Source organism: Gorilla gorilla, chromosome 14 (genome assembly GCF_029281585.2).
Source record: "Gorilla gorilla gorilla isolate KB3781 chromosome 14, NHGRI_mGorGor1-v2.1_pri, whole genome shotgun sequence".
NCBI classification, from domain to species: domain Eukaryota; kingdom Metazoa; phylum Chordata; class Mammalia; order Primates; family Hominidae; genus Gorilla; species Gorilla gorilla.
In genome coordinates, this window is record NC_073238.2 from 79,304,400 (window position 1) to 79,448,578 (window position 144,179).

Consider the following 144,179-nt stretch of genomic DNA (forward strand, 5'->3'; position numbering starts at 1 on the left):
ATGTGTATGCATGTGTACATGGGTGTGAGTATGTTTTTTCATTTTCCCTAGTTTGTATCAATAAGGACTGTTTTTGCTATAAATATAGTATTAGAAGTGAAATATTAGTAGAATGAGATAAATAGAACATTAAAAATTTAGAAAGAAAAAATGTGAACTTGAAGACAAGACAATTGAAACTATCTAAACTGTAGCTCAGAGAAATAAAAATAATTGAACAGAGCTTCAGTGACTTGTGTGACATCAAGAAGCCTAAAATATGTTTAATTGGAGTTCTAGGGGAAAGAGGAAGTCATATTTGAAAAATTATACATATAATATTTACCAATTTGAAAAAGTCTAGTTATAGGACTGCTTTAGGTTTTATTAAATAAGTAGCTCACAAAATCATGAAGAAATGAGAATCTTTCATCATTTCCTTTTCTCCCCCCGCCCCCCGCCACCCCCCGCCCCCCGCCCCCCGCCGCCCCCCGCCCCCCGCCCCCCGCCCCCCGCCCCCCGCCCCCCCCCGCCCCCCCCCGCCCCCCCCCGCCCCCCGCCCCCCGCCACCCCCCGCCACCCCCCGCCACCCTCCCCTTAGAGTTTCGCTCTTGTTGCCCAGGCTGGAGTGCAATGGAGCGATCTCGGCTCACGCAACTTCCGCCTCCTGGGTTCAAGCAATTCTCCTGCTTCAGCCTGAGAAGTAGCTGGGATTACAGGCACCCACCACCACGCCCAGCTAATTTTTTTTATTTTTAGTAGAGACGGGGGTTTCATCATGATGGCCTGGCTGGTCTCGAGCTCCTGACCTCAGGTGATCCACCCGCCTTAGCCTCCCAAAGTGCTGGTATTAGAGGCGTGAGCCACCGCGTCCAGCCTCTTTGATCATTTTCCTGTGTTGTCCTTAGTATGTTAAACACAGACTAGCTGCCTTCTAGCCAGAAAATGAATGACTTATCTCAAATAATCAAATGTGCAACAGAAAATGTACAACAGAAATAAAGAACATTTGAAATTCTTTTTATGAACATAAATAAAAACATTGCCAAAGCAGATTGGAAAATGTCTCTTATGACACTGGCCAGAGTCGAATTATGTGTCCTCTTCTAACTCCATCTGTTAATGAGAATGGGACTACCACTGAAGTCTTGCCACCATAAAAAGAGAAGAAAATGGCCCCTGAGCAGACAAATTATAGTATCTGCCACATTCTGTTTCCTGTCCCTGTAGGTCATTCGTCAGTTTATACACAGTGTAACTCAGATAAGCACCTGCAGGCTTGTTTTACTCTTTGATCTCCTCCCATTTCTATATTTTTCATTGACCTCTCTATTTCTACCTATTCACATCACTCACTCTTAGTCTCTTCTTGCCTAAAGATACCACATACATGAAGTATGTGTGTCACTGGAAGTTATTTTCATCATTAATATTCTTAGATTACAATAAAACAAAAACATACAATCATCCACTTGCTAACATTGATCACCTCTTCATAGTATAGCTTCATTCATCGTAAATCATAAATGTATGTATCCCCCATATGGAATTCTACCATAGCACTCTTATTTTAAATGTACATATTAAATTAATTTTTCCAGCCTACCAAGGATTAGAACACTGCTATGTGCCAAATCAAATTAGAGTTTGCATTTTCTAATGTGTACCACAGTACAAAGTGGAAATTGGTCAGAAAGGGGGGTAAAAAATAGTGAGAGACTCAGACTGAGAAAGAAAACAAAAAGTAAATGTGGGAATTGATGCTTGCACTTTGAATGGCAGGCAGAGGTAACAGATTTGGGATATTCGAACAAATAATTATATTGCAATGTGTTAAGAGTTATAAGAATAATGTGATTTAAAAGAATAGGGTAGGGTTTTAAAGATTAATTTCTGGAAGAGAGAGTATATTAAAGGGGAGAACTTTCAGCTTGTTTTTAAAAATAAAAATTCTCAGGGAGAGACGGAGATGTAAGTCCATTCTGCAGTAAATGAAAAGTTGTTGTAGATGCAAATATGTATGAAAGATAGACACTAACATTGAAATGATAGCATTATAATTAAGACGTAATATTCTTAAAGAAGTAGTAGATGATTAAACCAGGTAAGTAGACTAAACATAATTATGAGCTATTGTTTCTAACAATTCTTATGATATTTATATTTCTATAAGAAATGTGGGACTGTATTTCATATTATTATTTATTATCAATTTTACCTGTTCTTGCAGGTAAATGTCTTGGTGGTTAGTACAATGTGCTTCCAGAACCCTCCATGATTGTGGGAAAAAACTTAAAAAAATAAAAGACCATATATCGCTTGGGTTTGACTGAGTTATCATTAGTAATATTCAGCAGTGTAAATAAATTGCATGTAATATTTTGCCTCTGTTGGGAAAGGGATAGTTTACTTGTAAAGGTCATCTTGGCTGGATGGCAATGGCTCTTTGGACATTAAGCTAATGTATTCAGGAGTGAGTCAGATGCCATTTTGTATGCATTACATGCTGTTGAGAGAAACTGCACTTTGGTAAAAATGATGGGAGAAGGCCTTTGGAAAATGTGAACGCTAATTTGATTTGGCACATAGCAGTGTTCTAATCTTTGGTGGGGTTGCAAAAATTAATTTAATATGTACATTTAAAATCAGAATGCTTGTGGATAGAATCCCAGATGTGGGATACATACACCCACTCATGTGCTCACACACATACAAATGCACACACACTCAGAGATGTAATGTTGAGTTTAGGCATTTAAAATTCAAACATTCCGTTCAGACCAACTTTTACTTATATTGCACAGTATCACTTTGAAGACTGTCAGTTCCACCTAGCTTAGGTCCTTATCTTGTTGGTAATATAATAGTCTCTGGGTGATTTTCTTCTTTTCCTCAGTAAAGCTTAAAGATTTTCTTTAGTTTAACCAGAACAAAAAAGTGGAAAAGAAAGCCTGAGTACTTGTGATATACATTAAATGGCTCACTAAATAAGAGATAGAGAAAAAATTGTAAATTTCAGACCAATTAAACTATTAAAACCTGTTTATATTGGGACTCCTTTCTCAATGCTGTTTATTGTGTTTTTATTAAATAAACTAATGTAACTCTAAGTATATTTTAAATTTGTGTATTATATTCAGTAAACACATAATCAGCTTTAAAATGTTTAATTGAAACAGACCTACAAAGTTTTAACATAGTTTGAATGGAGAAGGCAATCCACCTAATTAATGACACACATGTATTGCCCATGTGGATTTAAACACATTATCTACACAGGTCATCCAAACCAAACTATGATATATGTATTGTGTTAATAATCTATTTTGGATTAATTCTTGCTGAGACAAAAGGTATATTCTTTGTTTTAATTTAAGGTGCACTTAATGGTTATCAAACTGAGCTTATCTTTAAAGATTAAATTCATCTAATTGATGGGAGTGCTGCTCCTCATAGTCATCACAGTATGATTCAATTTACTAGTGAAGGCAGGATGCCTTTATGAATAATTTCACAGTGGGATTGAAAACTTATTCCCAAACAGTTAGTGACTATTTTTGTACCTGAGTGGGAAGAGTGAAAAAAAATTCCATACTTATAAAAAAACAAAAAGTTAGAAAATGAGGTGGAAAATTATAAGATTACATGTATTGTTTATGTTTTGTTTGAATGGATTGACTTTTGAAAAATAACTAAGAATTTATGTTCATTTCTGCTTTGAATTAAAATGATTCAACTATCTGCATAATTGATTACAATAGAGTACAAAATAGAAATGAATAAATATGATGACTATATTTTCATAAAAATTAGAAAAAAGACATCATTACTGGTGCTTAAAATTTCTTTGTCCTATAAAATCAACTTGAGATAGACATTGCTAATGTAGAAAAATGCCATCTAGTATTCAATTTAGATTTCTTTGAAAGAAGATTATTTTTAAAATATACCTTACAGGGAGTGGTGGCTTATACTTGTAATCCCAGCATTTGGGGAGGCCAAGGCAGAGGATCACTTGAGCCCATGAGTTTGAGACTAGCCTGAGTAAATAGCAAACCCCATCTCTACAAAATAAAAAAGTAAAAATAGCCTGATGTGATGGTGTGCACCTGTGGTCCTATCTACAAGGGATCCGGAGATGGGAGAATCTCTTGAGCCTGGGAAGTTGAAACTGCAGTGAGCTATGATCAAGCCACTGTACCCCACTCTGGGTGACAGAGTGAGGCCCTGTCTTTCTCTCTCTCTCTCTCTCTCTCTCTATATATATATATATATAAAATATATATAAATATATATAAATATATATAATATATATAAATATATATAAATATATAATATATATAAATATATATAAATATATAATATATAAATATATATAAATATATAATATATAAAAATATATATAAATATATAATATATAAAAATATATATAAATATATATAATATATATAAAATATATATATTTAAATGTACCCCATATAAATAAAAAAAACAGAAAACAAGTGTGATTACTAGATCTAACCATAAGTCAGTATAAGATTGGTATACCATGTTTACACTTCAGTGCAAGGGCTGTGCAAACAGAGTACAGGGTAATAGGAAAATACAGGAAGAGACATATGCACAACCATAAGCAAGAATAGAATATTTCAATTTTCACATAAAATTTGCAATTTAATGTAATGAGAAGGGAGATTATTTTATAATCCAAGTTTGCCATTTAATCTAGGACAATCTGACTCTTGGTTGACTGAACTAGCTTAAAATAAAATCTGAATATTAACTTTTCTCTGAAAAGAAACATATTGAATAAATGAGATTAAAACAGTTTGATTTTAAGTAAATTTAAGAATTCTTTTAATTGTCTTCATTATTTCAGAGGAGTATGTGAGCATTTATTAAGAATGAATACTACACAAAGCATTGTTAAGAATGACTTCAGAATTTGTTATTTCATGTTCTGTGTCCTAACTTAGACCATTCAAGTAAGACAGCAGTATAGACAATTTACTGCAAAAACAAAATACAGTTTAATTTTGGAACTAACCATTGTAGATATTTATTTGGCTGTGATTAACATTTAATATGCATGACTCTACTATGGAGAACAGATTTGAAACTTGTCTTTAATAAGACTTTGATTTGAAAAGCAATATGCCGGAGAAGATTTAATAGAGTAAGATTCAACAAGCAAATGCATGTTGAAATAATTCCATACTTTCTTTTATGTCTGTAACAGATGTATCCAAGTGATAGGAGTGAAAGGCTCTGAACACTGTTTTGACATTAAAGAGCAACAGATTCAGCTACAATGCGAATTTGTTTCCACGTTTGCTTCTTTGTTGTCTGAGAGTAAAAAGATTGAATGATCTTAAACTTGTGAAATTACTGAATATGCTTTCTCTTGTAGTTGTAAAGAAAGAGTCTTTTTCAGCATGAATGCATATTATTACTGACTGATATTGTGGCCACTTTTAATTTTGTACAGTGTAGCCATTACATAAACAATTAGGTTTCAATTAAAACTGTCGTGTCAGTGTCTTTAAATGCTTCCATATTAAAGAAATGTACAGCATAATAGGCTACCAAATGTTTCACCAACATTGAACTGTATAAAGGCAGTTGCTTTATTACCAATTAACAGTTCAAGCACATGCAAAAATCCTCTTTAACTACAATATGTACATAGTAAGTTACTATCTTTTAGAACTTTCATGATTGACTAGGGAAATGGGATTGTATGTTAATCACATCAGGAAGAAAATTTTAACTTTGTATTTAAGTATTACTAGAGATTGAGAAAAGCATTCATCCCTTACTGGGGAAGGAGCAAAATCCGTTGCTGTCCTGTGGCTCTGAGAATTAGGCCACACTAATAATCAATAACCATATGTTTGGCTTTGTTCATGTGTATGTGTGAGCTTCAGTTTTCCAGAAATAATGGGCTAAGTTATCAGGGAAAACTCTTGCTGAAAATAACTATGGAAATTGGATAAAATATATATTTCAAAATCTTTTTAAAAGCATCTAATAGCTAACAAGATAGTAATAAATTATTAGGATGAATTGTAAGAAACATTAGTGTCCGAAGAGCAAAACAACCCATAGGCACTTTTGGTCTGGAGTATATATTTTTACTTATCTTCTCATGTAGAAATAGGGCAAAAAAAATTTTAAGAGACCAAAATAAAAGCCCCAGAGAGTGGTACTCTCACAGAAGACCCACTGCACAAAAGAAGGATTCATCTAAGTTAAGGAAACAATACAAGTGGTCAAGTCTTAGTGCAAAAATTAAAAAAATAGGCTTTAAAAGCCTTGCTAATCAATGGATAATCAAGTATTCATTTGACTTGAGGTGATTCCAGACTAGTTATATCTCCAGCTAATTAGTCAAAGCAAATTTAAAATCTCTCAGGAAAGAGTAACCCCATCCAAGGTTGCATATTGCTCCACAATGAAATATATATATATATATATTTAAAAATATATATAATATAAATATAAACATAACTATTTATAGTGAATGAGAAGCATAGTAATATTTATGGTGAGGGAGAAATATATTATTGATAGTTGGTACAAACCAGACCCTATGAGGGAGAAGCATATGTAAAAAAGACAACTTGTGAAAGACATAGTCAAATGTTAAGTCCATGTTAACCCTCTGGATCCCTGTAAAGATACTATCAATAAATTAAACACCTAAATCATCTTATTTAAACAATAGAGAAGAAATGACAGTTATCAAATCTTAGAAAAATCTGGGGTGAGAGAGGATAAAATTACTTTCAAAGGAGCAACAGTTGTGTGTAACCTGACATCCTATGAGCAACAATAGAAACCATGAGATTATGAAATAACATCATTTGTGTGCTAAAAGAAATAAATGCCACCCTAGAATTTTTACTCCAGCGAAAATACCTCTCAGGTATTAAAGTGGTTGTATTAGTTTGTTCTCACATTGCTATTAAGAACTCCCTGAGATTGAAAAAAAAGAGGTTAACTATGAAAAAAAAGAGGTTTAATTGACCCTCAGTTCCACAGGCTGTACAGGAAGCATGGTTGGGGAGGACTCAGGAAACTTACAATCATGGCGGAAGGCAAAGGAGAAGCAAGCATATCTTCACATGGCAGTAGAAGAGAGAGAGAGACAGAGAGAGAGAGAGAGAGAGAGTGAAGGGGAAAGTGCTACACATTTCAAACAACCAGATTTCGTGGAATCTCAGTCATTATCACCAGAACAGCAAGGGGGATGTCTGCCCCAATGATCCAATCACCTCCCACCAGGTCCTTTCTCTAACATATTGGAATTACAATTAGACATGAGATTTGGGTGGGGACACAGAGCGAAATCATATCAGTGGTAAAAGTCATTTCAGATCCCAACTTAAAAAAAAAAAAAGTAGATCTTAAATTTTAAAAAACTACAATTACATTTCAGATAGGTAAATAATATAATTAAATGTGATTATACTCAATGTTCTAGTTAAAAGAAAAAAATAGAAACATATGGGAAAGTAGAGATATAATATAAATGTTGAGTAAAGATATGACTTATACAGAAATGAATGAAAGGAAAAGCACTGTAGCTCTATATGGAGAACACAGAGATTCTTAACCCATAGCTCTCTTCAAGGAATTACTTGTTGCCCTGGTTGCTGGGAATGCTGTCAGGCTACAGTTTTCAGTTCTCAGTGGACTCAGGAATGGCTTCAGTGGCACACAGCCACCTCCCCAGCGATAATACCTTTCTGAAGCAGCCACATTACATGACCATATGAGGCAGAGTTAGTAAGTCTCAGATGATTTGGCATGAATTGAGCCATTTCAGCTCCAGGGCTACCTGAGGGGTTGCCTGAGAATGACAGGCTTATATCAGAGATGGATTTCTTCTGCTCGTCACTCTGGTCCACCTATTCCCTTCCACAAGGAATTTTTTCTAGAAATTATAAAAGTGTTAAAATTCTAAGTAGCAAAAAACATACCAACTGATTTGCATGAAGGATAGCTAACAGATCAAAGAAACCAAATAACTTTAAAAAATAAAAGCAGGAAATTCTTCAAAGTGGAACATTTCAACTAACTTCTTTCAGTAATTTATAGTAAATGCACATAATAAATCTATATAGACATTGAAGTTAGGAATAATACAGTTAAGGAAATTGACAAAATGGACATGCATAGAACTGCACACAAGAGCAAAACAATTATTTTGTAAATACATTTAATATATATCATAAACTGGTCATGTACTGTGTCATAAATTGAATCTAACCAAAAACTTAAAAAATTAAAAGCAAATATTTCGAGTTTTCTGATTACAACATAATCAAGTTATAAATTAGTATAAGAAAGATAAAATAGCAATATACTTGGGAAAATAAGAAATATAGTTATAAGTCACTCATCAATCAAAGAAGAAATATAAATAAAATTTTAAAAATATTTTTAACTAACTATTAATGGCAACACCACACATCAAAACACAGAGGAGGCACGTAAATGTGTACTTTTACTAAAAATACTGATTTTTTCTACAGTTTTAGAAAGATTTCAAAGATCATCAAAGAGTAAGATAAAATTAAGCATTTATGTTTAAAAGTAAAGTACATCTAGTTAACAATATAAAAATAACAAATATCTTCAACTTGGTCTTCATTAAGAGGATTTTTAAAAATAAAAATCAAAGAAAACATAGAATAAATAGAAAAGAAAAAATAGTGAAAAAAATGAATAATAGAGATAGTCAATAAGAAAAAAAAGTAGAGTTTTTTCTTTATTTTTTTAATGCCTAATGAAAATGACAAGCATTCGGGAAGAAGAATAAGAAAAACAAGGAGACTTAGCAAGAGAGAGATTTTAGGGAGCCACTGCTCAGTTCCGAACCTCTGCATTGCAGACTCTAACTCTGGGAGACTTCTTTTCACCCCAACATTATTATCTGGCTCTTTGACATTTGGAGAGAAGATACAAACATAAACATCAGAATTTAATGAAAGATAATACTCAAGTAAATGACAAGTGTTACAAAAGTTAATTAAAAATTATGGAAAACTTTATATTTTCAATATTTGTATAAATGCATGAACTTCTAGAAATATATAACATATTGATTCAAGTGAAAATTTAAACTGAATAATTCTATATAACAAATATGAATAATCAAAAACTTTGTCTATCAAAAATAAGACACAAGTAGATTCATTGACAAGTTGATGTAAATATTAAGTCATACACAAAATCTTTCAGGATGGAAAAATAAGGAACACTACTTGAATGCTTTTTTATTCAGGTTCAAACATAATTAATCTACAAATAAATAAGGGACAAAAAAATTCACTAGTCTGTAGATTATGCAGTACACTACTAAATAACCCATGCACCAAAAAAGAAATCACACACAAAAAATTAAGAAAAGATGAACATAAAAATCAAGAAAACATTAACTCAATGAGGTCATGGTACCTCTGTATCTGATGATGAAGAAGCACACTCGAACCTTATGAATTACTGCCAAAACTGCTTTTTGACAGAGCTGACAATTATATTCATGTTAATTCAATAGTTCCAGGGATGTATTTTTGGTTTATTATTATTATTAAGTTTAATGCTGCAGTCTACTGTCAGCAATAATGCACATATTTTATTTAACTATATACTTACAGTACTTTTGAAATAAGTCAGTGGTAGATTTACCCAAAGAAACACCTGAAGGTAATACAGTGACGTGGTTCAATGCCAGGAATCTTAAGTCATACTACTTAATTTCACATCCTACATAACCTTGTGGAAATTAGTTAACCTCTCTGACTCCTAGTTTACTCATCCGTTTGTTTAAATACACCTATTATATTACTTAAATATACACAAGATACATGTATCAGTGTAAAGTCTCATTGATGCTTTTATTCTCCATATTAGCCATAGCTGTCTTCTAGTGACTTCTAGTGATATTTAAATGTCCTAAGACATTCTTTCCATTTCATCCCCTTACTGTGAACTTTATTCTTATTATTGTTTTCTAAGTTATCTTCTCTATGCTCTCTCACTTTTCACTCATTATTATTCCAAGAAGAAAAAAAGTACTAGGATTTCAAGGATTTGTAATTAAAATATCAAAAAATATTAAATTGTAGAAAAATAACTCAGGGGCCTGGGGTGGTGGCTCCTGCCTGTAATCCCAGCACTTTGGGAGGCTGAGGTGGGTAGATCACTTGACTTCAGGAGTTAGAGACCAGCCTGACCAACATGGTGAAATCCCGTCTCTACTAAAAATACAAAAATTAGCTGGTGGCAGGTGCCTATAGTCCCAATTACTCTGGAGGCTGAGGCAGGAGAATTGCTTGAACCTCAGAGGTGGAGGTTGCAGTGAGCCGAGATCATGCCATTGCATTCCAGCCTGGGTGACAGCGTGAAACTCTGTCTCAAAAAACAAAAAGAAAGAAAGAAAAATAACTCAGATTACCCAGATATAAATTGAGAAATCAAAATATTCAAAATTGAGAAAGAACTGGAAAGGTGACTAAATTGTCCAATTTTCACCTGGATGTTTGACACAGGAAGCTATCATATTATGAGCAGAAGTGACACATGAGCCTAAGGAGGTTCATCTCAACCTACCCTTGTTTCCTGGAATTTCCAAAAGTTCAGCTAATTAGTGAGTTCCCAGAAGTGCTGTCAACATACAAGCACATTACATGCCCTCTTGACACAAAGTGCTATATCTGGGAACACAAATGGTACCAAAAACTTGTTGTTAAATTTGTCATTTAGGTCTAACTTACTGGTCACTGACATTTTACTTTATTCTACTTAAGTAAAATTTCCTAAACCTTTTAAATTCTACTTATTGGAAATGCTTTAAAAGCTATGTAATTATTTTACTTAATCAGTAAATTCATAAAGAGGGCAAAGGTATCATACCACCTTAAAAAGGGCTTTCTGAGATTGCTGTTTGGTATAAATATGAGATTATTTTAAGAAAGAACAAAACACCAATAAAATGGTTTTAAAAGAGAAATTTGTTTTCTTTTAATTAAAAACATGTTTTAGGATCCATTTCTTTAAAATGTTTAGGCTGATTCTTTTGTTGTCATCGGTCTATCATTTTCACTGATAACACTGATTTAAGTGTTAACACTGGGCAAGTATTAAATGACAAAATCAGCTTTAAAGTAACTAGCAATATCTTGAAAATTACAGATTTCTATATTTTCTCTTATATTTTCTGATGTTACCATTTTTGAGGGGAGAGTTTATTGTTGTTGAGATAGTGATGCATATGTGAATTTTAATAAGATTGTCAGGATATATAAACTCTGGAGATTGCTGCTTGTCTTTCACAGACGAAAAGTTCTTGGAAAAAACAGAGCAAACAGTTTAAATTGAGAAAGTAAAGTGGTATTGTTTGCCCTGTGCGTGGATTTAGCAGTAAGTGAAACCTTCAGACAACTCCAGAAAGAGCTAATGTATCTAGTAGCTGGTTTGTCTGTAGGAGAGTATAGGCTATCCTGATAGCCTTGTGTTAGAGGAATTATAAACAAAAAGGCTGGAGGAAACCAATATTTTTTAGGGATTTTGACAGGCATCCCATGGAGGAGCACATGTACAATACTTTATACCTGTCAGATGCCAGCCAGGTTAGTTGCTTTATCAGGAAAAAAAAAAAAGCAAGCTGATAACTGAGAATTGTTTTCTGAAACATGATAAACACTATTTTTGTGAATGTATTCTCAGTAGTAGACATAGTGCTGCAACTTCTTTACTTGGAGGATAACAACAGATTATCATGAAGGTTTCAATTAAAGGAAAGCCTGGGTATCTCTTTTCTGTTTCCATTTTTCTGTTGTATGGGAGCAATCTAGGAGATGCAAAGTGATAAAATATCTATAACGGTGGTTCACTTAGACGTAATAATGGCTTTAAGAGGAGATTGGTAAGTGGTACATCCTTTCTAGATAAAGTCTCCATGGAACAAACCATATATTCAACCCCAAGAAAGAAATCTAGACATATGAAAAGTGTTTTTTAATTTTAGTACTTTTAAGAAAAAGTCACGTGTTATTTTCTAGGATTCCCTTGCATACCACAGCAAGGACTAACTTTTTCACTGTAAAATAAAATGAAAAGTTGATAAAGATGTAAGAAAACTTTGCCTGCCCAAGTGAATTATAGTCAGTTCCTCTGTGAGGCTAAAATGTTGATCATGTAAATTTTACCTAGGGCTCCACAGATGTGAAATAATTGAGCAAGAGGGATGACTGAATAAATTATTTTTAAGTTGCTACCAAATGGTACCCTGGGTGCACTATAGTGATAGAGGTCAGCTAGACACTGATGAATGAGATTTTGGAATTATGCTTGACCTTGGTGGGTTTTTAAAGAACCTCATTTTATCATTTTCAGGAAATGGGAGGTGGAAACTCATTCGACACATTGCAATTTTCATCTTCACAGGAGAGCTGTTCGATTCTAAGTATGCAATTGAAAAAAAAAAAGATCTTGCACTTTTCTATAGGCTGGTTTGTAGGCAAAAGACCAGAAGCTAACTTTCATAATTACAATTAAATTTATCTAAAGTTTGACCAGTGACAAAGCAAACCCACTGATATTTCTTGCGTTAAGAATACAGTTTGTAAGGTACAGCAGCAAGTACACATCACAAAATGGGATTGTATACATACACACCTATATTCAACCAAATAGTTGTAACCTGCATCACTCCATTTCATAATTCAACATATTTTGAATATTATCTCTGATAATTTTGGACTAAGAAATGTGTCCATGGACATTGATGTTTTTGACTATATAGCCTAGAGGTGATTTGCCTTATTTTCAGGGCTTCAAACATGTTCAGCCAAGACTTGTATTGTGATGCAGAAAAATATAGCAACTGAACCTAAGTCTATTTCTGCACTACTTACTCATCATTCAAAAAGCATTTATTTGAAGTCTGGTATACCATAGATTAAGACAGACACTCACACATCGATGAAACTACTGGTACACTATGTTCTCACTACCAGTGTAATCTTTGGATAGATTTGAGGGTAGAAGATACTGTGTACTTTCCCGTGTGTGGAACTGGGTAGAACTCCTTTATGCATGAACAGAGCAAGCAAATACTATTCTTTACTTTTTATCATTTAGATAAAAATTGGTAGATCATCTTGTACTCAAAATATCCCTTGAAAATAGGTGAGTGCTAAATGAAAAATCATTTCTAAAAATTCAGTTCTGATAAAATAAAAATAAAAAACTTTTCTGATAAGCAGCTGGTAGAAAAGTCTTCTAAAAGGGAACTAGCCTTTCTGTTCTGCTTTGTATTTGGCTGGTTACAAGATTCTGAGAGAGAAGAGAATAAACAGAAGATGTGGATTTTTGTGGAAAAGATGGTAAAGATGTAAATTTTAAGAAAAGTTGATATTTATAAGCTCACTGCAACCTGAAATTGGCCTGAGGACAACCAGATAATTGTTAGTAGGCAGCCAAAACTAAATTTTGAGAATGAAATAAATGCTTTTAAAAGACCCTGTCTCATTCTGCAATTTTATGGCATTATAAAAATTGCAAGCCAGTAGCTGATAGTTGATAGTTGAAATATGTAAGTTCCATAAATGTATACAATTTTTTTGAAAAAAAAATCAAAATTTATCAAAGAAATGCAAATGAAGTCTATGGTACGATTTTTTTACCCTTGAAATTGACAATTATTATAAAGTATATTAACTTTCTTGAAGATGCCTGGAAAAATTGGTCACTAGGACTTTCCTAACAGGGAAGTAATTCAGTACATATTCTAATATAAAACTGAGGCAGGATAGTCAACCATGTCCTCAGGACATGGCAATCATGGAGACCACACCATCAATGCAAAAAGCCCCAGCATTTGCATCGCAGTCAACCTCATTCAAGCAGTTATCTCCAGTAAGGAATTTCCCCTGTAGAAAGCATGCACATTTTGATTTTACCTGTCCTGAGACTGAATCTTTGCTTATTATAATAGCAAAAAACACACCCCTGGATGGAGATTTGAGATGCTAATACGACATGCAATGTATGAACAAACATGTACAGCTATTGCGCATGTGCCCCCAGAGGACCACTCAAAACATGCTTATTAGTAACACCTCTTTTCACCCTCTTATGTATAATCGTGTAAGACTCATATAAAGGGAGTTTCCCCAGAAACAGTTAACACTTTCTTATCCTTAGGAACAGTGCGCTCTGAATCATCTCTCTCAGAGTGTACTGTCTATTTTGCACCTAACTTTCAGAGTATTCTTTTTCCTTTGCAATAAATATCTCTATGCTGCATCTCCTTGCTGTATGTCCCTAAAATTATTTTAAATTGAGAAGACAAGAACTGAAGTTTCACAACCGTCATCAACACAACCTGGCAATATGTATGCAATCAACAAAGTCATTGAATGCCCTAGAAATAGGTGGGATTTGGTGCAAAAAAATGTCCAACACTGTTGCATACTTGCCCCAGGATCAATAATTTGATCCTGAGCAAATTATTGACCATCTCATTTGCCTCAGTTTCCACATCTGAGGAGTTGAAATGGTAGTCATACTATGCACCTCATGGGGACATTGTCACGCTAAACATTTTAATTTCCATTAAGTGCTTAGATTGAAGCCTGGCCTATCAGATATACTCAGTAAGTGTCACATAATATTCACAAGCTCTAAAATGTTAGTTACTATCTAGTCATTCCACTCTCTGGGCATGGTTTCCTGAGAAAATTATCAAAGATACACGCAGAAATATATAAATAATGCAGTTTTCAATAATATTTATATAATCCAGATTCTAGAAACAGCAAAAACATCCAGCAATGGGCAACTGGCTAAACAAATGTGTCTATGGAGCCACTAAAGTATCTTTATCAAACAGTTTTTTAAGTGCCACAGTACTGCATTTTTAAAAGGCCATAAAGAGCACATACAGAAAAAAAATGTAGTTTTGGTTAATAAAACACTTATAGCACAACTCAAAATAGAAAGAAATAATTCATATGTTGACAATAATTATTTTTTGATTGATAGATTGTGGGTGAGTTTTTACCATATGCACGCAAATATTTGGTAGTCTCTTCCATGTTTCTATGCATTATGGGTTAAATTGTGTCCCCTGATATAGTTTGGACATGTCTTCCCATCCAAATCTCATGAAGAATTGTAATCCCTAGTGTTGGAAGTGGGGCCTGGTGGGAGGCTATTAGATTATGGGGGTGGATTTCTAATAAACGGTTTAGCACTATCCACTGGTGCTGTTCTCCTGATAGAGAGTTCTTGCAAGATCTGATTGTTTAAAGTATGGTACCTCCCCCCACCCCTTGCTCCTTCTCTGGCTTTGTGACTTTCCTGTTCCCCCTTCGCCTTCTGCCATGATTAAAAATTTCCTGAGGCCTCCCCAGAAGCCAAGCAGATGCCAGCACCAAACTTCCCACACAGTCTCCAGAACTGTGAACCAATTAAACCTCTTTTCTTCATAAATTACCCAGTCACAGGTATTTCTTTATAGCAATGCAAGAAGGAAATACTACATCCCCCTAAAATTGATATATGTTGAACTTTTAACTCCCAGTACTTCATTCAGAACCTGACCTCATTTAGAAATAGCATCATTGCAGAACTAATTAGTCATGATGAAGTCATACTAGAATAGTTGAGCCCTCAATCCAATATGACTTGTGTCTTTATTTTAAAAGGGACATTTAGTGACAAGTACACACAAGGAGAGCACCACGTGCAGATGAAGACAGAGATCAGAATGATGCAGCAGAAACATGTAACACCAAAGGTTGCCTGCAAAGCAGCAGAAGCTAGGAAAGGGGACTGGAAAAGATTTTTCTTCACAAACCTCAAAAGGAGCAAAACCTACCAACACTTTAATCTTGAACTTCTAGTCTCCAGAACTGTGAGACAATAAATTTCTGTTTTTTAAGCTGCCTGGTATGTGGCAATTTATTTTTTACAGCAGTCCTAGGAAACGAATACACTATGCTTTAAAGTTTTATGCACTAATTATGCTTCTTTGTAACAGGAAATAAAATACTTTGCTATATTTATGAATATCAGTGCTCATTACACAGAAGATTCCACTCTCCAAAAAAGTCTCTTTCTTTTGGTTGTATTGACCCTGAAGAGGTCTATATCATTCTGTATGAGAAATAAGAAAATGTCATGTTTTAATCATGGCTAGATGCACTGAGCTTTATCTTGGTTTCAAAGACAGTTATTTCTTGGGGCAGTATAGAAGGAATTAAATTCATGTTTTGTCATTTTTTTTCTAAGTAAATTCGAATTCCATTTATGTATCAGTAAAAGGATTCTTTAAAAGAAAAATCATGACTCATAAAAATATACAATTTTACTTCAAAAACACTATTTATTTCATTAATTAATGATGGCACCAGTAAGATATCACAGGTGGCTCAAAGGATAATCCAAAGAGCCACATATATTTTAACAAAAGCATAGACTGACATAAATTTAGAAATAGATGCAAAACTATAAAATTGCTTTCCACAGGAAAGTTCATTTGCATTTGCATTGTTTGTGTGTTAAAGAATTTATAGAGTTGTAAATTAGCTCATACAATGAAAGGCAGAGATAACCTGAGAGGATGCCCTAGACAATGCCTACATGTCTAACTAGTTACCAGTAATTTTCTTTGGTCCATTTCAAAGGCTTTTACAGTTTTTCCTTATAGTACTCTACTATGTTGGCTAATATTGTTGCAGCTAGACACATGCAGGTATTGAGCACTTGATATGCGCTTATTACTATTGAGAAACCAAAATTCTTAACACAAACCTCACTAAACTAGTTGCTGTCAGAAAAATTGAATCAGATGAAATGATTTTTGCCTGCACAATGATGTAGCATTTTAACAAACTAATTTGAAATTTTATGTAGGCAGTGTGAATTACAGTGATACCTACACAAATCAAAGTTTTAAATTAAAATACCCTTTACTGGTTGGGTGCGGTGGCTCACGCCTATAATCCCAGCACTTTGGGAGGCTGAGGCAGGCAGACCATGAGGTCAGGAGTTCGAGACCAGCCTGGCCAATATGGTGAAACCCCGCCTCTACTAAAAATACAAAAATTAGCTGGGCGTGGTGGCATGTGCCTGTAGTCCCAGCTGCTTGGGAGGCTGAGGCAGGAGAATTTCTTGAACTCGGGAGGCGGAGGTTGCAGTGAGCCGAGATCAAGCCACTGCACTCCAGCCTGGGTGACAGAGTGAGACAACATCTCAAAATAAATAAATAAATAAATAAAATACCCCTTACTTTAATTATACTCTATATTAGTTTTATATTGCTGTGGCAACAAACTGCAACAAACTTCATGGCTGAAAATAACATAAATTCATTATCTTACATTTTTAGAGGCTAGAAGTCCAAAATGGGTCTCACTGGGCTGTGGTGAAGGTGTTGGTGATGCTAAGCTCCTTGTGGAGTCTCCAGGGCACAATCTGTTTCTTTGCCTATTTCAGTTTGTAGAGGACATCCACATTCCTTGGCTCACGACTCTATTCTACCATATTCCAGGGCAGCAGCATCAGGATCAGTTTTTCTTATACTACTGATTCTCTGGTTCTCTTCTGCCTCCCTTTTCCACTGAAGAACAATAGTGATTATTTTGGGCCTACCCAGATAACAGAGAATAATCCCTATATCTCAACCTTGATTTCACCTGCTACCATAATTCCCTATTATCATACATGCAAGAAAAGATGAACTCAGCCTGGGTTGTACACATCCCTGCGCATTATCAAGAAAGACTTGTTTCAAGAATTGGCCCCTGACTGGCTCCTGGGAACAGCTCTTGAATTCTATGGACTGTTCTACCTGATATGAATGTTTTTGTATGATTGTGACCTTGGCTCACACTATACTAATTTGATCACGTTTTATACTAAAAATATGAATTTATTGTGAACAGTTATTTTTGCTCTGGGGGTCAGGAATCTGAGTAGATGAGGTCAGCCACGCAGGCACTGTATACCAATATGAGTGACCTCTCCGCAAAAAATCCTGGACTCAAGATTCAGGTGAGCTTCCCTTGTGGGCAACATTTAAAATGTGTAGCTACACATCATTGTGGGGTGAATTAAGTGTGTCCTGTGAGACTCTTCTGTGAAGAGACACCTGGAACCCAGGGCTTGGTTTCTTCTGAACTATACCTTTTGCACCTTTTCGCTTTGCTGATTTTAATCTGTGTTCTTTCCCTGTTATCAACTGTAAGCAGGAACATAACAGTTTATGAGTCCCATGAGTCTTACTCTCAATGATTACTGAACGTGAGGATAGTCTTGGGAAGCCCAAGTATACCATATAACTTTACATCATTATAGGTTCTGGAGATTAGGACATGGCCATATTGGGGGATTGCTAGTCTACCTACAACATAATATAGTTTAATTCATTTTTTTAGCTTACAAATTAACTATGAACATTTTAAAAAATTAAAATTAATGCATACTTCTGAGCAGAATCAAGTGAAGATGCAGAAACTATTACCAGGACTGTCACAGTAAAAAGAGAAGAAGAAGAAGAGGAAGGGAAAGAATAGAAGAAGAGAACAAGAGGAACAGGAGGAAGAGAAGGAGGAAAGAGAAAGAGGAATGACATTGTAATTCGCTGCTACATGACAGAATGTAAAGGTTCTTCTTTGCATGATAACTTTAAAGGTAATAAAGTGGACACTCTTAAAAGATACTACTTGCAGAGGCATAGTGAATTTTATAAGAAGAGTCAAAAATAATCCGTAAAACTTATCACCTAAAATCTGAATTAAAGTAGAATAGAAGTTTCTTAATTTTAAACAAAATCTGAGCTTGTAAATTTGGAGAGGTGCAAAATACAAATAAGAAAACACTTTTTAGCTGAGGTATTCACTCAATATTTAAGTTATATACATCTTAGAAATGTCAGAGAAAAGACAAATTTTTTTTTTTGTAAAAGTGAGAGACATTTATTAAACATTCAAACAATTAATTGCCTATAGAATACAAAACCTAGTTAATAATATGATAGATTAAAGGATTCAAAATTTGAAAAATTATATGTAGCTTTCTTTAGATTGAGTTCATGATATGAGACATTGACAAATTAATGTTGGGCGTATGTTTTGTTTCAAATGACTTGTAGATTTAAGAAGAAATGTAATCAATTTGTGTCATATGAAATCAAACCATGGCACAGATGTTTTACAATCATTTTATCTCAGTATATTAAAAATAGGTTTTATTATCTTTGACCATGCTTTAGCTATATAGCTAAAATTTTGGCCTGGAATTTTAATACAAGAGACAGATAATTCTCTTATTGAATATGTTTGCCTCCATGGTACATATTAAACTTTTGTGCTCAGTTCTCTGAAATGGACGCTCTATCCTGAGTGCAGTTGTAAAGAGTGTATTATGTATACATCCAGATGGTATGAATAATTGCTAGGTTATGAAAATGTTAAAAAAAAAGACTATACTTTTTTAAATCTTGTGTTTACTTGTCAATGCTTATTTGGGTGAGTTGTGGAAAAGTTTACAAAAATTTACAGTTAATTCCTCTTTAAGATTTTATTGGAACAATAAGAATATTTGCCAAATAATTATCAAAGACAAAAAACACAGCGGTTTGATTTATGTTTACTTAATAATATCACCCTGCATATAGTAATCTATAAGAATTTATGTCTACATAAAAACTTTCTTAATAAAATATATCATCATCATTTTATACACTTTTCCAATGTCCATCAACATGCAGATGATTTTAATTGTGATGGACAGGGACAGTGTTATGGCAGCAACAACTACAAGGAAAATTTAAGAATGTTTCTTTGGTATTAATACCCCCAAAATTTCTTTTCAATTTTTCTTTTCAATTTATGCAATATCCTTTTGAATTCGATGTTAATTACAACAAATTGACTTTAGTATGAGTAAATTTCCTTAACTTGTGTAGAGTTTTTAAAGTAATATACTATTACTTTGAAACCAGATTCATTATTCTAAAAAAATGAAAAAGTGCCATTAATGTATATGTGAATATCAATAGAATAAAAAATTTGGTATTTGATCTAGTTATCATAATACTTTTAAGTATATTAACTATACTTGAGTATGTAAGTTTACTGCTTTAATTGTATATTTTATGCCACCTAAATATAGGTCAACTATTTCTGATAAAGTTTTAGCTCTGAATTGAGATATTTTATAAATGTGAAATAAAAGATGGAAACTGAGTTCAAAAAAAGAATCTCATCTATTTCATTTATCACTTATATGAGTTTTATGTAGAATAATAATACTTAGAATATAATATTTTCAAATTATATTATACTTAGATTAACTCACCTGTTTCTTTTTTTAATGTGGCAATAAACATTTTCAAACTACACATGGGAATCAATTTCTTTCCCTATCATACAGTGTTGCTGTACTATAATGAATTTAAGGTATAATTGTAGGTATGTCATAATACCTTCAAGCTAATTACTTCATTAAGATGAACACAATTTTTTAAAGAACATTCTTTCTAGAGACCACAACATGGTCTCTAGTATTTTTGAATTAATAATCAATGTAAAAATGTGTAAAGCAAATAGTTGTTTTTTTCTTAAGAGGTCTAAAGACTGGTCAAAGTGATTTTCTACAGAATTTCAATAACTATTGCATTGAAAAAAATAGCCAAAAAGAAAAGTTATCTCCAAAGGACTTTATCTTATTATTTAACTTCAAATTTCCATTTATTTATTACTCCTTTATATGCTAAGCAATTTTCTAAATGGAAAATGTCTACATTCATCACATTGGATATTCAGCTCGATTATCATATATTAAAACTGTTCATGTTGGCAATAATAGATACTTGACAAACTGCAGAGACCATGAGAATCAAAGGGGTTACTGATCAGCTGCTTCCTCGCAGAATTAGATGTGTGCATGCACTTGCGTGCTTTTTAGTACTCATTTTAAACTTTTTTTCCATATATAAAACCACGTTCTAAGACAGTTGACTAGTGGAAATTACTGACATTGCATGTGAGCCTTGGAATAAAACTGCTAGGTCAAAAAATATAAAACCTTTATTGCGGCACTATTCACAATAGCAAAGACTTGGAACCAACCCAAATGTCCAACAATGATAGACTGGATTAAGAAAATGTGGCATATATACACCATGGAATACTATGCAGCCATAAAAAATGATGAGTTCATGTCCTTTGTAGGGACATGGATGAAATTGGAAATCATCATTCTCAGTAAACTGTCGCAAGAACAAAAAACCAAACACCGCATATTCTCACTCGTAGGTGGGAATTGAACAATGAGAACACATGGACACAGGAAGGGGAACATCACACTCTGGGGACTGTTGTGGGGTGGGGGGAGGGGGGAGGGATAGCATTGGGAGATATACCTAATGCTAGATGACGAGTTAGTGGGTGCAGCGCACCTGCATGTCACATGTATACATATGTAACTAACCTGCACATTGTGCACATGTACCCTAAAACTTAAAGTATAATAATTAAAAAATATATATATATAAAACCTTTATTTTCATTGATGGCTTTAGTTAACTATGATAAAATTGATCGCAAGAAAAACATGTATATCAGATTTAAATCAAAATGTATTTGAGGGAACGAATTGAGAAAGAATATGTCTGTGGGAGTTTGTAACAATGTTTCTAAGAAAACTCAACTTTTGGGAAATATTTGGAATCATCTGAAAGTCTAGATACATTTAATACATTTGTATTAACTGCTTTATCAGGATTTAATTGACAAACTGTACAAGTAAAATGCGAAATTGTATAAGTTTTGACATTTGTATGTACAAGTTGATCATAGGCATTGGATCATTCTTGTGACACTTAACTAAAACAGAGTTGAAATGCCGGAAGATAGAGGCACTCAGGACTTAGAACATTGCCCCAAAAATGTAATTATCTGCAAGCCTGGCTGCTGACACTGCCTTTTGTAATCTGAAACCGGTTTCACCTAATAGCTACTGAAATGACTAACTACAACTCTAAGACTAATTTATCTACCTCCATCACTCATCAATCTAAACTTGCTAGCTCCCTAGACCCTTACTAGTGCCAATAAACTTTCTCAAAGGGCAATATATAACATTTCTCCTTTTTGTAAAAATTCCAAACACCTCTTTGTTTTTGGAATATGCCCAAAGGCACTAGTCTGCATGTGTGTTCTTAACTGTGATTCTTTATTCCCAAATAAAATATTAATTTTAGAGATTTATCTCTACATTTTTACTTTTACTTCGACTTGTCTATGTCAAGAAACTGAAGGATCTGAGGTTTTTTTACTGATAAGCTAAGGGGTTCACATAATTACTTTGTGATTATCTCTATTCTTGCTTTCATCAATAGCTCATTTTTCGTTATTATTGATAATATTCCATTGTATGACTATACCAAAATTTATTTATTTAGTTTGCCATTTACCTTTGCATTGTTTTTCAGTTTTAGCTACTACAAATAAAGTGCTATACACAATTGTGTCCAAGTTTTTTTTTTTTTTTTTTTTTTGAGACTGTCTTGTTCTGTCACCTAGGCTGGAGTGCAGTGGTGCAATCTCGGCTCACTGAAACCTCCGCCTCCAGGGTTCAAGCAATTTTCCTGCCTCAGCCTCCCGAGTAGCTGGGATTACCGGCATGCGCACCCACGCCCAGCTAATTTTTGTATTTTTAGTAGAGACGAGTTTTCACCACTTTCATCATGTTGGCCAGGCTGGTCTCGAACTCCTGACCTGGTGATCTGCCCACCTTGGCCTCCCAAAGTGCTGGGATTACAGGCGTGAGCCACCGCGCTCAGCCTCAAGTTTTTATATGAGTATTTTTTTTCTCTTAAACAAACACCTAAGACTACAATGGCAGTACAACATGGTAAATTGATGTTAATATTTTGTGAAACTCCCAAAGTATTACCCAAGGTGGTTATATTATTTATAACTTTTACCAATAGTGCAGGAGGTTTCCAGTTTTATCACATAAAGTGTCAACACTTGATATTGCCAGTCTTTTAATTGAAGACATTCTAATTGTTGCTGATCGTTTCATACTGTGGGCTTACTTTGCATTTCCTCAACTACTAATGATGGTAAGCATCTTTTCACTTGCATATGTATTATATAAATATGTATGTGTGTGTGTGTGTGTGTGTGTGAGTTTGCACATAACCAACTTCCATCAAAAACTACAAAATAAATGTTTTCCACCTTTCCATATTTACAACTGCATTCTGGTTGTATTCGCGACTGAGCTAGATAATTTGACTTGTACTTTAAGTTCTTCTAAAATCTCCATTTTCTGAGCTCTACTGCTTATTTCCTATTCCACATTCTTTATCTGATATTAATTCTACTTTTATAATTCAAAGCCCTCATAAATGTGCCAATGACACCATCATAACACACTGAATGTCACGAGAAAACAGACTTCTGCTTTGTTGAAGATGGAGACTTGAGGATAAGTTAAGATGCTTAAGACCTCAAGCAATAACATCAAAAGAGTTGGTTACCTCACATAACAAGATGCTGGTAAATAGAGTAGTCCCGGGTTAACTCAGTAACTTGTATTGTTGCTAGGTGCCTCGTGCGTCTAAGTTTACATGTTGCCATTCTAAGCATTTTAGTTTCATCCTAAGATTTATCTTCTTATGGGCTTAAAATGCTGCAACAACTCCAGATATTATATTCAACTGCACATGGTAGTAGGAAAATATAAAGATTCATGACTTCTCACTCTTTTTAAAATTGAGAAACTTTTCCAGAAATATCCCTAACAGACACTTCTCCCCTACGTCACTTGCCTGAACTAGCAGCATTTCTATTGCCAAATAATAACTGGTAAAGAAATGTGAGCATATTTTCCCCAGATGAAGATGGTCATTCAAAAAAGAAGAGTAAACAGAGTTATTTTCAGAAGGAATGAGCTGAGGAATAATTCCAGGGTAGGAAAGGAACATCACAATAATTCCACGTAGTTCACATTTGTTCACATGAACAAATACATGTTCATCATTGGTATAAAAATTATTTAAAGTGTGAAGTATATTGATATACATTTAAAAATGGAAAATACATCTTCTAACAAAGACATATATGCTTAATTTTATGCTTGATTTCTTAAATAGCAGAATTATATGAAAGGAAAGTTCTATTTGCAGTCGATACAAAATCAAAGGTATTTGTCTGCATTTAATGGTTACTTTAGTATTCTTTAGTAGTAGTTGATTGGAGATTATTGTCCCACCTCAAAACAAAGTACCTTCACTTACTTAACACAAATACTTTAATCACTCTTCCAGCTACTGAGACTGTAGCAGTTTATGCTAGATGGGTTCTTCAGTCATAGTCAGCTAGCTTTTGTTTTCTCAATAAAGTTTGAAAATGCCCACATTATCAGTGGTGGTCTAGTGACCAACCTCATCTAAGGCCCCTCTGGTTCTAGAACCTAAGAAATTATTCCTCTCACTATGCAGATGAAGTAGACGTAAAGATATGAATTACCTTAAATGGCAGTTAGAAAATATGGCCCATGGGGAAAACTAGTCCACTGCATGCTTTTGCAAGTAAGGTTTTCTTGGAACATAATCATACGGAGTCATTTGTGTATAATCACTATGTTCACTCTACCATGGCAGAACTGAAAAGTTGTGACAGAGATTGTAATGCCACCAAAGCCTGCATTATTGTCACCTAACCCTTTAAAGAAAAATAATTGCTGACCTCTGCCTTAAATCAAGAAGAAATGAAGATACGAGACACTTGAAAATATACTAAGTAAGGTAAACTGGGTAAGTTCTTTGATTCAAGTGAAAAGAAATGTAATTCTGTCATCTCTGCGTTCTTTCCTGCACATATTTTTTACTCTCTTTTCTTTCCTGTGTGTTATTTAGACTGAAACAAAAAGAAAATAGATTTTTGAAAAGCATCCAACGGGCTTTTTTAAAGAAGTTTTCATATAGTGCACACACAAATACACATTCTAGAATATATAATTTAAAACAAGCTGGAGAACAGGATGGTGGAATATCAGTTATCTTATATGTTCTGTATTCTTAACGAAACATTGACTCTTCTTTCTATCCTTTCTATATGTAGGAGGAATATAGATCAGAAGGCACCTCAGGACACTAAAAGGTGCCAGTGTAGTTACATATGCTTTCCGTTTCTTTATACCGATAAGAGTGCAGGTAAGGCCATTCTGAACAGTACCAGGCAATATGAATAGTATTTAATAAATACTATTTGACAATATGAATATCATTTAATAAATATGAATAGTATTAGATCAATACTATTCATATTGAGATAAGATAAAGTAAGTTTCTTAATTTCTCCCAGGTTGAAATGATTAACTAATAAAGAGTATATGGATTGGGGAAAATAAGTAGATGCATCCTGTAATATCTAGCATGTAGTCATTTGAAGAACACTTAACATGCAATTTTTATTTTTTAAAAGCTGCATTTGTTGTGTGTTTGTGTATGTAAGTGCATGTGTGTGTTTGTGTCAAATGAAAAAATAAAAGTAGATCAGCAAACTCTCATGATTTCAAAATTTCCCAAAGCAAATTTATCTTATAGAAATAAAATATCGCTAATCTCTATTGACATTAACAATATTCTAAAACTTTGCATATATTTGATTGAGTCAATATTTTGTAAATGCTTTCTAGAGATCATTGATAACGAAGTTTAAAAAATAAATAAATAAATGACAAATGAGAAATCTAGAAAGCCAATATGTTTTACTTTTACTGTTTCTTATTATATGCTTGAAACAACTTCAAAAAATATTCATAGACCTAGAATTATAATGATCAATGTCTGATATTTACTAAGATGACTTTTCCTAATTATTATTAAATCTCAATTCTTTTCTTTTATGACATTTAGAGATATATAATAAAATCATTTATTAAAAAACAGAAAATTGTAAATATTTACCATAAACACAAAATTTTGATTATTATTATTATTGTAGAACAACATATGATTGAAAGACATGGACTCACAGAAGCAAACAATAGCTTTCATGACCCTTTAAAATCTATTACAGACTGTAAGACCAGAAATATTGATCATCTGAAATTTGTTCTAAGCATTCTGATACCAACTATGGGAAATAGGGAATTTAGTATGAATGTCAAGCAATTAGAATAGATCATGTTCTAAAACTTTTTTTACATAACATTTAAAAAATCATTTCAGAAACTATAGTGCTCTAATCATCTAATAAGAATTCCAGTGCAGTTAACTTCCTCCTTCTTGTTTAAGGGGGTAACCATGCTGTACATTTTACATTTCTTAAGGCAAATTTTCAGAAAGAAATATAGAAATAAGACATTCCCGTAGTCTATAAAAAATAACTTGACTCTATACTTAAAAAGCTATATTTTTCTATTAAGAAATTATGTTTAGAGTAAATAATCATTACTCTATTAGTTAATAAGGAGAACTGCTTACAATTTGTTTCTAGCCAAAGAAAATTCTAAGCTAGAGATAGGATTAAGAAGTAACATCTTTGAGCACAAATCACATTAATGCGTACTGTTAAGGTCCTGCAGAGGATCTCCTGAATAATGCTAATTATCTGCTTTCCTTTCCATTCTCTTGTCACTACCTTATTTCAGTTTCTCCCTAATTTATGATTTCCTAGTTGTTTTTAGGATTTAAATTTGCGAATTTTTCTTTTTTTTTTTTTTGATGGAGTTTCACCTTTTCACCCAGGCTAAAGTACAATGGCACAATCTCCGCTCACTGCAACCTCAGCCTCCCAGGTTCAAGCGATTCTCCTGCCTCAGCCTCCCAAGTATCTGGGATTCCAGGCGCCTGCCACCACGCCAGGCTATTTTTTTGTATTTTTAGTAGAGACAGGGTTTCGCCATGCTGGACAGGTTGTTCTCGAACTCCTGAAAATTTGCCAATTTTTAAGTCTATTCTATCACCCTTGTCTTCTTCCACACAAATTGGATCATGACCTTTCTGCATATAAACCTTTAAGGACTTCCTTCAACTTTAACAGCGTAGTACACATGTAGTACATGATTGCTATGTTTTGAAGGTTTGCCCCCTCCAAAACTCATGTTGGAAGTTAATTGCCGTTGTAACAATATTACGATGAGGGAACTTTCAGAGGCAATAGGGCCATGAAAGCACTGCCATTATGAGTGGGATTAATGCTATTGCGAAAGAGCAAGCTCAGATCCGTTTTGCTGCTTGGTTCTTCTGTCTTCTGCCATGTGAGCGTCCAACCTTCCTCCAGAAACCAAACTTGCTGACACCTTGACCTGTGATTTCTCAGCCTCAGAACTGTGAACCAATACATTTCTGTTTGTTATAAATTACTCAAGTCTCAGATATTCTGTGACCACATCACTAAGACAATGATGATGTGATTTAGACTCCAGTCATCATTTTCATTTTAGTGTCTTTACACATTTTATATCCTCCTGGATGACTCTTCCCCCCTTCTTCATTCAGCCACTTCTATTTTCCAATTCATTTAAAAAACTCAACTTAAATATCATATCCATCAGTATGCTTTTTTCTGAATCACATTACTTTTGTTCTCCTAGTGTTTTAACATCTTCCAATTATCTTGGAGTTCTTCATATTTATTAAATATTTATTTGCCTTTCTTTTCCTCTACAAAATGTCTTTGAGGGCATGTGTTATGTTTTATTGGAATTTTTGTTCCTAGAGCCCATCTTAGTGCCTGACAAATATTAGCTGTTTAAAAAGTATTTCATAAACTTTAACGAAGGCTGGTGAAATGTTAGAATAGAAATATTCGAGTTGAATGGACTAGACACATTTAAATTATACTCCTAACATTGTTTCTTCTTTTGTGTATCTCTGGCACTATGTTCATACCTCAGTTTCTGTAACACCGTTTATCAGTTACATAGAAAATCAATTTTAATTAATGTCAACAACGTTTATGGCTTTTAAAGTAGCTATCATTTCAAAGAGGAAGTACTTGTTTTCAGACAGAATAACCCAGCACAATGACTCACTCTCTGTATAGAGTAACTGAGTCAACATAGTTTTATTTACATTTTATATGTGTGTTGGGGACAGGGGAGACAGATCTCAAATCTGGTGGAGATTACAGGGAGGACTACAGCTGAGGACATAGACCTCTGCAAGATCTGTGCTTCTGATCCATGTGGGAGTGAACATAAAACAGATTAACTTTTATCCTTTATTTCTCCATATCATAATGTATTTTTTAACACTGTTTCCTTCATGAATTTTCATCATATACGTATTAACTTGTCTTATTACCTAAGAATGCTCTAATTTCAGAAGATGTATTCAGAAATGCAAACCCCTCGAGAACTTCATCTGGTTTCCAACAATCCTTTTGGAGATGATGTTACTTAGTAGATTCAGTGTCTTTGAGGGTCTAGTGTTCCACTCAGCAGCATTTAGCAGGCAGGTTAGCATTTGCTTGAGAGTAACAGATGGAAAGTCAGGCTAGAGAAACATGACAAAATCTCAGATGGACTGAAGGCATATTATGCATGAGGCAAAGTGTACAAGAATAAGGCTGGAGGGTAAAGAGTGGCAAAACAACAAGCTATATAAGCTTTGCTAAAAAATTGGTTCATAGCCAAATATCATTGAAAAAAATAGTGCATTTTGTAAACAGAGTTTTGACATGGCCCATCCCTTTTATTTTATTAAACAAGGGACCAGATGAGGAAGATTTTAATTGTTTATTTAATGAAATTAACACATTTTTATTAAATATCTACTATAGTTTTTGCAGACATTATGCTACACAAAGTTATCCAACAAGAAATTATAAGAGCATAGTTTAAGACAGTTGTCATGAAGGTGGGAAGACAAGGATAAGCAAAGGAGAGTTACAAATAACAGAAACTGTAAAGAAGATAAAGAAATTAAAGGCAATAATCAGGTTCCCCCCATGGGTAGATGAATATACGACAATCTTCAAAATATAAAATTCAGAGTTTTGCTCAAAATTATAGTAAAGAAAATCAATTGAGTTTTGGTCATTTTGAGGTTGAAGTGTCTTTTAATATTCCAGAGGACATGTTGGCATTCAACCACATATAGCTCCCTGGTGCCATAAAGTGAGGATTGTCTGGGAGAAAAATGTAGATTTAACAAGTAGTAAAAAAAAAAATTGTGAAAAAATGGACTCACATAGGTAACTCTTATAAATCCAGAAGTTCCATTAATAGGACATAGATTATTGTGTGAATAAAATATACCTCACATAAAAAAACATGAAAAAATTATTTATTTCTCATAAAAATGAGATAAAAACAGTGAAATGAACATTCTCATATATAAAATTGGGTAAGGTAAAAAATATTTTGGCAATAATTTTTGATTATTTTTGTGCCTTCATTGTAAGCATGAATTGGTACAAGTATTTGTAAGGATAGTTGTTGATTATGTATCAAAATATTAAATACGTTTATATTATTTGTTAAAACATTTTCATCTGTTGAAATCTATTTTGGTTAAATATGTAGAGATTTATCTTCAAATATAATTATTTAACATTTTTGTAATGTGGAGAAAGTTGAGTCTATTTCTACAATGGAATTTTTAAACATATTAGGTTGAATCTTTCTGGTGAGATAATATCTTTCAGTTTAAAAATTGTGGTTCTAAATAATTTTTTATGATATGTGGAAATGGCATATTGAATGCATTTCATAAATGTTTGATGACAAAATTAAGTAATATGGTATGCAAAAACTATATCACTCTGATCCAAATCACGCCTTGTATAAAACATTGCATAATTACATATGCATAGACACACGCACATAACAAAGAGATGGAATTTATATCTGAATGATTTTAGCTCCATGACGGTTTTCTGCATTTTATCATTTTCCTATCACAAACATGTTAATTTATAAATGTAAAGCATCACATTTCTCTGATATAACATTAATGATCTCTGCAGATAGTCTAAAGACAGTCTGTTTTGGCATAGTAAGATACCAAAATACTGTGAATTGTAAATGACTTTATGTGGCTTTGTAACCACCCAGCGGGTTCACCTTGCTGCTGCCTAGTCAGAGCTGACTTATCAAGACAGAAGAATTGCAATGAAGAAAGAGTAATTCACTCAGAGCCGGCTGTATAGGAGTTTCATTAGTACTCAAATCAATTTCCCTGAGCATTCGAGGATCAGAATTTTTAAGGATAATTGAATGGGGAGGGGCTTGGTAAGTGGGGAGTGCTGATTGGCTGGGTCGGAGATGAAATCACAGGGGGTCTAAGCGAGCATTTCTTGCTCTCTTCTGTTCCTTTGGTGGGATTACAGAACAGGTTTGTACATATTACTGGTCTGGGTGGTGTCAGCTGGTACATTGGAACTCAGGGTCTGCAAAATATCTCAGGCACTGATCCCAGGTTTTACAAAAGCAACGTTATTCCCAGCAGCAATGTGGGGAAGTTCAGAAACTTGCAGCTGGAACCTGCGTGGCCCCTAAACTGTAATTTCTAATCTCTAGCTAATCTGTTAGTCCTACAAAGGCAGACTGGTCCCCAGGAAAGAAGGGGTTTTTCAAGGAAAGGGCTATTATCATCTTTTTTCAGAGCTAAACTATAAACTAATCTCCTCTCAAAGTTGATTCAGCCTACGCCCGGGAATGAACAAGGGCAGCTTGGAGGTTAGAAGCAAGATGGCGTTGATTAGGTCACACCTCTTTTACTGTTTCAATTATAATTTTGCAATGGTGGTTTCAGCTTTGAAATCTCATTTTTCTTAATGAATTTGCTGATTCCATTTGACCTTTAGAGGAAAGAGAGATCAAAATACTTACTTCTTTTCAAATAAATGGAGTTATACAAAATCTTTAATAAGTAAACGTATCTGTGTTTATGTGATCAATGACAGAAACATATATGTTTGGCATTGTGAAAGAAAAATAAATCTCAGGATCTCAAAGTCAGTAAGCCAAGGGAAAAGTCGAGCTGGGAGCCAGGTCAGGCAAACCTGCCTCCCATTTTATTCCTAAATAAGATAGCTACAAAGAGAAAAGAGCTACATACCACCCTCACAATTTGCCCACAGGGAAATTCCTTGTAGGCCTCCAGATCTTTATCCTAAAACAATTCTGTTGAATTTCACCCTGGCAATGCAAACTGATAGCTTATCTTCACAGGTGCTGCAGACAGAAAATCATCCCTAGGCTCACCTGAGACAAACGCATGTCTGATTTCTTCCTCCATCCTATTGTGTATGCCAAAATGCAGATTCACTGAGCCACACTAAATTGTGTATTGATCAAAGACTCAAAATAATGCAAACTTTATCTTTTATCTACCTATGACCTAGAATTCCCCCTGCTCCCTTCCCTCTTCCAGATTTCCCACCTTACCAGACTGAACTAATGTATACCTTACAAGTATTGATTGATATCTCATGTCTCCCTAAAATGTATGAAAGCAAGCTGTACCCTGACAAAGCGAGCATATGTCCTCAGGACCTCTTGGGGCTGTGTCATGGATGCATCCTTCGCGTTGGCAAAACAAACTTTCTAAATTGATTGAGACCTGTCTCAGGTATTTTGGGCTCACAGCATAAATTCTATTCCACTTCTTTTGAGAGAAGCTTAAATGCATCTGGAGATGGGCCGTCAGTGTTAAGAATCTAATTGAAGCAACTAGTCATGAAGAAAAGAGTTAAGCATTTAATCACTTACTGTCATGCTTTAACAAGAGGCTAAAACCATAAAAAGGGTCAACCCCCTCCAATCCATTTCCTTTCAAAGAATGGCATTGCAGTGCAGGGTCAGGTGGATCAGCGCAGATGTGTGGGTCATTGCCCGGTAGAGAGAGCCTCCAAAAAAGGCTCCAACAGTTTTAAGGATTTTGGGGGTCAGGGGACGAAGGTGAAGGAGAGAACTAGGTATGGAAAATTACTGAGAATTGAGTCACAGCAGACAAAAGTTTCAGTTTCCTCTTTTCCCCTGATAAGGAGACCTCATTAGAAATGCCGGAAGAGGGCGTCAGATGAAGGCAAAGAGACCTAGGAATAAAGGTGACTGTGCTAGGAAGAACTGGGAAGAAACATGTAAGAATCAGAGATATTTATGGAAAATGATGATACTTTCTTTACTTCCAGGTATTAGAGGAATATGATTCGCAAGAGGTAATGGCCTAAGATTTTAATATCTATGTTTACTAGTATTATTCTAAAAGTAGACAAAATATTTCTTACTACAGGACTAACTAAGTCATTTCCATTTGCCCTAGGGTAATCTAATGAGAGCCAGATGTCTTGCTATACCTACTTATGACTGTACTGTGAGAGCCCCAAAATAGGGTCTAGGTGTTTATTCAGGAGAGGAACCCTTGTACCCTCACTCCTCCTAAGAAAGAAAGATGAACACACCACAGTATAAACAAATTCTCCTCTTGAAAACATGGGAAAGATTCTTGGTTCCTATGATTTAGAAATGTTACTAAGCATCTCTAGGGGAAGATATGATAGGGGTTTTCAAATTTAAAACATGGGATTAATCCCCTTTGGAATATAATTACATAGGAAGATAACATTAAATTGCTCTGGAAGTTTCTTGGCTATTCAGTTACCTTTTCCATCAGTTCAGGACCCTTCTCCTTGAAATTAAGTGGTCAAAAGAGATAAGAAAAAGATTTATATCTTTTGAATGAAAGCAAATAGTTTTAAGATTAAGGAAGCCAATGGCTGCAAGCCTAACACCTATAGCATGTGAGGAACAAATACTTCTGGGAGATACAAAAGCAAACATACTCTATTTCATAACATATAAATGTCCATAACTCTGGAGACCAGGACTTTGAAGGAAGATTGAAAATTGTGGGAAAGACTTGTCTTCCCTCAGTGACATAACTGAATCCTATAGAAAGTTTTTAGAGTGGTAGAAATAATAAGCTAGATAATTTCAAGGCAGATGTCCTTGAGAAAAGTGTCTTGTACCTCTCAATTATAATCAGAGACAGCTATCCAGTTTGCCTAATTGCCTAGTTGTTGGGCCGATTATGACAGTAGAAAATAAGGAAAATTTGCATTTTTAAAGAAACCTAAAAGGTGGCTATTTTTCTGTGAAAAAATATGAATTACAAATTATTAGAAAAAATACTAACTTTCTTTATGTCTTTTCTCTCACAAAGTATTAGAAAACATACTAACTTTTTTTTTTTTTGAGATGGAGTTTCGCTCTTGTTGCCCAGGCTGGAGTGCAACGGAGCAATCTCAGCTCACCGCAACCTCCGCCTCCCAGGTTCAAGTGATTCTCCTTCCTCAGACTCCCAAATAGCTGGGATTACAGGCATGCACCACCATGCCCAGCTAATTTTGTATTTTTAGTGGAGATGGGGTTTCTCCACGTTGGTCAGGCTAGTCTCGAACTCCCAACCTCAGGTGATCCACCTGGGGTTACAGGGTGTTGGGATTACAGGCGTGAGCCATCACACTCTGCCAGAATTATCATTTTTGATGTCTTTTCTCTCACAAAGTATTAGAAAAAATATTAACATTTTTGATATCTTTTCCCTCATAGTGTAACTGTGATAACTTAAAGATATTAGTACTTTAAGAATAATGTTAAGTGTCATTAAACATGTAAAAAAGAATGCATGATACAAAAGTTTATTAAAAAACTCAAGTATGCTTCTCTAGTCTATAAACAATAATGCTGCTTGACTCTGCACAAATTGGCAGTCATAAAAATTCTGTAAAAAGGCATTTTAAAGATATAATACTGAATTTCATGATCAGAAGGGCATGTATTGTTATTGTGAGCCTGTCAGATGATTAATGAGGATGAAGCTTCCAAAAATTAATTAGCTGAAAAGAACATCTACCGATTTCAGTAACTTTCCATGGAAAGCATACAATTTTATGACAAACATCTTCTCCTTTTGTAGCTATTACCTAGTAATTTTGTAGATCCCTAAATCTGAATGCAAATGAGCTAAGTGTTAACCCATCTAAAAAACGCAATTATTGTTTGAGTAAAATTATCATTATAAGAACATAAGTTTAAGGCTATAAAATTGATTATTTTTGCCAAGTATCTTCCATTCGAAAGTTAACGTGTACTTAAAACACTTTAAAAAATTTCTTCTGTCTTCCTAAATGTCAGTAATAGTCAGTACTTAGTGTTTGTTTAAAAAAAAAATGTATAAGATGTGTTTAATCCAAATCTCACCATGGCTTTCTATTGAGCTGTCATAATTTATCATCTATTTATCTAAGTTTTAAACTGCTTCTACATATAATTATTTTGAATTTATGGACAATAAGCTACATCTATGTTATTTAACAAAGCATCCACTAAAAAATTGAGCTTACTCAAAAGTGAATACAATAACAACAAAATACCAGATTTGATTTTTCTGGTATTTGATTATGTCACAGAAACTTTATCTCTTTTGTTACTTTATTAATCATTCTTTGACCAAAGATTTATTAAGGCCTTGCTATGTGCCAGAGAGTATGCTAGGTATTATGCTTTGCAAAGATTACTGAGCTTTGAATGAAATATATTGCATGATAATTAATCTCTTTGTCTTTGAAACCAGAAAGACTTGAGTACAAGTCCAATTCTATCACTTAGGGTTTGCGAATGACACTTCAGATGATAATTGTATACTTTTTCTTATTGCTATCTTAACTATACCTAAAATACCAATAATATAAATAACAAAATTATGATTTCAAATGAATATAGGCACAGAAATTATACCTTCACAAAAATTTATTGAAATAGGTCAAAGATATAAACATAAAATATAAAAATATAAAACTCCTAGAAAACAACATAGGAGAAAATTTAGATACCTTGGTTTGGCAATCACTTTTCACACATAAAAACAAAAGCATAACCCATGAAAAAATCTGAAAATGTGAACTTCATTAAAATTAAAACTTGTCATATGCAAATAATACTTGTCAAAGAATGGAAAGAGAGATCTCAGTGTGAGAGAAAATTTTTGCAAAATAGATGTGATAAAGGACTGGTATCTAAAATATATAAAGAACTCATGAAACTCAATAAAAAATAGCTAAAAATTTGCAATAAATCTGCACTGATACTTCATCAAAGAAGATCTACAGATGGAAAATAAGCATATAAGAAGATCAACATCATATGTCAGGTCATTAGAGATTTGCAAATTAAAGCAACAGTAAGATATCACTACATATCTGTTAGAATGGCCAAAATTTTCAATAATGACAATGCTAAATGCTGACTGGGATGTGGAGTAACAGGAACTGTCTTTCGTCGCTGGTGGAAGTGAAAAATGGTACAGCCACTGTGGAAGATGATTTCTTAGTTATTTACAAAAGTAAACATACTCTTGCCATACAATCCAGCCATTGCATTCCTTGATATTTACCCAAATGAGTTGAAAACTTATATATGCACAAAAATATTTATACCAGCTCTATTTATAATTGCCAAAACATGGAAATGACCAAGATATAGTGCAAGAGATGAATGAATAAACAAACACATACTGTATGATTCCAAATATATGACACTTTGAAAAAGTTAAAACCATAGAGACAGAGAAAAGATCAGTGGTTGATGAGGGTATGGGAGTTTGAGTAGAGACAAAAAAGAAGGAGTACAGGAGATGTGTAGGGCAGTAAATGTTTTTGTATGACACCGTGATAATTGAGAAGTCATTACATATTTGTCAAAACCCATAGAATGTATAACACAAACAATGAGCCCTAAACGATGAACTTTATTAACTTTAGTTAATAATAATATATCAATATTGGTTCATCAATTATATCAAGTATACCACACTAACAGAAGATGCAAATAATAGATCAACCTGTATGTGGAGAGACAGGGCATACGTGGGAACTCTATACTTTCTGTTTATTTTTATGTAAGGATAAAACTATCCTAAAAATAAAGTTCATTTCATAAAAAAAGATGAAGGGAAGATTCAGAGAAGACTGCAAAAAAATAGAGCTTTATGTGTTTTCATCTTGCTCTTGGCTCAGTGCATGATGAATAGATATAAGAACTATAAGGCAGTAGTGTTGCTGATGAATATGGTAAGGAAGATAATAAGAGAAAAAAGAGAAAATCTTAGATTGATAAGTGTCACTTTACCAAAAAAGAGCTTACCAAACTCAGAAGAATAAATGAGTACCTCCATTAGGGTTGGGAGATTGAGAACAACTATGTAGAAAGTTTTTATAGAAAAATGCCGTTTAAACTGAGATTTTAAGGACAAGTAAATTTGATTAGACAGAGCAGGAAGTAAAGAAGCTTCCCAGAGTAGAAATGGCATTTGCAAAGCAAAAGTATCATGAAAACTGGCAAATTTAGGAAAATGACTAGTAAATATGTCAGAAGTACTAAATGCATGACAAGATACAGAGATGAATTTGTAAGCCAGGAGTCCTTTAAAGATATTCTACAGATTACTTGGTTTATGTTCTAAAAGTTTAAACAATGAGTGTTGGAGTTATAATAATTAGCAATTTGCTTTCAATATTCAGATTAAAAAGTTATTGAATAGGATTTTCAGACTGCTTATCCAGCAATCTAGTATTCAGTATTTTTGAGGTTCATGAAAATGCATAATTTTAGGTGGGATTTTAGATTTGGGGTTAAACCTAAGATTAATTGCCAGTAGAGATAAACTAAAGAACCTACAGATATTTAGGTATTGAAGTACTTCAGAAAATTTTTATTGATTACTTCAACATGAAAGACAATAGTAAAATATGCATTTCTCATTTTCTCCTTCAAAAAATTTTACTGAGTGAGAATGAATGGGTGAAATTTTATTACTGCTGCTTTGCTATGATTGAAGTGTCCCCTTCAAAACTCAGTTGAAATGTAATTGTCATTGTGATAGTATTAAAGGTGGAATAATTAAGAGGTGATTAGGCCATGAAGGTACTCTCTTCATGAGTGGATTAAATGTTGTCATCATGGAAGTGTGTTTTTATCACAAGAATGAGTTGCTATAAAAAGCAAGTTTAGTTCTCTCTTGTTGCTTTCTTAGGCTTTCTTGGCTTTCTGCCTTCCACCATTAGATGATGCAGCAAGAAGACCATCACCAGGTACTGACACACCTTAATTTTGGACTTTCCAGCCTCCAGAAGCATGAGAAATAAATTTATTTTCTTTATAAATTACCCACTCTGTGTATTCTATTATTGCAACACAAAGTGGACTAAGACAGAAAATTGGGACCAAGAAATGGGACTGTTGCTATAAGAGATACTTGAAAATGTGAAATTGGCTTTGGAACTGGCTAATGAATAGGGGATGGAAGAATTTGGCAGAGTAAGCTAGAAAAACCCTAACACTCTGAACACTGAGTAATAAGGGCAATTTTGGTGAGGGCTTAGAAGAGCCTAGCTGTAGGGAAAGTCTGGAAATTCTTACAGATTATTTAAATGTTGTGACCAAAATGTTGGCAGAAATATGGACAATAAAGGTCACTTTGGTGAGGTCTCAGAGTAAAAATGAAATATCTTATTGGAAACTGAGGTAAAGATCATCCTTGTTATGTAGTGGCAAAGAATGTGGTTAAATCGTGTGCATGCTCTAGGGCTTTATGGATGGTGGAATTTTAAAGTGATGAATGAGGATAGCTGGTGGTAAAAATTTCCAAGCAAAATATCAAAGCAGCTGTGGAGCTGCTTTTAACTACATATAGTAAAATGCAGGAGCTAAGAAGTGACTTAAAGATGCAATTTCTAATTACAAAACAAACATAAAGATTTCAAAAATTTTTAGCATGGCCATATAAAGAATAAAAAAGCATTTTCAGGTAAACAAACCAAGTATATGACCAAAGGACAATTAGCTGAAGAGATTAGTATGTACAGAAGAGATAACCAACACAACGGGAGAATGACAGAAATAAAAAAAGGCATTTCCGATATCTTCAAGGATCCCCTCTTTTCCCCATCACAGGCCCAGAGATCTAGAAAAGCCAAATGGTTTTGAGGGATGGGCTCAGGGCACTCTCCATGGGCTCACTGCTTAGGGCCACCCTGGGTATTTGCTTCCCACACTGGTACAATACATCTTGGCAGCTCCAACCATAGCTCAAGTGGGTCCAGTTGTAACTTAGTTTCACATGCCATTCCACAAGATGCAAGCCATAAACCTTCACAGACTCCACATGGCGCCAATTCTTCAGGCAAACAGGATGCAAGAGCTCTGGGACATGGCTTCCTTTACCTACATTTCAAAGGAAGTTGTGGATAGCTTGGGAGCTCAGGCAGAGACTTAAAGACAGAACCACTGAAAAGAACTCCAGATAGGGCAATGCCTAGTGGAGCGGTGGGAGTAAGAACACTCTCAGAATGATACCCAAGAACTGTTAAGCTACCATCGTGCAGCACCAGCCTGGGAAATCTGCAGGCCCGACTCCAACTTGAGAGAGCTGAAGAGTATATTGAGTCCACTAAAGCCATGAAGGTGGAACTGCCTGAGGCCTTGGGGGCCAAACTCTCACCTTAGTGTGCCCAGGATGAAGTAAAAGGATATTATTCTGGAGCTTTAAGACTTGCAGTTGTTTTACCTTTTGAGTTTTAGACTTACTTGGAACCAATTACCCCTTTCTTTTTGCTATCTCTTCCTTTTGGAATGATAATGTCTATTCTATGCTGTCCCACCATTGTATATTGGAAGCACACAACTTGATAATTTCACACACTTGCACCTGGAGAGCAGTTTGCCTCAAATAAATTATTCCTTCAGTCTCATCCATACCTGATTTAAATGAGACTCTGGATTTTAGACTTTTGAGTTGGTGCTAGAATGATTTAATACATTCAAGGCTATTGACATGGATTGAATGATTTTAGTATATGGAAATTACATGAGTTTTAAAGGGCCAAGAGTAAAATGCTATGGTTTGAATGTCCCCTTCAAAACTCATGCTGACATTGAATTGCCATTGAGATGGTATTGAGAGGTGGGACTGTTAAGGGGCGACTAGGCCATGAGGGCTCCACCCCCATGAATAAATTAATGTCATTATCATGGGAGTAGGTTTGTAATCCCAAGAGTGAGTTATTTTAAAAGTGATTTTGGTCTTCCTGTTGCTCTTTTATGCTCCCATGCTTTCTATCTTGGAATGATGCCACAAGAAGTCCCTCACCATATGCTGGCCCTTGATATTAGACTTCCCAGGCCCCAGAAGTATAAGAAATAAATTTATTTTCTTTATAAGTTACCCAGTCTATAGTATTTTGTTAAAGCAACATAAAATGGATGAAGACTTGCTATTATCTTAACTTTTAAATAGAATCACTGAGGAGGCAATAATGGACAATTTGTAGGCGATTAAATATAAAATATATGACCAGAGAAATAATTTCCAAGGTTTATATGCTATAAGCACTCAACATAAGTATGTATATTCTGAAACACTGAATACATTTTTTCTAAATTATTTTATTTCCTGGATCAATAAATGATGTAACATTTTCTTACTTATACTTCTGTAAAGACTCTGCTACATGCAATTTATTCATTACTAACAATTAGTCACTATGAGAAACCTGTTTATACATCTGAAATCTTTTATAAATCTACTATGCCATTTAAAATGTATTTGCTATGACTATACTTTCTTCTTAAAATGCATTATTTATTTATTTATTTTGAGTGATGGTTTCTTTAGTGCACTTTCTCTCTCTAAGAGTAATGCTATCACCTTTTCATTTTTTTTCTTTTTTAACTAAACGCTAGCAGGACCCTAATAACAGTGATATATGACTCAGAAATCACAAGGTGATTGATGGCTGCCCATAGGTCTGATAATGACATAGTCTGAAATGAAAATACCATTTACTGATGTGAAAAATAGAGTTGTCCCTAAAGCCTCTAAAGCATCATTGTGTAAGTTCATAGAAAGTATCAGTAGTGATTATGGTCCAAGTATACCACAGTTAAATTTAGTCTTTGAGGCACCATTTGTTACTGTCCCAAGTACTTTTTTATAGTATCTATAAGCAGAATTCATGGTCATCCAAAAGAGATCAAACTTATAAGTTACTATATCAACTTCTAAAAGTTAACGAGCAGCCTGGGGACTTAAGATTTACTGTCAGTCCACCAAGAAATGTCAGTGCCCTAGAATATGAGGAGGCAAGTGTCATCTAACTGGATTTGTGAACTTTTCACTTTGCCATTCAGTAGACAGCAAACAGAAAATTAGTCTATAAATAATTGAACTTGATTTTTTTTTGAAAATCTATCACAGCATGTTAAAAGCAATTTTGTTCTTGAATTAGCTCTCCACAAGTAGTAAATATGTCAAACAGTCTTTAAATAATGCAACATATAAAGCAACAGATAAGAAGGTTTAATAAAGGAAAGGAAGACATTAGAAAATATACAAGATGCATGATTTTGTTGCTTGTATTTTCCTTCTCAGAAAATTGGAATATAAATTCTGTTTCAAAAATGCCGATTAAATGTAGACAATTTGCATAATGATATTTTAATATTCTCAGAAAGTGATTCAAACTTGTAAATAAACATTTCTAATATGACTTTATTCTATACACAAAAGAACATATGTTTTAACCTTATAAAGAAAGAAGATAGAGTTACAAGTTACTCAAATGGCTCATAAAGATATAGAAAAGGTATGAAGAAAATATTATTTCAATAAAATACCTGCTAATCAGACATACAAATAAAAAGACAAAAAAATTTTAGGTGGTTTTAAAGAACTGTATGCATAACACTAACAGGTTGGTTTTTTTGTTTGTTTATATTTTGGTATACATAATCAGGTAAAAAATGTATAATTTAACCCTGATCTAAATAAAATACTAGAGTTGATTTGAATATTTGGTATAAAATCTAAATTTATTGTCACTAGTGAGTATAAATACTTATGAAACTGAAAGTACTATGAAATAAAGGGTTGCATGCCAATAAATATCTATCAAAGGAATCATTAGTTTACTTAATTAGATTTATTGTTAAATATTTTTTAAGCTTAAATAATCTAAAACTTACAGAAAGTTGCAAAAATATCACAAATAATATTCTTATTCATGAGCTAGTTGAGTGTAAGTTGCTGACATTATGCTTCATTGTCTAAAAATACTTGGGTGTGCATTTATTGTAAATAAAAACATTATCCTACAAAACCTGATACAATCATCATCATCAGGCAAATAACACTGGGGAGGTAGTTTAAGACTATGGAATTATCTCATTCTTCATCAAACTTTTAATATTTACTTATTTCTTTCTATCAGTCTCTTTTCATACCTGCCTATCTTATTTATTGGCAAAAATCCCTTATTATCATTATTTATTTTGATACTGAATTTTTCCCAGATTTGTAGAGTGAAAGTCTCTTACAGGTAGCTTGTGTGTGACTTTGACATGTTTGCATTACATGTGAGCACATTCTTACTTCCCGTCATGTGTGTGGAACCTGTAATGCAAACATGTCAAAGTCACACACAAACTACCTTGAAGGGACTTTCACAGTCTTACTTCCTGTCTTGTGTGTGGAACACAGACACACACACACACACAGACACCATGTTCCAGGTCATTTTCTAGTTTTCTACTCAGCCTTGCAAACAGTCTTTTCTCCAAGGAAACTTGGTTCCTTTTAAGGGAGAATGGTATTATATAGTGCTATTTATAAACTGTTATTGATAAATGGTATTAATAAACTGGTATGTATGCAACATACACGTGCATGTGTTTTTATACATACATATGTACACATATGTATATGAATAATATATATACACATATGTATAAATATATATGTGCTGTATATATTTTACATATATACACACCTCCATGCATGTATGTATATCTACATATATATATGCATATACATGGAGGTATGTATACAGATATATATATATAACATGCAGCTATAAGTTCACATCTCAAATTTCTATCCAAAACTACAATGTTTATTTTAGTTTTCTCTCTTAACATATTTGTGCCTTTCTGCTTTCTCAGTGAAAAAGCTGTATATAATCATCTTAAATCAATTTACTTGTTTGACAAATCTGATTGTATATACTCAACTCATTACTGCTACTGTTCATGCTTCTTGCAGAAATACCTGCCTCAACCTACTAGGTTTCAATCTCCTCCATTTTCATGATAATTTGAAGATACCTGACACATAGTAAGTGTGGAGATAGTTGAGAAAACAAACTGGGGTAGAAAATATGGCTTGTTAGCCACCATCCATTTCAATATTCTAAAATGTCTTCTTCCTTAGCAAAATTCAAAATCTAAAAACCGTATTTCCCAGAATCCTTTATATTGTTGTTCTTGGTTTGATTTAACTGACACCAGATAGATGTACTCCTGCAATTTTGACAAATGGAAGGGAAGAATATTTTGTAGGCCACTCTTGCTATTTCTTCAGGTACCTATCATCATGGAGGTTTTCAGTGTTTTTCTCTCAGCTTCCTGGTACTGATAGTTTCTGATCATGGTGGCTTCTAATCATAATTGCCTTACTTAAATTGTGTTTGTCTAATCATAGCTCTGTAGTCAGTAGTAGTTATGGCAGCTTTCTAAATAGGGTGCCAGAGCTGCCTTAGCTACCTGGTTCTTTAGAATAATCCCAATGTCATTTCTAAAATCCAAGCTAAAGTTTATTTATTTAGGTTTCCCAATGGTATTGTAATGCATTTCATAGAGAACAATATTTTCTTTCGGACAGAAAATATATTCCATAAATGTAGGAATATGGTCTATTTTATTCACTGATACATGCAGACACAAATACCTAAAACAATGTTTGGTCCCAAGACTGCGCTTAACATGGCAATAAAACCCTGAACATAATCACTTGATAACATTTTATTTTTCTATAGACTCCATGCAATTAGAAATTCAGTCCATCTCACTCACTATACATTTCTCTTTTCACCATAAAGTGTCTCAGCTTTTGGTCTATTCAAGACACGTATTTCAAGAAACCAGATGTCAATCATGGACTACCAATACATGACCTTCTTATGCTAATGGAAACCTCTTTTGCAAGAAAGTGATGTTATTCTTCTGAAAATTTAGGGGTCTGGCTTATTCTAAAACATTTCTGGAGATATATTAATTTGAATCCGTTGGGCTACTGTATCCAAGTAAAGACAAAGGCAAGTTGCTTTTTAGAGTACTTGCTATATTCCATTGTTCTGTGTGCTGGGATATAAACGTTGCAGGAAAACAGATAGAAATGCCTGTCTTTATGAAGGCATGAAGTTTGGAAGAGAGGTAGTGTACATGATTGGTATGAAATAATATAACCTATTAGATGATAATTATTGCAAAGAAGAAATATAAATGCAAATGCTGGTCCTTTTCCATTTGGGCCTTTTAACTTGGATTTTATAACACACTAGATCCAAAGATGTTTGAAATGCTTTTGGCAGATGAGTGATAAGCATAATAGGAAAATAAATAGAAAAGATCTAGATTTATTTCTTCTTTGGAAAATACATATTTTCTTTATGAAAAACTCCTGGACTTTTTAGGTCTTGAGCAATCCTGAATTTCTAACAGTAAGTTACCATGTAAGCATGCAACATGAGCTAGCCATATTGAGTAGGGTGTGATACAGAAACCCAAAAATATAGGTGGATGTAGTAGCAAGATTCTACTGTTACTTGGAAGTTGACTTTGCAAGGAAAGATTCAAGCAAATTTTTACTTTGCTAATAAATTGGGTGAACATGTGGCTTGTGCTTTCCATGCACCTACTTCTGATTCAGTGACACGTCTTCCTCAATACACACATAGGATTCCCAGAGAAATTTGTTATGATCTTTTGCCTGAAGAAGAAACAATTGGCTTTGATTTATGCATTTTGCATAATATGCTAGTACCAGCTGGGATTAGACTATTAGAGCATGGAAGCTCCACTTGAGGGTGTTCTGGAAATATGAAAAAAAATTGAATCTCTTTTAATGGGCTAAACTTCAAGCTGTACAAACTTCAAGCTGGTACAGTGCTGTCCACCGTAGAAGGGGAATTGTTTAGAAGTACCAGTCTATGATTCATAGACAGTTGCTAATTGCTTTGTAAATATATCAGGTATTTGCCATTATTGAGAATATGAATTGGTTACAAGGAAGTTTGGGTTATGCAGCTGGAACACTTAAAATGGCTTAACATAATAGAAATATTTCCTTCCATTCTGAATGTTGACTAATTATTGTAATAAACAGATGGTCAAAGAAGACCTATTCTGTGGATGGTTTCTGTAGTTTTATTGAGTAATTGTTATAGCACAAGCATTTTCTGTGGGATTGCAAACATTACATAAAATAAACAAAAATGCCTATTTTCACATAAACTTTCTAAAGTTGTGGAGAGAGAAAAGGGACACCATCAATATAAAAATATATAATGCATTGGATAATTCCTATGGTTTGAAATGCCCCTCCAAAATTCAAGTTGAAACTTAGTACCCAATGAAGTATTATTAAAAGGTAGGCCCTTTAAGGGGTGATTAGGTCATGAGGGGTCTGCTCTTTCGAATGGGATTCATGCCTTTATAAAAGGACTCGAGGGAATCTGTTAGTCTCTTTTTGTGCTTTTGTCCTTCTATCATTTGAGGAAACAGGGAGAAACCACCATAAATGAGATCAGCAAACTCTAAATCGGCTGTGACCTTGATCTTGGACATCCCAGTTTCCACAACTGTAAGAAATAAATTTTTATTGTTTATAATTTGTTCTTAGTAAAGTCTAAGGTACTTTGCTATAGCAGCAGGAACTAAGACAGAAATTGGTACCAAGAAGTGGGGTGTGGAAGCAGCTTTAGAACTGGATAATGGGTATAGGTTGGAAGAATTTGGAAGTGCAGTCCAGAAAAGGTCTATATTACTGTAAATGAAGCATTAGGGAAATTTTGGTAAGGGCTCAGAAAAGGAGAACTGTAGAGAGAAACTATATCTTCTTAGAGATTATCTATGTGGTCATAAATGGAAAGTTGATAGAAATATAAACAGGAAAGGCAATTTTTTTTTTTTTGAGATGGAGTTTCACTTTTGTTGCCCAGGCTGGAGTGCAGTAGTGCGATCTTGGCTCACTGCATCCTCCGCCTCCTGGGTTCAAGCAATTCTCCTGCCTCAGCCTCCCAAGTAGCTGGGATTACAGGCATGCACCACCACGCTCACCTAATTTTGTATTTTTAGTAGAGACGGGGTTTCTCCATGTTGGTCAGGCTTGTCTGGAACTCCTGACTTCAGGTGATTCCCCCGTCTCAGCCTCCCAAAGTGATGGGATTACAGGCATAAGCTACCGCTCAGGAAAGGCAATTCTTATGAGATCTCACGTGGAAACGAAGAACATGATATTGGAAACTAGAGGAGAGGCCACCCTTGTTATAAAGTGGCAAATATCTTGGCTGACTTATCCCTGTCTTAGTACTCTATAGAAAGCAGAACTTAAGAGAGATGAACTAGGATATTTGGTGGAAACAATTTACTAAGTAAAGTGTTAAAGGTGTGGCATGGCTTCTTTTGACTCCTTATAATAAAATGCAAGACAGAAAAAAAAAACAGAATTTTTAATTAAAAGGGAAGTAGAACTTAATGAATTGGAAAATTTTCAGCCAGGCCTAGTGGTAAAAAAGGAGAAAGTGTGTTTAGGACAGAATACCAAGGGTGTAACCAAAGGAACACCTGAAGAGAAGATGAGTTTGAATAGAAAGATGCCAGATGCTATTCATTAAGTCAATAGAACAATAACCTCAAAGGTAGTTCAGAGAGTGTCAGGGTCTGAATGTAGAACAATTTCAAGGGAGGGGCCCAGAGCACCTGTGTGACCTCAGGATTCATTACCCAGGGCCTCTTCAATTTTCTGCCCCATGCATTCTGGTGCAGTACTCCTCAGCCAATCCAGATGTGGTTCAAGCATGCCCATATCCAGCTTAGATTGTCCCTCCAGGAGGCACAGGCAATAAATCTTGATAGTATCCCTGTGGTGCTAACTCTGCCCAGGCAGACAACTGCTATAGAAATGGAGCCACTGTAGAGGGCTTCTACCAGTGCAATGCCTAGTGGAACCTTGGCGTTGGAGCCATCACAGACAGTCTCAATTAAAGCATTGCCTAGTGGAGCTGTAGGGTCAGGACCACTGTAGACAGCATCCACTAGGGCAATGTCTAGTGCAGCCGTGGACATGGGGCCACTTCTGGGACCCCAGCACTGAAGAGCAACCAGTATGCAACTCCAGCCTGGGAAAGACACAGGCATAAGACTCCAACCTGTGAGAACTGCAATGTGTACTGTGTTGAACAATGCTGTGGTAGTAAGGTTTCCCAGAACATTTGGTTTCCAACTCTGGGTGCCCCAGTGTATCTGGAAGGCAGAACACGGAGTCAAGGAATATTATTCTCCACCCTTAACATTTAAGGTTGTTTTCCCTATTAGATTTTGTACTTCCTTGGGACCTATTACCCTTTCCTCTTTTGTAATGGGAATGAACATTTAAAAAATTTACCAACTACCTTCCCATCTGCCATTTATTTGCCTTTCCTCAAGGGACTCAAACTCTTTTCCTGTCTTGTCACTTCTCTAAAAATGTTCTGCATTTTATTGAAGATGCCATGTATGCTGCAATTCAAAGTTATCTCTTTGAGAACTATTCATTCTCTGGTGTCTCCTGTGTATATATAAAATGTTCATGTTGATAAACTTTTGTCTTTCTCTTATTAGTCTGTCTTTTAAAACAGGAGTCTGTTCCAACTAAGAAATTATGGAGGTTAGGTTTCCCCTGCACAAGGTTGACATCTTTCTTTCCATAGGTAACCATTTTTTTTGTCTACTTACTAAATCTGAGAATTGTTAATATAACACAATTTAACACAAATTTCAAAAATATGAAAAAGTATTTCATGACAGTTATATAGACAAAAAAACTAAAATAAGAAGAAATGAATTAAAACTGATAATATAGGAAATCACAAAACATAACCAATGTAAAACATATTCTTTGTTTCAATATATTTTTGTAAATATTTAAAATAGTTTGGTCCAAGGAAAATGTTGTGACCACAATTTGAAAAGAGAAAATATATAACCATTGAAATTACTGATCCTTTAAGTCTTATACTAAAAAAAAATAAATAAATATGAAATGTGTGATAAAATCAATTTCTCAGTACCTGGATGAGAAAAGGTTACTCTGAAGGGCAAGACTACAACTGAGAGTGATTGTTCATTTGCTTAGTGACCTGAAGAATAAGTGGCACTTTTTGGAATTTTCTTGGTTGGAGGGAGTAATACTTGCCCGCTTTTGCCAGCAAGTTTGCCTCCTGGCCAGTCAACAGGCGAATTAGTCTGGTCTATTTTAAAGAGGTAATTTATCCCTGGAATTAGTTAATACCAGCAATGGCTTTGTAAAGTACAAGTCCTATCAAACTAATCTAAACTTGATCAATCAAGGGCAAGCAATAGATGCAATCTTTCTTGACATGACCAATGATTTTGGTGCTAACTCACATGAAATATTTCTCAGAAAACTGGGAAAATGTGTTCTTGTTAGAGCCTGATTTTTAGTTCACTGTACAACTGTTTGGTCCTGCAAAACAAATATTCACTGCCTTTTTGGCAATCAAAGAATAATAACAGCAAGAACAATAACAAACATAAAAAGCATATAAGAGGAAAGAACAAATATCCTTTATATGTTAACTAAATTTAATTTTACTTACTAACAATGATAATGTCTATTATATTTAGAGTAATGTTGGGCACTTTACATCCAAGTATGTGCTAGTTTACAGTGGGTCAACCATGTGTTAGGTATTATTATAAGGATGCTAAATTTATTTCTGCTTAAGAGCCAAAATTTGTAAACCATGGCTATAGCTCCTAAACTGATGATTACTACATTCTATTCCATCATCTCCCAATGCATCATTTTTAATCCGAATTTTTTGTTTCCCTCCCTTGAAACAAAATAATGTTGCACTTTCTCAATGTATTTTTTGGAAGGGGTAGATAATCCCTATTCCAGGCCACTCTTATTCACCTGTTAGATAACTGAAATGTATACACAAATACAGATAGCTTTAATTGGCATCAAAAATATGTATTTCCTACATAAGCTTGCACTTCTTTGACCCCTTTTTCTAAGTGTTTGGCTTCTATTTTTTAAGTAGACCAGAAATACTTCTTCACTAGAAATGTTTCCAAATCCATAATTCTGATATCAAAGAATCATTTTACTGCATTTCAGAGTTGGAAGGGATATTTAAGTTTATTTAATTTAGTCACTCTTTCTGGGCTTGAATTCCTTTAAAAACATCAAATCAAACTTTTCAGTTAAATTCAATTAGAATTGCATTTATTGAGTACTTCCCCTTTAGCTAACACTATGCTAGGCACTAAATGTACAAAGATAAGTATAAAGTTCCAGCCTTAGATACTCATTATTTAATGAAGAGGTAGGGATACGCATAAAAACAGATATAAATCGATAAAATTAATTTATTAGGCAGGGCATGGTGGCCCATGTCTGTAATCCTACCACTTTGGGAGGCCAAAGAGAGAGGATCACTTGAGGCCAAGAGTTCAAGATCATCCTGGACAATATAGTGAGACCCTGTCTCTATATTATCTTTTCTTAAGTAGCCGGGTGTGATGGTGCATGTGTGTAGTCCCAGCTACTCAGGAGGATGAGGTGGGAGGATTGCATGAGCCCAGGAGTTTAAGGCTGCAGTGAGTTGACTGTGCCACTGCACTCCAGCCTGGGTGATGGAGCCAGACCCTGTCACTGAAAAACAATAAAAATAAAAGTAAAAAATTAATTTATTAAAGTTTTCATGGTATATAATAATAGTACAGGGTATAGATACCCTAACATTGTCTGAGGAAGCCAGAGATTTTCAAATAGAAGATTAAATTTAGGACAGGACATAGTGGAGTAGGAGGAGCCACAGGAGGAGTCTAGAAAACAGGCAGTCTGATAGAGCGTCTTATTCACATACGCATAATGAGGAGCAACTCAATACAGTTGAGACATAGCACTTGTCATATCACATCAAATTTTGTTTTTTGCCCAATTGTCTCTGAATAGATTGAAAGGATTTGCAAAAAAAAAAAAAAAAGTACTTTATTTTCCTATTCCTAGTTCCCAGCAAAATATCTACCAAATTGGTAATTTTTTTTAAGAAAAATTTACCAGACTTTATAAAATCGTGACTCATAATCATTAATGGTGTAGCTGGAACCATAGGTTTAGATGAGATCACTCATAATGTCTATATAGAGTCAGATGAAATGTCTGAAGATTTAACTTACTATATATCAATATTGAAAGGTGAGAATGAGTAAAAAAAAAACTACACAAATAATTAAAAAGAGTAGTTAAACACATTAGGAGATAGATATATTAATGCAAAGGCAACTAAGATAGACACATTTTTCAAGAATATGTGTGTAGGCAGAATGGTAGCAAAATGTTAAGCAAAGGAAATGTATTCATTAATGAGAACTGGTAGAGGGTATCTGAAGACCTTTGGGGAATTGTTTCATAAAGGGGTTGGGATTTAACTCATTATACTGAGCTGAGGAGTAAACTAGCGGTAAGAAATTACATCAAGTAATTCTTAGAGTAGTCCTATAAGGCAGGTTCCGCACACATCTCATATTACAGGTAAGAGCACTATGATTCTAGAGCTTGGAGAATTAAATAATCATGGGCATTTCAGCTAATTATCTGCATAGCTGAGATATGAATCCAGATAACTGACTCATGGTGGTGTGTTAGACCTGGCTCAAATTCTCAACAGCCATTTATTAAATGTCTAGAAAATGTGAAAGCCAATGGTCAAACCATTGGTAGTTGGAAATATGACGTGAGGTCGTGTTGAGAATATTTACACCACAAAAATTGAGAAGCACTATGTCAAAACCTTTTTTTAGTTTGTATTTTTTAGTAAGATAGCCAGTTTACTGCCAAATCACTGCAGGGTCCACATTATTAACTACTCCTGTACTATGTATTTAGGTCTAAGAGTAGTTTATAATGAAAGAAACTTATGTAGACTCAAACTTAAGGTGTTGTACTCAAACATATGTTGTTGTTGTTGTTGTTGTTATTATTATTATTATTATTATTATTTTGGAGACGGAGTCTCACTCTGTCATCCAGGCTGGAATGCAGTGGTGTAATCTCAGCTCACTGCAACCTCCACCTCCTAGATTCAAGTGATTCTCCTGCCTCAACCTCCCAAGTAGCTGGGACATAGCACATGTCATATCACCCACCACCACACCTGGCTAATTTTTGTATTTTTAGTAGAGATGGGGTTTCGCCATGTTGGTCAGGCTGGTCTTGAACTCCTGACCTCAGGTAGTCCACCTGCCTCAGCCTCCCAAAGTTCTGGGATTACAGGCGTGAGCCACCGTGCCCAGCCATATTCTTATTTTTGATGGCAGCAACAGCCCATCTAGAACAGCTGGTGCAAGGATGCCAGCTGCAGCAGGGGAGGTGGGGCCAGGGCTGCATGCTCTGCAAAGCCAGTGGGAGCTTGAAATAGGCAAGATCCCCATCCCGTACCAAGTTAGTGAGGCAGGAGTTCAGATTTTTGGGTGCCACCACAGCTGCCCAGCCATGGCTCCATATCCCAGCACCCCTGCACTTTTGGAGGCCCAGGAGAACCCCTGCCCCTGCAGGCTCGAAAGTGCCTGTTCCCACTCCCTATCCTTTCTGGGCTCCTGATGCCTGCTCCAGGGCCAAGCAAATTTGTGGACAATTCTGGGTGGTGTTACAACCTGGCTGGGTGGGCATACACTCAGGGTGGTGCTAACATACCAGTCCCTGCTACCTTGGCCCTCTCTGGACTTTGGGCACCAATGAGAGCAGGAAGGGAGCCAGAGGCACTGAGGGTTGCTCGGCATGGGCCTCCAGGAACCTCTTGGCGCAGATAGCCTGGGCTCTGTGGGTGGCATGTTAAAGGCAGACAGGTTCTTAGGTGGGAAGGTGTGGGTCCCTAGTGAAACCCCACCTTCAGGCCAGGGACATCTGAAGCCTGGGTTCTGCATTGCCAGTTCTGAGCAAAGTCTGCTCCCAGAATGAGAACTTCATTGATGACCTTCAGCCAATCAGATGGTGCTTTTTCCAGGCCTGCTGGTGGCTGCCCATGGACTTCCTCCATTCTGAGCATGCACTTCCTCAGCATGCACTTCCTCCATTCTGAGCACATAGAAACCCCAGACTCAGCCAGACTCACTCATTCATTGGGATAAACTGCCTGCAGAAAGGAGCTACCCTCTATAGGTCTCCTCTCTGCTGAGAGCTGGACATTGGTCAGGATATCTTGCTTGAGGAAAGGAGCTATGCACTTCGGGTCTCCTGAGAGCTGTTTTGTTGCTGAGTTAAGCTCCTCTCTGACTTGCTACCCTCCGGTTGTCCACATATTTCATTTTTCCTGGATGTGGGACAAGAACTTGGGACCTGTCAAATGACTGAAAGAGCTGTAACACAAACAGGGCTGAAATACACCCCCCTCCCCCACCTCCACCACATTGTGGGTGACAAGGAGAGAAGAGCTGTTGCCCTTCAGGGAGTGCAGACCTAGGGGCTCCCCGAGCCAGAGCTGTGACACCGTCTTTGGGGCTCTGTGGTTCCTGGTGTCTCCAAACTTCTGGGTGCCACCACGTTTCCCTGGTCCAAATGTGGGTACCCGCAGCAGAACCCACTTGTGGTACATCTGATCCTTGCACAGAGTTGGTGCCCGTGCTGGCACCTGGAGCTGCCCAACCCACCACAGCAGCCAGCATGGCTGGCTGTATGTAGTGAGTGTCCGGACACCACGTTCACTCACTCACACAGCACTTGCCTCTCTACACCTGACTTGCCCTTGGCAGGTGTGGGATCCAGTCTGGTAGTGTGAGCCAAGCAGGCCGGAAGAGCCCAGTGGGCCTGAGCAAAACTCGAGCAAAGGCCCCACTGGTCACAGAGGTTTCCTGCTGGAAAAGTGTCACCCTACGGATCCTGTGACATTTGGCTTCTATGTTTTAGGATGCAAGATATGTTCCAGATCTATAAACTTCTGAAGTACCATTTAAAATGTATAGAAGTTATCTTACAAACAAATGCTGAGGCAGGGAATTTTCGTATAATGAAAATGTTAATTTTCATTGGCATTGTTTGACATTGAAAAACTGGATACAAACTAAAAACTTTCATACATTGAATACTATGAAGGTTTTAAAAAGAATAAAGCAGTTTTACATATTTGCATAGGGAATAATCTCTAGGATATATTATTAAATGAATACAACCAAGTGCACAGAATTGCATTTAATATGTCATTTGTGGCCAATATTTAAGTACAGGTATATATGCATAGAGTATGTATGAAATGTTTTATAAGAAACTGGTAGAAGTAGCTTCATTTGGGAAGGAGCATTGGGAAGCCTAAAGAAAAAATTTGGAGTAAGACTTCTCATGTATTGCTTTGTGCTTGGATTACCTATTAAAATAATTCAGTAAAAATGTTAAGAAGATGTATATTTAATGAAGGACTGTTAACAGATATGAAGACTTTCCAATTTTAGATATTTTAATGTTTACATAGATTTTTAAAATTATAGATATCTTCAGAACCAGCTTTCTTACTGTACTCCCCCATCCCCTCCCCCAAATATGCCCCTAAGGAACTCCTGGAAATCCCTTTAACTCATTAAACTGTAAATTTTTGACCCTTGATGGCTTATTGCTAGATTAACCTAAGCACTTATATTTTTAGTAGAAATCAGTGGTACCTTTGATCTCTCTGATAATACCCCAAATTTGCTACACACCAAATATTATTTAGTCTTCTCACAAGGAAAAGTGTTTCCACTTTTTCTTTAAAACTCTTATTGCTGCTATATTAGGTAATGTTTTTAGCAGTAAGACTATTACTATTTCCTCTTTCCTAACATTGTACCATCCCACTCTATTTTTAATGTATTGCTGTATTTATTTTTCTAAATCACTAATTTGTGTTACCCAATTAATTAAAATGTTCAATCAATGGCTTCTACTCTGTACAAAATAAAGGGCAAATACTTTAATCTCCTAGTCAAATCTCTTTACATTGTAGTTTGGAATTAATATAATATGATCAATGATTTAAATTAGGACCAGGTACATGAAGAGGACTCACTCAAGATATGGAAGAAGTTATTGAGCATTAATGTGAGGATGCAGTACACACAAAGTAATATAAAAGAACAAAAGTGGCTGGGCGGAGTGGCTCACGCCTGTAATCCCAGCACTTTGGGAGGCTGAGGCAGGCAGATCAGGAGATCAGGAGATGGATGTCATCCTGGCTAACACAGTGAAACCCCGTCTCTATTGAAAATACAAAAAATTAGCTGGGCATGGTGGCGAGCGCCTGTAGTCCCAGCTACTCGGGAGGCTGAGGCAGGAGAATGATGTGAACCCGGGAGGCGGAGCTTGCAGTGAGCCGAGATCGTGCCACTGCACTCCAGCCTGGGTGACGGAGCAAGACACCGTCTCAAAAAAAAGAAAAAAGAACAAAAGTTATGATAAAATGATCTAAAATCATTACAAAATATAAACTTCAGTAGATCAGAGAGATCTTACTAGTTGGTCAAATGGCACCCCTTTTTAACAGTAGAAACAGCATCTTTCTGTCTATAAGGCTATGGAACAAAAAGACACCACCAAAAGGCTGATAAACTGAATATAGATATTGATTCACGGAATGTTTCTCTCACAGACTAAGTTAAATGTTCCATCTCTCAGGTCATCATATCTGTGAAATTGTATGCATGACTAAACAGGCAGTTTTGAAATTGACATTGCTGAGTACTATCTGCCACAAATACAAAGGTCTATATAGATATAAATTAAAATCTGTATCACAAGCAAATTCCAAATCTAATTGTCTCTATTTATTTGCTAATGCAGGTCATTAGTGGCCAGGTCCTTGAGAAATCAGGTTTCATATTCACTTACTTATGTCTGCTGTAATCTCTTTATCTCACATTTATCATATTATTTGTTATTTATGATAGTCTACATTCTTACATTGTAGATTTATTTATTATTATTTTGCTATACAATCTTTAATATCTCTAGAATTTACTTTTATATATGTTAATATATGGATATCTATTTGTCAATCTATCTTATCTATCCTGTCTATCATCATCATCATCTTCTACTAATGTTTTCAATTCTATTTGCTCGAAAAAAATTGCAGATTTTTTTTTTTCATGAACTAAGGTAGATCCTATATCACATTTTAAAATCACTATTTAGGTACAATATACATAAAAAGGGTATAAACCACATAGTTCACAACTGGATAAGTTTTCACAAATTGAACATGCCTATGTATCCAGCACCCAACCCAAGAAATAGAACATTAACACATCACCTTTCAGGCCCCTGCTGCCATTCTTTCTTGTCCTTTACCCCAAGTGTAACAGCACAGAAAAATTCATCTGTTTCTGTGGTTTATACAAATATAATTATACATCATAATTTTTTGTTGCTTTTAGCTTTCTTTGATGAAGAGTATATTTGAAGGATTCATGTATTGTTCCATGTCCTGAGAGACCATTCATTCTCATTGCAGTAGAGAGTTGGTATGTTAGTATGTCACAATTTATTTATCCATCCAACTGCTGGTGGACATTTGAGTGATTTTCAGGTTGTGACTATTAGAAATAATGTTAATATGAACAGACAGCACATATCTTCCTAGGTATGCATTTCTGATGGCTATATGCCCAGGAGTAGAATTACTGGATCATAGGAAATGCATATGTTCAACTTTAGTAGGTGCTTTCGAGCACTTTTCCAAAGTGTCTGTAACAATTTACAGTCACACCATTACTTGTGTATGAAAGTTCTAGTTGCTCTAAATTCTTGCTATCAATTACTTAGAATTTTTTATTTCTAGTCATTTTAGTGGGTGAGAGTAAACACTTTTGCAGGTATATCTTAACGCAGTATTTATGATAAATTACTTCCTATTGATCTGTGGATCATCGTGTACTGACTGATATTCCAACTAGAGTATATTTGTATGACTGCTCACTGCATTTCCCTCCCAAATTATTACTTTTCTCATGGGTTTGTGCAAATGTACTTTAGAATAATATTCCTAGAAATTTTGTTGAGATTGCATTAATTATATAAATTAATCCAAGGAAACATAAAATCTTTACCACAGTCAGTGTTGTTTTCCAGGATCACCCTGTTGCATGTGTATACATTGTGTGCCAAGGAGTTAGGCAATGAGGTGGCCCTGTTCACATACATGGATATATGATTTTTCATTTATTCCTGAATTCTTAAGACTTTCAGTAAATTTTACCATTTTTGTCAAGATCTCTGAAAGATCTGAGTTTCTTTTTCTATTTAAGAGCTATATTAATTTTCTATTGATTCTGTAGCACACATTTAGCAGATAAAACAGCATCTATTTATTATCTCAGATCTCTGTAGGTTAAGTCTAACACCAGGCTTACTGGGCTAAAGTCAAGATACCAGCATTGCTGTATTCCTTACTGAAGGCCCTGGAGGAGTATCTGGTTTCCAGGATCTTCAGGTTATTAGCCAAATTCAGTTCCATATGATTGTAGGACTGAAATATCCATTTCTTTTCTGGTTATCTACTGGAAGTTTTTCTTAGCTACTACAGGCCATGGGCTGCCCACACTGCCCATTGTCTTCTCCAAAGCTGGCAATGGTGCACTGAATCCTTCTCACTTTTGAATCTCTCTGACCTCCCTTTAGGCTTCATCTGTCGTGCTTTACTCTTCTGCCGTATTTCTCTGACTCCAGCTGGCAAAATGTTTCTGCTGTTAAGGGACTTAACTGGGCCCACAAGAATTATCCAGATAATGTTTCCATTTGAGGTCTGTAATATTCATTACATTTGCAAAATGTGTTCATATCAATACCTGCATTAGTGTTTGAATAACCAAAAAATGAGAATCGTGGGAGTTATTTCACTACTACACGAACTAATGGGTTAACCTGTTACCCCTTCATGGATGCTGGCACCCATTTGGGACTCTAATGAGACAAATAATTTTATTACTCATGGCATAGCAAGCAATACCTGTATTAACATATTTGCTCAGGTTTACATTTCCCCTAAGTCCCTCAGGTGCCATGCAGAAAGCCAGATGATACTTGTACATGCAGTAGGTTGGATTAGAGAGGAACCCAAGCACTTTTCAAGCAAGCCATAAATATTAGTTAGCAGCAAATAAGCCACTTCTCCTCCCATCAGGGAGAGTGCAGTTTCAAAGTTTTCACACTGGTTTTTTTCGATCTATTTAGTTGCCTATGTGACTAGCCATAGAGACTATTATCAAAAAGTGGATAAGCCTGGCATTCTGGCAAACTCAGCAAGTGTGTGCAGGGATGCTCAGGGCTTGTGGCAAACTGCCTCTTCTCAACACATTTCTTCACATAAGTATTTCATCTGTGGCTGCTCACTCAGTTCCTCTTTTATATTATTTCTCACTTATTTTTCTCTTGCTCATTCCATGCCAACTGAATAATGTTTCTTCAAATGGCGCTTCCATTCATTTTTTACATTGTGTATGTATATGTACATGTGCAAATATGTTATCTTTGTATATGCTTCTAACATAAGGTCAACATAAATTCAGTGCTGCCTGAAGAATTGTCTGCAAGGATGGAAATTGCATGCCATTTGCACTATTCATATGTGGATACTAAGCACTGATATCCAACCACATAATTAAATGTTTACGTTTAATTCGATTGAATTGATTTTAATTTATATAGCCACTTGTGGCTAGTGGACTATGCAGCACTAGATGTTCCAGCTACTTGCAGTAATCATCTCTGAATACTTGCATGCCTAACTCTGCCTCTATCTTCTCAAGCCTTTGTCCAATTGATGTCTTTTGTGTGAGACTTTTTCTGCCTTCTCTATATAATGTTGCAATTACTTCCCACCTCACTTACAACCTCCATCCCTACAACCTCCATCCCCTATCTGCTCTACAGTTTTACTCTATAGCATTTATTGCTTTGCTACATAAAATGTGGTTATACATTTTTAATGTTTATATTTATTTAAGATTTTTGGTGGTATTTGACTGATATAATTTATCTTTTCCCAATTGTAATTTTTTGTCCTTTGTTTTCTGAAGTCGAATGTATTACCTTTTATTTTTCAGTAACTTTCATTCTAAGATTCTCGGGCTTTTAACTTATTATTACACCTAATAGTCTCTATTAAAAATAAGCAATTTATCTCTTCTGTAGGCTATGGGGTATTGTATGACTGACTATCACTTGTTAATACCTTTAAAGAGTGAAACTTACTGTACACATATTAAGAAGAAATAATAAACAGATTTCAAAGGTCTCCACATGGAATGCTAAATGTGACAAATGAATCCAACTTTATGACATAATTAAATTGAGGACAATGGAGGGATAAGTAACCTTGAAAAATTATTTGAATGGATAACTGTGAGACTAAGAAAACAAAACAATAGCCATAAATAGGACACTTTACTTGGGAAATTTGTTTCTCACAGGAATGCAGGAGTCTAGTTTACAAATTTTGAAATTACTTTCTATGTATATTAAGTTTGTACAAATATGTAAATAAATTATAGATAATGGGAGCCAGGTTTCTCACTGCCAGAATAGGAAGTTAATAAAGCAAGAGAGAGAGGTTATAATAAACTCTCTGGTGCTAGATTAGAGTCAAAGATATTATTATGAGCTCATGTTTATTTTAATATATACATGTGTGTATGGGTATACATGCATATTTAAAAACTTGCAAGAACCTTTGAATATTTACATGGTTCACTCAGACATCTATCAGTAGATACCTGGCTTTCATCAAGTTGATGGATACAGAAAGAATTATAGATATGTATGTATATATGAGTTAGTGTAATTATATAATTACTAGCTCTATCGTCTGAAAGGTCCTAGAATCAGTGACAACACTGCAATAATATAGTTTTAGTTGTTTTTCTTAATTTACATAACATATAATTACACCTAAATGAAGATGTTTTTTAACGAACCATGCTTAATTTTTATTACTAAGTGTGATTTTGGACATTATCAATTACTCTACTTTTGATTCTCTAAACAACTTAAGTATATTTCAGTTACTCTGATAAATAACGTAGGCTTAAATTGGTTAAATTTGTCTCTTTAGTGTAAACTATATTTATAGTTTAGATGAACTTCAGCAGGGAGTTGGGCATATAGACCTAATTCTGGACCGTCAGGTAAACATTGTGGAGAGATTTTCCTTAGTATATTCATATATTTTTACTTAAATTAGATCTTATCTAAGATTCTCATTATTTCAATTGTAGCGAATGGAAATCATCTCTAAATTGATAAGAATTTGTCATCTACAATTAAATTAGTAGTTAGTCCTAAACAAGATGCTATCTTTTTTTTTTTTTTTTTTTTTTTTTTGAGATGGAGTCTTGTGCTGTCGCCCAGGCTGGAGTGCAGTGGCGTGATCTTGGCTCACTGCAAGCTCCACCTCCCAGGTTCACGCCATTCTCCTGCCTCAGCCTCCCGAGTAGCTGGGACTGCAGGTGCCCGCCACCACGCCTGGCTAATTTTTTGTATTTTTAGTAGAGACGGGGTTTCACCGTGTTAACCAGGATGGTCTCGATCTCCTGACCTTTTGATCCGCCCGCCTTGGCCTCCCAAAATGCTGGGATTACAGGCTTGAGCCACCGCGCCCGGCCACAAGATGCTATCTTAATCTGTTTATATACATGCATAAGTTAAATATAGTAACTAAAAATACAAGTACTAGGTATTAATAGAACCATCACTATTGTAGAAGATTGATTGGTGGTCCCCCCAAAAATATGTCTATCCTGAAACTGTGAGTGTGATCTATTTTAGAAAAAGGATCATTACAGATAAAATTTAGTTAAAAATCTTGAGATGAGATCATACTGGATTAAAGCGGACCCCGAATCCAGTGACAAATGTTCTTATTAGATAAGAGAAGAAGAAAAACACAGAGGAGAAAGTGATGAGATGATAGAGGTCTATTATACTGTCACAGGACAAGGAATACCTGGAGCCACCAGAAGCCAAAAAAGGCAAAAAAGGATTCTCCTCCAAAGCCTTCGTGAGGAACATTGATGGAAGTAAGTGAATAAGTTGATTTGAGGCCGCTGGCTTGCAGAACTGTGAGAGAATACATTTGTTTTTTCTTAAATTTGTTTAATTGCAATTTAATAATTGCACATATTTATAGGATACAAGGTGATTTTTTTTTTTTTTTTGAGACAGAGTCTTGCTCTGTTGCCCAGGCTGGAGTGCAGTGGCGCGATCTCAGCTCACTGCAACCTCCAACTCCTGGGTTCAAGCGATTCTCCTGCCTCAGCCTCCCAAGTAGATGGGACTACAGGCGCCCGCTACCATGCCAGGCTAATTTTTTTGTATTTTTAGTAGAGATGAGCTTTCCCTGTGTTAGCCAGGATGGTCTCGATTTCCTGACCTCGTGATCCGCCCACCTCAGCCTCCCAAAGTGCTAGGATTACAGGCATGAGCCACTGCGCCTGGCCACAAGGTGATGTTTTTATATATATTTCGTATAGTGATCAGTTCAGTGTAATTCTGTATCTATCATCTCAAACATTATTTGTTTCTTTCCATTGGGAACCTTCAATATGCTCCTACTATCTCTTTGATACTATATATTATTGTTAACCATTGTCATCCTGCAGTGGTATAGAATACTAGAATTGATTCCTCCTGTCTAGCTGTAATTTTGTATTCTGTTAAACCACCAATTTTGTGATGATTTATATGGCAGCCTAGGAAAGTAATATACCTTTATTCACCTTCAATTGTCCTTCAGTGGAAATTTGCTGAAAATCTTTAGTGGCATAGGTCACTTCTTTCACCATCCCTTTATCTTCCCTATCTATTGATCTGGTTTTGTGGCCTATACCTGTTAGTTCTAGAATAGCCATTGACCTGCATCAGAGGCATTAGTATAAACTAAACCAAACCAAAACAAAGCAAAGTAAAAAATCCTCACTTTGTCTAACATGAAGTACAAGTTTCACACTTTATTAATTAAATGGGCAGATAATTTACTTTCTCCCATAAAGTCAGAAAATATGTACTTCTGGTTCCTTTTTGCACCAGCTATAGTTTTTCTTTCTGTAAAATATTAGGAATCTGTCTTCTTATGTAATGTCAGATTTCTCAATATTGTTTTTCACACTAAAGACATAGAAGCTCAATTTTCTATGTATTCACCCCACCTCAAAAAAATCCTTTCAAAATCTAGTTTACTATAAAAACAAAATATTGATTGTTGTAATACATTTTGACTTTAAGATATTTCTAACTAATTTTATAAATTATTGTTAACTCACAGAATTTTTATTACTATATGACTTTGTCTATACCATTATTACAAAATAATGAATAAATTAAACTTTTGCTTGTGAAGATACAATAATTATTGAACATTCAATACAATTGAATAAAATGTATCAAAGAGGAAGAAGTCAACATTGGAAAATAAAAATGAAGATTTGGTCAGAGATATTGTCACTCCCTTGACCATTATGATGAATATCACGAACATAATGAACACATATAAGTTGAAAAAAAGGTGAAAGCTGATCAGCTAAGAACAAGAATAGAGAATAAATTTTTGAGTCTTTGAGGAGAAAGGTGAGTTTTAAAATAGTCACATGGGAAGAGGGAGAGATGACTCAACCAGTGATGATTGCCTAGCAAGATGAAACATGTATTTTTAGGTTCACTGTCATGAAACTGAATTTTTAAAGTACTTGTCTTTAGTCAAATTCTACTGTGCCGAATATAAGGAGAATAGTATTTCTGTAAGGTAATGGCTTTGTCAAGCAAGACAAATGGAGGCAGTCAGTTGAGAGTTTGTTAGGGAAGTAGGAGGAAACAAGGAGAAGGTATGGAGCTGTGAGGCAAAGTAGATAGTGTAAAGTAGATGGTAAAGTAGATAGGAAACAGACAATCAATATCTGTAGATAAAAGTTAAATCCATTATCCTTTAAAAATCCTTTCTTAGTATGTAGGTGTTTCTAGGGTATTATTTTGTTTTTGTTTTTGTTTCTTTTTTGAGACGGAGTTTTGCTCTTGTTGCCCAAGCTGGAGTACAATGGCACGATCTTGGCTCACTGCAACCTCTACCTCCCGGGTTAAAGCAACTCTCCTGCCTCAGCCTCCCGAGTAGCTGGTATTACAGGCATGTGCCACCACACCAGGCTAATTTTGTATTTTTAGTAGAGATGGGGTTTCGCCATGTTGGTCAGGCTGGTCTTGAACTCACGAACTCAGGTGATCTGCCCACCTCGGCCTCCCAAAGTGCTGGGATTACAGGCTATTATTTTGCTTTTAATATTATTTTGTTATTATTTTTAGATAATTTCTCTCTCTTGTTTTTCCTCACCCAATGTATTTTGTAAACTCTTCATGAGAAGAGAATTTATCTTGTACTTTATACATACTCTAAAGACTCCTAAACTTTTATACTCATGCAATCATCATTCAATAGATACGTGAAATGAATATCTCTTGACGTTTTTACCAATCTTCATTTTCCAATTTTTAGCTCATATACATAATGCATAAATATACAGTCTACATTTTGGCTCAATTTTAAGTAGGCTATTTTAGGATATGAGGTTTTATAAATGTAGATGATCCTTCTTAGCTTCAATAATATAGTGGCATTGATTCATCTAAATGGAACTTTTAATGTCACTGTACATTTCCTGCTAAATGGCATGCACACATTTCTGCATATATTAACTTTTTGGCATAAATTTAACATTTCTTTTTTACTTATTCTATATATATGTATGAATGTATACTTTTTCCTTGTTTGATTTTTCATATTTTCATGCAAATGGATAAATATGTTAAAAAATCATAATGGGTGTTAACTGAATAAAAAATCCAAATAAATTTGGAAAGAAGGACTTTCTTTCTCATAAAAGGTTGCAGTCTGCAGTGTGGCCATGCTGACAGGTTGGGAACCATAGCTCTGGGTCAGAAGCTGAAAACAGACATTTCAAGGGAGTGGCAAAGGAACAGGAATTTATGCTGAGCAGGATGGCACGATATACATATTTAATAAACTATAGGAGGAGTCATGAATATTTATGAAAGGAGAAACATGCACATACACAGTTGAGCTTCATGCCTGTCTGTGGGTCCCATGTCCAAAAAATTAACATGATCCAACGGAGTTTCTGGCTCTCTGAAGTCAAAAGGTGAAGCAGAGGACATGAAAAGTCCTCACTGTACATTATTCGTAGATTGGCCAGAACCATTTCCCGGTTGGTTGTCTCTTATCAGGAAGGAATACTGTAAGTTGTTTCATTGAAGCTGCTAAAAGGGAGGAGCAGCATTATTAGGTGGTTGTTTAAAATCGGCTCTGCAGAGCCTTTTGAAAGGGCTGGTTTCTGTTTGGTCCTTAGGGAAGAAAGCCTAATGACGATTAGTGAGGGGTCAGGTGTAAAAAGGTATGTCCAACCTCCCGTTCTGTCATGGCTGGGAACTCAGATTTCACGATTTCTCCTAGGTTCCCTTGGCCAAGAGGGTGTCCATTCAGTCATGTGAGGGGCTTGGGATTTCGTTCTTTTCTCACAAAGGAATTCATAGGAAGTCAAGTACCTGTGCATTAAGGCCACATGCTTAGTCATTCACTTTTACTAACACAACCTCACATTTAAGCTCAATTTTCTTCAGGTTCCTCATCTTAAAAAAGTTGAATTTACACAAGTAATTTGTAAATTTGTGTTGCTTATGATTTAAGGTTGAGTATTTTTTAGGTAATGTTGCTGAAAAAAAGTGTAAGAAAAATAAAACATTATAAGAATAGATTAAATGACAAAAAGCTATTCCCATAAAAGGGTTTTGTATTAAAAAATGAATATTTTCCTAATTGTGCTCATAATGTGGAAATTTTATAAAATTATGCAAATATTTTTGAAGATCCCTTATAGTTTATAAGGATAATGGTATATTATTAATAAGAAAAGGTGTATATTTCATTTTTTTATCCTACTATTTTTCAGAAATATTATTTGAGTTTGCAGAGATATGAGTTAAATAACTAAACACAAATTGCCAGCGTGGATTGTTGATAGACTGTTTTCCATGGTTGTCTTGCATTTCTGAACATCTTGAGATGAGGCAATTCTGCTTGTTGGTCTGAGCTATCTTTCTAAAGATGCCTGTATGCTAAATGGGTTTGTAATACATGGATAAATATCTATTGCCTTGAGGCAAAGGGCAGATTTGCTTATAGGATTGGAATGTGGAGATAGTGTTTCCCTCTGTAGCAGACAGTGAATGTGTTTACTCTCCAGCTCAATAAATGCAGTGCCTGAATTCAAAGCACAGAACGAGAATGCTAAGTCATGATTGTTTTCTAAGCTGAGGGTCCCTATCCTTTAATGCAAACCACTTCATATATAGGCATCCACTGGGCCTACATAGCCTTGAATCTATGAGATTTGGCTAGAAATCATGTGTTGATATTCACGTTGATTGCTGTGCTGTGAGTAACAGGGTCCTTTCTCTCTGACTCATGAGTGTTGTGTCTTCTGCCAATAACTATGAAATTGTGGCAGGCTAACTTGTTGACTGGCTGGTAAGGTAAAATTTCAGATCCTTGTTATTTCTTGACATTTTCGTGTGAAAAAGTGAATGCTCATAGTGAGATGGCTTTTTTTGAAGATTTGGTAGACAATTTATAGGACTTAAGGGAGTCCATAGAAATTAGTAGCAAACATGTACATCAATTTTAAGGAAAACTGGCGATATGCTCCAGGATTTTGTTGACTTTTAGAAAAGAGGAATTGAGACGTGAGTGTTGGAAAATCGTTCAAAAATCAGTCTTCTGAGTGTTGTTATCTTGGTTGGTGGTAACTCTTCTCCCAGAAGAGGCACTTTCTTGCTGTCTGGTATTCAGATAAGTTTGCTCCACTGCAATCATTAGTACTATGATTTATCCTGGGTGAGCAGAAGGTTCTGACTTTTCTCTCACTCCGTCACCTGACAATAGATATAGAGATATGTAAACTCTGCTGCACAAAAAAAGAAGAAAATTCATGAATGCTCTCAGCCAAAAATCAGAGTATTTTTAAAACTTTGGGTCACTGGGAGAGAAAGAGGTGCTTGTTAGGAAAGCATGGCAAGAGGTGGGCCATTGTACAGTTCAGAGTCCTCTATCGTGACAGCATTGTGTTAATTAAGAAATAAATACATAAATAATCTTTATTGAGTTATTGACAGTGAGTATAGGGTACTATAAGGGATTTGGCAGTCTTGGGAAAATTTCTGTGAGACGGACAACTCTCATGTGAAAACACAGATAAAGCGTTGAACACTTATTGTAGATTTTATTGCTCCAAATCAGGTTTAAAATACCAGTGAAGTAACCGCAAGAGAATAAGTGAGAGATCCAAATACATCTATATAAATTCTTGCAATCATCCTTTCTAACATGAAAAACACTCCTCTCTCCTGAGTTAAAACCATCCCAAAATATGAGAGAGAGTATCAGGACGACTGTACAGAAAATCATCCAGATAAAAATAAACTTTCAAAAAGGGACTATTTAAGCTTCTTATAGATTCTGGATATTAGACCTTTGTGGGATGCATAGATTGCAAATGTTTTCTCTAGTTCTGTAGGTTTTCTTTTTACCCTGTTGATAGTTTCTTTTGCTGTGCAGAAGTTCTTTAGTTTGATTAGGTCTTACTCATTAATTTTTGTTTTAATTTTTGTTTTTTGTTGCAATTGCTTTTGAGGTCTTCGTTGCACAATTCACAATAGCAAAATATGGAATCAACCTAGATGCCCATTTATAGTAGAGTGGATAAAGAAAATGTGGGCCATGTACACCATGGAATACTATGCAACCATATAAAAGAATGAAATTATGTCCTTTGCAGCAACATGGGTGCAGCTGGAGGCCATTATTCTAAGCAAATTAATGCAGGAACAAAAAAATCTAAATACCGCATGTTCTCACTTATAAGTGGGAGCTAAACAGTGAGTATACTTGTACTCAAAGAAGGAAACAATAGACACTGGAGCCTACATGAGGGTGGAGGGTGGGAGTAGAGTGAAAATCAAAAAATTATCTATTGGATGCTATGCTCACTACCCTGGGCAACAAAATAGTTTGTACACCAAACATCTGTGACACACAATTTACCCACATAACAAAACTCCACGTGTACCTCCTGAACCTAAGATAAAAGCTGGAAGGAGAAAACAAGCCTTGGTCAGCCAGAGTGGTAAATTGTATGGTTCCAGAGGAAAAGCAAAGTGATGTGGCTGTGATTGATGAGTCAAGGGATCCTCAAAGCTGAAGTTGTTGGTGCTGGTAATGACTTTACAGCCAATGTGGGGTACAAAACATTAGAACAAAACGTTGTAAATTTGGTTGAGCATCAAACAACCATAATGCTGCATGAAACTAAAAGTAAATATCCCTCAATCACTGGTTTGGAGACACTCTTGTCCTCTATTGATTCTCATCTGTCTTCAGCTGCTTTAATGTGAAAGATGATTTTCTTCTCACTTCAGCTGCTTTAACGTGAAAGATGGTTAGGGGTGGAGATGAATTCCAAGAGTGACTGATGGCTATACAGTCTCAAAGAAATTTGAGGCGGGAAGAGAAACAAACTTTTATGTCTCTTAAATATAGATGTGGAAGTTTCTGGAGTTTGGATAAGTTTTTCAGTGGAGAAAGCACACTAACATGAACTTGTGTGTGGCATCCTTTAGGACCGTGTAATGTATGTTGTTGTTTCTATCTCTATATGTATAGTAAGAATTGATGTATTATGAACTGCTTCTTATATTCTATGCTCCCTCTTCCCCATCCCATAAGTCCCAGAGTGGATTCTCTGATTGAGGGGAATTGGATGTGCAGAACTGCTTGTATTTTTAAGATTCCAATATACTAAAAAAAACCTATGAGTTAAAACCTTTGCTATGGATATTTTGATAATTAGAACCTCTGGTAAATTGAGGCAACCTCCACTGAGAAGCACTCTTTGGAATTTTGAATGTGTTACCTATCCCTAATAGGTTCAATTGTGGACAGCTACCAGATACACTGTTTTTAAAAAGCACCTCTTGTCTTGCTACTGGAATTTTGTTGAAACTACATACCTGACCCAAAGAGGCCATTTGACTCTCTGATTTGAAATTCTCAGTTTGCTGTGGATCATATCTTGGATCTCATGACTAACATGGTGGGTAGTATACAACGAATCTCACCAGTCAAATGGAAATGATATATTCTAGAATGCAGCCGAACAGCCCCTGTAGCAACTTGATTATACATAAAATAGTAGCAGCTATCTCTTTGATGAAACCTTTATCTCTCATTTCACCATACGAAGAAAAAGCACTAGCATGATAGGGCCCTCCACTTGCAGACTTTCACCTAAGTGCCTGGTCTATATTATACACACACACACACACACACACACACACAATCCATTTATTAAAACATACCAAGAAGCTGATACATAAGTTTGAAAATTGTAGTTAAATTTACTAATATCAAAATTTCTTCTTCCCTGGGACCATGGACCCCTAGTTTGAGGTTAAGAATAAATAACATGCTATTGTTTTTATTTTAGGGGTATGTTCTTTTATATAAAAGCTTTATTTTGATATAATTCTCACATATATTTCACCAATTTAATGTATAAGATTCAATGGTGTTATTATATTCAAAGAGTTGTGTAACTATCAACAGAAACAATGTTAAAAGATTTTCATCATCATAAAAAGAAACTCTGTGGGCTGGGTGCAGTGGCTCATGCCTGTAATCCCAGAACTTTGGGAGGCTGAGGTGGGTGGATCACCTGAGGTCAGGAGTTCAAAACAAGTCTGACCAACATGGTGAAACCGCATCTCTACTAAAAATACAAAAATTAGCTGGGCGTGATGGTGGGCTCCTGTAATCCTAGCTACTCGGGAGGCTGAGGCAGGAGAATCACTTGAATCAAGAGGCAAGGGTAGCACGGAGCCAAGATCACACCATTGCACCCCAGCCTGGGTGACAGAGCAAGACTCCATCTCAATAAAAGAAAAAAGAAACCCTGTCCAATTAGTAGTCTTTCCTCATTTCCTCCCATACCTTACTCTGGGCAAACGCCAATCTACTTTCTGTCACCATAGATTTGACTATTCTGGACATTTCATGTAAGTGGAATTATAAAATATATGATTTTTTTAACTAGTTTTTTCACTTAGCATAATACATTCATTGATATTGTAGCATTGAACATGCTATATTATGTTGAATGTTTAAATGTTCAGCATGTTTGATTCACATTGTAGCATGTATCAGTTATCATTCTTTTTTATTGATGAATAATATTCTATTATGCAGATATACATTATCCACTCATCAGTTCATGAACATTTGTTTAGTTTCTGATATTTGGTTCCTATGAATAATACTCTTATAAACATCCACATGTGAGTGTTTGTGTGAACATATGTTTTCATTTCTCTTGAGTACATACCTAGGAGTAGAATTTCTGGGTTATGTGGAAACTCTACATTTAAATGTTTTGAGAAATAGCCAATCTGTTTTCAAAAGTAGGTGCCCTATTTTACACTCCTGCAAGTAGTGTATGTGGGTTTTATTTTTTCCTCTTTCTCTCTAACACTGATTATATTTTTATTTTGAAAAAGTGAATTTAAAAAATAGCCTTCCTAGTGTAGGAAGAGGTTTTCATTATGGTTTTGATTTGTGTTTTCCTAGACTAACGATGTTCAGCATTGTGTGTGTGTGTGTATGTGTGTGTGTGAGAGAGAGAGAGAGAGAAAGAGAAAGAGAGTGAGATAGGGTGTCAGCCTGTGCAATGGCATCATCTTAGCTCACTGCAACCTCTACTTCCCAGGCTCAGATTATCCTCCCACCTCAGTCTGCTGAGTAGCTGGGGACTACAGGTGCACGCTACCATGCCCAGCTAATTTTTGTAGAGATGGGTTCAACCATGTTGCCCAGGCTGGTCTTCAACTCCTGAGCTCAAGCGATCCACCCTCCTTAGCCTTCCAAAGTGCTGGGATTACAGGCATGAGCCACTGTGCCTGGCCAACATCTTTTCATGGGCTTATGGGCCATTTGTATAAGCTGTTTAAAGAAGTGTCTATTATTAGTCATTGTCTATTTTAATTAGTTTTTCTTTTTATTATTGAAATGAAGGGGTTATATTTTATAGGTTAAAGTCTATTATCAGATGTATATTTTGCAAATATTCTTGATTATCCGAGTTGTCTTTTCAGTCTTGATGGTATATTTTGAAGCACAAAAGTTTTTAATTTTGATTAAGATGAACTTATTCTATTTTTGTGTTGCTTGTGATTGTTTTATGTATGTTATAGCTATAAAGGCTCTATCAAAACCAAATTTGTAAAGACTTACTCCTATATTTCCTTCTAATAATTTGATAGTTTTACTTCTAACAGTTATGTATTTCATCATTTTGGCTTAAATTATTTATGTAGTTTGCAGAAGGGCAACAGTTTCATTCTTTTCCATGTGGATATACAATTATCCCATTTATTTGCCCCATCAAATGGTCTTGGTGTACATGTCAAAATTCATTTGCTCATAAACACAAGGGTTTATCTCTGATCTCTCCATTCTATTTTATTGAGCTGTGTCTATCATTATGGAAGTGTCACAATGTCTTACAGCTTTTTGGTAGTTTTGAATGCAGAAAAGATAAGTCATCTAATTTTTTTCTTTTATAAATTGGTTTCACCATTTGTGACTCATATGTATTAATTTTAAAATCACCCTGTCAATTTCTTCAGGAAATGCCAGCTAGGATGTTGATAGGGATTGTGTGAATTAATTTGGTAATAGCATTTTAGCAATATTAAATCTATGAAAATGAGTTTTTTCCATTTACTTAAGTAATTTTCCATTTATTCATTTCTTTAAATAATGTTTTATAGTCTTAAGTGAACATATCATGTTCTTTTTGGTTAAATCTTAACTAAGTATTTTGTTCTTTTTGATGGTATTTGAATAATTTTTTTCCTTATTTGATTTTCATTTTGTTCTTGTCAATGTATACAAATATAACTGATTCTTGTATATTGATTGTGAATCCTATAACCTTGCTGAATTGACATATTAGATTTAATATATTTAGTAAATTCCTTAGGCTTTTCTATATACGAAATTATGCCATGAGCAAATAGAGATTGTTGTTACTTTTTTATTTCCACTGTGTATTATATTTACTTTTGTTGCCTGATATACCTGGTGAGAACTTCCAATACAATGTTGAATAATAGTGGTGAGAGAAAACATCTTTTTCTTCTCCTGAAGTTAGAAGGAAACCATTTAGTCCTTGACTATAAAGTATGAAGTTAGCTGGGGGTTTTTCATAGTTGCTATGATAAATATCAGGGTGAAGAAACTTTCTTCTATTCCTAGTTTGTTGTGTGTTTTTATCATAAAAGGTGTTGGACTTTATCATAAAGGTATTAAATTTCTGTCTATGTCAGAAGTTTTTTTTGAGTTTGTGGAGATAATAATGTAGTTTTGGTCTTTTGTTCTATTTATACAATATATTGTATTAATTTATTTTGGGATGTTGAGCCAACCTTGCATTCTGAGAATATTTTCCATTTGGTTATGGTGTGTAATCTTTTTCAGTTAATGCTGAATGTACTCTAGTTGTATTTTTTTCTGTATTGTTTTTTATTCTCCATGTTATTAGTTTTCACTCTAATTTTTATTATTTTATTTCTTCTCTTTATATTAGATTTAGTATGTCCTTATTTTTAATGTTTTGTTTCTTTGATTGTAGGCATTTATAGGCATACATTTCTATCTAAGCACTGATTAAGCTGTATTATATGCATGTGGGTATGTTTTGTCTTCATTTTCATTAATATCAAAGGGCTTTCCAATTTCTCTTGTGATTTCTTCTTTGATTTATTGATTGGTTATTCAGGTGCATGTTGTTTAGTTTAATAGTATTTGCGCATTTCCAAGAATTTTTTCTGTTATGCATTCTAACATTATTATATTTCAGTTCCAAAATATATGTTGTGTGCTTTCAATTCTTTGAAATATATTGAGGCTTATTTTATTACCTATAATTTTTTTTTAAGAATATTCTGGGTGCACTTGAGAAGTAAATTCAGCTTTGATTGAATGGAGTGTTTCATAGATGACTGTTAGGTATAATTGACTTGTAAAGTTTAAATCTTCTATTTCCTTTTTGATTTTCTTACTATTTGTTCTATTTATTATTGAAAGTGGGATATTAAAGTTTCTATCTATTGCTATTTAATGGACTATTTCTCTTCAATTCTGTAAGTTTTTGTTTCAGCAAACTTGGCACTCTATTTCTGGTTGCATATTTGTTTATATTGTTATATATTTCTGATGGATTGATTCTTTGTTACTATTAAAATAATTATCTTTTTCTTCTGTACATCTGAAAACGTTTGTCTGTTAATAAACTCTCTCCATTTTTTTCTCCTAGTGTACTTACTCTAGCTTTCTTAAGTTCACTGTTTGCATAAAGCACAGTTTCTGCCCTTTACTTCAGAATCTATTTGTGTATTTGGATCTAAAGTATTTCTCCTATAGACTGCATAGACTTGAGTATTGTTTTTCTGTTTGTTTGTTGATTGGTTGGTTGACTTTTTTCTAGTCTCACATTCTCTGATTTTGATCAGTTTGTCTAATCCCTATATATATGTAATGTAATTATTATAATTTCATTGTTAAGTGTAATATATTTATATCTGGTATACACCCAAAGATGCAATGGTATAACTACTGTGTTATAGAATTACTAATTAAGTTGGCTAAGTGTATAAGAAGAAATATGCATTTTTACTATCATTCATACTTACATAATTATTTTTACCTGTGCTCTGTTTTTTTCATGTGGATTCTAATTACATTATGGGGTCACTTGCTTTCACCATAAAGAACTTCCATTATTATTTCTTGTCAAACAGTTTTGCTTGCAAATAACTTCTATGGTTTATTTGGGCATTTCTTTATTTCACCTTTATATTTGAAAACATGTGCTCTCAGTATAAGATTCTTGGTTGATATTTTTTTCTCTCAGTGCTTTGAGTATGTCTTCTCACTTCCTCTTTCCTCAATTGTTACTGGTCAGAAATTAGCTGTTTCTCATACTGGGGCTTTTTTGAATGTGATGAAATGTTTTTTCTTGCTGCTTTAAAGATTTGTTCTCTGTCATTGTCTTGAAGTATTTTTACTATGATGTATGTGGGTATGAATCTCTCTGCATTTATTCTACTTAGAGTTCATTGAGCTTATTGGTTTAAGGATTAATGTCTTTTATAAAATTGCTAAGTAATTACTTGAAATATTTATCTGCTACTCTATTTCTCTCGTGTTCTCTTTCTTTTGGTATTCCCTTTGCATGTATATTGTTGTGCTTAATAGTGTCCCACATATTTCTGAGGTTCTATTTATGTGTTTATTTATTCTTTCTGTTTATAGAGCACATAATTTCTACAGATTTGTCTCCAAGCTTGCTGATATTTTCCTCTGCCAATTCATATCCACTTGTGAGCCCCTTTGGTAAATTTTGTATTTCAAATATTGTACTTTTCAACTCCAGAATTTTAATTTGATTCTTTATATTTTCTATTTCTCTAGTGATATTCTATATTTGATGAGACAATGATATTTTATCCTTTTTTTTTTTTTTTTACATCTTTAAGCATGGTTTTCCTCGGGCTTTCAAATGTAATTATAATAGTTACTTTGAATATTTTGTCTACTAAGGCTGACATTTGAGCCATCTCACATCCAGTTTTTTTAACACTGCTGCTCTCCATCTCCCATTTCTGGGGACACAGTTTTCTGTGTAGGTACCTCACAATTTTTTGCTTACAGTGGACATTTTGGATAATTTATTGTATCAAGTCTAGATATTGATTTCCCTTTTCTTTTTCTTCAGGGATTGCATTTGTTTTTATTTCATTGTGTGTTTATTTGTTTAGTAACTTGGGCAAGACTATTTTAGTAAAGTGTATTTTCTTTTCTTTTTTTTTTTTTTTGAAATTTAGTCTCCCCCTGTTGTCCAGGCTGGAGTGCAGTGTCGCAATCTCAGCTCACTGCAACCTCCAGTAAAGTGTATTTTCTATACAGTGTAAAGCCTCTGCTGTCACTCCTCCAAGGTATAAGGAGATTATCTTTGTGTATGAAGACAATCATCCTGGTATAATAGTGATTCTACAGGGCTTTCATAGATAGTCTTTCCTTTATATTTCTCTTAACCTGTCTACCTCTGTTGGCATCTCCCCTATCTGGTAGACATCATGAATTGCCCGCTGATTGCTCTATTGAGTTCAACAATTCCCTGTAGCATAAATTACTTCACAGTCTCTTTGAAACAGTAGTTTTTTGAGGCTAGTTTTTGAGGTTTGTTTTTACCAGATGAATGGTCTTTTTACCTTTCTTTTCTGGGTGTGTGTGTGTGTGTGTGTGTGTGTGTGTGCACACGCCTTGTAACCTGGTAGCCTCTAGTTTGTCCTATTGTGAGATATCTAAACTCCCCTCCATTGCTTATCACCAAAATCTGTTTTGCAAATGCCTTCAAGTTCCCTACATTGTGGTCTAAATGAAGTCAATTCTCCTGGTGAACGCTTTGAACTACGCTGTATTACGACTTGTTTCACCCCCTGGGAAAAATCTCTGCATGACCTCTCTATTGCTTGGAGTAGAGAGAGTGGCCCAATTCCTTTAGAGTGACACACTAGCTTCATGAACAGAGCACTTTTTTGCAGTCCCAACATCTTCTTTTCTCAGCTTGACTCTTAGTATGGAACCCGTCTGCCTTTTGAGCAAGTTGGTTGAGGGGCTTTATTATCCTCAGCTTTCCATGCCTGGTTTGAGATCCCACCCTCTAAATGGGGTGGAGAATGCCCTTTACCTCTAGTATATCCTCATTTGAAATACAGACCCTGCCACATGCTGCTGGGCAGAATGAGAAATAACAGTGGCATGATTCTCCTGAAGTAATACTGTTGCCCTTGGCTGCAAGCTGGGAAAGAATAATCTCTATCTTTTTGGCTCACCCCTTCAGAGTGGAGCTTTCATCATGCTGAACTGAGGGGGGGAAAGATTGTTCATGGTTCAAGTCGACACATTCTTGTTTTTCTTATAAAGATTTAGTACATTTTCTTGAACAAGTGTTTATCTTTTGTACGCACTTAGAACAATTTCTGGAAACTGTATTTTTATTTTTTAAAATTTGTTATGGTTATTTACTGGGGACAGAGCTTTTCATCCACCATTCTGGAACTATTTTTCCTCCCTTGCTATACTTTACAAATTACTAGACTACTCTTAATGACAGCTATTTAGTTTGCAATTTGGAAAATAGCACACTAGCAGATTGAAGATAACCCTTTTAATGTCTGTGGACGGTAGAAATAAATTTCTGCTGTTGGTCAAAGTATTATCTAGGTCATTTATGAAGAGCTTCAGAGTCAGGGACTGCTGACACCAAGTGTAATCAAATTGCTGATTGAGCTCAGATAACCATCACTGGTGCCCAGATCAACCATCCTATAACGTTCATTCATTGTAACACATCCACTCTCATAGGCTAACCACGAATAATAAGACTACATGTTTGTAATACAAAGGCTACTGCTGCATGTCCGACTTTAATCTAATGCCATTTTTTTTTTCACATAAAGAGAAAAGTACATTGTGCAGGTCTTTGCCTCTATGTGCTCTTGGTAAATTGACTTTCAATTGACATCCTCATGGGGCTATCAGTGTTACTTCAAAACTGTTGACAAATTTTTAGGTTAGAATTGTACTGCTCTAGTCTTATCAGCTAACTCCAACCACATAATTGTCTTCTTTGAAACTAATATGTCATATTTTCAAAGTTCCAGAAAGTTTATAGTCTGTTTTATATCTATTTATATAAATAATCTGTTTTATATATATGTTTGTAGTCTGATATATATAATCTGTTTTATATATGTTATTTTTATAGTCTGATATATATACATGTTATGTTATGTCTGATATACATAGATATGTCTGATATATATAGGTTATATACATGAGACATATATAACATACATATACATATAACAATGTAACCTGCATATCAGACATATATATGTATATATAACATATATGCTATAAGGACACATTTCTATATATGTCACTCAAAAATGGGCTGGTAGTCAAGGTATGTTGATAGGCATCCACAATGCCTACTGTAAAAAGTGAAGTGGAGGTTCCTCTTCAAAGAGATGTTCCTCCCCACCTAATTAAGAACAAATAGTAACTTCTCTTAAAAGCAAAATGTATTGAAAGACCTGTGCTAACACTCTTAAATATCTGCTAGCCGTAATAAAGACATCAGTATACTTTGTGTTCTTAGCTCCCACAATTTAGCCTAAATATTTGCCCTGGCATGCTTATACTGGTTCAAGCAAGCATTAGGTCATAGCCTGTTCCTCTTCCTTATTGGGAGGTATTTTTACCTTTCTCAGCATTCCGCAAGTTACTTCCTCCTTCCTTTGTTCTCCTCGGTCTTTATCTCTTTCGAAAAGTTCTAAGTTGCTAGCCAATCAGGACAAATACAGAATGTGAGGTCCCGTTTCAGCCAATGGAAACTGGACACAGCAGTGGGGTGGACACGTCAGGTTATGAACAACCCTGTCTCCTTTGTTCAGTGTACTCTCATGGCAAAACTGCTGGCAAGTGTACCCTTTCTGCAGAAAGTAAAAATGGTCTTGATGAGAAAATTAAATTTATGTTCAAGTGCTATTTCTTTGTGGCACCGGGGAACAAGCATTTGTAACACTGCCATCATTCTATTTTTTTGGACCTACACAAATGTCAATTAAAAAAAAATTTCTAACCCTGTCTCTCTTACTTCCTCCAGGGCCAAACATCTTAGTAAGCCAATTTGCTATATGTATATAGTTGACACAAGCAAAAAATCTTCTTCTCTTAACCACTTCCTGAAAAACAATTTTTTTAAACTATGAAGTTTTCTTAAAATATTTTTGAATGTTCAGGATTTAATCTTTATCGTTCCTAGACATACTATTTTTTCTCACATAGCACCACACCCAGAGCATCAGGTTGGTGCAGCTTGAAAGTGACAGCCCAGTGAAAATGGGATCTAAGATGTTTAATTTAATTTTGATTAAAGCATCTGCATTCACTAGTTTGACTGACATGATTTCAGTTATGAAAAACAATGATTGAGTACTTGGTTGTATACTGTGTTTACCAAGTCGACCAAATCTGGCTCAAGAGGAAAATGGTTGTGGAAATAATGGATTTCTGTAAGTTTTATACAACTGTGCTTGTACTTCCTGCACCAAATCCCTCTAAATGACAAGTCCAGGTGTGATTATGTGATATTTAGGGAAAAAATTAAGTTATAGTTACTTGAATAGAACACATCATTTCTGTCATAGTGGAAAGACAGCAACAACCTTAGGCACTTGTGAAGGAAACTCTTTAGACCTTGAGAAACACAGGAGAAAGAGGGACATTAATGATCTTGTCTTCCAGACCTGCCCCTTAATCTTTTCTCTCAAAGAGAAAGAATCCGATGTGGCTCCTTTAAATATTATCAACACCTTAATTTGGCTGGGCACAGTGGCTCAGGCCTGTAATCCCAGCACTTTGGGAGGCTGAGGCGTGTGGATCATGAGGTCAGGAGTTCAAGACCAACCTGGCCTATATGGTGAAACCCCATCTTTACTAAAAATACAAAAATTAGCTGGGTGTGGTGGCACACACCTCTAGTCCCAGCTACTCGGGAGGCTGAGGCAGGAGAATCACTTGGACCTGGGAGACAGAGGTTGCAGTGAGCTGAGACCACGCCATTGCACTCCAGCCTGGGCAACAGAGCAAGACTCCATCTCAAAAAAAAAAAAAAAATTAGAAAACAAACCTTAATTTAACCTGACTTTTAGGTCTGCATCACCCTGCCAAATGATTCTGATCATAATTTGATCAACATATCCATCAATATTACCAAGAAGTCTTCTGGAAACATCAGGAGGAGGACCCTGATACTGTCCCTCCCAGACAAAACACCTAGCAGCAATTATGGATGACTTTTGCACATGAAATTCCATAGCCATTTCTCAATTGTTCTATGTAGCAGATGAATGCAACCTGGGTGATGGAGTAGACAGAAATGACAGGCTTGGATATGTGTCTTCTAATTGAATTATGTTGATATTCAATACTTTAAACTGAACTAGGAATTTAAAGACCAGCTAGCTATCTGGAAAATCACATTGGAATCATTGACTGATATAGGTCTCACCTGGGAAGCCTCAATTGTTATGCTCAACGTAATGTTTCCAAGGTCACCATATGTGACCTAGGACTGAACATCTTATGTAAAAATAAAGCATTTGCTTGCCTCTTTCCTGGAAACATAACCTTAAACCAAAGAGGTTGCTATAGGAGTTTAAAGAAGCACAAGCAGTAGATCATGTAGCCCTCAGATGACTACATATTCCTCCCCCAAATGAGGCTTCTAATGGTCTTTGTGGGAGGTTTCTTGTAGGATAAGTGACTGATTACTTATGCTTACCATTTGGGAAATTATCTCTACAATGGGAGTCATCAAATTAGAAAAGACAGTAGAAAGATTCTTTCTGACGTTAGCTGAAGTGATCAGTAACACCTCTTCAGTCCCCAAAGTGATTTAGATCAGTCTCAACTCTCTGGCCAGGGTTGTTATGAATTATGTAATTTCTCTACTTTTTGTTCTCACAAACCAAGTTGAAGTCTGTGAAATAGTTTATGGGAATTTTTTTTTTCTTGGATCCGGCTAGATGTGGAACTCAGGGGTGAGGCATTGCTGAGGTCAATATTGTAGTTTGGTTTCATCTTCCTGTATGGAAACCTATTGAAAGTAGTGTTAGTTGAATGCTGTATGGCACAAATTAAATAGATATGGTCCCAGCCTTTCTAAGTTAGATTAATTAGAGTAGATGGTAGAGTGATATACTCATGTAAAAGATGCATAAGCCAAAAAGTTATTAAATCAAGGTACGAATCTCTTTGGATTTCTTGTGTTTGTATATCTTTCAAGCAAGTAACTTGATGTCCTTAGCAGTGGACAATCTTTTTATGAATGTTTTTACAGCATACATTTTTAGAAGATTAGTGTCTCTCTCTAGAACCAAGTCCAGTCATGCTGACTATGTAGTATTGTAAAGATAATATATTCTTCCTGAAAAAAGGGGCAGTCATGCTCATTGCCCAGTGTAGGAGATTCGGAGTTCCTTTCTTTTAAGCTAACTTACTGCAAGTGCAGTACATCTGGGCCCATATTGTGTTGTTTCCTTGGGACTTGGGATCTAGGGAAGGCAACACAGATGCTAATGCTCATGAAGCTGACTGATCTGTGACTTATAACATTTTTAATCCTTGATTCATAAGTCTCATGTCTTACAAACAGCATGCAAAAGATTGTGATAGGCAAAGTTTTAGGATGCAAGTGGAATAAAATGGTGGACCATAAATATTTTTTGGCATAGATGTAACACGTTTTAATCATATCTTTTGGATTATGTTAAGTGAAGAGTAGGTATAGACACAATTCTAAAAGGAAACATTTTAATGAACATAATATAGCTAAGTTTATATTTTTTCTTATTTTAAGACAATTTTAATTTTATTAAAAACAGAAGACCATGAATTTTCTTTGTTTAAAGACAGTTAAACTCCTTTGAATTATTTACAGAATAAAAAAAGTTTTCTTTGAGAATTTAATATCATACATAAGGCATTATACATTCTGTAAATAGCATGAGTAAGAAATACAGACCTTAGAATGGTCAGACTGTCCATTCTTGAGTGCTTTAATCAGAATATATGTAAATATTTATTTGAACTATTTCTATATTTTATGAAATATAATATTTTCCCATAGTTTGTCACATATTTTGTAATAATATTTTATTTAATATGGTTTAGCATAATACAATGTCCACACTTGAATATAAAATTAATACAAGTCGAAGTTGCAAATGTGGTGACATTCAACCTTCATTTTAGGAAATACATGCTAAAATCTCTTAGTTGCAAGATAAGCATGTTTCCCCCTTATTTTGTGTTCTTAGAGGTCATTTGACTGAAGGCCACCAAAACAGTTGTCTCAAGTGTGAAAAGAGGTATTTACAAAGACTTGAAACATTCTTTCATATTCCCCAATGACAATATTTCAGGCAAGTAGTCACTAATGCTATAGTATTATAAAGCTAGGAGAAATACATCTTAAAATAAATGATTAAGTTTATACAGTTCCAGAGCTGAGCAATTTTTCTTTGTTTTCCAAATATTTGAGTATTGTGGTAAAATAGCTATTATGCCCTCTCCTATAGCTAGTCTTTTATCTTTAGACAAAATTTATTTTTAATATTGAATAAGCAACACTTAATTGGAGTTTGCATCTGATTGTTGCCTAATAAAACATAACAAATCATATAATAATTCCAGTTTGAGCATTTTATTTATCAGCACTTGCTAGACAGATTAACTGTAACTTAGCAGGTGTGAACCTGAAAAAGCAGCCCTATTTTGGAAGATTCAAAGAAATATATCTGATTATGCACAAAGTTCTTCCAATATAGGCAAGTCAATAAAACTATTATTTTCATATCAAATGAGTGCTGGAAAATTTTAGTTAAATTTTTGTTAGAGATCCTTGAAGAAACAAGTGGCTTATTTTAGAGATAATTAGATTTGTTCTTAATATTTTAAAAATACTGTTTGAGATTAATTCTTCTTTTTTCATTATTTCATTTTAGATCACTATATTTTGTACAAAAGAAACTGAGTTAAAGAAAGATTAAATGTCCTGAACGATACCAATAACTAATGACTGATGGGGTGGTAAGCCTAGAATTGTATCTTAATTGGTGACACTCAAGACCCTCATGGTAAAACACTTTTTATATGCCTCTCATGGACTCAAATATAAAGGAAGAAGTCACCATACTAAAAATCCATAAACCCAATCACCACTCTCCCAGTAGAAATCTCTATTTAGCCAGTAGAAATCTCTATTTAGCAGTAATATATTTTTTCTTTTGACATTGAAAAAGTATCACTTAAAGTGCTTTTAAAAGATATTTCTTTTTCAAGTTAAAATAAAAAGTTATAGAGCAGTAAGAAAGAGGTCACATATTTGCAGTTGATATAATTTAGGAAATATTTCACCAAATTTCTAATGAATTTTACCTTGTTTACTTACAGAAATTCAAATTCCACATACCAAAATATTTAGATAGAAACCAATAATTTTAAATATAAAGGAAATATAGACATGACTAGCCTACATATAAGCTCATAATACTGTCATGTGCCAGGCTACATGAACAGCCTACACATAGTACTGTTACACATAAGCACATAATACCTAAACACATGATACTGCTAAAAGAGGGACAGTCACTTTGATCATTTTAAGTGAAAATTTAAAATAATTTATATTGAATTATAATTGTCAATTGTCATCTAGAGTAACTATATTTAAAAATATAGTTTAAGTTATTACCCTAAATAAAACTCTAGGTTATTGAAGATGGTCTTAAAAGAAATTTAGTATAGTACTATCATTTTTATGAACATGATTTTGGTAGATTTTCTGCATAATTCTGTAATATTTCTTTATTAATTAAAGGTGTAACATGGGCATAAATTATACTATGTAATTACTGCTTGACTCTCTAGGGCAATTCAATAGATTTCACAAGAAAGATTTGTACTATTCAAAGGGAATAGACTGATTTTTTTTTTTAAGAGTTTCAATACCAAAGAATACGCCACATGTCTTTAAAAGTCACACAAATGTGTATACCTAAGGATGTAAGGGGAGATAGTGTTTTCCATTCTATTTAATTTTTCAAGCAAAAATGGTACTAACAATAGTCTATATGTTAATTTAATCTTTTAAAAATTGGCTTTGCAAAGACTAAAAAATAAACTAGACATACCCTATACTTTCTAAAACATATGCCTCAAAATTTGTATATCATAAAATTCATTAATGTGTACAATTCAATACTTATCATAAAAGTGTTTTAAAACATTTTGTAACCTCAATAATCTTGTCCATTAACTGTTAATTCTCATTCTCTCACCTCTTCCCTATTTCTTGCACCAGGCAACCAGTATCTGCACTTCCTTTTCTAACTTGTTACTTTGAGATTTTAGACTTACAGAAAAATTATCAAAATTCAGAGATTAACATTGGTATGGTGTATTAGTCTGTTCTCATGCTGCTATAAGGACATACCTGGGTAATTTATAAAGGAAAGAGGTTTAATTGCCTCACAGTTTGGCATGGCTAGGCATGCCTCAGAAAAATTACAATCATGGTGGAAGGGGAAGCAAACACATCCTTCTTCACAAGGCAGCAGGAAGGAGAAGATTGTGGGCAAAAGAGGCAGCGGTGGGGGGAAAACCCCTTATAAAACCATCAAATCTCAGGAGAACTCATTCACTATCATGAAAATAGTATGAGGGTAACCACCCCCATGATTCAATTACCTCCTACTGGGACCCTCCCACAACACCTGGGGATTATGGGAACTACAATTCAAGATGAGATTTGGGAGGAGACACAGCCAAACCTTATCATATGCTATGATGAACTGAACAGCAGAATTTATTTGGATTTCACCATTAATATTCATTTTCTGATTTGGAATCTAATCTAGGATTGTTTTATTTCTCATCTTCCTGTGATAAGTAGAATTAAGCTCATCCTCTCTTCTTCCCCAAGATGTTGTTCTTTAATCCCCAATACCTGTGAATATTTTACTTGACATGGTAAATAGACTTTGCAGATGTGATTAAAGGTATAGGTGCTGAGTTAGGCAAATTATTCTTGATTTTCCAGGTGGGTTCTTTCTTATTGCATGAATCTTTAAAAACAGAAAATTGTTCCTGGGCGTAGTCACAGATCGATATGAAGATAGAAGACAGGTGAGAGAGTTGTGAAGTTGTTTGCATGAAAGATAAGGAAAAGGGGTCAAACCAAAAAAGGTTAGTCATCCACTGGAAGCTAGAACAGCCAAGGAACTATATTTTATCCCAGAACCTATATAAAGAAACACAGCCCCGCTAACACCTTCTTTTAGCCCATGAGAACCCTGTCAAACTTCTGACGTACAGAAGAGTAAGACATTAAACTTGCATTAAGCTACTAAATTTGTGGTATTTTTTTTTTTTTACAGCAGCTTGGGGAATCTAATAGTTTTCTCCAATCTCTGACAAAATTCAGTGTTCCATTACATTTTATGATCTTGATATTTTTTAGCAGTCAGGTCATTTACGTATAGAATGTTTCTTAAGTTTTGTTTCTCTGACTTTTTAATGATCGGATTGGAAAGGACACCACAAAACTGGTTTGCCCTTCTCCGTGCATAAATCAGGGAGTTACATGGTGTTAACCCAGGCATTGTTTATGGTATTGACCTCGAGCAATTAGTTAAAACAGTATCTGCTAGAATTATACACTGTACATTTACTAGTTTTCTCTTTTATAATATAGTTTATAATTCTCATTTTGGAATTCCATTGGTGATTTTCTATCCCTCATACTTTCTACAATTTTAATTGGGTCTCTTCTCTAAAGAGTTGTGTCTTTTTCTTTCTTCCACTCTTTCTTTCATCAGCAGGGAATCATGAGTGTTTATTTTATTCTTTAGGTTATCATTCAATGTTATCATTATTGATTTTGTTTGTCAAGGTATTGTAAGTTTGCTGTGGGGAAAATTTTCAGGTTAGTTCCCTATGCACTTTTGACATTCCCCTGTTTTCTTTTCTTTCTCCAGCACCAGAATCAATGAACTCTGCAAAGATCCTGGACTCCTTCTCCTGCTGCATAACAAAGGTCTGGGCACTGGGTCTGCTTCTTGCTCCTGGGGTATTACTGATGGATTTTGAACTGTAGAAGGGAAAAATGTTCTTCAGTGATTTTTAATATTATTAATTCTCAGAGTGAGTATTGGGTTAGAGAAGCAATTTACACAGGAGTTTAGTTTAAAGAAGCAATTTACACATTAATTTCTGTTGTCTTGAGTCATTTATTTTTTATTTCTACTACTCTGAAATTTTAATCAGAAACCACAGTTTTTATTGTGCTTATTATCATTGTGTAAAATGAGCACAATGCTATAATAGGGATATTCAAGAAAATCATTGTTGCAGAGCATTATTGATTATGTTTTGAAGCAAGATAAAATTAAGCACGAAAAATATTATTGTAAAAGAAAGAAATATAATTAAATATCAAAGATTATCTCAAATAACTATGATAATAATGTTGTTCTTAAAGAAGTTAAATCCTGGGCAAACTACTTCAACTGTCAGTCCTCAGAGCTGTCATAAATAGCCTTGTATGTGCTTTTAGTATTGATTTGTACTAGGGTCTTTGGAAATTTTACTTCTTTAGTCAAAACTATTGATAGTAGAAGCTTAGAACTTCATATCCTAAAATAGGTCTTGACTTCAGGAAAGTGGCTTGACACCCAAGTAAAAACTTTTACAGTATTACTTAACTTTATTAAACTTTAGGAATTTTATTTAAAATTAAGAATAGCCGGGCGCGGTGGCTCACGCCTGTAATCCCAGCACTTTGGGAGGCCAAGGCGGGCGGATCATGAGGTCAGGAGATCGAGACCATCCTGGCTAACACGGTGAAACCCCGTCTCTACTAAAAATACAAAAAATTAGCTGGGCGTGGTGGCGGGCGCCTGTAGTCCCAGCTACTCCGGAGGCTGAGGCAGGAGAATGGCGTGAACCTGGGAGGCAGAGCTTGCAGTGAGCCGAGATCGCACAACTGCATTCCAGCCTGGGCAAGAGCCAGACTCCGTCTCCAAAAAAAAAAAAAGAATATAAAAGTTGATTTTGTAAGGGTAAGTTTAAATGCTATAGTTCATTCATATATATATATAATTTTGGAACATTCTTTAAGTCGGTATCTTGTACCTCCATATATTCTTAACGATACTGCAGTTAAATTGGTTTTGTTTTAAATGAATTGCTCAAATCTGCTGTGGAATCAGAATAAACTAGATGGACAAACATTTTGGCATTATTTTCCTGGGAAGGTCAGAAATATCTGAATGAGAGTCTAAGGAGCTCTTCTATGAGTAAAATGCATAGACTTTGGTGCTTAATCCTTATATTATCTAATTTGGCAGCTCTGAGAAATTATTTGTTCTGTGCTTCTTGTTTGCCCCAAATTGAACTCTTTCATGCTTCAATGGGTGCTTCTAATTTTAATGTACTTTTGGTTGGATGACTATGCCTTGCTAATCCTATCCACATCCCCCATTAGTTTATTAAAGACTCGGCAGTCATAATTTCTAAAGGCTTAGTTTTATTAGACAAACAATTTTAATACTTTTAGCCTCTCCTCAAAAAGCAGTTACAGTGTCTTTCTGCCCCTCTATACCCAAGGTGAAATATTGCTTATCATTTACACTTGGAGAATATTGAACGTGAAAGGGGGTACTAGTGGGCTACAGGACAAGTGAAATATGCATTGGAGTACAAAAGGTCTATTGATTACGCTACATATACAACTTTTATAATTTTAAATAACTAAGTTTTTAAAAATCAGATTAGTATTCCAATAAGGATGCGCTATAGTTTATAAAAGGGATCAAATTATTTGCATTTAATATCAGGATTTTACTTTTGTCAAGGTTTTTTTTGATAAGAGGAAGCTTTACCAGAGTTTCTCTTTCTGTCTTATCCTGTTTTCTATCAATTACCAGGAACCATGAGTTGCTCAAGCTACTTAGATTTTTTCATGTAATTGTCCAACATATGCATGATATTTATATGATTACATGTTTCCATTTGAGAAATCCAAAGCTAGGAGAATTTAAGTATAATTTCTAAAACTTCTGATAGAACAGAGGTTCAGATTTGCAATCAAGTGCCATATCATTTCAAATCCTCCTTCGCAAATCTCATGGAAAAATAGTATTATTACATTTATATTTTAGGTTTCCTCAACTTTAAATTTCACAATTTATTAAATATTTAATTGTTCAAAGACAAAAAGTGTGGAGCATATGAGACTATACCCTAAAGCTATATTCCTCAGATGAAATCACGGCTCGGCTACCTACAAGCTATGTGATCTTGGAAAAGTCACAAGTTTTCTGCCCTGAGTTCCCTTATTCTATGAACCCTCCCGGAGGAGCCCATAGTTGTTTTGTAGAATAAATCAGTTTATGTAGTTAAAGTATTTATCTATTTTATAATAAGTTTGTTACCATATGTGAAGTGTTTATATTTCATTCTAATTATTTTGAACTGTAATTATATTTAATATATCTAATAAATATGTTTAGTTATAGCTAATTAAAATATAAAAATTTATATAAGGAAATATAAATATATTCATACATATTTTATGAGCATTATATATATTCATGTTTTTAAGTAATATATCCTTATAAGTATATCTGCTTATATATTTTACAAATGTGCATACATAACTATAAGAGGTATATATTTGTAAATAAATAAATATGAATATAATGTACAAGGTAAGTGAAAAATACTTTATAACAATTTGGATAATATATGTAAGGTGCTAATATTTATTACATCTTAGTTATTTTGATACTTCATTACTAGGAAGAATTCTATGTTATCTACAAACTTAGAAGTTTTCACTTTAATATAATTTCTACTCTGCTGAGAAAAATATTCATAAGAAACTGGTCACAGAATGGGACAAAGGGGAAATGTTGCCATTTATTTAGACGCTATAATAAGAATATACCTATAATCTTTGTTCCCATCTTCATATCCTAAATCAATTCCTCATTCATCTATGTATACTTCATTAATCTCATTAACCCTATTTTAAATATGGTGTACTTTAGAACACTGCTGTTATTGAAAATTTGAATAAATAAAACATATCCTTTGGTTATACTTTTTCTCCATGCTTCTTATCCCCTCAAAACAAAAATTTAGAAAATAGTCATCATTAAAGCTACTTTTCTTTTGAGATGCTGTCATACACTCCTCAGAAAAATGGTGCAAAGTTGGTATAAAGTTCAGGCAAAATAACAGCAAGAACAACATAGTTGAAATGTGGTGTCAGGGCACTCGCCCAAGCCTGGAGAATTGCCAATGATATAGCTGTGGTATAAACCCATATATGCTTGGCTCCAAAGCTACTGTCTTTTCACTGTGTTGATTTTTCTCAGGAAGTGAAATTCTGCTTCATCGATGAATAACAGGATTTTATATAAAACTTTGAATGACATAGGAGGGACAATTTGCATAGAACAACAAGTCCTCAAACTGGCCACAAGGTATTTATAATGTATAAGCTAGGTTGTAAATTTTGTTATATTTTTCATGAAGAATACAATTTATGCAAATTTTTCTTACTAAAACCATGGATCAAATAAAATGTGTGTGTGTGTGTGTGTAAAGAAGTTTAAAATTGTTAGATGAAAAAATCATTAAGAATATACTAAAATATGTCAAAATCATGTACATTTTGATTTGCAAACTGAATCTTGGTACAATTTAGGTCAAACTGTTTATATTCCCTATGGATTAAGTAAAAGCATAATATGTACTAAATAAAATGTTCAAGGTCTCATGGTAAATTTTATGAAATCCTGAATGAGAACTTACTTCCCCTGACGTTAAAGAGTTGTTCTTTATTTATTCCTAATGCATTGCCTATACATTTGTATAATTTAGAGAAGTATGTTACATAAATATTAGTATATGCAAAAACCAAATAACTATAAAATACACATGACAACCCTGCTATCAGTTTGACCTATATAAATTAATGTGCCACCTCTAATAAGTAAAAAATAATTACTATGTAATAACTTTTCTCAGAAATAAATACTTTCATTAATGTGGTCATAGATGTTTTGTATGTCACATGTGTATTTCATAAGTGCAAGTTATTTAACACATAAAAGTTCCTAAGAGTTTAAGAAGATTCTTTCTTAGCTGCAAGGTGAAATCCCTGTAATAATTGCATAGTTAATAATCACTATTAATTATAATTTGACCTTATTCATGAGGATTGAATAAGCTATAATGTCTGGAATTTTATTAAATGCAGAGGCTCTGAATTAAGAAATATTTTTTACAATTTGCTAGCTATGTTATCTTAGAAAATTTATTGTTCTTTCTGTGCCTTTGTCATTTTTCTATAACGTGAGAATTATAATACGGGAGAAGCTGATTATGAGGAATAAAAAGTTCATCTGCAGCATTTCCAAAACACTGCTTTGTTTTTGGCCTTATTTCTTTTAAGTTTTATGTAGCATATACCTTTGTAAATTTTTTATAAGACTTCATTAAATACATTTTTAATGAGGCTAGACTGTACCAAAAAACTGTTGGCATTTTGAGTTTTGCTTTATATTTACCTTTCTTGCTGAAACACTGCCATTTTCTAGAATTGTGACTGTCTTAACAATGAGAAAAAATAGTGTGTTCTCCATAGTATTATGACACTCATGCAATCAGTTTTTGGAGGAAGTGGTCTACATGACACGGTGAGGTGCTTAAGTCAGCTCTGCCTCTAGCAATATCTACCAAACAATATTTCTTCTGCTGATGTATGTTTCTCTAGTGGAAAGCAGTTTTATGATATCGGATAGCAATGATAACTCTTGGTAATGTTAACTTTCCTGTGTACCCTAGGAAGATAAGTTTTTATAAGCAATTACCACTGATTTCTTAATATAGTAGAAAAAGCTATAACATTTATATGTGTTTCACAGTTACCATTTCTCTACTTTTCCTTCTTGTCAAGTGTGGTTTAGTTTAGCGACCAACTTGGATCTTATAGCTCATCTAGAAAGTAGTAAGTAGAAAGTAACTCTGAAGTTACTTTAAACTGTTATCTCCTAAAGTTACTACTATTTCTCTTTAAATGACTACTCCATGATAGTTACGCATATTTTTAAGGCCTTACCCTACCTAGCTTAGATTTGGTCTAAGTCACCAAATTTCTCCGTTAGCAACTGATTTCAACTCAGTATTTATAAAGGATATTCATTGCCATATGAGATAACCTCAATGACCTGGAAGAATTTATGCAATATATAAATGAAGATTATATATTTCCTCTGTGTAAGAAAGTTAGAATATAGAAAAAAATTTTTGCAAGCAGTAGAACAAAATATTTGTTAAAATAAAACATGAAACATTATTAAAACAAAAGGCTATATTAAGTGCAAAAGAGGGTAAATATATGTTTTTAAAAGAATAGCAGACAAGTTTAAAGAGATAGAACTTGAAGTAGTGTGGACATAAGCATATATCAAGATGCATTCAAATCTGTATCAATATAACTGCTTTTATTATATTTAATGTTATAATTTCAATGTATCTTCATATCAGGGAAGTGTTAATCCTATTCTAATTTTTCAGAAAAATAATTTCTTCTTGACTAAGGGCTGATGATGCTTTTTATTTTAAATATAATAGTTAATAATAAACAGAAAATCAGAAAACCAACATGAATGTTCAGAAGAATTATTAATGATTAAATCTGAGTGTAATTTAACACTACTCACTTTATAAATTTTATTTTTTAAAATTATACTGCAATTCTGAGGTCTCTTAAGGAACATTGTGCTTTAACTGAATGTATGTATCCTACAACTGTTGTTTTACCAAACAAGAACATCTTGAATGTGTTTATGTTGTAGACACATTAATGGATTTCTTTTCATATTCAAAATACCAAGACATTTCCAGATTAGAACGTTGTCTAATTCAAGGCAACCTAACATCAATATTGAATTACTAAAATTTGTGTGTTCCATAAGTATTGTTTAATCAATGAATTTTTTTATTGTTAAGAACAATATTAGATTGAGATATATTTAAGATAGAGGATAATTTCTCTTAAATCTTCTCAGTTAAGAGCACCAGGAAAATTAATAGACATATTATATTTACAAGCAAACTTTTCAAACTTTCTTCCACCCTTTCTTTGCTATTATCCTTGCCTCTGAGTGTTAATTCATCATTCTTTTTTTGTCAGCTGTCTGCACTGTTAGTTGAGGATTTCCAAAATGCCAGAAGGTGCACTAACAGCTGTAGATACTTGAGTCAACAATGTAATATCAGTTGATTTTGTTCTAGACAATACACATATACATAATTGCACAGAGTACATGTTATGGAGGCACTTGGCACATTTCAAAATATAACCTTTTGTTATTGCACTAAGTGCCTGAAGCGGCACAGAATTTTCACAATAATATTTCTGCCCCCAATTATTTTTTAAATTCTGAAAGTTTGGGGATCAGGTATTCTTCAAGAGTCACAATAAAAAATGTAATTCTCATAATACTTGGATAAATTACTAACTAAGCAATCTAACCTCTGCATTGCTCTACTTCTTAAATGCACTTCAGTGAATGAAACTGAATGTCCCTATTCAGGAAACATGCTCATTGCATCGGTGGAGTTATACCACATATATGCATGTTGTTAATTTAAAGTTTAGATAAGAAAGCAATCTCTAATTTATTTATGGTATAAAAAGAAAAGGAGAGAGAACTAGTCACAGATATTGTACCTAAAGAACTTCAATGTCTAAAGGGAAATTTAACTCTGATCCTTTAAGAGTAATCCTGTAAGTTATTAAATGAATCTATATAGTGTTAGTTATAAATTTAGAAACCTAAGTTTCCCATCTCATATTATTTGAGGGTATAATCACTCCAGTCTCTCAGAGAATATGCAGAACATACATCTCTGGTAGATCCATCATCACCTGAATTGATTGGATTAGAGTGTACCGAAAGTTTAAGAGGCTACCTTTAAAGTACTAGCAAATGGAGTGATCAGTTAGTGAGTTCAATTTTCCAGATTCCAGGTAGGATGCAAAAACACCTTGGTCTGTGGCAGGCTGTGCCCCTAGTGAATACAATAGGAAAGCAAACTGAAAGCATCCTGAAGAATACAGAAAGCTAGAACCAGGTCAGAAAATCAAAAGTAAGAACACGGAACAGTCGTTCCAGTGACTACATAGAAATCAGTCAGGAGAAATACCTAAAGAGTCAGGATTCAGGCTCACATTTCATGTGATGCTGGAGATGAAAAAAAAAAAAAAAAAAAGACAGCACTTAAATTTCTTCCACTTTAAAAATTATGTTTGTTTGGTATTTCCTCCTTTACCAATTCTGGCTTACATTTTTATTTTTAGAGGTTAGTTCACCTTACCCTTTAAGAAGTTATGATCTATAATATCACAGTCAAGAACACTCTTTCTGTAAACTCCAACAAAAATGGATTACTAGAGGAGTCTAACTTGTTTTAAAATAATGTCATAAATAATGTATTATCAACCTTGTAAAGTCTTGCACATATGTATACATATTTGAGAGGAACCTGCATTTGTATAATTTCATAGATGTATAGCATCACAAACGTATTAAAAATATTATATATATGCCAATATAATTGTATTAAACATGTATTTTTATTTGATGGCAAAAGTTGGTTCATAAGCTGGGAGAAATAATTTTCTCCATAATGTTCATTAGTTTATATGTTCATGGCATAATATTCTAATTCATTTTCTAAATGCATTGTATTTAAGCTTATGTCTAAGAATTTTTTTTGAATCTAATTTAAGAAGTTTTCATAATTCACTATTTGAAAACATATCTTTTTTTCTTCCTTGCAGAAACTTCTGTACTTTTTCTCTCAAGGTCATACAGCCCTGAATCTGATAGCAACAGAGCTTCAGCAATAACAGCAGATACCATCTTAGATTAATGTGAGTGAATGTTTTTTCATAATTTTTATAGTTTCTCTTCTTTGCACCCATTTCGTCAGGGAACAATGTTGGGTTCAATGCTGGGTGCCCTAGAGGTGCCCTAGAGTTATTTTAACGAATTCAATTTGCTTTGCTTTTCATGTAAGCACGGTTTTTCTTCTTAGATATTTTTTGGAGGTAATACGAGAAACTATTTCTTACATAAAATATTTTTAAAAGTTTACTCTTTATATAAGCCTTCATTATAGAATCATAGAATTAAAAAACCAGAGACTATAGAGATCGTCTATTCTACTTTTTCTCAAGGATAATAGACAGAGGTTTTTGCCTTACCACCACTCATTTCTATTTTTTCTTTTCATGAATGCAGTGATTCTCACCTGCTTTGCCCACTTTTCCTATTTCTTCTTTAAGTCAGTAGTGGGGAATTTAACTAGTTTACTTTTTTGTAGTATATTTTGAATTATGAAACACTAAAGTGGTTTTAAGTCCTCATTTCACATAAAGAGACTACATTGCAGAACAGCTTAGCTATTTAACGAAAGAGCACACAAACACCTAGTAGCAGAAGAAGGTCCTGAATGGCTCAGAAATGCAGGGCTATTTCCCCCTGTGAATTCTAACCTAGGAAGTCTACACATGAAGCCAGAGCTTTGACTCCTTTCCTACTGCACATAACTGTCTGGAGACGGAGTCTTAGCCTGTCGCCCAGGCTGGAGTGCAGTGGTGCGATCTCAGCTCACTGCAACCTCTGCCACCTGGGTTCAAGTGATTCCCCTGCCTCAGCCTCTGCCTCCTGAGTAGCTGGGATTACAGGTGCCTGCCACCACACTTGGCTAATTTTTTTGTATTTTTAGTAGATATGGGGTTTCACCATCTTAGCCAGGTTGGTCTTGAACACCTCACCTTGTGATCCACCCATTTCAGCCTCCCAAAGTTCTGGGGTTACAGGCGTGAGCCACCGCGCCCGGCCAGAGCATTTTTCATATGCTTATTGGCCATGTGTATGTCTTATTGTGAAAAAATGTTTATGTCCTTTGTCCACTTTTTAAATAGGGATACTTTTTGTTCTTGTTGTTTGTAGATTCTGGATATTAGTTCTTTGTAAGATGCATCGTGTGCAGATACTTTCTCCCATTCTCTAGGTTTTCTGTTCACTGTGTTGATTATTTCTTCTGCTGTGCAGAAGCTTGTTTGATAAAGTCCTATTTGTCTATTTTTGTTATTGTCGCATTTGCTTTTGACGTCTTAGTCTTGAATTTTTGCCTAGACCAATATCTAGAAGAACTTTTTCTGTTTTCTTCTAGTATTTTTATGGTTTTAGGTCTTACATTTACGTCTTTAATCCATCTTCAGATTTTTGCATATGGTGAGAGATAGGAATCTAGTTTCAGCTGCCTATTTAAAGAACTATGATGTAGCTGAGATTTTTTCAGTGTACTTGAAAGCTAGCAAGTTAGCCTGACACCAGTACATGGATGTTGATAGAAGAGCCAAGATTCTTGGGTCAGATACAAAGGTCCTTATTCAGAAATTACAATAGCCTCAGCCACAGTCATACAGAGTAATGTCAAGAGGGCCAGGTGAGACATGCACATGTAATGTGATGCATTATAGGAGAGGGACCTGAAACTTAGAGAAACCCACTTTTATAATAGGCAGTAAATATGCCTTCTTTGTTCTGGAGGAAGTCACTAATACTACATGTCAAGCTCAGAAAAGTTTGCTCTTTGCTATGGAGAGAAATACTGTATCTTTCAAGGCAGTTAAACAAACGTTCTTGAAAACATTTAATAAGGATTTTTTTAAAAATGGCAATGAGCAATCAGTGTCACAGCTCTCAAGACGTACAGAAACATAAGAGACCCAGGGATCATTGTCTCCCACCCACGCCTTTCTACACAATGACAATGTCTTAATTGGAAGATCAAAAAAATAGCATGACAGTTTAAATTGGAACATGCCAATTTTGTCAGTATAAACTGTCTATTGTTACAGGATCAACCAGTATGTATTATTGTTTTAAGGAATACATTCATGGATGCACTTAGAACATTTTTTTCTGCCACGTTTGTTTGTTCATTTGTTTTCATCTTGTGTTCTATTGCTCCAGTTTAAGTCAAACTTGTAATATAAGGTTTCTTAACTTCCTCATAGGACTGAGAAAAAGATTCTGAGTTTTACTAAGAATTACCTGACTCACAGCTTAGCTATTACACAGAGTAGATAGGAACATGTGGCAATTTGTTGGGGTGATCAGACCCAACACCAGGTTGTGGGGTTGACACAAAGTTCAGTGGAGTCAAAGGATTGAGAAAAAGACAGTTTGAGAGAGAAATGTGGAACACCAGAGGGCCATCGCTATTGTGGAGGCTGCGAAGGCCCCGAGTTCTGGGAGCCCACAGTATTTATTGGTAATCCAACAAAGAAACAGATGGTGAGAATGTGGAGGTCAAAAGGGCAGATTGCATTAAGCACATGATTTACAGCTGTGATTGTTTAGCATTTATATGGAACATGTTCTGCTACTTGAGATAATGGGAATAGGAGCCTAGGAGCAAGGAGCCAGCAAGTCTAGACACATTCCAGAGGACATTATGCAATCCCTGCCTCAGTTTCCCTCCCAACACTCAGCTTTTTCCCAACATGCCCCCCCTTCTCTTTTTTGTAAAAGAAGGTATCATTATTACTATCATTACTACTAGCTATCATTATTACTAGCATAAAAGGTAGCCTTTTAATTGAGCAAGGCGATTGCAGGCTGTGCAGCCCTTAATTGCAGGCTGGTGATCCAGCTTCATTTTTCTTAGCCCTTATTCAAACTGGAGTCACTCTGGTTTGAATGCTTCCCACATATCTCCCCTTTCCCTTTTACAAGAGGACCCTTAATCCTAGGGGTTGCAGAAGGATGAAGGTCCGTCTTCTGTAACTCCTTCCTGCTGAATAGGGGCGGTGATATTCCTGCCTATTAGGGTCTCTTGTATTCAGGGTAGAGAGGTGCTGAGTCAGAAAGCATTGGTGCATTAAGCATTGTGACTCCAGTTGGTCCTGGTTCCATCTTCGCATGCACATTCAACTGGCTCATGGCTCGTACTGGGGGAATCCAGTCCATGGTTGTGATCCATGGGTCCCTCCAGTCTCCTGTTACATGGTTGTACACATCTTGAGGACATCCGCACGGTTCATTCATCTCATGTAAAAACACAAGCATACTCTCACCCCCATGTTAGTAAATCTACTGAAACAGAAGCAAAAACTTCTGTGGCTGTAGCTGGGAGGCATGCCATTGCTGAAGCATTTGTTAACTCCGTTTCTGCCTCTTTCGTTAATTACCATGAGGTAAAACTTTCCACTGATAATGAGAAACAGGCCTTTTTTGATTAACAGAAGGCATAGAGAAAGCAAATTGAGGCTTTTCAAACCTTCAATTCTCACTGTACATGTGGGTCCACTAGATGCTGTGGCTTATGATAGATCTTGAGATGTTTGGTGGCCACCTACATAGGCATCTGATTGTCACCTGGACAGACACAAGCAAATCCTCTTCCCCATAAAATTATCTTTAGGCAGGGATCAGAGGAAGTAGACTCAGAGGTAAGGAGAATTTTGGGGCCTAATGGCTTCCTGATGTTTGATAGGTGTTCCCTTGGAAGTTAGGAATTCCCTTTCTCTCCATATTGCTGTGTGGGCATGGAGGACTAGGTAAGCATACTTAGAGTCTGTATATATATTTACCCCTTTTCCTTCTCTTAATTCTGGTATATAAGACCCCTGCTTTTCCTAGGATGTCTCTCCCTACCAAAGGAGTGGGGCTTTCAGGAATAATTAGAAAGGCATGTGAAAAGAGTAAAGTTCCCCAGTCACAACTTAGTGGCTGGGAGAAGTATCTAGTGACTGCCTGTCCTAGGACGCCTCTAATAGTGACAGATCTGGAGGACAGTTGTCCGGGACTGGAGAGTAAGACCAAGAAGGGCAGCGCCCGTGTCCAGGAGACAGAACCTCCTGGCTCTCAGTGGTCAAGCATACCTGGGGAGGCTGATGGCATGGGCTGGCACTTGGCCCAGGCACCCTCAAGTCCTGCTGCTGGATCATCTGGTTAGTGGCTTCTGACTCAGAGGACCTTCGTCCCCTGGGGCAATGGGCCTTCCAGTGATTCCCTTGACATAAGGGGCATGGACAAGGGGGCAGCTTATTTCTATTCAGAATCTTTTTTAAAGTGTCCTTGTAGACTGCACTGGAAGCAAGCCCTACTAGGCATTCGATTTTTCCTAGCCTTTCCCTTTTACAGAGCCTCCAAAGTCTGCTTGCCTGAGGGTCATGACTAAAGCAGTGGCTTTTTTTTTTTTAATCCCATTGGTCCCGTTCTGCCTGCTCCTTATCTCTATTTAAAAAAAAAAAAAAAAAAAAAAAAAAGTTTGCCAAGTTCAATAGGGTTTCTAAGTTTTGCTCCGGGCCTAACACAGACTTTTGAAGTTTTTTCTAATGTCTGCAGCTGACTGAGGGATAAATTTATCATTTAAGATTAGTTGGCCTTCGTTAGAGTTAGGTGACAGAGAGGTATGCTTCCTCAACTCCTCCCTTTGTCTCTCCAGAAAGGCGGTAGGATTTTCTTCCTTTCTCTGTGTTATAGTGGTTTCTTCCTAGTTTTCCTTAGTCCTTCTAACACGCAAGTTAGCAAACGTCTGCGGCACCAATCTCCACATTCTGATTCTGCGTCCCACTACACTGGGAACTTGCCTGCTGGCCTGTGGGGAATTGTTCTCTTTCCTCTGTTGTCATCTTTATCATTGACCTGACTGAGATACCAGAGATCGCCAAACTCTCAGGCTGCAGTTATGGCGGCACTTCTCTCATTTGAAGTTAGTGTCTGATGTAGCAGTAACATTATATCTATGTCAAATCAAAGTATTGTCCTAACCCTTGTAAAACATCAACAGAGCCATCAGGGTTATCTGAGAATTTACCTAGGTCTATTTTGTTTCAGGTCTGAGAGGGAAAAAGGTTCATACACTCTGACTGGGCCGAATTCTCCAGAATACATCTTAGGGGAGTTTTTGCCTTGGGGGGAACGTTTCCCATCTGAAAAGAACACAGGGTTGCCAGCACCCCTAGTCATTTTCCGAAGCCGATGAGCATTAGTCCTAGAGCGTCCTCTACGATCCTAATGCTTATTCTCTTCCAGGGTGCGTAACCACCCATAGACTTCTGCTTATCGGATTAGTTATGCTCACCGATGTAGCAGTCCTGCACCTGTTTTCCCGTGTTTCTTGACCACAAAGAAAGGGGTCTGGGCTGCTGGATTCTAGTGGTCCTTTACCAGCATGCCCACCATTGCCTTTGCGCTCAGAGGTGAGTTCTAGAGCTGGGCTGGGTTCCTGAGTATTTCATAACAACCCAGCTGCCCCATCAAGATGCATTCCCATAAACAACAGTTCTTATGCAAGTTCATTTCAGAGAGGGTGTAGGTAACCTTTTGAGTCAGGATTGAGAGAGTTTGATTCTGTGAGTATTTTAAGGCTTGGCTGAGTGCAAACAGCTCGCACGTTTGAGCAGATTATTAGGCAATTTTCCTAACTCTGCTTCTATAAGAGTTTCCCTATCAATTACTGAACACCCATTGTTTGTTTCTCTTTTCTCAATCACCCGGGAGGAACCGTCTATCATCCTGTCCTGAAGGGAGTTCCTCCTAGGTCTGGTCGGACTTTTGTGTGGTAATTAAGGTTTAAATCCCCTGTTAGGAAACCTGCTAGGTTAAGGGAATTTTCAGTGGTTAATGTTAAATCACCTTTTTCTAACAGAATAGCCCCATACTTTAAGATTGGGTTAGTAAGCTACTTTTTTTTTTTTTTTTTTAAACTTAGGATAGCTCTGAACTGGTGAGGTGTGCTCACAATGAGGTTTCCTCTAAAGTTTATTTTTTCTACTTTCTTCTGCTGGCAAAGCAGTTGCTGCTACAGATTGAATGCATTTGGGCTATCCATGGGTTATCAGGTTAAGGATTTTTGATAGGAAGGCTACTGGTTGTCAGTGGTCTCAGTGCTTTCAGGCTACTCCCTTGTTTATGCTGACAACAAGGTAGTATTGAAGTATTGTAGGGTCATGGAGAAGACCTTCAATTATCAATTATAGGTTTTAAATTTACCCTGGCTTTTAAAGGAATAGGGTACACTTTTTTCTTTGTGTATCTCTTTCTCCTTTTGTAGATGGATTTTGGAAACACAGTGGAACGACATTTGCTGTCCTCCCTGCTGGATTATAGTTACGGGAAATTGCCATGCTTCAAGGTATCCCCCGGCTCTCGCCTTTTGAATAGAATTTTTTATAGCACCACCAATTGCTCCAGGTTTTAACATTGCAACTACAGTAGAAGTTTTGTAGCTAATTCATCTTCTTGCCCATTAAGGGGAGAGAGGAGGTGGCCTTTTACTTAATGCGGCAGTTGGAGCCGGCGGGCTAGTAAAACATACTTTTTTCAGTTTCCCTTTCTTTTAATTTCCTGTTCCTCACATTCAGAATCTGAGGTTAGTTTTTTACACTCGTCCTCCTCTTCCTCATCTGAGTCTGCCTCATCTGTTTGAAAAGGCTCAAGAGCTGCTTTTATTAGCACCTACATTGACCAAACAGACTGGAATTTTTGCTCCATGTTTGATGTGTTTTTTTTTTAATTTCTGCCAATTCTCTCCCATTCATCTAACTCCATAGTTCCTTGTTCCAGAAACCATGGACAAAACTGCTTTACTGCACCTAAGAGTGATAAATTCTGAGTACTAAGTTTCACTCCCTCTCTTCATAATAAATGCCTTAAGAACTTTAAATAAGCAGAATGTCTGCTTTCACTTTGTCCTATTTTCACCCTGGTTCTTCTGAGCACTCAGGTTTTCCCACCAAGCTTCTTTTAGACATCCTCCATGTTCATATGCTCTGGCGTTCCTTCATCGGGGTCTTTGTTGCCCCACGTTGGGTGCCAGGAATATTGGGGTGATCAGACCCAACACTAGGTCATAGGGTTGACGAAGTCCGGGGGAGTAAAAGGATTGAGAAAGACAGTTTGAGAGAGAAATGTGGGACAGCAGAGGGCCATCGCTTTTGTGGAGACTGCGAAGGCCCCGGGCTCTGGGAGCCCACAGTATTTATTGGTAATCCAATAAAGAAACAGATGGTGAGAATGTGGAGGTCAAAAGGGCACGTTGCGTTAAGCACATGATTTACAGCTGTGATGGCTTAGTATTTATATGGAACATGTTCTGCTACTTGAGATAATGGGAATAGGAGTCTAGGAGCCTAGAAGCAAGGAGCCAGCAAGCCTAGACACATTCCAGAGGACATTATGCAAGCCCTGCCTCAGTTTCCCTCCCAACACTCAGCTTTTTCCCAACAGCAATTGCACTAAGAGTTAGCACTAGAATGAGACAAATAAAGCAAGAAGGAAATGTGCAACCAAACCAGGGAAAAACACAGTGTAAGTGAAATATCACAAATTGTATACTTCCTATCAGTTTTTACTATAATAACTTAAAGACTGTCGTCGTATTTTTATCTGTGTAGTTTTGTAAACATACCTATTCTATAATATTAGATACAGAATAATCAGGTACAATCTATCTTGCCTATTTTGTTTTATATATTGTTCATTTTTAGTTTTTATATCTTCTTTATAGATACAAGTATTAAGAGAGAAGGGAATACATTATTTTGCTCTAAGTACTGTAGAAGTGTGCCTGGTAGAAGAAGCAATTGTGAATGTTAGTCGAATATGCAAATAAATAAGGAAAATATTATGACTTTTGTGCTTCAGAGATTATGGTATTGTGTCAAGGTATAATGTTTCCAAGAACCTATATTTAAACGGCAAACAATAAACATAGTAACAATATAAACATATAAACAATATAAACATAGTATATTTTACTATATTTAAAATATAGTAAACTATATTTAAATAGCATCCTTTAAATGTTTTTCTGACATAATAAGCAAACATAAAAAAACATGTTTCAAGATTACACAAGGTAGACATATAAATGAAATTCAAATATTATAACAATCCTTAATAAAATGGCAAAAAATTATGCTATTATTATGACACTTGTATACTTTCAGACATAAGAAAACATACTTGACTTAATTTTCTTTTAAGTGCATACTTGTGAAATAAAGCTAAATATGTTAAGCTAGAAATATCATTAAAGTAAATCATTAAAATACATTTTATTAGCCTCTTTTAAAGACACTGTATGTTTCAAAGGACTTAGTGATATTTGGTGTTGCTTAGCAACATGAGCTTTGGAGCAATACCGACCTGGGTTCAGATTCAAGTCCTGCAATATTCATGTAACTTTGGACAAAATATTGAACCTTAAATAGCTTCGATACAATTTTCTATAAAATAAAGATAATGTATAACTTTCTGAATAATATGAGACTGTACACAAAAAATGTTTAGCATTTTGCTTATTTCATCACTATTGTTATTATTACTATTATTAATAGCAAAAGCTTTGATATGAGTTTGTTAACATCTTATTTTATATGAAGAGTTCAAAAAGTTTTCCTGTGTTATCTGCCCTATCTGGAAAATGATACTTGGAATCTGGGGCTATGCACTGTGTAAAAATTGACCTTATGAAGAGTGTGCATCATGTTTCTCCAAGTATTTGTTTATTCATTATTTTAACAAATAGCTTGAGCAATATCTGTATGTGAAAAGCTTGAAGTTATGAAAAATGCAATGAATTGAGGAAACAATAAAGAGTAGTAGCCTTAGCAAAGAAAGGCAAGTTAATGAGTCTTGTAGTGTCTAAGATTCAGGAGCTTGCCATGTGTTGAAAATCTTGAATGTCAATAAGGATAAAATACAGAGGTGCAGTAATGAGAACATTATGAGTGAGATCATATTAATCATGTATAACAAAATCATATTAGTAGAGTGAATATGTGAGAAAAGTAGAGATGTGATATCAAAGCAGAGATACCAAGTTAAGGAAATCATCTCCTGTACTTTTTATTTATTAGATTATAAGATTTCTTCCTTTTTTATCACTTTGGATTTATTTTTTCCCTATTTAAAATTGATACATAATAGCTGTACTCATTTATGTGGTACTTGTGATAATTTGATACAAGCATACAATGTGTAATGATCAAATCAGGGTAGTTGGCATATCCATAACCTCAGACATTTATCCCTTGTTTGTGTTGGAAACATTCTAAATGTTCTATTTTACCCATTTAAAAATATACAATACATTGTTGTTCACTATGGTCACCCTACTATGCTATCAAACATTAGAACTTATTCCTTCTCTCTAACTGTATGTTTTTACCCATTAACCAACCTCTTTTCACCCCCCCTCACCCTTCCCAGCCTTTGGTAATTATCATTCTACTTTGTCCTTCATGGGATCAACTTTTTAGCTCCCATATATTAGCGTGAGCACATGTGATATTTGTTTTTCTGTGCCTGGCTTATTTCACTAAACATAATGCTCTCCAGTTCCATCCCTGTTGCCGCAAATGCCAGTATTTCATTATTTTCTTATGGTGGAACAGTATTTCACTGTGTATATATACCACATTTTCTTTATTCATTCATCCATTGATGAACACTTAGATTACTTCCAAAGCTTAGCTATTGTAAACAGTGCTGCAACAAATATGAGAGTGCAGACATCTCTTTGATATACTAATTTCCTTTCTTTGGGGTATATTTCCAGCAGTGCGATTGCTGGATCATGTGGTATTTCTAATTCTGAACCTCCATACTGTTTTCCATAGAGGTTGTACTAATTTACATTCCTACCAACAATATGCAAGCATTCTCCTTTCTCTGCATCCTCATTAGCATCTGTTATTTTTTGTCTTTTTGATAATAACCATTTTAACTGGGATGAAATTTTATATATATATGTGTGTGTGTGTGTGTGTGTGTGTGTATATATATATATATATATATACACACACATATATATATTTTTTGAGATGGAGTCTCACTTTGCCACCCAGGCTGGAGTGCAATGGTGCTATCTCAGCTCACTTCAACCTCTGCCTCCCAGGTTCAAGCGATTCTTCTGCTTTAGCCTCCAGCATTGCTGGGATTACAGGTACCCACCATCTTGGCCGGCTAATTTTTATATTTTTAGTAGAGACGGGGTTTCACCATGTTACCCAGACTGGTCTTGAACTCCTGACCTCAGGTGATCCACGTGACTTAGACTCCCAAAATGCTGGGATTACAGGTGTGAGCCACCATGCCCAGCCTGAAATGATATTTCATTTTGGTTTCGATTTGCATTTCCCTGATGATTAGTAATGTTGAGCATTTTTTCATATACCTGTTGGTCATTTGTATGTCTTCTTTAGGGAAATGTCAGGTCTTTTGCCCATTTTTTAATAATTAGATTATTTGTGTTTATTGCTATTGTTTGAGTTATTTATTCTGGTTATTAATCCATTACCACTTTTATTCAAGATAGTACTGGAGATACTTAGCCAGAGCAATTAGACAAGAAAAAAAAAATTAAGTACATGCAAGTTGGAAAGAAAGAAATCAAATTGTCCTTGTTTGCAGACAACCTGATCTTATATTTAGAAAAAACTAAAAACCCTTTCCAAAAAAATTCCTTTTAGAACAGATAAATGAATTCAGTAAAGTTGCAGGATAAAAATTAACATACAAAAATCAGTAGCATTTTTATATGCCAACAGTGAACAACCTGAAAAAAAAATCCAGAAGGCAGTTTCCTTTACAATAGCTAAAAATTAAATCCCTAGGAAAAACAATAACCAAAGAAATGAAAGATAGAATTAAATTATAAAACATTGGTGAAAGAAACTGAAGAGGATAATGAAAAATAGAAAAGATATCTAATATTCATGGATTAGGGGAAGGATTAATGCTGTTAAAATGTTCATAGTATCTAAAGTGATCTAGATTCAATGCAATCTCTATCAAATGACATTCTTCACAGAAATAGCAAAATTAATCCTAAATTTCCTATACGACCACAAGAAAACCCCAAATAGCAATCCTGAGCAAAAAGAATAAAGCTGGAGGTATCACATTACCTGACTTCAAAACATACTACTAACCTATAGTAATCAAACCAGCATGATACTGGTATGAAAAGAGACACACAGACCAATGGAACAAAATAGAGAACCTGGAAATAAATTTATGGCTTTAAAGCCAACTCATTTTCAAGAAAGGCACCAGGAACTTACACTGGGGAAAGGAATATCTCTTCAATTAAAAAGCTAGTAAAACTGGATATCCATGTGCAAAAAAAGAAATGAAACTAAACCTCTGTCTCTCACAATAAACAAAATTAAATTGAAATGGATTAAAGCCTTAAATGTAAGACCCTAAAACTATAAAAGTGTTATAAGAAAACACTGGGGAAATGCTTCACAGCATTGATATGGACAAAGATTTCTTGACAAGGACCTCAAAAGCACAGGCAACCAAAGCAAAAATTGATGATTGGGATTACGTCAAACTAAAAAGCTTCTGAACAGCAAAGGAAACAATTAACAAAGTGATACATCTAACATAATGGAAACACATTTGCAAGCCATCTTCTATACTTATGTAAATCCCCAGTTGTATCATATCCATCTTTCTGAGAATAGAAAATACTTACTTAGAGTTTTTAAAGATCTGGATCTAGTGAAAAGTAAATTATCACTCTAAACAGTCATATATTTGTATATCTCAGGAAAACTTTTTTGAAAGAAAATTGGTACACACAATTATTTATTATTATTATTATTTTTTTTTTTTTTTGAGGTGGAGTCTCACTCTGTCACCCAGGCTGGAGTGGAGTGGTATGATCTTGGCTCACTTCAACCTCTGCCTCCCGGGCTTAAGTGATTCTCCTGCCTCAGCCTCCTCAGTAGCTGGGACTACAGGGATGCACTACTACATCCTGCTAATTTTTGTATTTTTAGCAGAGACACGGTTTCACCATGTTGACCAGGCTGGTCTCGAACTCCTGACCTCAGGTGATCCATCTGCCTCAGCTTCCCAATGTGCTGGAATTAGAGGTGTGATCCACCACGCCCCATCTGAAATGTTAAAATGTAACTTCATTAGCTCTGTATTTGAGGGTTAGACAATTGCTAATACTTATTGCGCATAGTAGTTTTCTTTTTCCATTTTTTTTTTTTTTTTTTTTTTTGAGACGGAGTCTTGCTCTGTCACCCAAGCTGGAGTTCAGTGGAGCAATCTTGGCTCACTGCAACCTCCGCCTCCCAGGTTCAAGCGATTGCCCTGCCTCAGCCTCCCAAGTAGCTGGGATTACAGGCACCTGCCACCACACCCGGCTAATTTTTTGTATTTTTAGTAGAGATGGGGTTTCACCCTATTAGACAGGATGGTCTCAATCTCCTAACCTTGTGATCCACCTGCCTCGGCCTCCCAAGGTGCTGGGATTACAGGCATGAGCCACTTCACGGGGCCTTTTTTTTTTTTTTTTGAGACAAAGTCTTCCTCTTTTGTCCATGCTGAACTGCAGTGGCTAGATCATAGCTCATTACAGCCTTGAACTCCTGGACTCAAGTGATCCGCCTGAGTCCTCCAAGCAGCTGAGACTACAGGCATGCACCACTACACCCAGCAAATTGTTTTTTGTTTTTTGTAGAGATGGGATCTCACTTAGTTGCCCAGGCTAGTCTCAAACTCTGGGCTCAAGCAATCCTGCTGCCTTGGCCTCCCGCAGTGCTGAGATTACAGTCGTGAGCCATTGCTCCGGGCTCCTATTTTTCAAAACGGAAAAACCAAAAAGACCATTAGAAATTTCCTTTCAGAACATGTGAAAATACTCTTGACTCTTACAAATGGTAATCAGAATAAGTTATCCATCAAAGGAAGTTACTATGGTGAGCAAATTCCCCTCTTTGCCAGAGTTCTAAAGGAGTCTCAGAGGGGGAACTTCATGAGAAGATACTTGAAGAGTCTTTGTGTCTAGATTCAAGTAGTTTAAAGTAGATTATTTAAAGCTGAAGATTGATTGGAATCAGACAAAATTTAAAAGATATTAGTTTAGGAATTGTGGACATAAGGTTAATGTCTTAAAGTGAGTCTTTATTGGTAAACTGTGGTTTGACTAGCAAGCTACTTGCTCCTGTGAACAAATGGTTTGATCTGTATTAATAGTTTGGAAGTTTCTACCCTTTTCCAAAAAAAAACAGTGAAATTATTATTTTATACATTATCTTCCTGGTCAATGATTTCTTAGAATAATGATATATTCCTGTTGACCTATGTGGTCTTTTTTTCTCAGTCTTGTTAATTAAAATATGTACATGAAGGTGGTCTTTGTTCTTTGAGTCCATTCTTTTCATACTCATAAGTCTGTTCCCAGTCTTTTGTAATTTAAGGGCTCTAATAGAAAAAAGAACTTTAAATAATTTGAATGTGAAGCAATAAGAAGGGTAAGCCTATAGTTAGTATGAAGTAAGAAGACCATTAATTTATAATGAATGCTTGGATACATTCAGCAGTTTTATTAGTAGCAGACTAATAAAAAATATTTTTACACACACAATGTAGTAGCACTTGTGAAAGTTCTCTGTCACTACAGCTGTTAATTATATTCTGCAACAAGACATAGTATTTCTTTTAGATAAAATGATAAAATTATTTGATTATAACCAACAATTATTTGGTAATAATCTTATGTTGTTAAAATACAAACTACTTGCAATTTGGAAACAAATCCAGGAATTTAATTAGAAGTTGGAAGCCTTTGAGGGATATAAAAGGTTTACTGTTGCTAGAATATTGAACGAAAATGCAGGGATGTTTGAGATTTTATAATTTCAGGAGCAGGTTGGTGATAGAAATAGTTTCACTTAAAGCTGATTTTGTTTTTCAATTTGTTTCCTCTTCCTGTATTGCTACTATCTGTACACATGCAAATCACCCTATAATCAAAAAGAATTCCCTTCCATGTACTTCTTGTTGTAGATCACAGAGAAATGACACATAGCCCTTGCCTATCATTCACATACTTCAAGGTCCAAAGCTGTTTCTGCATTTCTTCTATTATAAGTGATGCAGTTGGACCCTGTAGTCCACAAAATTTGCTGGGAAATTACATGATGAAAGTACCACATTGCTGTCATAGTGTAAAGTTTATTATCTTAATGCATTCTGCTTACTCAATCTTATTAAACAACAAGAATTGGCTGTACTCAAAAAAGCTTTCTAATAGTCTAATGACAAACGTTTACCTCTTCTCTTCATATCTCAAACTTATAACACCTCCCCCTAGTTCCACACATGAAACTATTTCCACATCTAGAAACAGTTAATGTGTCCACGAAGTTGTGTATGTGTGGTCTGATATGTTAAAATTTGCTTCTTCACTCTTACCACACTTTCTTTTTTTAATATTTTTTCTTGCTTCCACTAGTGTAACAGCCCTCCCTGTGCTTTGAAAGGAAGTTAAATTCTTCAAAATATGATACTACCTTTTAGAATATAATTTGCAAACTATATACTTACATACAGATACTCACGGTGAAATAAATTACAGATTGTGGTTTTAAACATCTCAGACTAGGCAGCAAGTGCATCAGATCGTCACTCTGGTTCTGTTATTTAGACAGAGACAATAGCAGAGTTCTCACCAGGAGGATAAGAGCAGCTTCTACAGACACATGAATGCTAAGGAGGCAGCAACATTCTTTTGAGTTTAAATGTATTTTTCATCTCTGATATACAGCAGTCTGGAAATCCCGTGACACTTTAATTATAATAATTATTATATGAAAATAGGGTTAGAGAAGAATTGTGTGTTTGGCTAAGATGCTGGAATACAAGAGTGGACCTTTTGATTTTTAAAAAAATACCCTTTGGCTGCTTGTTCTAGATAATTTGTATTTACATTTTGGTAGTTCTCTTCATTCCTGTTGAATGTGGCTAAAAGTATACGAGTCTTTAAAAACGAGAGTAGATCACCTAGTTTCCCAAAAGGCTAAAAACAAATTACGGAAAGAGCGCTTGCTGAGAGGGTGTAAAGGCTAATCCAGTTCTTCTTTCTGTTCCTCTTGAACTTTGAGCAAAACTAGAGGACCAAGATTAGCTTTTTCTCTACCTGAGTGAAGTTAACAACGCAAAGACAAATTTGAATTACTCTTTGTAATCAACTCATATGATTACTGTGAACAGGAGAAATAATAAATACCAGGCAAGACAAGATCATAGTAACTGGAGGGCTTTTCACCTCCCCTACTTTTTAAGATCTTCGAGTCAAGCGTGACTCTTGAGAGACTGAAATGAAAAATGAAAGAGAGAGTGAAAGAGAAGGAGAAGGTCACTGGCCTCAATTTCTTTAATTAATTTGCTTACCATGAAAACGAATTAAGTGGAAATGACTGACAAATCTTATTTGTGAATGCTTTCGATCTTGTTCATATATTTTTGTTTTGTTCTAGTTTATTTGCCCCTTAATGTCATGATTTCATGTGATTACTAATTGAATATCTGCGCACTAAAACCTTACATCATAGAATCTTAAGATTACCAGGTTGCTGCTGTTGCTTGCTACTGTATATTTGGTGAGGATGATTTTTAAAAAAATAAACACATTGGTCTATTAACACCTACTAATAGTTAGACTAAATATACATATTTGGGTTTATTAAAGGCATTTTAAATTTCTTCCTCTTTGAAAATACCCAGATTTATGGGAAGCATTCATTTGGGACATGGATTGCATAAAAATATTTAACCAACTGAGTATCTTGATAGAAATGACTTCATAGTGCTTAAATGTATTTGGTAAGTCTAGCTACCTTAAAATATAAGAAGTATCTGTAAGTAAAGTAATGCATCTAAATATTTACAAAAAAATTATTAGCCAACACCTTAGTAGCAGTTATTTAGCACTACTAAAATACTAAGTCTTGGTAAAAACTCTAAATAACCTGAATGATCTGTTGAATTATGTAAAAATATAAAATGATAAGAAACATAGATATAATTAATTTTTAATGTCACTTCTTTAAATGTCTACATTTTTTTCTAATGTTTTATCCAAGCATCTCTCATTATCTGAGAAAAAGAATATTGTGCCTCTATCATGTTAATTTATTCTATCAGTCATCCATTTGAAATTGTGAAAGAAGTCAGCATAAAGGAAGGCAAATTCTGGCTTCTTTTCTTTCATGCTTCATGGACCCTGAAACTGTCCCGTCGTTGGTCATTCATTTCCCATGCCTCAGATCCTGCTTTTTAAGAGATGAATGAACTCATACTGACATAATTTATTCTCTCTGAGTCTCTATGTAAAACCATGTACTCTCAAGTCAAAAAAAGTACAGAACAACATTTTGCACTAATAATCACAACAGTAATATTATTTTTATTTTTAAGGAATTTATTAGAGGAAAAATGTCTGCATTAAAATATATATCCTTAGAAATTCTAGAATATCCTGATCTTTAAATTAACTCTGAAACATACATTCCAACACAACTTTTTTACAAAGGTGGCAAATTTAAACTCAAAAAGTGTATTGTTATAAATAAAACCTACAATTTTATGTTGAAGGCTCAGGGTTCAATATGCAAATGCACAACTTTAGGTCCCCAAAGATTATGCAACTTCTGCTAATCTGACACCAAGGTAGCCTAGACTTAAATTTGAGGTTGCTAATAAGTAGGAGGTGACAAGGGATAAGATTTATTAAATCCTTCAGTTTCAGTTCCCCCATTATAAGATTCTTTGATACGGTGATTTTTAACTATTGTACAATGTACATTTAGGAGATAAATTCTATTCCTTCACATATCCATCATTAGACAAATGCCAAGGTTGATAGAAGGCCAGTATTTAAAACAGAGCAAAATAAAACAACACCAAGTTTTTGTTAGGTCATCAATGGATTAGGCAAAGAGAACACAAATTACAATTGTCAATCTTATAAGCATTTCTTTATAAGTCACCTTCATTCATTTGAATTTCTAGGTAAATCAAATTTTATCTCTTAGCTTTATTCTTTTTAGAAACATATGTGTATGTAGTAGGGCAAGTTCTTTTTTCCAAAAAATAGTTTGAAAATATATTGTCTTCCCAATTGAATGTATTTTTTTTGCTAGTTGTACTTTGCAAGATAATTTGTCTATGACCTTTTCCTTCCATGATGTGCACTTTTTATTTTCTGACAATACTTTAACAAAATCTTCAATATCTTACACAAATGGATTAACATGGACAGTAGGATAAGATAAAATAACATATCATAAAATGTTTATATCAGGTACTCCCTAAAGCACACATACACACATATAAACATGTACATACACAAATACATACAGATTCAAATGAGAATATACAACTTGCCACATTGGCTATGAATTTTTTCCAGTAATACCTCCAAAACCCAAAGATATCTGGACCATGATGTCATAATCTCTAAATAAATTTGCCAAAATTGACAAATGGGACCTAAGTAAACTAAAGAGCTTCTTCACAGCAAAAGAAACCACCATCAGAGTGAACAGGCAACCTACAGAATGGGAGAAAATTTTTGCAACCTACTCATCTGACAAAGGGCTAATATCCAGAATCTACAATGAACTCAAACAAATTTACAAGAAAAAAGCAAACAACCCCATCAAAAAGTGGGCGAAGGATATGAACAGACACTTCTCAAAAGAAGACATTTATGCAGCCAAAAGACACATGAAAAAATGCTCATCGTCACTGGCCATCAGAGAAATGCAAATCAAAACCACAATGAGATACCATCTCACACCAGTTAGAATGGCAATCATTAAAAAGTCAGGAAACAACAGGTGCTGGAGAGGATGTGGAGAAATAGGAACACTTTTACATTGTTGGTGGGACTGTAAACTAGTTCAACCATTGTGGAAGTCAGTGTGGCGATTCCTCAGGGATCTAGAACTAGAAAGACCATTTGACCCAGCCATCCCATTACTGGGTATATACCCAAAGGATTATAAATCATGCTGCTATAAAGACACATGCACACGTATGTTTATTGCGGCACTATTCACAATAGCAAAGACTTGGAACCAACCCAAATGTCCAACAACAATAGACTGGATTAAGAAAATGTGGCACATATACACCATGGAATACTATGCAGCCGTAAAAAATGATGAGTTCATGTCCTTTGTAGGGACATGGATGAAGCTGGAAACCATCATTCTCAGCAAACTATCTCAAGGACAAAAAACCAAACACCACATGTTCTCACTCATAGGTGGGAATTGAACAATGAGAACACATGGACACAGGAAGGGGAACATCACACACCAGGGCCTGTTGTGGGGTGCGGGGAGGGGGGAGGGATAGCATTAGGAGATATACCTAATGCTAAATGACCAGTTAATGGGTGCAGCACACTGACGTGGCACATGTATACATATGTAACAAACCTGTACGTTGTGCACATGTACCCTAAAACTTAAAGTATAATAATAATAAAATAAATAATAAATAATTTTAAATAACCATTTAAATAACAATTCTATCTTAAATATTTAAATATTTTAACTGTTTAAAAAGTTACAACATAAAACATTTCTATTCTTTCCTAAAAATACTAATTTCACAACTGATATTCCAAATGATAATGCATACAAAATAACTGTTAGAGTATTAAGTTTAATGCACAAGAAGAATATTTTGATTTTACCTCCTCAGAAGTATGGACAGGATCAGGGACAAGGTGTCTGTGTAATATACATTTGCAAAATATTTCTTTGTATACTAATTTTCCAAATACTCTTAAAGATTTTATTATGTGCATTAGGGATTTTGTATGTATGTATATATGTATACACACCCCATTTTCTACCTATATCTCTTCAAGGACACAAACTTAACATTAATATCATGGGCATTTTAACATTCTATATTCAGGTTCCCTTTTCTATGAATCCTGTCATGAGCTGAACTACCTAATTTTTTCTTATATTCTAACTATAATTCATTACACTCTTGTGATTTCTTTATAACACTTTTTTTTCTTGATTTGCAGGAATCTCTTCAAAAGTGGACCATCAATCACTGAACATGTGCATGAAGAAATGACCTTCATGTCAATTTTTTCTTCTACATAATTTTCCTCTCTTTGGACAAATTCTTCAAGGTAGTGGTATTTTCTCCAGCTTCTTGTTTCAAGTTTTTGCTATGAAATTATATTTGGAGATAGCAGGATACTATATATGTATTTATACTTCTTCATATATATGTAATATGTGTGCATTATATATATATATAAAATATGTATATATTTATATAAGCCTGAGCCATTAACTATTTAGCTTCTTATTTTTTTCTTATTTGTACCTTTAGGTACAAATAAGCAAACAAAAGAATAAAGAATATATTATGTAGTAATAAGAAATATTATTATATAATATAATAAAATATTTCTTATAGTAAGAAAATATTCATGTGTGTATTTCCTTTTGAATAATCTTGCTATTTTGAATACCTAATCATATGATCTGGTTATAGATACCTACCTTAATTACTTTAAATCATAATTTTTCAAACTGCTCTTATGAAGTGCAAAAAGTTATCAAACAAGGCTGAAATTTTTATTATTTTTAAAATTTTCAACATGTGAGGAATAAGCTGAATGAAGCTGAACTAGACTCATTCTAATTGTGCAGCACCTGTGGATTGGTTACATTAGACTGGATTATGCTTTAAATGTGAAGAACGTGCAGTTTGTTACATAGGTATACATGTGCCATGGTGGTTTGCTGCACTCATCAACCTGTCAACTAGGTTTTTTTTTATTTTTTTATTTTTTATTATTTTTTATTATTATTATTTTTTGAGACAGAGTCTCACTCTGTCACCAGGCTGGAGTTCATGGTGCAATCTCAGCTCACTGCAACTTCCACCTCTCCTGCCTCAGCCTTCCAAGTACTGGGACTACAGGCGCACACCACCATGCCTGGCTAATTTTTGTATTTTTACTAGTAGAAACGGGGTTTCAGCATGTTGGCCAGGATGGTCTTGATCTCCCGACCTCGTGATTCGCCCCCCCTTAAGCCCCGCATGCCTTAGGTGATGTTCCCTTCCCTGTGTCCATGTGTTCTCATTGTTCAACTCCCACTTATGAGTGAGAACATGTGGTGTTTGTTTTCTGTTCCTGTGTTATTTGCTGAGAATGATGGTTTCCAGCTTCATCCATTTCTCTGTAAAGGACATGAACTCGTTCTATTTTATGACTGCATAGTATTCCATGGCATATATGTGACACATTTTCTTTATCCAATCTACCATTATGGGTATTTGGGCTGGTTCCAAGTCTTGGCTATTGTGAATAGTGCTGCAGTAAACATACATGTGCAAGTGTTTTTATAATAGAATGATTTATAATCCTTTGGGTATATATCCAGTAATGGGATTGCAGTGTCAAATGGTATTTCTAGTTCTAGATCCTTGAGGAATCACTACACTGTCTTCCACAATGGTTGAACTAATTTCACTCCCACCAACAGTGTAAAAGCGTTCCCATTTCTCCACATCCTCTCCAGCATCTGTTGTTTCCCAACTTTTTTGCCATTCTAACTGGAGTGAGATGGTATCTCATGGTAGTTTTGATTTGCATTTCTCTAATGACCAGTGATGATGAGCTTTTTTTCATATGTTTCTTGGCCACATAAATGTCTTCTTTTGAAAAGTGTCTGTTCATATCCTTAGCCCGCTTATTGAAGGGGTTGTTTTTTCTTGTAAATTTGTTTAAGTTCCTCATAGATTCTGGATATTAGATCTTTGTCAGATGGATAGATTGCAAAAATTTTCTCCCATTCTGTAGGTTGCTTGTTGACTCTGATAATAGTTTCCTTTGCCGTGCAGAAGCCTTTTAGTTTGATTAGATCCCATTTGTCAATTTTGGCTTTTGTTGCCATTGCTTTTGGTGTTTTGGTCATGAAGTCTTTGCCCATGCCTATGTCCTGAATGGTATTGCCTAGGTTTTCTTCCAGGGATTTTGTGGTTTTAGGTTTTATGTTTAAGGCTTTAATTCATCTTGAGTTAATTTTTGTATAAGATATAAGGAAGGGGTCCAGCTTCAGTTTTCTGGATATGGCTAGCCAGTTTTCTCAGCACCATTTATTAAATATGGAATCTTTTCCCCATTGCTTGTTTTTGTCAAGTTTGTCAAAAATGAGCTGGTTGTAGATGTGTCATGTGATTTCTGAGGCCTCTGTTCTGTTCCATTGGTCCAAATATCTGTTTTGTTACCAGTACCATGCTGTTTTGGTTACTGTAGCCCTGTAGTATAATTTGAAGTAAGGTAGCATAATGCCTTCAGCTTTGCTTTTTTTTTGCTTAGGATTGTCTTGGCTATACGGGCTCTTTTTCAGTTCCATATGAAATGTGAAGCTGTTTTTTTCTAGTGCTGTGAAGAAAATCAATGGTAGCTTAATGGGAATAGCATTGAATCTCTAAATTACTTTGGACAGTATGGCTATTTTCACAATATTGATTCTTATGATCCATGAGCATGGAATGTTTTTCCATTTGTTTGTGTCCTCTCTTATTTCCTTGAGTAGTGGTTTGTTCTTGGAGACCCACAAAGAGACTTAGACTCCCACACAATAATATTGGGAGACTTTCACAACCTTCTGTGAATATTAGATCAATGAGATGGAAAATTAACAAGGATATCCAGGACTTGAACTCAGCTCTGAACCAAGCAGACCTAATAGACATCCACAGAGTTCTCTACCACACCCCATGGAATATACATTCTTCTCTGCACCACATAGCACTTTTTCTAACATCAACCACATAATTGGAAGTACTCCTCATCAAATGCAAAAGAATGGAAATCATAGCAGCCTCTCAGACCACAGTGCAAACAAATTAGAACTCAGGATTTAGAAACTAACTCAAAACCACACAACTACATGGAAACTGAACAACCTGCTCCTGAATGACTACTGGGTAAATAACAAATTAAGGCAGAAATAAATAAGTTATTTGAAACCAATGAAAACAAAAACACAATGTACCAGAATCTCTGGGAAACAGCTAAAGGCATGTTAAGGGGGAAATTTATAGCACTAAATGCCCACATCAGAAAGCAGGAAAGATCTAAAATCAACACCCTAACATCACAATTAAAAGATCTAGAGAAGCAAGAGCAAATATGTTCATAAGCTAGCAGAAGACAAGAAATAACTAAGATCAGAGCAGAACTGAAAGAGAGGGAGTCACGAAAAACCCTTCAAAAAATCAATGAATACGGGAGCTGTTTTTTTGAAAAGATTAACAAAATAGATAGACTGCTAGCCAGAATAAACAAGAAGAAAAGAGAGAAGAATCAAATAGACACAATAAAAATGATAAAGAGGATAACACCACTAACCCTACAGAAATACAAACTACTATCAGAGAATACTATAAACACTTCTATGCAAATAAACCAGAAAATCTAGAAGAAATAGATAAATTCCTGGTCACATACACCCTCCCAAGACTAAAACAGTGAGAAGTTGAATCCCTGAATAGACCAAAAACAAGTTCTAAAATTGAGGCAGTAATTAATAGCCTACCATTAAAAAAAGCCCAGGACCAGACAGATTCACAGCCAATTTCTACCAGAGGTACAAAGAGAAGCTGGTACCATTACTTCTGAAACTATTCCAAACAATAGAAAAAGAGGAACTCCTCCCTAACTCATTTTATGAGGCCAGCATCATCCTGATACCAAAACCTGGCAGAGACACAACAACACACAAAAGAAAATTTCAGGCCAGTATCCCTAATGAACATTGATACGAAAATCCTCAATAAAATATTGGCAAACGGAATCCAGCAGCACATCAAAAAGCTTATCCACCACGATGAAGTTAGCTTCATCCCTGGGATGCAAGGCTGGTTCAACATATGCAAATCAATAAATGTAATCCATCACATAAGCAGAAGCAATGACAAAAACCACATGATTATCTCAACAGATGCAGAAAAGGCCTTCAATAAAATTCAACACCCTTCATGCTAAAAATACTCAAAAAATTAGGTATTGATGGAACATATCTCAAAATACTAAGAACTATTTATGACAAACCCATAGCCAATATGATACTGAATGGGCAGAAACTGGAAGCATTCCCTTTGAAAAGTGGCACAAGACAAGGATCCCCTCTCTCAGCACTCCTATTCAACATAGTGTTGTATTGGAAGTTATGGCCAGGGCAATCAGGCAAGAGAAGGAAATAAAGGGTATTAAAATAGGAAGAAAGGAAGTCAGGTTGTCTCTGTTTGCAGATGACATGATTGTATATTTAGAAAACTCCATTGTCTCAGCCCAAAATCTCCTTAAGCTTATAAACAACCTCAACAAAGTCTCTGGATACAAAATCAAAGTGCAAAAATCACAATTCCTATACACCAATAAGAGACAAACAGAGGGCCAAATCATGAGTGAACTCCCATTCACAATTGCTACAAAGAGAATAAAATACCTAGGAATACAACTTACAAGGGATGTGAAGGACCTCTTCAAGAAGATCCAATCAGCTTCTAATGTTTAAATTATTTAATCTTTTTACCTTTTGTTTTTCTGTATTTATCATTAAATTTATATTTATAATTTTAATATTTAATCAATTGACTTTCATCTTTTCTTATGTATGTCTTGTAAAATTATACCTGATAACTCAGAATTACAGAATTTATCTTATTTCCATATATTTCAGTGAAGAAAATTAATATTTTGTAAATGTACTTTTGTTGTTGAAAAAAATAATATTTGTAAGTTGCCAAGAGTTTAAAGAATCATCTGTTTTTTCTCATGTACACCATAAGTTCATGGCCCTTTAAAAAAAAAAACAAATGGTATTTTGCTTTGTTTCCTTGTGATAGTTTAAAAGAATTTGTAAAGGACCCTTTGGCGCTTACACAGTTTGATCATATTATTATCTGCTGTATTAATGCTTCTTTACAGCACCGCACAGCTACATCACATTATGTTCATTTATATAAAGTATAGATTATTTTCTCAAATTTTGACTAAAGCTTTTCTCTATGGTTAACTTGAATAGTCAAGTCAACACTTTTGGAGTGTCCGTTGTGCTCGGAGCACTGTGATACCTGCTGCAAATACTAAGCCTAACTTGATTAATATAATATTGTTGAAGAGATAAAACATTTATACGTGCATTTGTTTGGTTGTTTTATAGCTCAAGAGAGTTCATTTTCAGAAGTGCATAGTAACATAGAATTATTTTCACAGAAATGGATAAATCTCTGTTATCTGCATGGGTTATGGGATATGCATAATTCTAAAAAATCATTTTAAACCATTTACATTTCAGTTTGGAATATTTAGTACTATTTGAAGCTGTAAAATAAATAATCATCTGATATATATTTTGCTTGAATTAAAGCTAGAATTGTCTGCCTTGTCTGGGAAAACTTGTATTACAGACAAAGGCAAGGATGTTCTTTGTGTACTGAAGGAAGTCAACCTAGAGAATTAAAAATTCAGCATGAAAATAAGTAAGTATGTCCCCTCATTTACGGTTTAATTGAAGAAAAGGCAAATTATTAACACAGCTGGCTTGGATGCACTGATAATAATCAATGTTGCAATTATACCGGCTAGATGACAATTTATAGATTGCATTTCCTGATTTGCCATTTGCCATTATGTTTGTGCTATTTATCAAAAATCTTATTTTCACAAAGCTCTTGTATATATAAAAAACTATAGCCTGCCCTGTTTCTAAATCTAATCCTACAAAGTAATATACTTTCCAAAAACTTAACTGTTTTACATATTTATGAATTTCTCACAGGCCCCCTAAGGGATTCATTTCTCAATTGTGTCATAAGACACCACAGTATAATGCTTGGCTTATTTTCCCATTCCCATCAAGTATTGTTCTACAGTTACAGGGTGTTTTCTATTTGTTGTTGTCTAGAGCAAACTGAGGATGTAGCACTGACCCAGCCTGCTCAATGTGCAGGACTCATGCCTGCAAGCACTGGGACTCATAAGACTTATCACTGTGCGTTTCTGTGTCATATCAGCAAGCTCATCTGCAGAAATACATTCTGACTGAGTAACCCTGAGGTAGACAATGCTTAATTCTCCATTTCAAAACATTCCAGGAATGGAAAAATGATTCAGCTGGAAGGCATTCGCCCTGTCAGCACCCTATTATCCTAACACAGTGTTTACTCTGTTACTGGTTTCAGTTATCCCTACACAGTTTGATAATCATTTTTGAAGCCAGCCTGGTGTATAACTTAGCACTGGTTCATAGCATGTTTATGATTGGTTTTAACATGATACCTATGGGTTCGCATCTATCTTTTTGCCTACTTTGTCTATTCTCTAATTTTGAGAAAATATACTTCAAAGAACGTAATTGAAGAAAAATATTGAAAATTAAAAGTATATGTTAAAATATTCTAAAGCTTATTTTAGTAATTACCAATTAGCAATTTATTGAAATTAACATATATGCACACATACAGACACACAGAGAGAGAGAGGGAGAGGTGCCATCAACAGTGTGTGTTTGAAAATATGTAGAAGTGTCTGTAAGATATGATGTAATTATATTAAGAAAGCATATTAAGAAATTCAATCTTTCTTGAAAGTGAAATAATCAAATTTACCATATAGCGTTCTACACTTCCATATATATTTATAAGATATTCTATGAAAACAAAATGTATACATATTTAATATAAAATAAAATCTTTATTGAAAAAATGTTTTTTTCATATTAGCTTAAAATGACAGCTATTTGGGAAAAAAAAAAGCCTAAAATTTCAGTAGGCTTAATATTAACATGGCTTTAAAATTATATTTTCTACGTAAATCTAGGGAATATATTTTATATGATATCATTACAAAAATATCAACATTAATATTATATTTTCTTCTTGGTATTCATGATAATGATTAATAACTAATACAAATATATTGATTTGAATTATTTTTAATTTCATAATTTAATCAATGAATACATATTCCTTGTTTGTACTGTATGTCAGATTCTTTAACATAATGTACTTTATAATTTTAGAAAAATAGTATCAAAGTCATAAATACATTAGTGTTAATACTAATATATTTGCTCTTTTATTCTTTTCTAGTTGGATCTCTTTTTAGTATCTTTCAGGGATGAAACTGCTGAAAATCTGTTGTACACCATGCCAAAATGCTTTCAGGGTTCATATGTAATAATGGGCTTTAAAAATTGTCTTTGTGAAAGTTTATTTTTGGTCTTGATCATATATAGTTTTTTTCTGTTTCATGTATTTAGAACATTTTAATGTAAACATATTTAGAAAAAGATCTTTTCAGTTGATTTTATGTTTGATTTGAGAATTATGCCATGATGTATGCATTTGAAGGCTATTTGATTCGATAATATACATATGTTTCTATTTATGGATTAATTTTCCTTCTGGCATGATTTGCATTTAAATGAATTAAATTTTTATAATCATATATGCATATGTATATGCACCTATATATATATCCATACATGCATAATTATTTATATTGTTTATAATCATAATCATGTCTATGTCTATACATGCATATGTACATGTATGTATGCATGCACATATGTTTGTGTGTGTTAGGACTGCCATAAACAAATTACTACATACTTGGTAGTGGTAAAAATCAAGTTTAGCCTAAAGCTGCCTCCTTACGTATTTTAAGTTTGGCCTAAAGGTTTCTCTGTACATTGTGAACTATAACAAGTGAAGATGTAAACACACCGTAGCCTATACTTGTGCCAATCAGTGAGTTTTGACCAATCAAATGTAGCCAACTGTTCAAACAGTGTTCAAATAAGCCATACAGCGAGCTGTAACCAATCTGGCTGTTTCTGTACCTCACTTCCGTTTTCTGTACTTCACTTTCCTTTTTTTGTTCATAAAGCCTCTTCCACCATGTGGCTGTGCTGGAGTCTCTGAACATACTCTGGCTCGAGAGGCTGCCCCATTCGCGAATGGTTCATTGCTCAACTAAATGCTTTTAAATTTAATTCGGCTGAAGTTTTTCTTTTATCATACTTAGAAGGACAGTTCTGAAAGCTAGATGTCGGAAATCAAGGAATCACTAAGGTTGGTTTCTTCTTAAGTTTCTGAGGAAGAATCTGTCCCATGCCACTCTCTCACCTTCTGGTGGCTGCTGACAATCTTTGGTGTTCCTTGTCTTGTCAACACACTTTTCAATCTCTGCCTCTGTCTTCACATAGCATTCTCCCCTGTGTTTCTGTGTCTCTCCTTAAGAGGAGAGACGATATGATACAAGATCATGATATGATTAAGTAATATCCAGTAAACAGCCCACACTGATCTAATATGAGATTCCCATCTTAAATGAACTCGTTACTGCAAAGTCCCTGTTTCCAAATAACATCACATTCACAATTACTGTGGACAGGATTTCAACAAATCTTTCCAGGAGACTTAGTTCAACCCACACTGTGTGTGTATACATAAGCATATACACATGTATATGTACAACAATTCACTTTAATAATAAATAACAAGTTTTCATTTGTCTGTTGCAAAAGTATGTGTCATCACAAACTGTTTTATTTACACTGCTTTAACTATTAAGTAAATACTAATTCAGTAGTAAATTGGTTATGTCAGTATTTCAGAGCATTATATCTTAAATAAATTTTGAATACAATCAATTAAAAATAATACAAAATATTTTAATATAAAATTGATGTAGAGAATTCTGCAATATTTGAAATTTTAGAGAATGCCAATTAATTGCAAACATTAGTTTTAAGACTAGGTGGATACCTAGCATTCGTGTAATGTTAATCTCTAACTTTAGAAAATGTCAAATTATAATTAAAACTTATATTTTATTTTAAACATAAAAATAACATTATTCATGAATACAGTAGACTAACAGGACTAAACAGAATGGCCTGAAAAAGCTCAGAAGTATCATCACCCGATTCAAAAGTAAAATAACTTACTTATAGGAGGCCAGGCATGGTGGCTCATGACTGTAATCCCAGCACTTTGGGAGGTTAAGTCTGGAGGATTGCTTGAGAGTCCAGCAGTTCAAGACCAGCTGGGCGACGTAGTGAATCCCCATCTCTACAAAACAATACAAAAATTAGACAGGTATGGTGGCATGCACCTGTAGTCCCAGCTACTTGGGAGGCTGAGGAAAGCGGATTGCTTGAGCCCAGGGAAATTGAGGCTGCAGTGAGCTCTGGTTGCACCACTGCACTTCAACCTGGCTGACAGAATGAGACCCTGTCTCAAAAAAAAAAAAAAAAAAAAAGAAAACATAAATAAATAACATAACTACGTTTATAAAGTTAGGTTATAAAATAATAAAACATGCTTTATCTCTCTCCAAATCTCCACAAACAATATTTTTGTTTATATTCCAATATTAGTAAAAAGGGTGAAGAGTAACACTGAGAAGACCTACTCTTAAACTCTTCTTAATGTCTTTCTAGATATGATTTTTATTATGAAAAATTTTACACATACAACAAAGTTGAAATAATTTTACAGTGAACACTAATACATCCATTATAGATTCTATGAATAATATTTGCTACGTTTGTTTAATCACATGTGTATCAATTTGTCTTCTATCCATCTATCAACTTTGTTAATTTTTGATGCATTTCGAAATGAATTGTGAATCTTTGTGTATTTCCTCCAGTACATCTTTATGATAACATTAGTCAAAGGTCAGCATTTATTACTGTTTTCTGTAATTTGATATAAAGTTTTCATAAAATGTCATGCACAAAAAAGTAAATATATATTTAAGTTTTGAATACATTTACTCTTATAACCATATCTCTACAGGTGTATAACACTATCATCACCCTAGAAAAGTTCTTTCTATAAATAATATATAATTTATATGATATATAAAAAGTTCTTTATATATGATGGATACATTTCCTTATTAAATATATAATTTGCAAATATTTTCTCTCATTCTGCCTGTTGTCTTTTTTGCTTTTTTGATCCTGTCTTCATAATACAAACATTTTAAATTTGGATATAATTCACCTTTTTTTCTTGTGTCACTTGTGCTTTTGGTGTCATATCTAAGAAACCATTGGCTAAACCAAGTCAATAAGATTCTTACAGTTTTGGCTCTTACACTTATATCTGTCAACAATTTTGGTAATTTTTTGTGGCTGATGTAAGTTTGGAATCCAAGCGATGCTTTTGCATACAGTTATCTAGGTGTCCCAGCACTAGTTATTGAAAATACTCAATAAATTACTTTGGCTTCTTTGTTAAAAAGTCAAATGACCATAAATGTATGAATTAATTTCTGGAAATCTTGACCTATCTGTGTCTTTTCTTATACCATACCACATTGTCATTATTAGTGTAATTGTATAGTAAGTTTTGAAATAGGGAATTGGTGTCTTCCAAATTATTTATTGTTTTTCAAAATTATTTTGTGTATGTATTTGCATTTACATAGGAATTTTAAAATGATTTATGATTATGGAATATCTTGATTTCTTTAGATATTTTATTCCTTTCAACAATATTTTGTGTTTTTTTTTTTTTTTTTTTTTTTGACCGAGTTTCGGTCTTGTTGCCCAGGCTGGAGTGCAGTGGCGCAATCTCGGCTCACAGCAACCTCTGCCTCCCGGTTTCAAGAGATTCTAATGCCTCAGCCTCCTGAGTAGCTGGGATTACAGGCATGCGACAACACGCCCAGCTAATTTTGTATTTTTAGTAGAGATGGGGTTTCTCCATGTTGGTCAGAGTGGTCTCGAATTCCAAACCTCAGGTGATCCACCCACCTCGACCTCCCAAAGTGCTGGGATTAGAGGCGTGAGCCACCATGCTCGGCCCCTATTTTGTGGGTTTTAACACCTGGATTTAATTCTCTGGATTTGGCAACGCTACTGGGAGAGAATATGAAAAAAGTGTGACGAGTTATTTAAAAAGTATAAATAGGCCCGGCGTGGTGACTCACACCAGGTGGATCACGAGGTCAAGAGATCGAGACCATCCTGGCCAACACGGTGAAACCCTGTCTCTACTAAAAATACAAAAATTAGCTGAGCGTGGTGGCAGGTGCCTGTAGTCCCAGCTACTTGGGAGGCTGAGGCAGGAGAATGGCGTGAACCCGGGAGGCGGAGCTTGCAGTGAGCCAAAATAATGCCACTGCACTCCAGCCTGGACGACAGAGCGAGACTCTGTCTCAAAAAGAAAAAGAAAAAAAAAAGTATAAATACTGATAATTTGTACCTAGATTCTAAACTCACTTTTGCAACTTACCCTGCGAGTCTTTTAGCTTCACTTTGCTCCCTTTACATCACCGGCAAATGAGGAAGATAATGCCTGACCTCACTTTCTTTACAGGAATGTTGTTAGAATAAATGAGGCAATGCACACATAAACACAGAGCATACTGGAAGACAAATAATCTATAAAACTGTAGAATCATCATGATTATTATTATATTATAGACAGAATTTCTGAAAAGTCAGCAGGGTTAATATAGTAATTTCCTACAAAGAAGAAAATAAAAATATCATTACAATATGGATTTAATGGCTTTGTCTTTTATTTTATTCAGCACAGCGTAAGAATATAGATGTACCTCCTTTGGTTTATTATAAAGGTGCATTGTTTTCCATTTCATGGTACCTTTATGCCTTTAATCAGAATCTAACAATATGTATGTTATTGTACATACATTTCTTACATTTCTAAAAATCACTAAAGACTGATTAGTCATAGGTGCCATATTTTTTAAATTATACATTTTCACTATATACGTGTATGTATACACATGTATACAGTGTGCATCTTTGTGCATCGGTTTTTCAGTGTACACTTTAACCCTAGGAATAATATATCATGGTTCATATGCTTAATATAAATATCAGTGTCTTAGTTTTTTACTACTTAAGTTCCAATGACTTCTTTGTATAACAAAGAGATTAGATACAATTTAGTGTTTTCATTTTAAACAATACATTTTGGAATAAACAATGGATAACTATTTATGAACAAGTTGGTCACTTTCTGTAGGATTCTTTATTTGATATATTATGGAGTTAGGCACAATTATGATTAAGCTCTGTCCACATTCCAATATCTTTGAAATATGCAGAGTATTTAAGGTATGGAGGAGAATGAAGAAAAAGACAATTCTAGGATCAAGTTATAGAATATAACTGATAAATATATGTTTCAAAGAAAATCTTGCAAGTAGAGCAATTTTCAAACTTTAGTTTTCTAAAGTATTTTAATTATGTAATACCACTACTTAAATATCTGTTTTTGGTTTCCTTTAATTTTTTAAATAATTTCTACAAAATATTAAGTTTAGCATGCAGCTCATGAAATAAAACATATATTTTATAATAAGGCCAGAAACGGGTAATATTGTTTAAAACAAATGAACTATGAGTGAGTAGTTTTATCTCAGCATAAATTTAATTAAAAATACTCTAATGAATTTTCATTGTGGTTGAAATTATTTTCTTTTAATTATTGTTATCTAATTTTAGTCTATTTTTTTAAAAATAGAACTCATATTAAATACAGCTGACTCTTGAATGACATACGTTGGAATGTGTAAGTTCTGACTTAATTTGCAGATTTTTTTCCTTAAAAGTTATACCAAGTGTTCCTGCCTCTCCTAACTCCCCTTTCAACTCCTCCACCTCTTCTGCATCTGCCACCCCTGAGACAGCAAGACCAATCCCTACTATTTCTCCTACTCCAGCACCTACTCTAAAATTAAGACTTTTATGATAATCCACTTCCACTTAATAAATGATAAATGTGTTTTATCTTATGACTATCTTAATAACATTTTATTTTCTCTAGCTTATTTAATTGTAAGAAGACGGTATACTAAACTGATAAGAACAGATACTACACTTGATCTTAGCCAAAAGACAAAGGATATGAACAGACACTTCTTAAAAGAAGACATTTATGTGGACAACAAACATATGAAAAAAAGATCATCAATGGTCATTAGAGAAATGCAAATCAAAACCACAATGAGATACCATCTCATGCCAGTTAGAATGGTGATTATTAAAAAGTTGGGAAATGACGGTTGCTGGTGAGGCTGTGCAAAAACAGGAACACTATTACACTGTTGGTGGGAGTGTAAATTAGTTCAACCATTGTGGAAGACAGTGCCATGATTCCTTAGGGATCTAGAACTAGAAATACCATTTGACCCAGCAATCCCATTACTGGGTATATAGCCAAAGGATTATAAATCATTCTGTTATAAAAACACATGCACACATATGTTTATTGCAGCACTATTTACAATAGCAAAGACTTGGAACCAACCCAAACGCCCACCAGTGATAGACTGGATTTAAAAAAATGTAATACGTATACACCATGGAATACTATGCAGTCATAAAAAATAATGAGTTCATGTTCTTTGCAGGGACATGGATGAAGCTGCAAACTAACACAAGAACAGAAAACCAAACATCGCATGTTCTCACTTATAAGTGGGAGTTGAGCAGTGAGAACACATGAACACAGGGAGGGGAACATCACACACTGGGGCCTGTCAATGGGTCAGGGGGCAAGGGGAAGGAGCGCACTAGGACAAATACCGCATGCATTCAGGGCTTAATACCTAGATGATGGATTGATAGGTGCAGCAAACCACCATGCCACGTGCATACCTATGTAACAAAACTGCACGTTCTGCACCTGTATCCTAGAACGTAAAATTAAAGAATACAGTATGTATTTCCTATAATATACAAAATATGTGCTAATTGTTGGTTTTTTGTAAGACTTCCAGGCAAAAGTAGTTATTAGTAGTTAAGTTTTCTGGGAGTCAAAAGTTAAACGTTGCACAGTGTTTTGGTGCCACTAAGTTCACATTGTTCAAGGGTTAACTGTGTATTATAATGACAGTCTCATATACTTAGAGAAATTGCAATCTGTTTGCTTATAAGTATTATAATTGCTTGATAAACCAAATGGAGCTTTGGCTTTGTTATAGATTATAAATTTATTTTCCCCAAGCCTTTAAAACCAACTGTATTATTTTGTTTTCATGTACAAAGGCATTTAATAGTTTGAAGCTAATGTGTCATATTTGGCTGCCCTTGTCATAGTCCATCCATCATATTCCTTTCCGTAAGACATAATCTGATTTTTGTTGATGAACATGATTTGAGATACAAGAGCCCCATCTTATGTAAAAGGTCAAAGATAACCAAAGTACAGTGAAGATTTTGAGACTAACGACAAACAAAAATCCTTTGTCATGGAGTAATTAGAATATGCAATAGAAAAAAACTTTATTTTCCTCATACTGTTTGTTCTCAGTTTTATTTATAAATAAGTGTATACGTTAAAAAAGAAAAATTTGCAATAAAGCCATTGAATGTTATATGCAATAATGGCTGCGGCTATATCCACAAAATTCTTTGACAGGTACAAAAACATTTTTTAAGGCAAGGCATTTTGCTTAATAGTGAATAAATTTGTATTTACATGTAAACAATGTTTGTCCTGCTGGTAAGTGCTTCAATAACCTATAAACTTCATTTTGCATCCTCTTTATTTTATGGCAATTTCCAAAGGCTCTCCAACCATAGGGTTTCAGAAAAATTTATTAAAAACCTTTTGTCTCTACCTTCAAACACTACCATTTTTCCCATTGTTACTACTTCTTATTCACTTTCTCTCTTCTTGAGGCATAAATTTCATTGTTACTTATTAAAATAGTCCTGTAACCAACACTAAACAAATTTTAGTACTTCTTAATCATTTGTTAAGGGAATTGATATTACTGAATTCAGAATAAAGGGAGAAACCAAAAATAGAAAAAATAAAATATCATGGACTTGAATTATTCTATCAATATCTTATTTTTTCTTTTAGTTAACATGTGGAAGATAAAAGATCACTGCTTCCATGGAACATACTGTTCATTAACTTTTATTTCTGTCTCATTCATTAAGCATGCTAGAGCAAAGTACCATCGACTGGGGATCTTATAAACAACAAAAATTTATTTTTTCACATTTATGGCATCTGAGAAGTTTAAGGCACTGGCAGATTCGGTGTCTGGTGAAGGTCTGTCTTCTGGTTTGTACATGGCCCCTTCTAGTTTTTGTCCTCACATGGTAGAAGGGAAGAACTCTGATCTTTTTTCCATTTACAAGGGCTCCACTCTCACAACTAGGTCATGAGAGAGGAACCCTCGTGAATGGGAACTCCAAAGTCCTCACCTCCTAATATCATCTCTTTCAGGGGTTAGGCTTTATCATATGAGTTTTTAGGGGACACAAGCATTCAGTCTATTAAAAATACCTTTATTTTCTTAATTAAGATTTGGAGTAAAGTTATAGATAACTGTATTCCTTTCCTCACTGTGCCCAGTAAAGTTATTTTAACAAAATGGTAGGTAAATTTAAAAAATGAATAAAAATCATAATAAATAATTCATTGTCTTGGTGGCAATAATATGCTATAAATAATAACCACTCAGATTAAAATTACAAGGTACTGCAACAATTTAGTGTTTAATACATGTAGTCATGACAAACATAATAGAAGTCTGTATTTTCCTTATTATTATTTTTCTTTCTTTATATTGCAACTATAGACATAAGCACATGGAAGCAATTTTAAAAAATAATAGACTTTATTTCTTAGAAAAATTTTAGATATAATAAAATATTTATCAGACAGTGAGGAGAATTTCCCTTACACTCCTTCTCTACCCAATGCTTCCCATATCATTTACATTTTGTTCTGATGTGGTACATTTGTCACAATTGATAAGCCAATATTAACACATATTGATAACTAATTCTGTGGCTTACATTAGGGTTTACTGTTTTTGTTTTGTTTTGTTTTTTGAGACAGACTCTTCCTCTGTGACCTAGGCTGGAGTGCAGTGGTGCGATCTCAGCTCACTGCAATCTCTGCCTCCCGGGTTCAAGAGATTCTCCTGCCTCAGCCTCCTGAGTAGCTGGGACTACAGGCGCCCGCCACCACACCGGCCTAATTTTTTGTATTTTTAGTAGAGATGGGGTTTCACCGTGTTAGCCAGGATGATCTCGATCTCCTGACCTCGTCATCTGCCTGCCTCAGCCTCTCAAAGTTCTGGGATTATAGGCGTGAGCCACCACGCCCGGCCGGGTTTACTTTTTATGTTGTAGAGTGATCTGAGTTTTTTCAAATGCATAATGCTATATCTACACCATGAATATATCATTCAGAATAGTTTCACTGTTTTGTAAAATTCCATGCACCTCTACTCATTGCTTCTACTTTGTCAATGAACCGAGAACAACCAGTGAACTTTTTACAGTTAGTATAGCTGTGCCTTTCCCAGAATGCATATGTTGGGAATCCTACAGTAAATAGCCTTTCCAGACTGGCTTCTTTCACTTATCAATATTTATTTAAGTGGCTTAGTAGTTTATTTCTTTTTGTTATTAAATAATGTTTTATTATTTGAACGTATCACAGTTTAATCACATGTTGATGGACATCTTGGTCACTCTGATAATTGGCAATTATATATAAATAAATTGCTGCAAGTATTTGTGTGCAAGTTTTTCTATAAATATATGTTTTCAACTCACTTGGGCATAGATTCTAGATCATATGGTAAAATTGCGTTTATTTTTTAAAGAAATTGCCACAAGTCTTCCAAAGTGGCTGTAGCATTTTACATTCCCACTGGCAATGAATAAGTGCTCCTGAAGCTCCACATCTTCACCAGCTTTTTGTTCTGTCAGTGTTTTGGATTTTAGCTATTCTAATATGTATGTAAAGGTAAACTTTTGTTGTTTTTGATTTGTAATCCTCTTATATCATAAGATGGTGAGAATTTTATTTAATCCTTATTTGCCATCTATATATCTTCTCTGTTGAGGTGTCTCTTCAGATCTTTTACCTACTTTTTTGTTTTTATTTTTAATTTATGTGGAGTTTTTACTTTAGATTCAGGGGCTACATGTGCAGGTTTGTTAAAAGGATATTTTTTGTGATGCTGAGATTTGCACTTCTATTGATCCTGCCACCCAGATGGTGTACAGAAGCACCCAACAGAAGTTTTCCAGTCCTTCCCTCTCTTCCTGTTCTTGGAGTCCCTAGAATCTATTGTTCCTGTCTTTGTGTCTGTGTGTACCCGAGGTTTATCTCCCACTTATAAGTGAGAATATTTTATATTTGGCTTTCTGTTTTTGTGTTAATTTGTTTGAAATAATGCCCTCCAGCTGTATCCATGTTGCTGCAAAAGATGTGATTTTGTTATTTTTTTTATAGTTGTGTAGTATTCCATGGTGTATATGTAACACATTTTCTTTCTCCAACCCATCTTTGATGGGCACCTAGATTGATTCCATGTCTTTGCTATTGTTAATAGTGCTGCAATAAACATATAAATACAGGTATCTTTTTGGTAGAACGGCTTGTTTTCCTGTGGATATGTACCAAGTAATGGGATTGCTGGGTTGAATGGTAGTTCTATGTTAAAGTTCATATTAAAGCTCATATATAAAGTTCATATTAAAATTAAATGTGTTTCTATTTCTCTGTAGCCTTGCCAACATCTGCTCTTGTTTTGTTTTTAATACTAGCCATTCTGACTTATGTTAGATAATATCTAATCATAGTTTTGATTTGCATTCCTGTGATGATTAGTGATGTTGAGCATGTTTTTATATGTTTATTGGTTGCTTGTATGTCTTCTTTTAACAAGTGTTTGTTCATGTCCTTTGCTCACTTTTGTGTTGTTGTTGCTGCTGTTGATTTGCTTAAGTTCCTTATAGACTTTGGATAATAGACCTTTGTTGAAAGTATAGTTTGCAAATATTTTCTTCCATTCTGTAGGTTGTCTGTTTATGCTGTTGTTAGTTTCTTTTGCTTTGCAGAAACTCCTTAATTTAATGAGGCCCCACTTGTCAATTTTTGTTTTTGTTGAGCTTTCTTTTGTGGACTAAGTCATACATTCTTTGTCCAAAAGGGTATTTCCTAGGTTTTCTTTTAGGATTTTTACAGTTTGAGGTCTTAAATGTATGGCTTTGATCCATCTTGAGTTAATTTTTTCATATAGTGACAGGTAGTGGTGCAGTTTCATTCTTCTGCATATGGTTAACCAACTTTCCCAGCACCATTTATTGAATAGGAAGTCCTTTCTCCATTGCTAATTTTTGTCAACTTTGTGGAAGATAAGTTGGTTGAAGGTGTGTGGCTTTATTTCTTGGTTCTCTATTCCGTTCCATTGATCTACATTGTCTATTTTTGTACCAATACCATGCTGTTTTGGTAACTGTCATTTTGTAATATAGTTTGAAGTCAGGTAGTATAATGCCTGTGGCTTTGTTCTTTTTGCTTAGAATTGTTTTGGCTATTTGGGCTCTTTTTTGGTTCCATATAAATTTCAGAATAGTTTTTTTTCTAATTATGTAAAAATGTTGTTGGTAGTTTGATAGGAATAACATTAAATCTATAGATTGCTTTGGATAGTATGAACATTCTAACTACATTTATTCTTCTAATCCATGAGCTTGAATTTTTTTTTCATTTGTGACATCTATCCTTTCTTTCATCACTGTTTTGTAGTTCTCCTGATAGCAATATTTCACCTCTTTTGTCAGATGTGTTCCTAGGTATTTTATCATTTTGTATTTTTTGTCCACTTTTTAATTAGGTTGTTGTAAATTTTAGATACGACTACTTTATCAGACATGTGTTTTGCAAATATTTTATCTCAATTGTGACTTGTATTTTCATTCCCTTAACACTATCTTTCACAGAGCAGAAGTGTTTACAATTTTAATGAAGTCCAACTTGTCTATTTTTTTATGGATCTTGCTTTTGTGTTATATCTAAACACTCATTATGAAACCTAAGGTTACATAGATTTTCTCACATTCTATCTTTAAGAAAGTTGAGAGATTTGCATTTACATTTAGGTTTATAATCTATTTTGAGTTAGTTTTTACAAAAGATATAAGATCTGTGTTTATATTCTTTTTTTTTTTTTTGCATGTGAACATTTAATTTTTTCAGCACCAATTGTCAGATTTCCATTTCTCCTCTGGCAAAGACAAGTTGACTATTCTAGTGTGGGTGTCATTTTGGGCTCATTTTTCTATTCCATTATTCTTTTTGTGTATACTTTTGTTAAGACACTCTGTGTTTATTACTATAGCTGAATAGTAAGTCTTGAAGTCTTACTGGTCAGTCATGTAGTATCACTTCTCTGACTTTGTTATTTTTCTCCAAAATTATGTTGGTAATTTAGAGTCCTTTGTTTCTTTGTATAAACTTTAAAATAGTTTGTTGATATACACAAAGTAAATTGCTGATATTTTTGTTGAGATTGAATTGCATGTATAGATGCAATTGGGGAGAAGGGCATCTTAATATTTAGTCTTTAAATTCATGAGCATGATATATCTCCATTTATTTAGAGCTTTGATTTATTGTATTACAGTTGTGTAGATTTCCCCATATACATCCTGTAAATATTTTGTTAAATTTCTTCCTCCTCTTCTTCCATCTCCTTCTCTTTCACCTTCTTGTTCTCTTTCTTCTTTTTAGAAATAACAAAAACTGTGCTGTATCTTTTATTTCAGTTTCCAACTCCTCAAAAGCAATTGGCATTGTATGTTACACATGTATCCTATGCCTTTATTATAATTACTTATTATGTCTAAAAATATTTTTTCTGATTTCTTTGAAATTTTTAAATATATATTAAAGTGAACTAATATTACCTGAGAAGGAATCCGTACTTCTATACTTCAGTCCTTGTGGACAAACCATAACCTAGCTTAATAGGTAGACAAGATTGAAAACCTAACTTAGGAGTGTGTGCCCGTAACAATAACTGAGACTTGGTCAGTCCCAGCAGCCATACTTCAACCAGTCATATACTGCTGAATGTTCAAATTGTGTCCAGATAAGGTAAACTCTGAGCTGTAATCAATTCAGCTGTTTCTGGACCTCACTGTTTATTTTTGTATATCACTTCTTTTTTTGTCTATAAACTTGTGACCATAAGGCATCCCTTGAGTCTCTCTCTGGATCTTTTATGATTTTGGGGTCTATTCAATTCATTTATTGTTCATTGCTCAATTAAACTCCTTTAAATTTAATTCTGCTGAAATTTTTCCTTCATTAGATGATGTCAGAAGTGGGATCCAAAGCAGAGGTTCTAATGACCCCCAACAACGCTGAGTGACCAAACAAGGTACCTGCTGGACTCACTTGTGTCTGCTGATCTTTCAGGGCAGCTGGGGATTGTGGTAAGTTTTCTCTAGGAGTCTGAAACTCCATGGATTTGTGCTTTGAGCTCTCTGAGTTTCTTTGAGCAAATTTCTTTTCCACACTGGGTTTGGAAGTTGTGACAGAAACTGGACTGGGTCCAGAATTGGATTAGATCTGGTAATTAACTGGGTTGGATCCAGTTAGAGGTCTCTTACATCTGACTGGGTCAGACAGAAATTGGCAGTAAATGGTAATATTGCAAGAATTGTAAAATTTGGCTTTTGGAAATTCTCAGGGATTTTTGTTTTCTACCCCTTTGTTTCATTTTTCTTGTATGCTTAGGTAAGAAAAAAAAATCATTGGCAAGGGAAAGGAAACCCAAGAGCAAAGACACTACCTTAGATAAAAATGGGATCTTTAATTTCTGAAGAACTGAGTTCTTTCTGGCTTATACGTGCATAAATGTTAGGCCCCAGAAGCAGCAAAGTCTTACAGAAATGGCAAAATCTTACTAAAGATAACTTGCAGTGGAACATTCTGAATGAACAACAACACACTGATGTACATTTAAAAATGAGGGCTCCCAAATTAGTCTCATCTAATGATGCCTATTAATGTGCAGAAGTTTCTAAAAAAATTTCAGTGGTTTTATTTAAGACTTTACAAAAGGCAAATAAAAAGCTTAAGGGACTAATTGATTAAAAAAAATCTGTCTCCTACTTTTTGCTGATGGGAATGGGTGATGGGATTAGGCATGCACAGGATCATGGGATACAGGAAACATTTTTCTTCTTGAAGGAGGAGCTGGAGAGCTGATGGGACTGCTTGAAAGTCCCTTCGTGACTGAAAAGTGGTCACCTGAATTTTTGATTCAATACCTCTGCAATGGATGAATCATTCTCTGGCTTCCCTGAGCTTCTTGCCTTCCCCACCCTACCTCAGGCAATGCTACTCTCTCTCTCTCTGTGCAAACTGGTTGTGGGAATGATAAAAATCACTATCTCTTGCAAAGGTTTAATTAATGAGAAAAGGATTCATGAGGCTAGTCTTAAGCTGTACTGAATCTAGTGTATTTTGTGCTATGAATTTGTCTTTCTGTGTCATTCTGTCACAAAGGGGGGTACCTTACGATAGAACATGGGCTTAGGACCCCATAAGCTTGCTGTTCAAGACAGCCCAGCAAGCCGGTCAGTTACAAACTTTGCTGCAGGTCCCCAACACAAACAAAAAACTGGATGAGGTCTCTATCTTGATTTTTGTCCTTGGGAGCTTGAACTTGTAACCATGTGGTGGTACTTTCTTTTGGTCTCCACCATCTTGGGAACAGGAGTTTTGGGGTTCATGTTATAGTTAGCTCTAAAAATTATCTTGAGTAGTTAAAAGCCATTGCAAGTTCAAAATTGACTACTCTAGACTCGACTCCTTCTGGGAAAAGCAATGGAAACTGCCCAAATGCTGTAGCTCACCAGCTAAGGTTTTGTCATTTTATCATTTTAAATGCCATTTTATCATTATAAAGCCTGGTTCAATCTTGGCTTAGGGAATGAGTACTTCCTGGTTAATATCTTTGTGACTTTTTCCATTTGTTTCTTCTCTTCCCCTCCATGAACAACTTCTTGTTTCCTTTCTTAAATTTTCCCTACCTTGAGCTACATTGAAAGACTCTAGATTTTGTAAAATCTGCTTACCACCTCTTTGAAAATACCTCATACACTCATAGTTACTTCATAACCTTAGTTGAGGCTTGTTGATTTCGCTTATTAGGTTACCTTTGGTGAAGTTTAAAAGCCCAAAATATTGGCTGTTTGGCCTTGCAAAAGTATCATAATAAAAAATTTAAAAGGACATTTTTTTTAGAGAGCATTATGGTTAAAAGTCAGCTTAATTAAAAGTGGATATCCAAGCTATAGGTATATTTAAAAGGCCTTCACGTTTTTTTCTCTTTTTGGACCTTGTTTTTCTGGGAAAAAGGTTTTTATTTCTTCTTGTTGACTGAATTATTTTTCTCCATTTTGTCTTGCCACTCTTAATGCACACATGAGTGGCCCTAAGATAACTTTTAATAGCCTGGAAGTCTCTGGGAAAAACAGAGAAGGCATCACAGACCAAGATTTGAGAAAAAAATCTCTGTTTTGCTCATGAAACTCCAGGAATTGAAAGTGAATAAGTTCCTCTCAAAACCTAAGGCTCTGTTCTGTTTTGTATTGTGTTATCTGATGGTTTTTAGTTTGGGGTTATCAGAAATTACTTCACACCATGAGAGAGCTTTGGTGTGTAATAACTAGGTAGGCAATAGACTGTTAGGGCTGGCTAATGGCAGTTATAAGGGAATACTTACCTCTTTGCACCTTTGGATCACGGAAGCATGCTCTTGGCCGCCTAGAAAGCATGGAAATGTCCTCATGTCCCACTGAGGGATAAAAATTCCATGAGGGATGGGCTAATTGCAAAATGGGCTAATTGGTTTAGGGTTGCCATGCAATAAAGTGCACAGTAAAGGTATTGCACTATCTTTTCTTGTAGCATTTTTCTCTTTTGGGGGTTCCAGGATGTGATATAAAAATAAGATCCTAAATTTTGGAGATCTGTTTTTGTCTTCCAGCTGTGCCTGCTTATTAGGCCCTAGAAACTGCATGTTTTCCTGGCCCTGTTACTTGAAGAACTCCACCCTAAAGCCAGTAATCCAATTAAGCAACTTTAAAACTGGCAAATGAAAGATCTTATAAGTACTGGTTATTCTTCTATCTGTCTGTGTAGTTATATGTATTGTGTGTGTGATGTTTATGTAAAAGAGCTCTAATTAATTGACTTTACGAAAAATAAGTGCTTAAATCAAATATTTTAAAAGAAAAATGAAAACTAATGCCTTTTAGATAATGTGACTTTACAAATCTTTGGGAAGTAAAGACAGCTTTAAAGATTATTAATAAAATGAAGACATTTGGTCTAAATTAGGCAGGTCAGGTATTAGGTTTGCTCAATGCTTTAAAGTCATAAACTGCTTATTTGCTTTTGAAAATTGTTCAACTTGTCTGCTTTACAGCTAGGTAAGGCCTGGGGGCATGTGGAGTTAGCCACACCCCTACCTATGCTGGAAAGAGTCAAACCTTATCTGCACTTCTGTCTGGTGTCCTAAGCTCCACTCCTAGTACATAATTAAAATAACTTACCAGGTTTTTCACCAAAATTAAAAATTTCTAAGAGTTGCCATTAAAACATGTAATTGAGACTACTATATGAGTGATTGAAGTATGGCTGCTGGGAATTGCCAAAACTCAGGTATTGTTACAGGTACATGCTCCCAAGTTAGGTTTTCAATCTTGTCTGCCTATTAAGTTAGGTTATAGTTCATCCACAAGGACTCAAATATAGAAGTACAGAGTCCTTCTCAGGCCATATTTAGTTTACTTTAAAAATTCCCTTCTTTTTGGCAGCCTCTCAATTTAGACAGATTGACCAAAACTTTAGGCATTGATGCCACTCTCTGTCACCATCATAAAGACTTATTTGGTCTCAGGGTAGAATTTACAAGTCTCCTTTAGTTTCAGTATGGAGCTTCACAAGTCTTCTTTGGTGTCAACGTGGAATTCACAAGTCACAGCTCTATACCAGCTGATGATTCTTTATGTTCTTGCTGACCCATTTCGTGATGATTTGTTATGTTCTTGAGGTCATTCCACTCTCAATGGATGACTGCATCTGAAACATTTAAGACTTGAGAGAATATACCACATGAGGGGGACTGTTGTTAGGATTATCAGTAAGATCACATCAAAATGCCATTGCATACTCCTTAATAAGAGTTCCTGTGAAACAAACCAAACCAAATTAAATGAATTAAGGTTAAGACAATATAGGCGGTCTAACAGTATTAGGGTCTAAATGGACACAGTCCTCGTTTGGAGTGTGATAGCAATCAAGGACCATAGTGCACTGTAAAGTAGCCTGATTTTAAGAAGTACTCATTTTTATTGTTACCCTGGTAACACAAGTCATAATATCTTAGAAACCTTCTAGAATTAATATAAAGATTAGAAACCTTTGGAAAACTCAAGCTTGCCATTCACCATTTAGGATGCCTGCAAACCAACTGTTGGTTGCTCCTGTAAACACATCATGGGTTCCTTTCTCTAGAGAGATTTATTTAATGTATTTGGTGGCAGCGTCTAAGGAAACATCAATATCAGCCACCTTTTTTTTTTTTGAGACAGAGTTTTGCTCTTGTCACCCAGGCTGGAGTGCAATGGTGCGATCTTGGCTCACTGCAACCTCTGCCTCCTGGGTTCTAGCGATTCTATTGCCTCAGCCTCTCGAGTAACTGGGGTTACAGGTGCCTGCCACCTATCAAAATTCTAGCTGTCTTTTCCTGAAGAAATTGACAAGTCGATTTTAAAATTAATATGCATGAGTCCCAAAATAGCCAAACCAATTTATAAAAGGAAGAAAAAAGACGACTTATCTTTTCTGAATTCAAAACTACTAAAAAGCTACAAGACATTGTGACACTTCCATAATGATAGACACAGCTCAATAAAATAGAATGGAGAGATCATAAATAAACCCCTGTGTTTATAAGCAAATGAATTTTCACATAGACACCAAGACCATTTGATGGGGAAAATAAATGGGATAATTGTATTTCCACATGGAAAAGAATGAAACTGTTGCCCTTCTTCAAACCACATAAATAATTTAAGCCAAAGTGATGAAATATGTAACAGTTAGAAGTAAAATTATAAAATTATTAGAAGGAAATATGAGTAAATCTTTATAAATTTGATTTTTATAGAGACTTTATAGCTATAACATACACAAAACAATCACAAGCAACACAAAAATAGAATAAATTGAACTTCCTCAAAATTAAACTTTCGTGCTTCAAAATATACCATCAAGTTTGAAAAGACAACTCAGATAATCACAGGATATTTGCAAAATATACATCTGGTAATAGGCTTTAATCTATAAAATATAACCCTTTCATTCCTATAATAATAAGAAAAACTAATTAAAAATAGTCAGTGAATAATAATATACATTTCTTTAAACAATGTATACAAATGGCCCATAAGCCCATGAAAGGATGTATTTGTCCCCCAGTTGCTGGAAATTTTATTTCATCTTTTGAATTGTTTTCTCTCTCCCTGTTTCCATTTTGGAAGTTTCTATTGACACATATTCTACCTCACTGTTTTTTTTGTTTTGTTTTGTTGTTTTGTTTTTCCTCTGCTGTGTCCATTCTACTGATAGAGCCATGAAAACCATTCTTCATTTCTGTTAAAATGTTTTGATTTTTAGCACTTCATTTTTACTTTTTGTTAGAGTTTCACACTGTTTACATTACTCGTCTGTTCTTGCATGCTGTTCACTTTTTCCAGAACATTTAGCATATTATATATATTTAAATTTCTTGTATGGTAATTCTAAAATCTTTATATTTGAGCCTGAATTTGGTACTTGCTTTGTCTCTTTAGACTGTAATTTTTTCTTTTAGCATACCTTCCAATTTTTTGTTCAAAGCAGGATATGATTTATCAAGTAAATAGAACTGAGGTAGACAGTCCTTTAGTGTGATATTTTATACTTATCTGGTGAGTAGTTAGGCTGTTTGCAGTAGCTGTGGTATTTTAGGCTAACATTTTCTCTAGTGTCTTTGTATTTGTCTTTGAGTTTTCCTGGAGATTCTTTAAGTAGGACCTGAGGTTTGCAGTTATTTTTAGCTGTAATACCCTTTTATTATAAAGGGGCAATATTGATGTGATGGTAAGATGTGTGTGTGTGGCAGAGGAGGGTTTTGTGTAGTTCTATAATTAGTCTTAATCTTTTAATGAGCTTGAGTTGACTGTTTACCTTTTTTCACCTCAAAGCCTGGAGAGCCCTGGCATTTGGGTATTTTCCTTTCCCCAGGTGTTAGGCTTGGGTAAAACTCCAGTGGGTTAGGCCTTGGTAGTTTTCCTTGAGGGTAGGCTTTGTTAAGGAAAAAAGAGAACTCCGGGCCTGAGTAACTCTAAGAATAGTTACTCTGCCTCTTCTCCCTAGTAGAAGCACCAGGGAATTCCCTCTGTCCCCCATCTTCACAATAAGAGTCAGCTAGAGCTTATGCAGATAAAACCCAAATGTACAGGGGCTCACCTAAGACTGGGCTCCATCAGAATTGCTAACTCTCAAGCTAGTCTATACTGAGCATCCAGAAATTTGTCGATTACTATTTAAGATGTTCTTACCAGCATTGGCTGCAGCTTCAGGCTTTTGCTTCCGGGCTTTTAACTTCTGGGCTTCAGCTCCAAGTAAACCATGATTTTCTGTATCTATCTGCCTATACATCTTACCAGTTATTCTGGCAGGAGTTTGCCCTGTGATCTAAATTCTCTGATGCATTTAGGAAGAGTCGGTAATTTTTATTTTTTAAATATTTTTTCCTGTTGTGAGGAAGACAGGAGTGATGACTTCCAAGGTCTTTACATAACGGACTGGATGAAGCAAATTATATTTCAAAAATTGGCAATTGCTATAAATAAGAATGCATAGATTTTCAAAACTAATATTCTTGCTAAATTCGGCTTATAGATCTATAGGTTTTCTCTTTTAAAGCAATTAATTAGAATTATGTCATTATTTTATCAACAATCCCACTTTGACGTTAATTTATTTTGACTAAACTTTTTAAATAAAATGATCTCCTCACCCCCACCTCAAAAAAAGGACAAAAGGAGATTTGGTATTTGAGACCTAAGAGTAACAAACCTAATTCTTTGCCACATATTCTTGCAAAAGTTATTGGGTTCAGGTTGCTAATTTTTTAAGACAAATAAATCATTATTTGGGGTTTTATGAGGCTGGCAAGATTTCACTATAGTAGAAAAGGTATCCATTTTTTCCCTAATTAAATCTTTCTCCTAGAACTCTATTATAACATTTAAATTTAAAGGGTTGGCAAATATTTAGCAGAATTTGACATGTATGATGAAGACCATAAAAATTGGTTCCCAGGAATGAAATGGGGACATGGAAATGGTGTGGGGGCTTCCTGAGGAAGCAGGATGAAGACTGTTTTCACTTCACTGTGTATGCACAAAAAACTTAGAGGAAGAATGGCTAAACTGATTATCTTTTGGGGGTACTGACATCTGAGTACATTGATCATAATGCTTGTCAGAGGTTGACTCTAGAGATGGCAGTTCAAGTGTTTCAGAAAAAGAAATTATTCATATAGAGTATATAAAAATATTATCATGTGAGGTTTAGACTTGGGTAAAATATGTTGATTAAATGAATAATATATTAATACATATGTGTATATATACATGCATGCATTGATAAATATATCTATTTTTAAAATAATTTTCTATTTCAACTAATTTGTATTCATTTTTGTCACACAAATTTCAAAATTAAAATAGAGAAATTGTAAAATACAAGGTAAAAATGAACTTCAGTCATCAATGCCGTATTAGTAGGTCTCTAAAAGTATTTTAGTGATACAATTCTTAACAGATTCTGCTGTTAGAGTGAAGAGTGACTGTTCTACCTATGATTGTTCAGCTTGAGTCTAATTTTGCTTTGTTTCAGAGCCCTTTTTACATCTCAGCCTGACAGAAAATTTCTAATTTTTCCACATGTAAATATTTTGGAAAATATGTTACTTTCCTCACTCTTCATGTGTCAGTCACCTTACAATATTCAATAGAATACTTTATAAACCCACATTAAAATACTTGTATCTGAAGTATGTTACCACTATTTGAAGCTGCATGAAGGAACTGGGTAGTTTTTTGACCTAGAGGACTAACAAGATGTTCAAGAAACCTCTTGAAGTCAAATCTTACCAATTAGTAGAGACAAAGCAAACTGAGCTTCCAAACTCAGAAATGGAGAAATATATTAAATGACAACAACTGGATGTGATTATTTTAGTTTTTTATTTTACACCCAAGGAAGTTAAGTTGAATTATCAATATCTGGAAATCTTAGATAAATAAAACTGTAATATTCATTACAAAATTGTGGCAGAATTCTCACATTGGTTCAGAACCCCAGATTCATGAGAGGGGAGGTTACCATCTGTGGGTCATGCAGCTTCCAACGCAGTTTGTTTTTGGTGAAACCTAACAACATGCTACCAATTCAGCAAATTCGGCAAAGGATCCTAGATTATTACTTCAAAGCTCCATTCTACTTAGCATAATCCCTCAAAAAGAAGAAAATTAAGTTTATTTTCTCACATCAATTTTAAATATACAACAGAGAAATGATAGGATTCAAGTTTAATACTGATGGGGGTTTGGCTCTGTTTTTAAAAAAATGGGAACATTCTAACTGCATCAGAGACATAGGATGGCTACATTACTCTCCCTTATTTTCACAATGATTTATCCATTTAGCAAGTATATACTGAGTATTCTGTGCCAAGCACTCTTTAGGCAAAGCTATCTGAAATATACGTAATATATATTATAACATATATAATATATATTATTCATAGTCTAATGTTTGGGGCAGAAATAAATAGCTAAACAAATAAATGCATATATAATATCAGGTAGCTCTAAGTAACAAGAAGACAAATACATTTGTGTGTTGGATGAAAAAGGAATAAAAGTTACTATATTAGTTTTATTGGTCATGATATGTTTCTTTGAACAGTTCATATCGTACAGAAATCTGAATAAAGTTATAGAGAGTCTCATACAAAATATCTTCTTGAAGAAGGTTCCAGTTAGAATAAACAGGCACTGTGAATGTGTTCAAATTCTTGCTTGGCATTTTGGAGAAATATAAAGAAGGTCCATGTAGTTGGACACTGTTCTGAATATTTTATTTAAAAGTTACCACGTGCTTTGAATCAAGTTATGATATGGCTTTCACTGGTGGTTCCCAAACTTGAATGCAAATTGTATTCACCTGGAGATCTTTAGAACAGTATTGTCTGGATTCTACCCCGGAACATTGTCATTTAATTAGTAGAGTGTGCTACCTCGGCACCTGCTTCCCAAGTGATTCTAATGAGCAGCAAAGTCTGGGAATTTAACTGTGCTCTAAATTACATTTGAATCCCTGGACAGCATAAATATCAAATTATTTAACAAAACAGAATATCGTCTTCACAATCTTGTCTGTTTCTATCCAATCTTATTTTCCACTAGATCTTTTGCTGTATTTTTCAGCAGGTTTCCCAAGTCCTTTTTTTTTTTCTTTTAATTCAGTGCTTCTGCTCATGCTGGGCCATATGCCTTGAATTTCTTTTCTGTTTATGTATTCTCTCTATCTTTGAATAGCTCCCAATTTAAGGCTAAATTACAATTTTTTTTGAGAAGTCTTCTACCTCTACTAAGCTAACATGCCCATTATCCAAGTTTTGAATATACGATTCCTGTTTATTCTTGTTGCTGCAGCATAATTATTAATAATGACTCTCATTTTACCCATAAAAGAGTCCTAGTTTACACCAAAATTTATATGATGACCCTCTAGTCTGTACTCCCACAGTTCACATGATGTTTTTCATTTGTTGTAATATATCATAATTTTTAAGTAAGTTGGGTACATTGTTGTGAACTCTGTAAGAGGCAGACCACACAACATTCTCTTTTGTAACCCCCACAACAAGCACATTGCCCATAACACGGTAAATATTCACATAGAAGGTTGAACGGCTTTAATGGAAGTACAGAAGTTAATTCATGTGACAAATGATGCAATATTTGCATGAAATAGCACAAGTGTTGGTATTTTTAATTTTAAAATTATTTTAATTCTTCCTCTTAAGGCCAGTTTTTCATCAGCTGTATAGAATATTATGAATTAAATTTACACAAATTCAGTCAAGGTCACTTCTGTTACACAGCGACAATGATTTTACCAATATAGTCTGAAACAAATAGAGGTCAGTGTACATTTTCTCATAGCCTTGCTCTCAGCTTTCTTCCATGAACTGCAGAAGGTTTCAATTTACTGAAGCACCGAGGTAGGTAAGATCCAATCAAAGTAAAAGCAAAATCAATAAATGCTAACCTCGAAGGGCTAAATAGTAGTGACATCAGTCACAAAGAAAAGTTGTTTGCAGGTTTGAAATACTATTGTTCTATAAAGGTAAGAGAATAAAACTGCAATTATGGACACTTGTAAGTTTTGTTTATCCTAAAATATTTAACCTGCAGACAAAGAGATAACAATGTCATTTATTGTATAGGTAGAATAGTGCTAAACAATGAGAGATAATTTGATCTTCTCATCATAACTGAAAATATTTTGTCATCGCAACATATTTCTATAATATATTCAAAAAGAATCACAAAAATGTTTTTAAATGTTTATGATAACATTTATATAAATGATTATTTCTCACAATATTAATGCTTTTAAGGCCTATGTGTGAAGATTTTATGAATTTTACATTTTGAACAAAATGTAAAAAACATAAAGAGTGAAACTATGGCTCAAAAATTTATAAAAAGGTCATTAAAAGCATATGTCCCAATTCTGCCCCTTAATGCTGCATGAACTTGATCAAGTGATCTTCACTAACTCTATTCTCGTATTTGTAACACAGTACCACTTGTCTAGAGAATAGTAGGTGTTCATTAAGTAAATATTTAATAAATTATGGTGTGCAATAGTAAATAAGGAATTGAAGCTATATAGTTATGATGGCTTGTTTGGAGAGGAATCCTTGATTCTCCATCAATGATTTTGTAGTAATAAAGAAGTCAAATTTTTTGACTGCCAATTATAACTTGTAACACAGTTTATTTTAAAATTTTAACTGAATTTTAATATTGTCATTCATTGTCCCTTCAATGATTCATGAATCATTTGATTGAACATTAGGCAATCGCTTAATTTGACCATTTTAGAACCACAAAACTATTAGTTTCGTATTTGACCTAACAGTTGCAACCCTCACACACTTCACATTTTTACAAAGATTATCATTTTGTATTTTTTCAATCTCTGTAAAGAAAATCAAGGTAAGAATTGCACATGAACCCTTTGGTCAATATGATTACATGGAAAGCTAGAATCCTGGACTCATGAAAATGTCTTTAAATGTTCTTTGTACTGTTTCTACCACACGGTTTGTTGTTCTATATTCAGTACAGGAATCATTATTCTCTCATTTACATTTAGTTTATTTTTTCAGTACTTCTACCTTGTCATTCAGTTACCCAGTCTTTAAAGTAATTCCATAGTACAGCATAGATGTAACCCTAGGAGGAAGGTTGAGTTCAGCAAATTACGGTCAAGCATACTGATATTGTGCAGTCTATGTCTTTCCCAGAAAAGATGATGATTCACCCAGGAAAGAGATGGATGTTAAGACAAGGAACTGAAATGAGGAAGATAAGTATCACATACCTCTGCGTAGGGGTAGACAGGTATAAGGACATCCTAGATAACAAAAGACTCTGCCGCACTGAGCAGGTTAGGGCCCATGTGGATGTTGTACTCTCTCACGTTTACACTTTTGTTATCACCTCAGGCCTAATAAAATTCTGATTTAACGTCTTGCCTGAGCTCATCTCTTCCAGGTGGAACGGATAATGGGGTCAAGCAGTTAAGTGTATTAAAGGGAAAGCAGGGCTCCTTGAAGACTATGTATTACCATAATAACTGATTGGAAATCCCCAGGGTAAGATAAACAGACAGGAACGAGAATGTGACCTAATGAGGTTTAGCGGCACTTTTTCACCAGAATATTGTCCCTTCTGTAACAATTAAAATTATTTAACATTGATTTTATGAAAGTTTTTGTAAAGAGTGAGCTTTCTTTTCAAATTCTGAAGAAATAATTTGTGGGAAAAACAAATTTACTTTTTCTATCACATAAGAGGCAAAACAATTATTTTTATTATTGCCTCTACAATGATATTCCATTAAATTAATCAGGTTTTTAAATCTGTAAAATAATACAGTTGTATAGCCAATACATTTTGGCTTTTGCAATTGATTTATAGGTAAGATGAATACAAATCTTACTGCAAGGCACATAGTGAAAACCCGATAATTGATGCCAGAAAGTGCCCCTGTTTTGGGGAGGGTGACACGTGGTAGATCTCTGTAGCTGCAGCTAGCACTATAGGGATGATATTTTGTTGTTTGTTTATCTGTTTGCTTTTGGGTTGGTTTGTTGGTTGGTTTTGATTATCTGAAACCAAGAATTTGTTAAAACTAGAAGGGCAAACTGATCCAGGAATAGAGGAATACATCAAAGCCCAATGTATCAGTTTGGAAGTTCAGGGTTTTTTTAAATGATAAAGTTAGAAGCAAATATAAACACAAAACTATGCAGTGGCAATCCAAGGAAGAAACAAGAGCAGAAGAAAGCCACAGGGCAGGAACTTCATCTGTCTTAAATTGGCTCTAGTCCCTCCCGGCGGACCCCTGTACTTTTTTGAAATGAAAGAAAAAAAATATAAATTACTTTTCTTTAAAAAAGGTAACTGACTGAATTAAACAATAAACAAATACGTTAAAAGTAAATGAGAATGATTTCTGCAGCTCATTTTAGGCTGTAAATTATTTAGCATATGATTCTTTATTTTCAATTCCATAATTAGCCTTGAAATTTTTGAGTATGTTTATATTTTCTTTTTAAAACTAGTGCCCAGGATAACAACCACATCCTTTGCTTGACATCACATTTTTGTTAATTAACCCTAATCACGCTCATACTGTTTTTCTTCTGGAAATCTATGCTTACAAGACACGTGTATTAGGGTTTTCTGGAGGGAAAGAACTAAAAGGAGATATATATACATATAAAAAATATATAATATATAATATAATATATAATATATAATATATTATATATATTATATATAATATATTATATATTATATATTATATTATATAATATATAATATATAATAATATATAATATATGTATATTCCCCTAAATATATATAGAGAAGTTTATTACATATATATATGTATATATATGAGTTTATTAAGTATTAACTCACATGATCACAGGTCCCACAATAGGCTGTCTGCAAGCTGTGGAGCAAGGAGAGCCAGTCCGAGTCCTAAAATTGAAGAACTTGGAGTCCGATGTTCGAGGGCAGGAAGCATCCAGCACAGGAGAAAGATGTAGGCTGGGAGACTTTGTCAGTCTGTTCTCTTCACGTTTTTCTGCCTGCTTTATATTCTCTGGCAGCTGATTAGATGGTGCCCACCAGATTAAGGGTGGGTCTGCCTTCCCCAGCCCACTGACTCAAATGTTAATCTCTTTTGGCAACACCCTCACAGACACAGCACCCAGAATCAATACTTTGTATCCTTCAATCCAATCAAGTTGACACTCAGTATTAACCATCACATCAGGTGAGGTTTTACAGAAGCTTTTCTTAATGGAATGCTAAACTGGCACAAAGCAGGCTGCTTTGCTTTTATATAATTTAAAATTTACTACTCACTGTAGCCTTTAGGACTCCTTTGTGGTAGTGATCTCTGTGGAAATCACACCTCATTGTGCAAATCCACAAGGTCGTAGGAGAAAATAATTCTCAAGCTCTTTTCGAATGTAATTAACTTCTTTTCTGGTTCAAACTCCTTGAGTTATAGCAATACATCTACCCATGAAAGCCAAAAATGTATTCCCGTTTGTTCGAGTGACCCAAGTACATTACAGCTGTATAGATCACTGGTTATTATGGGTTGTGTGTCATGTAAAGAAGACCTTCAGCTTTACTGTAATAAGTCTTGGTTCACTTGGTTTTCAAGTGTCCTGTCAATTTTGGTTAAATATTGATAACTTTGCACAGCAGAATGCAGAATGTTCATTTTGTGGGTAGATAGCAGACAACTAACAGGAAGAGTGAAGCTTTTTATATTCTGTGAAAGTGCAGAAGTCGTATAGCATATTGACATAACAAAATCCCATTATACAGAACCTAGTACAAAGAGTACTAATAATGACAGTATCCTACATGTAAAGTCATAAGGTTAAATAAGACATTTTGACCTTTAATAAAAACATGAAGAAAATTGTCCTAAAATAAATTCATTAACATACCTCTAACAGCTGAAAGACATTCAGCATACTTCAGGAAACATGATTTACTTTTCTCAGGCAAATTCTTGAAAATCAGAAAGACTATATGCATTATTAACTATTACTACCTAACAGAACCCTCAGATAGAGTTTTTAAAATTTTTCAATTAAAAAATATCAGTGATACAAACGTATATTCATAAGGTGTTTGTATATCTTCAAGCTGCAACTATTTTATACTTTAGTAAATTATTGTGTACCTGAACTCTATAAAAATATACATTATTTTCTTTAAGATTTAACATCTTAGATCTTTAAGTAGACAGTTGATTAGCATGATTAAAAGTTAAATCAGGCAATTTTTGAAATAAAAATACATTTTCTATAACAAAAATATTGCTTGAAACATAGTGAAGATGTTTAATGTAAAAGTAATTTTGTTGTCTCTCATTTCATTTTTGTTTCAAAAATATGGAGCAAAAGTATTTTTATAACATATCCTGTGCTAAGTACACAACTACTAGCTCACAATAGCAGTGAACAGGTCAGACCTTAGCTTCATACAAATATTTCAAGTTACAGGACAACACATAAAACACATAATTATTGGCTGGGCACGGTGGCTCATGCCTGTAATCCCAGCACTGTTGGAGTCCAAGGAGGGCAGAACACAAGGTCAGGAGTTCGAGACCAGCCTGGCCAACATGGTGAAACCCCATTTCTACTAAAAATACAAAAAAAAAAAAAAAAAAAAAAAAATTAGCCAGGCGCGGTGCTGGATGCCTATAATCCCAGCTACTCAGGAGGCTAAAGCAGGAGAATCGTTTGAACTAGGGAGGCGGAGGTTGCAGTGGGCCGAGATCATGCCATTGCCATTGCACTCCAGCCTGGGTGACAGGACAAGACTCCGTCTCAAAACAAACAAACAAAAAACCCTTAATTATGTAACGGAGATTTTAATAAGCAGTGCATCGGTTCTCTTTTACATACAACGTTATATCCTCTAGGCCCTGT

General features: G+C 34.7%; 1 long non-coding RNA gene across 1 annotated transcript; it reads left to right on the forward strand.

The window, feature by feature from the left end:
- The first annotated feature begins 30,292 nt into the window (after positions 1-30,292).
- Positions 30,293-108,982, forward strand: LOC129526316 (uncharacterized). The gene is made up of 8 exons (XR_008670977.2): positions 30,293-30,361; positions 32,163-32,189; positions 37,064-37,121; positions 81,022-81,107; positions 81,959-82,017; positions 85,364-85,471; positions 89,842-89,934; positions 108,948-108,982. It is a non-coding gene; the product is annotated as an uncharacterized lncRNA (long non-coding RNA).
- Positions 108,983-144,179: the final 35,197 nt, after the last annotated feature.